The following is a 144,179-nucleotide window of genomic DNA, read 5'->3' on the forward strand; positions in this document are numbered from 1 at the left end:
ACTAGCCCTAAATTGCTCCTGTCCCAACTTTTTTTTAAATGTGTTGCAGGTCTGAATGACAGGAAAGGATGCATATTTGCAAATGACATGAAGTTGACAAGACAAAACATGAAATATTTTGTGTTCATATTGTCTGCAATGAAATACAAGTCAAAGTAAATTTAGAAATCACTTCTTTTTTTTTTTTGCGTTTTCCATACTGTCCCAACTTTTTCTGATTTGGGGTTGTAAATAACAAGCATTTTAGGGGGCCCTTGGCTTTCGGGGGCTCCAGGCGATCGCTTACCTTTGCCTAATGGTAAGTCCGCCCCTGCATCAGCGCACCTGCTTCACAAGGCTATAAATAGATGAGCCCAGCTGTAAGCCTTCAAGTCTTTTTTGTTTGAAGAGCAGTCCTTGGACATCATCAGCACGGCATTGCAGTGCAGCATCTCATTCCGCTTTATCAGGGAACAGGGTTACAGTCAAGTAACCCCAAGTGTTCCCTTTTAAAAGCTACACTTAATGCTGCGCGAAGTGGATATGGGAACGAGAATACCCACGCCACCGTGCTTGATGGTGTCTGGACCCCTTATGGTTGTGTAGGTTTGCATAAGGACGCAAGAGGCCTCAGACATTAGCTTATGATGTCGACTCAAACACACGAGAGCCCGGAGTGGCATGAGCAGCCAAGCTATAAAATCTCATGAATGTGTGCGGAGAGGACCAACCTGCCGCATCACAAACACTTTGTAAGGGAGTATTCCTTGCTAATGCAGTAGAAGAGGCGACTTCCCTGGTGGAGTGAGCCCTTAAGCCTACTGGCGAAGCATGACTGCGTGCCTCATAGGCAAGAGCAATAGCATCCATGACCCAATGTGACATAATTTGTTTGGTGGCGGCAGAACCTCTGTTACGGCCCCCATGACAAACAAACAATTTCTCTGACTTACACCACTGGCTAGTGCGGTGGACATAGACCTGAAGAGCATGAACTGGACACAGTCTATGAAGTCTCTCCTGATCCAGCATTATGAACGGCGGAGGGTATGGGATCAGTTTCCCGCCTAATGTATTGCGGTCACGCTTCAAAAAATAATAAGAGTGAATCAATATTTGTGAAAATATAACGCACAAAACGGAAAAATCAATGCAAAGTTAACCAGAATCACAAACAATGCAGTCACAGAAATAAAAATAAGCGTAAATCAAACATTTAAACAAGTTTAAAATGATATTGCTCAAAACTGATTGATGAATTAAAAATTATCTGAATCGCTCACAAAATCAGGTTTTCTGCGCTTATTTTCATTTTTTATATGTCCGTGCTCTTTTCTCCTTTGCTCTTGTTTCCACATTCTGCGCTTGCGTTCGTTTCCAAATGTTGCCGTGGGAGTTTCATGTAAATTAGGGCGGTCTTAGCATCACCATTTGTCCAATAGTTCTAGATTGCCAGCTCATCCTCTAGCCAATCAATTGAAGAGGGAAGTTTACGTCACTCCAATGCGACTTGTGCCGCAGTTCAGCCAGCCGCTGTTGAGCTACGAGTATAACGCGTTTTCTCTGTCACTATATCTGCAAGGAAATACATTATTGTATTGTTGGGGTAACAGCTTATGATCCAGGACCAGTAGTGAAAAATGAAGACCAAGAGTCAGGAGTGTAATTAATTAAAGAAAAATTTACTGAAGAATAGTTTGCAGTTTCATCAGCAGAAGCCAGCTTCAAGTCTCACAAGGAGTTAGTAGGCCGCGCTCCCTCTAACAGTCTCCCCGCCTCCGCCTGTCGTACATACAATTTCTGAACAGTTATACTGTTTTCAAGGTCTAACCACGTCATTATTGCCATGTGGAATGATTCTGATTGGCAGAGAAAATGCACAGTCACTGTAAATTTCCACACAAGGATAGATAGCAGATAGTAGAGGCAAATATTGTTGAACAAGAAGTAGAAAGGATTAGCAAGGGTGAAGTTAGGAGAGCTTTGAAGAGGATGAAGAGAGGAAAGGCAGTTGGTCCTGATGACATACCAGTGGAGGTATGGAAGGGTCTAGGAGAGATGGCAGTAGAGTTTTTAACTAGGTTGTGCAACGAGGTCTTATAGAGTGAGAGGATGCCTGAGGAATGGAGGAGAAGTGTTTTGGTGGCAATTTTTAAGAACAAGGGAGATGTGCAGAGTTACAGAGGTATTAAGCTGATGAGCCATACAATGAAGTTGTGGGAAAGAGTAGTGGAAGGAAGGCTAAGGGGAGAAGTGAACATTTGTGAGCAGCAGTATGGTTTCATGCCAAGAAAGAGCACCACAGATGCATTATTTGCTTTGAGAATGTTTATGGAGAAGTACAGAGAGGGTCGAAAAGAGCTGCATTGTGTCTTTGTAGATTTAGAGTGCCAAGAGAGAAGCTGTGGTATTGTATGAGGAGGTCTGGAATGGCAGAGAAGTATGTTAGAGTGGTGCAGGAAATGTATGAGAGCAGTAGGACAAGGGTAAGGTGTGCCTTAGGTGAGACAGAGGACTTCACGGTGAAGGTGGGATTGCATCAAGGATCGTCTCTGAGCCCCTTCTTGTTTGCGGTGGTGATGGACAGAGGCTGACAGATGAGGTCAGACAGGAATCTCCATGGACTATGATGTTTGCGGATGACATTGTGATCTGTAGTGAGAGCAGGGAGCAGGTGGAGGAAAGTCTAGAGAGGTGGAGGTTTGCTCTGGAGAGAAGAGGAATGAAGGTTAGTCGCAGCAAGACAGAATACATGTGTGTGAATGAGAGGAAACCAAGTGGAACAGTGAGGTTACAGGGAGAAGAGGTAAAGAAGGTGCAGGATTTTAAATACTTTGGGTCAACAGTCCAGAGCAATTGGGAGTGTGGAAAAGAGGTGAAGAAGCGTGTGCAGGCAGGTTGGAATGGGTGGAGAAAAGTGTCAGGTCTGATGTGTGATAAAAGAGTATCAGCAAGAATGAAAGGAAAGGTGTACAGGACTGTAGTGAGACCAGCAATGTTGTATGGTTTGGAGACAGTTGCACTGAGGAAAAGACAGGAGGAAGAAGAGCTAGAGGTAGCAGAGCTGAAGATGTTGAGGTTCTCTTTGGGAGTGACGAGGATGGATAGTGAAGGGTCAAGGGTCAAGCCAACCATCACTTGTCTCTTCATCAGACACATATCCTTCAAGAATGATTTTATGTTCAATTTTAAAATAAGAATGAATGATAATCAAGTTATAACCATTTCCTACATTTGATAAATCAGTTCTCTATATTCAAGGAGTGATTTTGTATATTGTAGTGTTTTAGCTGCTCTGTGCTTTTGAATCCAGATTATTCAGGAGCTGCTCTGATGTCTGTGTCAAGACGTGCTGACAGGCAACTGTCCTTGGTGTTGTAATACACTCCAGGGAGTAAAACGAGATCAGCATGTGTTAACTTTATGTCTTACTGAGGTGACCCCTGGGGTCATCCATGTAACAGCTATGTGACTCTTTTGGGGAGAAATGTACCTCTCTGATACTTTTCTTTCTTTATAGAATAAAGTCACTTCTGTACTAAATGTAGTATCAGCATGTTTTGGAGAAGTGCTTTGTTGATAGTTAGTTAAGATGTCCCGACCTTGATGGAAACTGGTATTCTCTGGAGTATTGTGTGTGTGCGTTGTATGATTTGTGCAGATCCAGTATTGGATATGGGCCTTCCTGCAGGCGATGCCAGACCTATAGACGCTTTTCTGTGACCTCCGAGGTCACTGGAGACTAATCTGGGCCTGGGCGACATAAAGTCTACGCATTTTTAGAGATGTATGCTCCTATCTGTCTACGTGTGGAAAGTTGCTTACGTTGCATGTTGTTAGAACCAATCAGAATCATTCCACATGGCAGTAATGACGTGTCTAGACCTTGAAAACAGTATAACTGTTCTGAAAATTGTATGTACGTTAGACGGAGGCGGGGAGACTGTTAGAGGGAGCGCGGCCTACGAACTCCTCTTGAGCTGGCTTCTGCTGATGAAACTGCAAACTATTCTCCAGTAAAATTTTCTTTAATTAATCTTACTCCTGACTCCTGGTCTTCATTTTTCACTACTGGTCCTGGGTCCTAAGCTGTTACCCCAACAATAGGATCAGGAACGAGTACATCAGAGGGACAGCACATGTGAGATGTTTTGGAGACAAAGTTAGAGAGGCCAGGTTGAGATGGTTTGGACATGTTCAGAGGAGGGAGAGTGAATATATTGGTAAAAGGATGCTGAGGTTAGAGCTGCCAGGCAGGAGGTCGAGAGGAAGACCAAAGAGGAGGTTTATGGATGTAGTGAAGGAGGACATGAAGGTAGTCGGTCTGAGAGAAGAGGATACAGGGGATAGGGCTAGATGGAGGCGGATGATTCGCTGTGGCGACCCCTGAAGGGAACAGCCGAAAGGAAAAGAAGAAGATAGATAGCAGAGCATATCACTAAACTAGGTAGACTAGTTGTCGCCCCATCACTAGAATTAGATCATTGTTGACCTCGGAGGTTGCAGAAAGCCGTCTTCAGGTCTGGTGTCGTGTGAAGAAAATGTCCATCTTCAATATTGGGCCTGCACAGATCATGCAACGCACACACACAGAATCTCCCTAGAATCACAGCTCTCCCAAGGTTGGAGAGTCTTAACTACATATCAACAAAGCACTTCACCAAAACATGCTGATAACATGTGCTTTTCTCTCAGCAAGAGGTACAGACAATAGTACAATTGTATTCATACAATTCTTTAGTGTGTTCAGTAAAAGGAAATATAAAATTAAATTAAATTAAAGACAAATTCATATTTCATCTCTGGAAGCCAGGCTAAATGAGCAATCCCTGTTGCTGCATTCCTGTCGAGTTGGAGGTGTGTGATGCCTCCAAAATCCAAACACACGATAACATGTTCTGAAATCAAGTGTTTTTGCGAAACCTCACACACCACCAGGACAGACCCTCAGTCACAACTCAGAGACCAAATACAAACTTTAGAAAATATAAAGGAAGAAACAATCATTGGTCCTATTGATTAATTAAACTCATAACTGGAAAGAATCATTAAAATCATAATAATTATATACGAGGATGAATATTGATTGAGGCTTTGATTATGAATTTAAGTAGGATATATATATTCACAGTCGGCTTGTTTTAAGCGCGGAGCACACTTCAATCTGAGCTCCCACACGAACATATTAAGTATTCAGTCTATTTTATCACGAAATTCAAACGATAAATTATGTTTTGACGCTCTTTAATGTGGCGTGACTGATCACTGAAAACGGTTAAAGTTGCCGTGCGTGAACGCGATCATCTGTGAACACGATCGATCATTTCTTCCTAAAGAATAAACATTAATGAACATCTGAAGGTATGTTGAGGATACATTACAACTTATGGTCACGTATCATATGTGGTGTAATCGCTCAATCAGTGTTTCAACAGCGGAAAGACTGCAATATAACTGCTTGTAAACTAAACAATGTCATGTAATGTCAATGTAATGTAATGTCAATGTAATGTCAATGTCATTCTATTCATTTTTCTGTCTGTCTAATTTATTTTTTAAAAAAAATAAAAAAAATCCTGTGTGTTCTGTGTTAGATTAACTGAGACTTGTTACAGCACTTGCATACTGTAGCCTCTGACTGTTGTAGTTGCTTCTATTGCTCTCATTTGTAAGTCGCTTTGGATAAAAGCGTCTGCTAAATGACTAAATGTAAATGTAAATGTAATGTTAGCATCACATTTGCCTCAGGCAGTCATTCAGTGTCCACAGAATTTTATTCACTAGAGAAATCAACTCTTTCACTAAATATATGCACTATATTAGCCTATATATTCATTATATTAGCCTATATATTCATTATATTCTACTGAACCTGCTAGTGATGTCTTGATTATTTCATGCATGTTTAAATAAACCTGTCATGAAAATGACAGACACTGTGTAGGCTATAAATTATTATATTTCAAAAACGAATTGGAGAAAAAACTTTTTTATAATTAGATTTAGAATTTATTGCAAAAAATACCTTATGTGAAGTTTACATATTTACATATTAGTGTTGATTATTATACCTAAAAATAAATAGCAACTGAATTTAGGCTAATAGTTTGGGCTCTGTTGTTAACCTTTAATATTAATGTGCAAGTAAGGGCTCCCTATATATTTTACAGCAATATCTTCAATAAACTTTTAGTTATAATTTAATTAATTTAAGGACAGACACATTTTTTTCTTCAGTAAACCACTATTTAATAAAGATAAATAAAAAGCAATTTTGTAAAACTGCTGTACCCAACCCGTACCGAACCGGGACTTCAAAACCGAGGTACGTACCGGCTGGCCGTCCAACCTGCGATTAGGCTAGCCTATAACGTTCTCTATCATCAGTGGTGGAAGTAAAAATAGGCTACAAATAACCAGAGACATATTTACTTTAGTAAAAGTAGAAGTACCACAATAACAACCCTACTTAACCCTCTGAGCACTGAGCTGTTTTCTGTGCCCTGGAGGTGTTTATGCCCTGATATTTCTGTTACCTGTAACATTTTCATGGCTAAAGTCTTTTTAAGCACAAACTCTGCTACAATAATATGTGAGCAGCTCCAACCTGAGCAGCATGTGTGTAAAAGTTTGTAGAAAAAGAAAAAGAAGTCACTGTTATAAGGCCATAAAACCCATACTGAATATTTTTTCACAAGACTGGATAACTGGATCGTGTAGGCTAGAATTTTTGCTTCAAGACTATGTAAAAATCACTCTGGCCACTCATTCACATAAAACAATATACTGATTTAAAATTTGTAAGACATGTTTTGTGTCAGGAAGGCTTATGCGGACAAAGAAAGACAAAGACCCCTCCCCTAATCAAAATGGCCCTATATCAGCTGAATGACTGTGAGGGAACTAGAACAAAGAATCTGAAGAGATTAAAAGAATGGCTTTTTGAATTGTATGCATTTATTTACAACACAAAGTAATCCAAACATACACCACAAAGGACAAAAAGTGGGACAAAAGTAAGGGACAATAGTAGTTCTTTATAAGGGACACTCAAAGTGTATGTTATTTCAGTGTCTGCAGTTAAATGTGTGTATAAAAGGCTCTCAGATATAAACACATTTGTTTTGCTCAACCTATTAATGCACAATTTAATCCTAAATTTTTTTTTTAAAAATTATTTCAGTTGTTACACACAAACCATTTAAAGCTTTTGTAGCATTATACTCTACCATTCAAAAGTTTGGGACCAGTAAGAATTTGTTTTAAATTAATATTTTTATTAATAATTAATCTTTTTAAAGAAATTAAAATGTTTTGTTCAGCTACAATGCAGCAAACGTGTGTAACATTTTAATGTTACAAAAGCTTTCTATTTCTGATGAATGCTTTTTTTTTTTCCATTCATCAAAGAATCCTGAAAAAACTAACAACTGTTTTCAACATGGATCTCCCATTACAGTATCACAGTTGAAAATCATGGCTTGTTTGCAATATAATCTACAAATGCATACACAAACAGATGTTCCTGCCATGTTTAAAGGCGTTTTATTCGAACACCAGTGTTGGGGAAGCTACTCTGAAACAGTAGTTTGACAAGCTACAAGCTACTTATACATGAACAGTCAAGCTACCCTTCTGAAAAAGTAGTTAGATACACTACAAGTTGCTACCAAAATGTAGCTAGCTACATCGAAACTACTTTGATTTTTTTTAAATTGCATTTACAAATGACTGAATAATCGTTAATGAAGAATGTTTTAAGTTAAATGTGAGGGGTTTAAAACAACACAATGCAATACAATTAGGATAAGAGTAGTTTTATTTTGTAAACCATCCAAATATACAATACTCAAATGTCTATATCTCAAACTGACTGTCAAAGTGCAAAATCATGTCACATCAATGCAAGAACAAAATATAAGCAACTTTGATAAACAGGAGTATACAAAAATGCATATATATATATATATATATATATATATATATATATATATAGCAGGATAATCAATTTAAAAAGGCTATTATGCACCTGTATGTGTTTAAAGTCTTCGACGCAGACAGCGTTTTAATCTTTTGTTTGTATAAATCAAGTGTAACCTTTACTAGCCGATTCGTGTGAAGTTATCAACCCACTCCTGTATGTCCTTTACATAATCATCAGACGATCTCTTCTCTGTGAACCGTAAAGCCGCAAGATGCGCGATGAAACAATAACGGTAACGCGCGATTTTAGTATGTGATCAAATAAGAAGAAAACACTGAGCTGCTTCAATGCATTGCAGGCTCGTCAAAACACAAAACGGAATGTAGCTTTTGGACGCGCTACACCGCTACTTGCTGGAAAAAGTAGTTAGCTACTGGAAAAGCTACATTGTTTCAAAAGTAACTGAGCTACTGACAAGCTACTGAAAAATGTAGTTAAGTTAGTAGCTTAGCTACTTGTAGTCTACTCCCCAACACTGTCGAACAAACCTTTGCAGAACAAACTAAACACTCACGCGTTTATATATTATGATATTAAATATTTTAAAAAACGAGCATGCCACACCGCATGAGCATCACGACGGCGTTACGTTATTCTAAATGTAATAACAAACTTGAGCGTGCAAAAGAGGCATCATATGTGAACAACCACTTAGTCAGTGGTTAGATGAGCGTAGCATTAATAAACGGGACAAGGGAGGACATTTAGGCCCAATATATGGGACTTTCGGGCTAATACGGGACAGCTGGCAACCCTACTTTTATATCATGCTGTGCTTAATATTATAGAGCATAAAATACCTTTTGTCGTACGTGTATCTTTATTTAGCATTGAAAGGTTGCCTGCCTGTCTATATTTCATTTTCAACATGTTTCTGTTGATTTCACACATTTTAGTCTGGCAATAGTTCAACTAGTACCCTACAATGTGAAGTTTATGCATCAATAACTCTAATCAGTGTTGCCACAGTTACTTTGAAAAAGTAACTTAGTTACTTTACAGATTACTTGACTTTAAAAGTAACTAAGTTACTTTACAGATTACTTGATTTTAAAAGTAACTAAGTTAGATTACAAGTTACTTTATTAGTTACATTCATCAGTTGCCGACTACACCTCTGCAGCCTCAACATAAAAATGACAACCGTTTTTGCCAACACTTTATTGGAAGTGCATTTTTAACAGTAACGTCAACAATGTATCTCCTGAAATTGTATCTCCAAAAAAAATATTTTTACTAATTTTATAAAATCTAAACATGTTAATGAAAAGGTACAAATTACTTTGTGTTCTTATTAAATACATTTATGAAAAACAATTTATATTTAATTTTTTATTTATATTTATGAATGTAAATAATTATATAGGCCTACACAAATAATATAAAATTACAAGATTTATATTTTATTGTAAACGTAATGTGCAGCTCTGTAAAGGGACAACAAATATATGATCGATACGTGAGAACAATATATTTTTTAATAATCTTTAAGCGCACAAAACTATGAAAATATATGAAACGCTTCAAAACAGAGCGGCAACAAAGCGCTTATGCGCATCCCGGGTGCAGAATGATGCGCTTAAAGCAACATGGAATCAGTGTGTGCAGTGCAGCGCGAGTGCACATTGAAAAGTTCACGGCATAAAGAGAAGATGAGCGTTGAGCCCACAAATCCTAGTCTATGTAGCCTATATCGGTCCAAACATTCACTGATTATTTGTTTCTTCACAGTTTTAAATTCCGGTTATTGTGCGTGTGATGCTAATTAATAGTCCTTGTGTTGTCACCTGGGTAGCGAGCACAACATCTTTCAGAAACCGCTAGATAAACTCCAGGAAGATAAATTATTTTATCAACATACCAAGTATTATAACGGTAATATATCATATTGGAGTGAGCTTTACCGTGCTGCTGACTGGAACCGAACGCGACGCGCAGTTTGAATGCTGAACGGAGAATGACAGCTACAGCGGAGGAAAGACATTCAGCTATGGAATGGCTTTAGACCACTTTGTAGGCTACTAGCAAATCATAATATACTAATAATGATTGCTGAAGGGTAATGTGACAATATATATTTCTGATGATTATTTAATTATCACGACATGCCTAATCTTAGCAAGTGACTGCCTGTCTTGAGTTTTGTCGACAGACGGAGGCGACCGCCTCGTAATTCTCTATGCCGGAAAACCCCTGCTGAGACTCAACAAGAAAGCAAAAATATTTTTACTAAGGAAAATGACAAAAATAGTAACTCACAGTGACTTGGACTTGGAAGTTACTTTAATCTGATTACTGGTTTGGAAATAGTAACGCGTTAGATTACTCGTTACTGGAAAAAGTAGTCAAATTAGAGTAACGCGTTTCTAAGTAACGCGTTACTGGCATCACTGACTCATAAGAGAATAAATGTTTTACCTTAATAATTCTCATCTTAAAATCGCATTCTTCTTCTTCTCAGGTAAATCCAAGGTAAACTCACAGCCTCTCTCCCCAACTCGATGAAAAGCATAAGAATGATGAAGAAAAGTCTTTGTTTTGAGGTGATGGGGGGCATTTACAGGTTTGCGTTCCTTCCTCGTGGACGATTTGCATGTGAATCTCTTTGAGCGCGCGTGAGTAGTAAAGATAATGAGGCTCCACTGGAGGAACCGTGCCTCTCGCTGTTTTCATACGGATTACATAAACAGAAAATATATTTTTTAAATATAAATGACTTAATTTAAAACTACACATTCCAAGCTTTATAAAGATATATCTGACGTGTCTGTGTGGCAATTTGGCAAATACAGCTCATTTTCAGATGTATTTCAGAATGGACATCACAGGGAGACAGACAGGAAAACGTGCATCCTGTTTGTTTTCTTTATTTAGTGAAAAGCACAACATTTCATTTTTATTTTGAGTGTGCACAAATAAAAGTAGACACTTAAAGCTTTGTGAAGACATATCTTTCATGTCTGTGAGGCCAAAAATGATGGAGTATTTTAAGTTGTTTTACTCTGTCATGAGGAAAAATCGAGCAAAACACGCCCGCGCGTTTCTCGGGTTCCAAGGGTTAAGTAAACAAAAATTAGGCTACCTGATTTTAAATGTACTTTATGAGTATTAAAAGTAAAAGTAGACTACTTGCATGACAATTTATTCTCTTAATATCTATTCTAATCATTTAAAAAAAAGTTATTTAATTTAAAGTTATTTAATTAAGTTTGTCACGTTACTGAAAGGAAAACTGACAGATCCAATAGCGATTAAACACTCATTTATTAGTCACCAACTGCACAGCGTTCATATGAAGTTCAAAGACCTTTGAGAATGAACAGAGAACGAGGCAGACAAATGCAGAGCATGCAGTCCAATAGGCTCAGGAGAACAGGTACACTGCATGAAAAGTGGGATTTTCGACCCCATAAACGCCTGTATACTCCCGGAAATCTCCCTAATTTTCGGCAGTTTTCGACAATTTAGAGGCAGCGAACGTCGCGTTCGTCTGTGCCACAAATTGTCGTAAACGAACCATGACGTAGGTGGAGAGCCCCCCGCTGAGACCGCGCGTAAGGTGGAGAGCCCCCGCTGAGAGACCGCGCAGAGGTGCGACGCCTCTAATTTGCATATGAATAGCAGCGAAACCAGAGAGTCAACGGCCAGACTTGAATTTACTCACTCAGTATTGGCTGAGGCCACAACTTTTAAACAAGAATAAACCCTCGTGATTGGTTGGCAGATCACTGCAAACCAATCATGATTGGCCCCCCTGGCTCATTATAAATGTAAACCCCAATAATAATAATATAAAATAAATATATAATTTATGTTGTAATAATTTATGTTTTATATTAGTGCTATGAAGTACACTATTCATACCATCAAAGAATATATGGGACAATTATACGGACCGTGCCGCTTATTCAATGAAAGAGCTTAATATATAAACACACACAGCTGTTCATTGAAAGAAAGAGCTTTATTGTCAAACACAAATAGTACAGTGCAGCAGTATTTTATGTTGTCCTCCAAAAACGTCAAAAAGAAGCGCCCAACACATTAGGGGAACACAGGCGTATATGGTGAGTCGCCCTGTACTTCGGTGTGGCCTCTAATCTGGATTGCAAAGTGTTACAAAGTTCGGTGAGCTCCGGGCTGCGAGAGGGCGGTGGCCGCACAATCCATCCAGACACACCGTCAACAACGCCGTCTTCCTCGTCAGACATGAGATCAATGGTCGCGGACTTCCAAATGTCCACCTCATCCGGAGCCAGCACACTTCGTCTTGCTTCCAGCAACTGTAATACAATCCATAAAGACAATAAGCAACCTGAAAAATACTCACATTGACAAAAAACGGTTCTAATATAATAAATCTTACCCTTTTTCTTCTTGATCGACTCCGAGCTAAACTTCGCAGTTTCCGCCTGCTATGTAATTTGAGGTTGTTTGTATCTGAAGCTCCGGCGTATCGATTCATAATACGTCTTACAGGCAGCTGGAAAACAATTACATGAGACTGGTATTAATAAAAACAGTCACGGTAAAATTAAACAAGGAATGAGAAAAACATTAGTCATACTTACACACAATGTCCTCATGTTCAGCGGTTAAATCTGGACTCGCGGAAATCGCTCCAAGCAGATAAGAGCTCACGGCTTCGTTATGAGGCGAGGATAGGCTGTGTAAACAAAATGTGCAGTTATAAGCTCGGATCTATTAACGCATCCATTTCCTTATACAGCTGAATAAAAGCATATTCTTTAAATCGTAACGTTACATACCCATGCTCTGGTTCATAGCGCCTAAAGTTTGCCTCAGAGTTGTGAAGACGCCGGACAGCCTCCTGAAAAATACAAGACAAAAGACGCTTATATATAAAAACGCAAACTGGTTCTGCAAACGTTACTTTTAGCGTGGGGTACTTTAAAAATAATATTACGCTTAACGTTATACATAAAAATATTCTTACCGCAATCTTGGGATTGTGCACTCGTCTTCTCTTCTTGGAGTTATTTTCTTCCACAGCACAGCTGTTTTTCGACTCAAAAGTAGCCCACTTATCCTCCATGGACAGCAACCTGGAGTTTATTACATCAAACTTCTCATTCAGTTGTTCGTAAGTAGAGTAAGCTGACGAGACAGGCCACTCATAGTATTCAGCAGTTTCTTCTCATCGGTCAGCGGACTGGCTGAAAGGGGTTGGTCGCGTCCATTCAGAGGAGTTGAAGGAGAGCTGAAGGCGAGGCGGCGTCCTGTCATGTTGATCACGCAAAGCAGCAAAAACACAGAAAATGTAAAAAAAAAAGAGTCCAAAACACGTCTCGTTAAAGCACGTCTTGTACGCATCATGGCCTTGAACTCGCACGTGATTGGACGAGGGCGAGAAGCTCGTCGGGCTCCTCCAATCACATGCGAGGTCATTGTTATGAGGAATATCTCGCGAGACGTGCGCGCATACAAATGAGCAAGCGGTGTGCATAAACTCTGTGATATCAACACGGTGTGACACACACACACACACACACACAACTTTATTCACTTTCACATAATAATGTTTTTGTAATTTGGTGTTTAGTTTGTTGTATAGTTTGTTTATACTGTTCTGTCTCTGTTTTGTTTCCAGGAACATCTGATGAGTGCTATAATAAAATGACTTCATTATATTTAAAATATGTTTTGATATACATTTTATTTATATTATTAATATTTTATTTACCCATAAACGTGTCTTTAGGAAGCCATAAGTTATAGAGACAAGAATAACTTTTGCCATTTAAATGCCACATTAATTTACTGAGGACCCATACAGCCAATGATCATGTGTGAAAACACTTATACATAAATTGATCACTTAGAAATCAAAACTAAGGTTTGAGAAAGAAAGAATATGCATACAACAAAATATATTGTTTCATAGCAGCTTCAGTAACAAGTTCAAAACAAATTCTGCTGTAAACCGGCTCTAACAAGCCAAAATAGTGTCAATATTCAGCTCAAGTGACTTCAGTGTTGATTCAGTTCAACTGAAAATTCCTCAGTTGTGCATATTTGTGTGTAGTTAGATATATGCAAAAACAACATTTTTGGAAGAGTTAAAATAGTTTTGCACAAAGTGTTGCTTTTGCAAGCGATGTCTGATGTTTTGCATGTTGTGTGTTTTGTGTGTAGAGTTACAAGAAATGGAGCCATATTTTCAGAAATTGTGTGTAAGCAATTAGATAAAACTGTAAATGAATCCAGTTTATTTTAGTTCAGGACTCATAGTCCAGGTGTTATGCTGCCTTCACGTGCTATCGGAAATTTCCTAATTCCCACTTTAGAAGTCGTGATTACGAGCTTGTTGCATTCAAGTGCTTCGTTGTCGGAGTGAACAGGAATCATGGTGGACACCAGGTTATTCTTGCCTTATTGGGAAAATCTTATTAAAACCATCATCATTTGTAGTCTCCCATGCACCAACAACCATAAACATTCCACATGGTCCGCTTTCTGCTGATTCTGTAATTTCAGTCAAATGCAGGCTGTTTTCGCTGTGTACCAAACATACAATACACTTCATATGATTACTCTTACATGTAAATATGTACTACGTTAATGTCAAGACAAGACGACCAAGCTGTTTTGGAAAAAAAACAATAAAACCACACCTGCCACAGCAGTCTAGTTCTCCCCGCCACCATGTTTAAAGCTTATGACACGCCCATCTCGGGAATTGGGGTATCAAAATTATTTCCGAACTTCCCAGTGGTAAACACGACATCAGAGGGTGTTCATGTGCAATTTTTACCAAGGAAACTCGTATTTACGATAATTCCGATAGCACGTGAAGGCAGCATTAGTAATCTGTGCTTAATCTTTCTTCCAGGCAACAATTTTTTAACTCGCGATTTACTAGATTAGGCCTACTCTTGGCATAATTTAAACCCTGTCCAGGAAACCACCTCTTGAAAATCTGCATTGATAATTCATAAAATGTGGTGTGAGCTCAATTTAAAAGACAATTACAGAAAAACACAATCTGACTTAACTATAAACACACAAACTTGTACTTTTCACATTTATGATTAATAGCCATTTAAAAAATTATTCACAGTGCAGGGTGGAAAAATTAATTTTGGTATGTAAACTGTATGCTTTACTTGATTTATTTGTGTGCTTTGGTTCATTGTCTTGTTGCATCAAATAACCTCTCTAAAGGTTGAAGACATGAACTGCTGTCCTGTATTTATTTATTTTTTTTTACATAATATTGGTTATTGCTAATGACATACAGAGTAATTAATCTACACTGTGAGCCCGGACAAGTTGAATCTACTTAAAAATTGGAGCAAACTGGTTGCCCTAAAAATTTAGTAATGTGAACTAAAACGAGTACATTTAACTTAAATTTAAGTTAACATTTTAACTTAAACTTTAAACTTGTTTTAGTTAAAAAAATTCAGAACCTAGATAAAACTCCCCCTGCTGCTACTCTGATTTGCATATGTGTAGCTCACAGCATCTTCATTTACATGATAAAGCCTCCCCTAGAATTAAGGGGAGGGGGGGTCATGGGGGGACAACTGCCAAGCAAGGCCCACGTCAATTTCCAACAATTTACGGCAGTTTTCGGTGTTGCCTGCAAATTGCCGTGCACAGTCGTAAACCTGAAGTTCCACGGCAATCTGCAGTGCCACATACTGACGAAAATCCCACTTTTCATGCAGTGGTAGGCACTGAGACAGGAGAAGTACAGCAGGTGGAGATCCAACGGTACTGTTACGCAGGGAAGCAACGCGCAACACCGAACAGCAGGAAACCAGGAACCGGAACAGAGGCGATCTCCCGGGAGACACGGGGAGCAGACACCAGGAACCCACAGGACAGCCTGTAACGATCTGACAACGAGGGATGTAATGCTGCGTTCAAGGCAGGTTTTTGAATGCGTAAATTACAACTTCAAACCACGACTCACGACTTTGTAGTGTTCCAGGCAAAGTCACGCCAAACTGCCTAGCGCAAGGAATTGTGAGGTAGTTTGATGTAAACAAAAGCATCGCAGACCGTACGGGGTGTATGCTCATTTACAATAATTTCGATCGCCAAAGGTGCTTACTCATTGCTTATTTGAGGGAAACGGAGGAGAAAAACAGCGCAGACGGCAGGAAAAGCTGTTATACCTTTTATTTTGCGTTATTTCATAAACACTGCACCCGTAGGGCCTACCATTGTTGCTTTGCGGGCTATGTGATGTCAAAACTCGTAACTGGGAGTACATCGATCTAGTACGAGTTCACGGGTGGGAAGTCACGGGTTTGGCTGCCGCTCCAGTCCACTTTCACGGGTAGAAGGTTGGAAAAACACGGGTTACGGTTTGCTTGGAACGCGGCATAAGACACACGTATAAATAGGCAGGATAATGAGTGCAGCAGGTGGTGGCGATCAGATCAGCAATCAGTAACCACGCCGCCAACACAAACGCACAAACACAGAGAGAACGAGACGATGGAATGATGAACCGTGACAGTACCCCTCCCCCTAGGAGCGCCTCCTGGAGCTCCCAGGAGGACCTACCTGTCGATTGTAATCATCAATTAGGGAGTGATCCAGTATGTCCCTCACAGGAACCCAACTTCTCTCCTCCGGACCATAACCCTCCCAGTCTACCTTGTACTGGAATCCGCGTCCCCTCCGCCTTGAGTCCAGAATACGATTAACCGTATAAGTTGGTTCCCCATCTACGAGACGTGGCATGGGAGGGAACCGGGACTGGCGGATTAATGCGAGAATGAAAAACGGGCTTTAATTTAGAGACATGAAACACGGGGTGAATTCTCCCGTACGCAGTTGGTAGTTTGAGGTGGACTGCCACTGGACTAAGAATCTTGGTGAGAGGGAACGGGGCAATTAATTTGGGAGCCAGTTTATTACTTATGGAGCGGAGAAGAATGTTCTTGGATGAAAGCCACACTTTTTGACCCACGATTAATCTGACAGTGCAAACCGCAATATGCACTGTAAAAGGAAGCCACCAGTGTTCGAGTCACTAAAAGCAGCTGATATTATTATGCCTTGTGATAACTTGCCTGTGCGTACGCCAGTTTTCGCAGTTAAAAAGATAAGATAGAATATCTTTAGAAAAAGATAGAGTCTGTTGAAACTGCAATATGTACAAAGAGGTGTTACATTTTTAGGTCATGTAATAACCAGAGAAGGGAAATCACAGCCGGATTCCAAAACCTGCAACAAAGAAGCAGTTAATGTCATCTCAGGGTATGTGCTCTTACTGTTGAATATTTATTCCAAATTAAGGAAGGCACCATTGAGCCCAATTGCTCATGGAAAAGGCCTCAACCCTCATGATAAAATATTCTGGACAACAGTGGCAGATTTGGCATTCATAAATCTTAAAACTGCATCACAGAAATAGCCTCAGAAAACCTCATACAGAATAAAGTGAGGGATCAAGGTTACGTGCTAGTAACAAACCTCCCTTGCCAATGAGGGAAAGCACATTGCAACGGCTTGCAAAGAGTCACCCTGGTCAAAATGGACCGTCCACAGGGCAAACAAGATAACCAACACACATGTGGGAAGATATGGACCAACTAATGGTTTAATTTTAGCAGAAGAATCAGTATGTGTGATGTATTTTTGATGATTTTATTTGATTCAAGCAAACTATAGGACTGAGTATTGCTATAGATAATTGATATAGATAATTGATATAGATAATTGATTAGTTACTGATCATTTGAAAATATTTCAGGGACATGTAAATGGAAAAGCTATAGACTTCTCACTATGTTATTGTAAAATAAAAAAAATAATCTAGGGATTCTTAATTTGAAGAAACTAATGAAGATATTACAACCATAGATGCAACAATTTTTAATAGTTGCAACAGTTCTCTAAAAAGAGGGAATGTGATAAGCCACTTTGAAGGTCTGTATATTATAATGCAATTCGATTAAAGCTTGCAATACAGGGCAAGTATGTGAAGTATGCTATTGCTAAAGCTTAATGAAAAGCTTACCTAATTTTTACATTGTGGTTACCGAGTTGATGATCTAGATCATTGGATCTATTATGCACTATTCCAGTTCTCCAAAATTACTTATTAATGGCATGTCAGCAGCTAAGGCTATTCTCATGGCAAGAGCTGGGTTCATTTTAAACAACTACATTGTTTAAAACAATAGATTAAAATTATACAAAGTGTAAAAAAAAAAAGAAAAAAAAAAGATACAAGTTCTTACACTCTTTATGGTTAGATCTTATTACATCGGTCCTTAAATAGGTAAACCAAGTAAAACCATTGCCTGCATGCATTCAAAGCTAACAAAATATGGTTAAGATTGTGCAGAACACATAGATTGTTGACCTAGATATAGTTGAAGGTATACAGCAGGTTTAGTCTGTTATGAGATGGTGCAAACTGAAAGTATTGGCAAAGATTTTATTATTCAGATTTTTAATTAGCTTGATAAACCAACAGTTATGTCTATGTCCAGTAAAAACAATAATTTATGAATCAAGAGTGTTTGAGAAGTCATTCGACTGTGTTCCTTGTGGTATCCTGTGGAGGGTGCTCTGGGAGTATGGGGTCGGCGGTCCCCTGCTTAGGGCTGTTTGGTCCCTGTACGACCGGAGCAGGAGCTTGGTTCGCATTGCCGGCAATAAGTCAGACCTGTTCCCGGTGCAGGTTGGACTCCGGCAGGGCTACCCTTTGTCACTGGTTAGTTTCATAATTTTTATGGATAGAATTTCTAGGCGCAGCCAAGGGCCGGAGAGTGTCCGGTTTGGGGACCATTCGATTTCGTCGCTGCTTTTTGCGGATGATGCTGTCGTGTTGGTCTCCTCAGACCAGGACCTTCAGCGTGCACTGGAACGGTTTGCAGCCGAGTGTGAAGCGGCTGGGATGAGAATCGGCACCTCCAAGTCCGAGGCCATGGTTCTCAGTCGGAAAAGGGTGGATTGCCCACTTCAGGTTGGTGGAGAGTTCCTGTCTCAAGTGGAGGAGTTCAGGTATCTTGGGGTCTTGTTCACGAGTGAGGGGAGGATGGAACGGGAGATTGACAGACGGATCGGTGCAGCTTCTGCAGTAATGCGGTCGATGTACCAGTCTGTCGTGGTAAAGAAGGAGCTGAGCTGTAAGGCAAAGCTCTCGATTTACCGGTCAATCTACGTTCCTACTCTCACCTATGGTCATGAGCTGTGGGTCATGACCGAAAGGACAAGATCCCGGATACAGGCGGCCGGAATGAGTTTTCTCCGTAGGGTGGCTGGGCGCTCCCTTAGAGATAGATTGAGAATCTCGGTCACTCGGGAGGAGCTCAGAGTAGAGCCGTTGCTCCTCCACATCGAGAGGAGCCAGCTGAGGTGGCTCGGGCATCTATTTCGGATGCCTCCTGGACGCTTTCCCAGGAGGTGTTCCAGGCATGTCCCATCGGGAGGAGGCCCTGGGGAAGACCTAGGACAAGCTGGAGGGATTATGTCTCCCGGCCTGGCCTGGGAACGCCTCGGGGTTCCCCCATAAGAGCTGGAGGAAGTGGCTAGGGAGAGGGAAGTCTGGGCGTCTCTGCTTAGACTGTTGCCCCCACGACCCGGCCCCGGATAAGCAGAAGATGATAGATGATGGAAGAGTGTTTGATTGTAATAAATCCTAGAGAATTCAAATAACCTGATGTATGGATTGAGAAAAGTATAAACTGTGAAAAATTGTGTGTGATTATATGTAATCAGAGAAGGGAGTGTAAAGGAGAAGGGAAATTTTGAACATATGTGTTTTTAATTATATTAAGCTTATATAAGATGTTTTTGTTAAATATAAGGGGAATTCTAGTTAAGGAATTCTTCTATTTTCTATAGTAAACACATTTTTGTGTGATAACCTTTGATACTTTTATAGAACTAGTGTGTTTGTTGTCTGTAGCCTTGAACAAGTTCTTGGAAAGTTTTGTGTTTTCACTGAAGGTGTGACAGCTGCAGATAACACCAACTAATGCCTAGTTCAGACTGCACGATTTTCAAAATCGTCGGATCACTGGTCTTTTCACACTGCATGACTATCTGGGCCAGCATTCAGTCCAACCTGGTCTCACAGAATTCCGTGAAATGAACACGGGCCCCTAACTCAAAATCCGTGGCAGTTTCACGGAATCGCCGAAAATTCCGTGATGGGTCCATGGAAGTGATTCCTATGCAAGTCAATGACAGTAAAAAGTAGACATGATTTTATGAATATTTATGGGCTACTTTTATATTTTGGAGCAACTAACTCCACTCCTACCCTAAACCTACCCACTCTCAACAATATAAAACACATAACAGGCAAATACAAGTACAGTCACAGGTATTATTACAAAAACTGACCAAAAACTGTATAAAAGTATTAACTCATGTTGCATTCCAAGTCTTCTGAACACACGATGTCTTCATGTAAAGAACAGAGTTGATCTTAATGTTTTAATCGCTAAAATGATGATCCCGCCGCTCCGTGAACACACTCATTCATATCATATCTCATTCAAATAATACACACGACTCTTTAGTGTGTCGCAATCTGTCATGAGACACACGAGAGCCAATGGCACTTTACAATCAAAGCCGACGTAAATGACACAATTGGTCACAAGACATACGACAGCCAATGCTGTCAAAGCTGACGTAACGTTTCTTCCGGCGGTAAAATTTGAAATGTGTTTATGATCTTTGGCGGATGGACTCGACGCTGCTGATCGCTTTGGAGGGTTTTCTTCACACAAATCAATCGTTTGGCCTCAGAACACTTGGAATATTTGTACTTTTTGAATAAATTGTGCCTGCAGTCGTATCTGCCTGGTATATCCTGTTTTTTATAATACACAAATGGGTAGGTTTAGGGAAGGGATTGGGTTACGTGTTCAAAACGTGTCTAAATACCGCAAATAAAAAAAAAGAATAATTGTAAATAAAATTATGCTGGCTGATTAAATTGAGAATCACACTCCATGTCATAATGGCAAAATCATTGTTTCATGACGATAACCAACATGCCCAACGCGTCTGTATACTGTCATTGACCTACATAGGCATCACTTCCGTGGACCCATCACGCCATTCGGCGATTCCGTGATCAGGTTGATTCAGTCACTGCGGTGTTCACACTGCACGATGGATCGGCTACAGGGGGTTTCACACTGCATGACTGTACATCAGGAATAATCGGTGACAGCTCTGTCCTGTCCGCAAATTACGTTTCACAACAAAACACACGCGAAAAGTGAGAAGGAAACAACGCGAGATCATACGTGCGTCAGACCGGAGTTCTCGCACGAGACTGGAATTGTTATTAAAAATATAGACTGCAGTTCAGAAACTTGCGGTCCAAATTGTCTGTGTGCTGATTTGCAGCAAAAGGGAGAAAAATTAAAAAGATTATGGCGGAGGAAATGGTTGGGGAGACACAGGGAGCAATGATTGTGTTCTGCAAAGAGAGTTAGAGTTACATAAATAGTTTTGCAATGTACTGCTGCTGCGGCTGGTCAAGCAAATGTTTGTGCTTTGTTTCTGTTTGATAGAATTGTAAATATATCTATTAAAATACTGATATTCTGGAATTTCTGGTCTATAACTCCTCCCCGAACCTCCCGCTGCCCTGTATCTCACTCTCTCATTGGCTGTCGGTCATCGCCGATGTATTTTTCAGTCAGAAAACAGTTCATACAGCAGGAGTTCGAATCGCCGACAGGTCCAGATATTTAGCATGCCAAATATCTCGCGGGCGTCGGCGACTCATCGGCGAGTCTCTCTGATCGCGTCTTTGATCATTCACACTGCGTGATTGTCACTCACGAGCACGAGCACCGATTTGCCTATGATTTCGGGCATTTGTCTGCGATTTCGCAAAACCTGCCGGCGAGTCAAAATTGGGGCTAAAATCGGGCAGTCTGAACTAGGCATAAGTAGTTAGTTATTGTGTTTTTGTGTAATTGACTAAGAAGCCCTCACCCACTGAAATGAGAGTATAAAAGAACGAGTGAGAGGATTCCACTTCCACAGACCTCTGTATTTCTGAATTGACCTTCTTGGCAAGAGTAAAAGCGTTTAAAGAAACTTTGCTTGTGTTTTTCTATTCCAGCTTCACCTTGATAGTTATTAAAGTTTATTTTTTCCACGACACTACCAACCTCTTTAAATGATTGATAAAGTCAGATAGCAGCACACTTTACACTAAAAACTCAGGGAAACAGGGAAGTTTAAATATTTGAAGTCCAAAGTCTCTCAGACTGTTCAATAAAATTGTGTTTTTGTGATCAAGCTGGTAATGAGCGTTGTTGTGTGTTGGAGTTGCACAAACACAGGATTTAATGTCACCAACATTAGACATCATTAGTGAACTCCAGAAGAATACTTTTTAAAATTGAATTTTTTCAATTGCTAACAAGCATCGGGCAATAGTGAAGCCACATTTTCAAAACTCTTTACACATTCAGCGAAACAGAAGTCTATGCAGACCAAACTATAAATCCTTTTTCATTTTCAGACAAAATGGATTCAGTGACAACATTTTCCAAAATCCATGAACACTTTTGTCATTCATACTTCATCTGCAAAACACATTTGCAGCACATTTTTCGAATGCTAGCACACTGCTTTCAAAACTAATAAATGCACATTCGAAACAGAGTGATGATATACTGTGCATTTCTGCAGGAATTGTTGAAATATAAAATCTTAGCAGAATATTTACAATAAAATTTAATAATTATTACAAACAACTAATTGCAATTTCATCTGAAAGCTGACCTAGGTGTCCTATTTTTAGTCTCTATTACAGTAGTTTTTTTTTCTTCTAGTAAATAGGTATGGCATCAGACTGGATTAGTTAAAGGGGCACTTCAGCACAGGGAAGATGAATGTGTATTTAAACTGTCATTTATGTAGTAGAAATGTGAAATTATTTTTGAATTTGGTGCCTTCTAGACTGAGAAAAGACAGAAAATGTATTATGTGGATGAAAGACAAAAACTCCCAGAATGCACTTGCTTCGCTGCCCAACGAGGCCACTCCCAAAGCCACGGCTATTGAGAATGAGGAGATACGTCATGGTCGCTTGCTGTCACGTGACAAATTGGGCGGAGTCTGAGCCCGTCCACCCTTTTGGGATCCCACGCAATCGGTTGCCAGGGGCAACATTGTAAGAGCGATACAGAGATCAGAGCAGGAAAGACGGCTCGAGGAATTATCATCGCTGCGTTTAAGCGGATAAATTACGAGAAAACTTAGAATAAATGGAGAAGAAGAGGTTTCTTACAGGGAGAAACTTACTACCAGCGCCAAGCTGAGGTATTTAGAGAAGCTGGCTGATATCAAAAACGTTGACCCATACGAGATGCCACGGCAGAACCCAGAACTCTTTACCACCTTGCACTGAAATGTTTCTATAAATATATTTCCTGTGCATTTTGAATAATAAATAAATATATCTCCCCACTATCCTGCAGCAGTCCAGTGCTCGTCCTCATTAGCAGTGTTTTTCTCTTACTGATCATATTTTATACCTGTTGAGTTTAAATTTTTAAATTAATTTGACTAAAAATTAAAATGATCGTTTGTGTGCGCTGGTGCTTTTATTCCAGCCTTCTTAAGTAGAATGAATGCTCGGTACGTGCCTTAAATGAATGTAATGTTAACAATGTTAAATATGGAATTAATCTTAAACAGTGATGCACACAGTAGAGGAAAATGACAGTCAGGCCTACCTTGAATATTAATTAAGCGTTTTGGGCATAAACATGTTTATAACATACAGTAAAATGACTGACAATGAAAAATGACAGAATAGTGATCAACATGTTTAATACAATTAAATAAAGGTTTGTATTCATCAAGTGTCTCAGACTTCAGCATCGCGATCATTAGTTTAGACCATGACTGACACCCTGTGGTGAAATAATGGCGTACGTTTACCAGCTGCTGCTTTCTCGGATCGGCTTGGATGGATTAAAACTTCATGTTCAGTTGAGTTTGGAAAACTATGTACATAATAATCATCAGAATATCTCTTCTCCAGTCTCTGTCCGAATCCATTACCTGGCGGGCATACCCCCAAAATGGCGGAAGGGGGAGGATGCCGTGATATTTGGGGGCGGGGCGCTGTGTCGTGACGACATCTCATTCTCAATTGGTTATCACTTGCCCATCGCGGCACCATCCCCAACGTCATTTTGATATTCATTGTAATAAAATAATTTCGTTCAGTTAGAGAACAGACACTACAATTAAAAACTGAACGTGTCTTTTCAATAACGTGTGAGTGAGCCGAACAAAAGTCACGTCACAGACGCAGCAGGAGTCAATCATCGGTAACCGCGGCTGTCATTCTCGGCGTGTGTCCAGTCTAGCGCGTTATCAGATCGCATATGGAAGCTAAACTTTCATAGGAATTCATTGAAAAGTTGAAACACTCACTTTGCTCCGTACCGCTCCTTATGAATGCCCGAGCGCCAGCGGGCGAGCGCATTTACATTCTGTGAGTGAGATCCCTCCCCTATGGGCAGGTTGAAAACATGCAGAACAGCTCCTTCTACTGGCTGTAGTCTCTAGCCTCTGGCTAGATTTTTGGCTCTGATTTTTTCCAGAAATAAAATGCATAATTCTCTCATCTCAGGGGGATATGAGGGGTAAAAGTACAATAATTTGAATATACTACCGGGTTTCTACTGACAGCAATGGCTCAGTGGTTTATGTAGGTCGTCTACAAACCACAAGGTTGGTGGTTCAATCCCCTGTTCCACCTGACCAAGTGTAGAGGTGTCCATGAGCAAGACACCTAACCCCAGCTGCTCCCGACGAGCTGGATGGCACCTTGCATGGCTGACACTGCTGTCGTGTATGAATGGGTGAATGTGAGGCAATATGTGAAGCGCTTTGGATGGCCATGGGTCTGTTGAAAGCGCTATTTAACATTTACTGATACAAGCTTAATGCTAATCACAGAAGTAACCCTTTAATCTACATGCAAATTCACCAAATCTTTCATGGCTACTGACCTCTTTAAATGATTGATAAAGTCAGATAGCAGCACACTTTACAGTGAAAACTCTTGGTTTACGAGAAGGGAAGTTTAAATATTTGTGGCCAAAGTCTCTCAGACTTTTCAATAAATGTTGTTGTGTTTCTGTTATCATGATCTATAATCACACAGAACAGCAGTGATGAAGCTGGTAATGAGTGTCGTTGTGTTGATGTGTGTTGGAGTCACACAGACACAGGATTTAATGTCACCAACATTAGACATTGTTAGTGAACTTAAGAAGATTACGTCCATGGAGGAAAAGTTACATGCTCTTCAAGACGAAGTCAGGGAACTAAGGAGCAAGAATGAAGGTATTGTACAACGTTATTATTATTAATATTTTCTTTTAAAAAAACAAAACTGACTGATCACACTGGAGACACTAGTTTATTTTTTTTGCGCAGAAAGTTTAATGGAAGGATTATGACACTACCGGTCAAAAGTTTGAGAATGGTACAGTTTATAATTTTTTTAAATAAGTCTCTTCTGCTCACCAAGGCTGCATTTATTTGATCAAAAATACAGCAAAAACAGTATTATTGTGAAACATTTTTACAATTTAAAATAACTTTTTCTATTTGAATATATTTGAAAATGCAATTTATTTCTGTGATTCAAAGCTGAATTTATCATTACTCCAGTCTTTAGAGTCACATGATCCTTCAGAAACCATTCTATGATGATTTGCTGCACAAGAAAAACATTTTTATTATGATCAATGTTGAAAACCATTGTGTACAATTTTATTTTCAGGATTATTTAATGAATAGAAAGTTCAAAAGAACAGCATTTATCTGTGTAACGTTACTGCTTCGAGAGACAAAGGTTGACGCAGCCTTATTGAAAGGGTAATCCACAATCGTAGTCAAAAACAGGCAACAGGTCATACACAGGCAAGCAGTCCAAACAAGACAGGAGAGACAGGCAAAAGGGTAATCCACGAAACGGCAAGTAATCCAAAACCAAGAGACAAGGAACCAGGGAAAACACTCTGAAATGCAGCGATACAACTAACAAGACTTCGTAATGAATGACTGAGGCCAAGTCCACACGTACACGGGTATTTTTATAACCAGAGTTTTTCCTCCTCCGTTTAAAAAAAAACTAAATCGCAATAAAAAAAAAAGTCTGTTCACATGAAAACGCAAAACCGCGCTATGATTGGCTGCCTGATTTCCACATGGGTCCCATCCACGGCACCGGGGCACTGAGGGATGCCATGGGCTCAGTGAAACCCTTCTGCAAGTTTACTCTGGACTCAGCGACAGGTAACTGTACACATGGACAGGCCCAAGAGGACTGTAGCTTCACACACTTGCCTTACTATGTTGTATTATTGCATTCTGGTGCCTCTGTTCTGGAATACAATGAGCTAACTGTGCATGTATCTGTATACATGTGATAAGCGCTGTTAGCAGAGTTATTAAAAGCTACGTCCGCCATTGCATAGACTCCACTCATGTAAACAAAAGCGACAACGTGCACAATCTGACGTCAACCAAAGGAGAGAACGACGCACACTTCGATTTAACAAGCCAAAATCTCTAGTTTCACCATCTACACGACGACGCTGCAACTGGAGTTTCTAAAAATCTTCACCCTGGCCGGGGTTTTCAAAAAAGTCTGGTTTCAGTGACCGGATACTGCGCTTGCATGTGGACAAACAGCCAAACTGTAGAGAAAAAGCTGCGATTTTGAAAATACCTAGGGATGGCTGACGCGAAACGGACGTTTCGGCGCTTTGCCGAGATCCCGAAGCGCAGATGTTTCGAAACACTGCTCCGAACTGTGATTCAAAACACCCATGTCACGTGACCATGGCTAAATGAAGCTTCGAAGTGTTTCATCAGGTGGCGCCTGCCGAAACTGCATTGATTAAAAAGGGCGGGAACAAACCACACAGTCACACATCTGTATAAACCTAATTCACCACAGTTTAAAAGTGAAGTAAATCCATCTTCACATTTTTGTATTACAAAATAAAAATCAGGTGCTTGAAAGTACAGTAGAAAAATATATCAGGCAAATCATAATAAAAGAAATAAAAAACATTAAAGGGGCTAGGGTTTTGTTTGAAGATCGCATTCTTCTATAATGGAAACAAGACTGATTGCATTTTCATAACTTTGAGGGCTTTTGTATAAGAGTTAAACTCATTATGAAATTAATAAAATCTTGGTTTCACCTTTAAGAACTTGCATTTGTGTATATAAAATTTTCCCAGCATGAGGATGTTGTTAATCAGGAAGTTATCTTTGTTATTGTCCATTACAAGAGATGCCGTACATCTGTGGTGTGGGAGCATTTCCATTTGGAAACACCAAATAAAGTGAGATGTGTGTATTTTGATAGGCAGCTTGCCTTGATGCACCATTTGAAGAGCACTCATCCTGGCATTTTGGAGGGTGCAGAGGACAACAAGTGTCCCATGTGAGAGGATTTTTTTAAAGGCTGGAGAAATTATATGTAAAAAAAAAAAAAAAAAGGAGTCAGCTAACTCTTTCAACAGCAGAGCAAATAATATTTTTGAATAAAAATGTTATGTAACAAATGTGACACATTGTGGCTTTATTCATTTTATTAATGTTCATTTTTCATGACCTCAAAAAAAACTATAGTTATTCATAATGAGGAGGCAACAGGTTTCAAAACCAAGATCATGTAGTTGTCAGACAGATGTTAAAAGCTGTTTTATTTTATCTATTTTTCATTTTTTACATGGATCATTGTCAAAGTATTTCAGATCAACACATGCAAGTAACCACTAGATGTCGCCGTAGAGACGAGTGTCGGATTGATTCGAAGCTTCGAAACAATATGGCACATTTGCTTCAACTGCTTCAGTGCTTCACGAAGCCTCGGTCTGCCCATCACTAAAAATACCCGTGTTCATGTGGACAGGGCCTGAGATAACCAAGTTTATATAGGGTGAGGTAAACAGGGTAATGAGACACAGGTGCATATAATCAGAGATGATGAGTCCGGGCAGAGAGTATTATGGATAATGTAGTCTTTGATGGAATGTAGGGTGACCACCCGTCCCGCTTTGCGTTGTACCGCACAGCATTTTCACCCCTTGTCCCGCACGTCGCATATTGAGAAAATGTCCCGCATTTTCATCAGTCTGTTGGTTTTTAATTATCATATTAAGAAAACATGCATGCGTTCTTTTGCCTTTTTAAGAAAGCATTTCATTTATTCTTTTTGCGGCATCGTTTTTCACCTAGACATATTTAACAGCGCTTCGTCAGACATAACATCCCGCCTTTCACAAATACAACAACAGTCGTTTTTAAAATCCTATCCAATGGTTGAAAAGAAAGGAGTAAACACGGTCACTAGTAGGTTGTGACGGCTGTCAATCAAAATGTGGAGCGGATTCATTCCATGTAGAAAACGAATGGATAATTCGGTAAAATGGTTATATTCTTAATATATAATATAATATATAAGACTGTCAATTAACTAATATCATGTTGCTTTATATTTTATTTGTTCATTATTGGACTTGGTCAGATCTGATGCCTGCTGCCTTTGGGCTCAGTGATGTTGAATTTAAATGACATGTACAATGTTACATTGTGATGTAATGGTGTTTTCTGGAAGGGACTAAAGAACAAAGTATTTTTATCATCTGAAAGGCAGAATACATGTTTTTATTAAGTTAGATAGACATTGTGTAACAGTTTCAGGTTATGTTTTAGTGTCTGTAACATGTCCAACATTGTCCCACACAAACTTAGTAATTGTCCCACATTTGGTTTGTTTGATGGTGGTCACCCTAATGGAATGACAGTCCAGGGTGGCGTGCCCTCTGGTGGTAATCATAGGGCACTCTCACTGGTGATTGTGACAATCTGAGTATAAAGCTTTAGCAACATTATAAATGTCTATATTGTCACTTGATCAATTTAATGCATCCTTGTTGAATAAACGTATTAATTTCTTTAAGTTAATCAAGTTAATCAATGTCATTCTGTTGTTATTGATGCATTATCTGTTCTAAATGGGGGATTTACACTGCCCTCCCAGTTAAAAAAATGAAGCTGCTGCTGTTCCCTGTCTTGGCTTTTCATGGAGCTCATGAAAATATGCCAATAAAAAGTTGACAAAGTTTGTCTATGGTGTTTTGACTTAAGTGGACTGAAATAACATAAATGCAGCCTTGGTGAGCAGAAGAGACTTTTATTAAAAACATCTTACCGTTCTCCAACTTTTGACCGGTATTGTGGTTTAGACTCATGTGACGCACCGCAGCCACAATAGTGCTGTATGACATATGTATCACTTTTATTTCCTTTTTCCTTTTTTATAAAAATTTTTCACAAACTTGTTAGTTATATCATGAACTATCTGATATTTTTATTCTCAAGTATGTGTGCGTGAATGCGTTTTGTTGTTTAAAAAACTTTATAATAAACATGTTAATTGATTTATATCGCCCAATGGGTGCCGCCATGTTAGTTTGCGCAGCAGTTTAGAGAATAGGATCTTTTTTCACATAAATTCATCAATTTCTCCCGAAATACATAAAAGTAAGTGACCATTGAACTGGAAGAATAGAGAAAACAATATACAATGTGTATCTGATATCAATAAAACCCGTCAATTTACAATACAAAGGATTATTTTATCCGCTTCCATCCACATCAGTGTGTATTTAACAAACTTTAAATGTATTGTTTTGCTAGTATTTTCGTGTATTTAAATGTCTGAAACCCAAAATAAACATTAAGTGGTTGAAAACAGTAAGTAGTTGTGATATATGACAAATGCTGAGCACGTTCGTCTCTGGCTCAGCACCCGCGAAAGCACATATGAATTTAGCAGTTGATCACGTGATGGACTGAATGTTCTGTGATCGTATACTTCAGGGACCAGCCAAGACTGATCACACTGGTGTGATATCATAATGGTTAAGTTACAAGAAGAAATAGCATTACTTTAAGTTGTTATTCTTTTCACTTACTTCATAATTTTCTTGTCATTTCTTTTTTGCAGAAAGGGTGAAAGTGGCGTTTTCAACTACACTGTCAGCTTCAGTGGGCTCCAAATATATTGGCCCTTATGCTGAATCAACCATTCTTGCATATGAACATGTATTTACTAACATTGGAAATGCTTATGACTCCAATACAGGTAAGTAGTCAATATGCTATGGCAAATGACAACATTAATTATAAAATCAATTTTGATGGATGACCTTTTGACATGTGTCTTTGAAGTGTGTTTACCTTGGACCCTGGGGCCCGTGGTGGGTGCCTCCGGCGTGGTTGACTGATGTATGAACCCTCAACCTCTGACATGGGTGTATGATTGGAATAGCGATATGAGCTCTTGGGTGATCAGATTGGAAATGGATAATTTTGTACTTTGACAGGGTTATTTGAGGTCTGATTTCGGCGGGAGAAATCTGCAGAGCACGTGCCCCTGCTTCGGTATTCCGTCTCGGGGGTGTATATAAATAAAAGCTCCAAGGCGCTGTTGAAACAGAAAAGAGCTGTGAAATTCATAGACATGACTTGTTTAAACGCGGCTAAAACCCTGGAGAAAGAGTGGCGCATCGAGATGTTGGAGAGTCCGCCTATGGCTCCGAGAAAGCTGTATGGTCATGTCAGTTTGACAAAGTTTCTCCATGAGAATACGGACTTGGTGACAGCCGAATTTATGATGTGCCGTAGCCACGTATTTGGTTACATATTTTATAAACCATCTCGAGTGGTTATGCTCTACACCACTGACAATGCAGGCGAATTTATACAGGGAGAGGACCCCTGCCTGGTGTTTCACGATAAAGACTGGAGTTTGTTTTACAGATATGTCTGGTGGGATCTGAACGGCCATGTAAGCGAGCCTTTGTACATCGGCGAGTGGGATGGGGTGGTTCCGAATACCCGGTACCGCGTGGTCGGTAATCATTCTAAAAAGAATCAGGATGAATGCATTTATATATTCTGCTGCAAAGACAAGACATTGCTTTCCGAGCGTACCGGAGCTATCCTACGGGAGGAGCATCATGATCTGTATGAGATGCAATTTTTGTTCAAGTGGGGCGATACATGTTTGCTGAATACTCTTTTTTCATCCATAAACAAAATGTTCAAGTGGTGTGACATGCATGCGGGGTACAACAAAATGAAAGTGCAGCTGTTCCACCCTGAGAGATGCGCCCGCGCAGCATGTACGATCTACCGTTCCCGCCATTTACTACGCCCATAAAAGCCAGTAGTCAAACCCACCCGGCAGCTCATTTACATAAAATGTCTCAAGACAACTATTCAGAACATGTTCACAACTGCAATTGCGGACTCTCTTTCGATAGCGGACTTGAACCCCCTGATGACAATGCTACCTATCATATGCTGACAGACAATCCCGGAACATTTGATACAGACAAAGGATGGCTGAAACAATTTTGTACTGAGTTTGGATATCACAACCTGAGTTTTCTAACATGGCTGTGTGGCGACACTACAACCTCTAACGGTTTCGATGCTACAGACGGCAGCTTCAGTGACTTCGGATTAAAAATCGTAAAAGCTAAGATTGCTTTGTTGCTGTAAAATCGCATCGACGGTAAGCTGAAGGAAAACTGAGGGCTGCACTAAGAATCATCCTAGCCAGCTACAACATTCCTGCCTGTTTGAGCCACCCATATATTTCTTCGATACCCACTTTGACGAGCTGACCCACAAATTGTTTAAACCTAATCTTCATTCCATTATAGCTGACGCTCTACACCACTGAGGTTTAAAGTCCAGATTGAAGGGACCGTCTATGCTATTCTGCATGAATTGAGAGACGAACCATTCATCTCAGCAAAACAATGGCAGCGCTAGAGTAAGACGTGGTGCACGCTCCTGAATAATTTAATCTAAATCCTCAGTAAAGACTCTTAAAGGTCCCATGGCATGAAAATTTCATTTTATGAGTTTTTTTAACATGAATATGAGCTCCCCTAGCCTGTACATGGTCCCCAAGTGGCTAGAAATGTTGATGGGTGTAAACCGAGTTCTGGCTGTCTTTCTCTGCCTTTGAGAAAATGAGAGCTCAGACATGCTGATCTGGAATTTTCCTGTTATGAAGTCACAACAGGAAAGGTTACCTCCCCCTTCCTCTGCTTTGCCCGCCCAGAGCACTCTGAGAAAATGGATTCAGTTTATGTCAGCACAGGCTTTACAAACAGACTTTATGATATGGTCAGTGAGTAACAGTGTTCATTAATGCCTGATCTGTGATCAGATTTCTGATGTGTAGCTAATCATTCAAGTTCACACAGACTTTCTTTCTAGATCGTTTAATGATCGCCGTCTTGATGCCCTAAGCGTAATGCATCAGTGAATCAAGCCAGTGACTAAAACGATCATTTCTGTTAGTAGCATGAAACAAATCCGTTTTTTAAGTGATTAAACTACAGAAAGCATTCAAAGAACACTCTTTATAATGTCCGGAGCTGTCAATCACATATCGCGAGTGTATCTGCACACTTGCCCAAACTGCCATTATAACGAATGACGCTGTTATGCTGCACAACGAAGCTCTTACTGTATTCATGTCCATGTCGTGTTTGCTGTTGCACTGTTGCTGAAGTGCGCAAAAACACCTCTTACACAAACTCTCTCTCCATAGCATTATCAATAACAATACAGCGAAATACACAAACATACTCATTACAAATGACAGTAAACAAGCACATACACACCTATTGTCTTTTCGGGGGGTGCTAAACAAACTGTAAACTTTAAATCTGCTTAAACCCACTGAACGATGAACCGCGAGCTCTCACGAGCGCTCCCTCTTTTTTCATATCGCTCCATAGACTGCAACACCCGTCAAAATAAAAGTCCCTACTTATTTGCACAGATAATACAGACCTAAAACCTATTTAAATGCACAGAAATGTCAAAAATGTACACAAAAACAAATTATAAGATACATTACAATGAAGTCTGTTACAATAAAACTTCCTCCAACTCTCCATGCTTCACGAGTGCCTAGTCAGTCTCTCTCTCATGCAGTCAGTGCCTGCAGTGCCTTGCTAAACCACGCCCCCTCCGCAACATTTCAAATGCAAAGATGTCAGCCAATCACAACAGTGGCCGTTTTCACTGACGTCTCACAGCAGACACGCCCCTTGAAACAGGGCATTCAGCCAAAGGGCAAACATAAGTATAGAAAAAATGCCTTTTATTTCTAAATTATGACATTTTTTGATGTAAAAAACATACTAACAATATAAGTACACCTCAGGAAACATTATAAAATAATAGAAAAATGTCATGCCATTGGACATTAATTAGTACTGTCTTTAAAAATAATAACCGTTACATCTCGAACATTCCGATAAATATGCAGAGTCTAAAAAAAACTGACAAAAAAGAGGATGCCCAAGACGCGAGGCTGCCAATATCGGACCCTCCGCCATGGTTCCACGCAGAGATGGAAAAAGTATTTCTCAGAATTCAAGAGTTAATCGATGGACACCTGAATAAATTTGCAGAATCATTAGAGAAAATGAGTAATGAACTACAATCAGTAATTCTGAGAGTGGTCGAGGCAGAAACAAAACAGATGGAGACCAGCAAATGGCAAATCAAAACATTTGGGGGATACACAAAACTCTGCTAGAGTTATCACCCAAAATCACACAAGAATAACTGTACTAAAGTAACATGGGTGAGTGTTTTTTTATGTCAAGGGTGAATTATACATTTAAAAAAGTTTGAGAAAAACTTTATTTATCATATTTTGGACTTTGGTCAGCGTCTTATCGTGATTTTTGAATTGTTAACTAAAATGTGTGAATCTCTGGAGTGTAACTAGGCTTTTTCTAAATAAATTATATGTTTGCTTGAAAAGTACATAAACTAAGCCAAACATTTGACGGGTTTGACAATACTTAGGAGCTAGTTAGGTTGGATAAGGAAGAGGAAGTCGAATTTGACAGCATGTTGCGGTGCACAATCAGTCATGGGGATTCAAAGTTCCACACTTCGTTTGGGTAAGTGGTGGGAGTGGTTGGGGGTAGTTGTAACACTTCTGCCCAGGAACAGTTCATCCCTCCACCAGAGGGAGCCATCACCTGAGTTCTAGTGACACTTCCTGTTTGTAGTCTCACTTCCTGTTTGTAGGTTTATAAGCCATGTGATTCTCTGAACAAATTGCGAAGGGAGTTAAGGCAAGCATTTAACTTAGAAACAGTTACTATAACTATCTTAAAATGTATACAGATGGATCCAAAAGTAAACAGGAATGTGTGGGAGTTGGAATACATATCCCAGAATTTAAAATAAATATCTCCAAAAGATTATCTAACCAATTATCTGTATATACAGCCGAAATTGTGGCAGTCATTATTGCGTTACAGTGGGTTGAAGAGGTCAGACCAGATAGGGTGGTGTTATGGACAGATTTCTTAGCTGTCATAAAAAGCATACAGTCTATGGCATCTGTCAGAGAAGACCTACTTATAGAACTGCATCACAGTTTGTTAAGATTGCATCAGGGTGGCATAGATGTTCAGTTTTGTTGGGTGCCAGCACATGAGGGAGTGAAAGGGAATGAGAGTGCAGACAAACTAGCAAAAGAGGCATTACAGGAGGAAATAACCGTTCCAATTCCACTTGGAAAAGGAGAAGGAAAAGCAATAGTTAAGAAGAAAGGCAATCTGCCATTAACCAAGAGAAGAAAAAGAGAACACATTGCGAAGTATTGCCAGTTTATTCTGCCATACCAAACGTTTTCTCTTGCCATTGTCTTTGCTTATGTTTGCTTACCTTGCCTGTTTACTGGATATTTTCTTTGTCCATCGTTTGGTTGAAGGGCAGGGCCGGATTGGGACTCATTTTCAGCCCTGGAGTTTCATGCCTTAGACCGGCCCACTTTAGTTCCCGACTGACTATATTAAAATAATGTAATTAAAACCTCAGAATATAAGTCTGCAATAGGCGCACTGTTCTCTACAGCCTTGTAATTCTTTGTATTTTTGAAAATTATTTTGCAAAAACAGTAGCCCAAGTTTTGCTTCACAGTGAAGATTTATTACAACAGTAAATAACAGGACAGTATCAGAATCAATTTTCTTTGAGAAAAAATATATACAAAATAAAGATTAAAATAAAATGTATTGCACTTTCTAATGACAGTAGCATCTCTTTTTCAAGGAAACAGCTGCTTTACAACTTCAAATATTTTTCACAAATATGAGAACATTAGTTAAAGAATTAAACAAGTATTGCACTGTTATCTGACTTTTTGCACCTGTATTTAAATCACAATAAAAGCATATTGTAATCTTTAACATATTTGACATGGAAAGCATATTAAAATTAAATTGAATTAAATCAAAGCAAATTCAAAATTCAAAATGGAAAAATATGCAGGCTTAATTCATATTACTTTTATCATATTCCCTTTTAATCGTGGGCTTTGTATATTCACTATCATTTGATTAAAACATAATGGGTCACTAGTAACACTTGGGCATAGAAAGTTGTTATATTGTAACTAATGTGATCACTGCAAAAAAAAAAAAAAGGCTTCTCTTAGTATTTTTGTCTCGTTTCCAGTCCAAATATATATACAAAAAATTATTACATCAAGATGCATTTACTAAACAAGTATGAAAAACACCTCAAAATTAAGTGATTTTTTGCTTAAAACAATCAATATTATCTACCAATGGTGTAAGACAAATAATAGTTTTAGATTTAGCTTGTTTTAAGCAACAACAACAAAAAATCACTTGATTTTTAGAGTGTTTTTCCCCCCGAAAACAAGACAATTTCTTATGCCATTTCACTTGTCTAGTAAATGTATCTTGAATTAAGAATATTTAGATATTTGAACTGGAAACAAGTAAGATACGATTTTTTTTAGTGATAATGTTTGCTTATTCACACACTATGCTACAATAGCAGCTTACCTGTGTCTTTCACAGTGAGAGCATAAGTCTCTTCACAACAACTGGGTCCTGGCTCTCTTTCTGACACTAAATGAAATTTGTTACATTTATTTCTCACCACAAATATCCCCTTTTTACAAAGCTTTCAAATCAAGTCAGTTTCATTAATGTATTGCTGAATCATCAGGTATCATTAATTATCTCAGGGCATTTTTCATTGAGCAGGGCTCTTCATTACTATTAGTTCTTCTGAATGACAATCCTACCTGCCCATTCTGGTGTGTTGGGCTCATGACTGGTGCTTGGTAACGTTACTGGGCCTTGCTCTTCACTGTTAGCAGCAAACCGGACTAGAGGCGGCTGCTGCTGAAGAGCTACAAGAAAAAGTTTGATACATGAATGTGGTTTGCAGACAACGTTGTTTTGCACGGTCGCTAGCAAATTGCACTGCTCCTAACTACCTTAACGTTAGCTTACTTACCGGCCTCGTCGTCTTCATTTGTTTTTTTTTTAGGAAAAATGTGCTGCTCAGCTTAGAACATTTGGCCGCGTCAGTTTCCAAAGCTTTCTTCTTTTTTATTCTGGCCTTTTCAGCGCCGCATTTGCGCTTCATTATCCATTTTTATCTGACTTTCTTTTATTTTGAGCAACTTGCAAGTTGCTGTGTCGGGGGCGGGGCCAGGGAGTCAAAAGATAATCACGCCATCATAAACCTGCGGGCTGCACTCTGTGAGAAAATATTAAATGAAAAAGAGTGGGGCTGCGGTAAAATAATAAATAAAAAGAGTGGGGCTGCGGTAAAATAATAAATAAAAAGAGTGGGGCTGCGGTAAAGTAATAAATAAAAAAGTTGGGCTGCTGTGAGTGCAGGCAGCTTAGGGACAGCATCCATATTTCAACCCAGTGCCATGACAACAACAGCCCTCGCGGCCAAAAAAACAGACCGGCCCACCGGGAATTTTCCCGGTGCTCCCGATTAGCCAATCCGGGCCTGTTGAAGGGCTATCCAATTGCGTACAGAGTCATTTGAATTATGCTCGTTTATTACGCCTCTTGTGCAGTAGAAAATACATAGCAGAGTCCCCAGACCAATGTTCAATCTTAAATTGAGCTTGGTCTGGTGATAGCGAGACAACATTTGACTGACTCTGAACATCATAATCTTAATCTTATTCACTTAGTGTTATTTATTTAACTTAAAATTTTATGGTTTTCATTGTCTTTTGCTATGTGTGTTTGTGTTCTCACTGATCAGATGGACATTATAATTTCGTTGTACTGCAATGACAATAAAGCTTCTAAAAAGCAGTGGACTGGACAGGTTTTCTTTTCCTCCTTTACATCACAATCCAGAGAGGTGGTTATACTTATTGACAAAAATATACCCTTTCAAATGGAATCTGTGGATAAAGACAAATTTGGTAGATATATTATTTTAAGAGGAACAATTGCTATGCAGAGAATAACTATGGTAAATATATACTGTCCTGAAATGGAGGGTGCAGATTTTATTCATAGCTTATTTTTTTAAATTTGCATGTCCTATTGCAGAACTCCAAGGGTTAAACTTAAGACATTATATATGACATTGATTTAATAAAGGTGGATTATAACTCCCAGTTTTTTTGCTTTATTTTTGGGCAGCACAAATGAGAGCGGTATGGTTTGGGCAGATGAATAGTACATTTGTCAATAGTCAAGTACCTTGACTCGTGTTACAAAGAAGTTTGATAATCCATTCATTAGACATACATGCAAATTGGGATTCAAGATAAAAAAAAAAATGTAAATGGCTATTACCAGTATATAACAATACCCCATTTCATTGCAACCCGGCTCTTCCTGAGGTACTAAGAGATGGGATAACACAATACTGGTATAATAAGGGTATTCAAGTGTTTGGAGATTTATATGAGGACAACACACTAATGACATTTGAACTATTGAGAACAAAGTTCTCTATTCCTGTTAAACATTTTTTAAATTATATTCAGGTGAGGCATTATATTACTACATCACAAGGAGGTAATGTAAGGCCCTTCTCCTCACTCTCAGTAGACAATATTATTAATTAATTAATTAATTAATTAGTTACATTTATATAGCGCTTTTTTAGGCACTCAAAGCGCTTTACATAGAAGGGGGGAATCTCCTCAACCACCACCAATGTGCAGCATCCACCTGGATGATGCGACGGCAGCCATATTGCGCCAGGACGCCCACCACACACCAGCTGATTGGTGGAGAGGAGATTGAGGGATGATACCAATCGTATATATATGGGGATGATTAGGAGACCATGATGGACAGGGGCCAATGGGCAAATTTGGCCAGGATGCCGGGGATTGGGATTTTTAATGACCACAGAGAGTCAGGACCTCGGTTTAACGTCTCATCCGAAGGACGGTGCTTTTTACAGTATAGTGTCCCAATCACTATACTGGGGTGTTAGGACCCACACAGACCACAGGGTGAGCACCCCCTGCTGGCCTCACTAACACCTCTACCAGCAGCTACCTAGTTTTCCCAGTTGGTCTCCCATCCAGGTACTAACCAGGCTCAACCCTGCTTAGCTTCAGTGCGAAACCAGTCTTGGGCTACAGGGTGATATGGCTGCTAATATTATAAAAGAGAAAAAAGAGTCTAAATGTTATGTGTCCTATATGTATACCAACTTCATTTGAACTTAATCCTGATTAATTTTAGAATGATTACCGACCACGCGGTACCGGGTATTCGGAACCACCCCATCCCACTCGCCGATGTACAAAGGCTCGCTTACACAGCCGTTCAGATCCCACCAGACACATCTGTAAAACAAACTCTAGTCTTTATCGTGAAACACCAGGTAGGGGTCCTCTCCCGGTATAAATTTGCCTGCATTGTCAGTGGTGTAGAGCGTAACCACTCGAGATGGTTTATGAAATATGTAACCAAATACACGGCTACGGCACATCATAAATTCAAAATCTCGATGAGCCACTCTTTCTCCGGGGTTGAAAGTCATGTCTATGAATTTCACAGCTCTTTTCTATTTCAACAGCGCCTTGGAGCGTCTATTTATAAACACCCCCGAGACGGAATGCCGAAGCAGGGGCACAGGCTCTACAGATTTCTCCCGCCAAAATCAGACCTCAAATAACCATGTCAAGGTACAAAATTATCCATTTCCAATCTGATCACCCAAGAGCTCATATCAGTATTCCAATCATACACCCATGTCAGAGGTTGAGGGTTCATACATCAGTCAACCACACCCATTGGCACCCATCACGGGTCATCCATCAAAATAAATTTTATAAGTAATGTCATTTGCCATAGCATATTGTCTGCTCATGTATCATAACATTGCAAATTCTAAACACAATTTTACCAGGTCATTTTTCAACTTTTTTAAGAGCCCAGGTTTCTTCATTTATCGACAGGAATCTTCACTGCACCAGTAAAAGGAGTTTATTTCTTCAACTTTGTGCTCTTCAATCCTTTTGAAAAACCGACCGGTCTGACACTGCTAAAGAACAACAAGTTGGTGGTGTCAGCATCCGATAATGCTCCCGGGCTGGACACTGAAGACACAACCTGCAACTCCGTCAGTCTTCTTTTGGAGCAAGGGGACCGAATATGTCTTGAGCTCATGGAGAAGCGTCGGATCTACGCGGATGACTGGAAGCGGAACACCTTCAGCGGACACCTTCTGTTTACTGTCTGAATCTCTGTGGCCAGTTACTTAGACTAAACTGGTCTTAAGTAGTCATGCAATTTTTTTCTTTACAACTTTAAATCAGTTAATGGTCTAAATAGTATCTGAATTAGCCCTAACACTGCAAGAAATGCTTTTCTTACTTCGCATTTTTGTCTTGTTTCTAGTCCAAACATCTAAATATTCTTAACCCCTTTAGTACACCAGGTTGAAATCACAAATATTTGCCTAAATAAAAATCCTCAGGCATTTTTGAGGAAAAGTTGGCAAATAGACTATTCTAGGGGTATTTTTTTGTTATCTGAATCCATTTTTGCTGTTTGCCAAGCTGTATCTCTTACATAAAATTCAGTAGAGTGTAAAATCCAAGATGACTGCCTACTATGTCAAAATGAGCAAATTTCTCAGAACTGGCTCAAAGATAAACTGTTTTTATTGTGATATAGCATTTATTGAGTAAAGGTAACAAACTGAATAGTCAGAACAAGTTAGTCATTCTGTCTTACAATATTTCTGGTGAACATGTAAAAACATCCACATCATGCTGGTGGCAGCAAAAGGCCTAAATCCTAAAACATTTTTCTATTATATTATGTTAAGAGTATTAATTACTTTTCAACATTTACATGTCCATGTAAACAAGTTTAAAGGTCCTGTTCTTCGTGATACCATTTTTCAAACTTTAGTTAGTGTGTAATGTTGCTGTTAGAGCATAAATAATACCTGTAAAATGATAAAGCTCAAAGCCAAGCGAGATATTTTATTTAACAGAAGTTCCCTTTCAAAGCCTACAGCGAACGGCCAGTTTGGACTACATCCCTGTATATCCTGCTTTAATGACGTCAGTAGAACAGTTTGTTGACTAACCTCCGCCCACAAGAATACGCAAAAAAGGGGGCGTGGTCTTGTTGCTCTCTCACGTGGAGAAGAGGAAGTGTTGCGTTCGTAGAGTGTTTGTCGGCATGTCGTCGAGACGCTGTTATTTTCATCCAGGAGTCAAATCCCCTTCGTTTTGCCAGGGACGCTGTACTTTGAGCACATGCATCTCCCCGTTATGGTAAGAGGCGTGACCTTTCCAGGCAACTTGCGCTAAGCTGCTGTCGAATCACAACACGGGAGCCGCTGGCACAATCAGAACTCGTTACGTATTTCTGAAGGAGGGACTTCATAGAACAGGGAAATCCTCAAGCCGTTTTTAGGACAGTGAAAAAAGCGGTATACAGATAAGTAAATTGTGTTTTTTCACACGTGAAACATGAACACATGTTATATTGCACACTGTAAACACAATCAAAGCTTAAAAAAAAACAAGAAAAACAGGACCTTTTAAGGACTGAAATTTCACCAAACTAAATTGTCTTTTGGTTTATGTATCCAAAAGATATTCCCAGAAAGATTGGTTGTAAATATTAAGAATTGAGACAAATTAATAAAGGAAATAAACACAGTAAACTTGGCCTAAAACTACCTTATGAAGTTGGACATAACATTAGCTGAATAATAACTAAAACATGAACTGCATGGCATATAAAAGTTAATGTTATTAATAATGGTACGACAAGATTCTCCAATAGGATCACAACAACACAGAGCATTGCTCTTATTCGGTTCAGCAATTGCTACATTCTGCATCACTTTTCTTGCACTTGCATGCAGCAGAGCAATGCAGACGACACTTTTTACAATTACATCGTGTACTCATACATCTTTCCAATTCCAAACAGTAGTCTGTACATGTACAATACATGTATTACATGTACATCTATGTCCCTATATCCGAGTAGTGATGTCATATATGTTTCATATAAGGCAATACATTATTACCACATATATTCATCCTCACGATATAATAAGTCTAATAAAAAGCCCATTTCCTTGAGTCATTCTTCATCCCTTTCCTCACCTGACAATAAGTAACATAAATATTTTAAATTTCATTAGTTTTATACATAAAATCTATACTAAGACTCTACAACATTTATCAGTGACAGTAATTTGTCACATAATTTGAACATATACAGTAGGGAGAACAAGTATTTGATACACTGCCGATTTTGCAGGTTTGCCCACTTACAAAGCATGAAGAAGTCTGTAATTTGTATTATAGGTACTCTTCAACTGTGAGTGAAGGAATCAAAAACAAAAATCCAGAAAATCACATTGTATGCTTTTTACGTAATTAATTAGCATTTTATTGCATGACATAAGTATTTGATACATCAGAAAAGCAGAACTTAATATTTGGTACAGAAACCTTTGTTTGCAATTACAGAGATCATACGTTTCCTGTAGTTCTTGACCAGGTTTGCACACACTGCAGCAGGGATTTTGGCCCACTCTTCCATACAGACCTTCTCCAGATCCTTCAGGTTTCCGGGCTGTCGCTGGGCAATACAGACTTTCAGCTCCCTCCAAAGATTTTCTATTGGGTTCAGGTCTGGAGACTGGCTAGGCCACTCCAGGACCATTAGATGCTTCTTACGGAGCCACTCCTTAGTTACCCTGGCTGTGTGTTTCGGGTCGTTGTCGTGCTGGAAGACCCAGCCACGACCCATCTTCAATGCTCTTACTGAGGGAAGGAGATTGTTGGCCAAGATCTCGCGATACATGGCCCAATCCATCCTCCCCTCAATACGGTGCAGTCGTCTTGTCCCCTTTGCAGAAAAGCATCCCCAAAGAATGTTTCCACCTCCATGCTTCACGGTGGGGATGGTGTTTTTTCGGGTTGTACTTCTTCTTCTTCCTCCAAACACGGCGAGTGGAGTTTAGACCAAAAAGCTCTATTTTTGTCTCATCAGACCAAATGACCTTCTCCCATTCCTCCTCTGGATCATCCAGATGCTCATTGGCAAACTTCAGATGGGCCTGGACATACGCTGGCTTGAGCAGGGGGACCTTGCATTTGCTGCAGGATTTTAATCCATGATGGCGTAGTGTGTGTTACTATTGGTTTTCTTTGAGACTGTGGTCCCAGCTCTCTTCAGGTCATTGACCAGGTCCTGGAAGTTCATTTTGGGATTTGTAGTATTAGTGGTTTGTGCAATATACAGTCGGGCCAGATCTAACAGTACTTAGGAATTATCCTGCGGCCCAAAGATGCCCTATTTTCGCTGTCACCTTTCCTCTTTAGACTCTTTGATAGTGCCATTTCTCTCACGCCTACCTTAAATGTTAATGTCACTCTGCACACAGCGTAATTGCGTGCCACCAGCAGGTAAACAATAATAAAAATGCAGTTTACTACGTGAGTGTAAAAGTAGGCTACGTCAAATAATTATTACAATAAGTTAGGCTCCATTGTGTAACAAGCTAATTAAAATAAAGATTGTACCCTTCTTCTTCGTTGTTCATCGAAATCCGATAACAACGTCCCCGCCTTTAACGGTGAGATCTTTGATGGCTTAACAGTCCTATCCTGGACCCACAAGCTCTATTGCAGGTGGGGCATATACATACAGTATGTGGTGGTGGTGGTAGTGGTGGCAGCCATGGCTGTATTTCACCTGGCTCGTTTCTGCTGTCTTCTGGTTGTCCTCTCCATCTCCAGCATAAGAGCCCATCTCTACACAGCTGTCTCCAGATGGTACGGTCAGCAGCAACATTCTCCAGGTCTTCCGGTCTGATATTACACTTCCTCAAGGTGTTCTTCATCTGATCCTTATAGCGCTTCTTCGACCCTCCAGCTGAGCGTACTAGCCATAGACGTGAACTGAGCGTAAACTAGCCATAGAGCACTCTGCGGGGTAGCCGGCATGGGGGCATCCTTATCACGTGCCCCAACCACTGCAGCTGGCGCTGGGTGATCATGGTCTCAATACTTCTGCAGCTGGTCTTTTTAAGTATTTCAGTGTGAGGCACACAATTACGCCAGGTAATTCCCAGGATGCGCTGGAGGCAGCTTATGTGGAAGCGCTCTAAGGACTTGATCTGTCGGCTGTAGGTTACCCAAGTTTCACAGTTATAAAGGAGGGTGGTAACACAGACCGCTTGGTATACGGCAACCTTTGTGGAGGGATGAAGGTTCTTGTTGTGAAAGACTCCCAAGTCTCCCATAGGCAGCTGATGCCTGTTTAATGCGGCTCTGGATTTCGTTGTCAATGCTGCCATCCTCAGATAGAATACTCCCCAGATATTTAAAAGATGGCACTACAGACAGCTGTTCATCCCCAACAGTGAAGACAGGAAGTGTGGGTGGGACACTGGTACTCCACTTACAGTCCACTTCTGTCTTGGTGGTATTTACAGTTAAACCCATCCTGCTGTACGCCCTCACCGCCACAGCTAGGACAGTTTGAAGATCCTCTGGAGTATGGGCCACAAAAGCACAGTTGTTTGCATACTGCAGCTCCAGGACCTGCTCTCTACAGAGTTTTGTTGTTGCGTGTAGCCTCCTAATGTTAAAGAGGTTGCCATCTAGTCTGAAATTCACTGCCACACCACTGCTGTTTTCAATCTCGTTATGGAGAAGCTTGGTGACACACAGGAGGAATATATTAAAGAGCACTGGCGCTAGTACGCACCCCTGTCTCACCCCTGTGCGTACAAGGAAGGGCTCAGACTCATGTCTGCCTATGGTCACCCGAGCATTCATCCCATCATGGAACTGGCGGAGAATGTTAAGAAATTTTTTGGGACAGCCAAACCTGAGGAGAACATCCCATAAGAGCTCTCTCTGCACAGTGTCGAACGCTTTCGAGAGATCGACAAAGGCCATAAACATGTGCTGATGTTGCTCCCGGCATTTGGTGTGGTTTTTACTTTATTGTTAGTTATTATTATCTGTGCTAGTGTTCAATGTTGTTCTCTTGAGTGTAAAACAAATTCCTCTTGGGGCAATAAAGGTTTCATTCATTCATTCATTCATTCATTCAAATGGTCAGCCCACCTCAACAGGATACTATTCTGATCCTTCAGAAGTGTTAGACCTTCTGCTGTTTTCAGGGAAGTAATGCAGCAACCGTAGATGGTTTTGACAGCATTATAAAAGTTATGCATGTCATTTTTATCGGCAAAGGACTGGATTTAATATGCCTTTTCAGTCCACCACTCATTTTGTATGGCCCGTATTTCCTTTTGCACTTTCCTCCGAGTTGCCTGCCAGTGCTGTCTTGGTGGATGAAGGGTTGTCTAAAGTTGCCCCGTGTGCTTTGTGCATATCTTTGAGCAAGTTGTGGATGGTGTCTGAGTTATCGTCAAACCAGTCTTGGTGGTTCCTGCTCTTATAGCCGATGGATTGAGCTGCTGCATCATAGAGCACAGAGCTAATATAGGTCCACTGTTGTTCCATGGGGTTTTCTGAGCTCAGACAAGGTTCCAACTCCCCAAGTTTCTCAGCTAGGAGATGTCGAAACTCATTTCTTGCTTCTATGTCTCCCAAATGGTTATAATTTAGGCTCTTTTTGTTGGACTTTGTCAGCCGCAAGGGGGAACCTACTTTCATATGGAGCTTGGCCACAATCATACGATGGTCGGTCCAGCACTCTGCACCTCTCATGGCATGAGTGATGAGAACATCCTTGATGTCACAATACCTCACAATGATGAAGTCAATCATGTGCCAAGCCCTAACAGACTGTACAATGTGGCACAGACAGACATCATACATCCGACTACCTTTTTTAAACCTTTGCCCATGTTTATACAGGTATGTCACATCTGATCTGTGAAACCAAGCCTACATTTATTATTTCAAGGTATTTCATTACTAGTCATGTAATGTACTAATTACTTACATCTATTAAAATGAAGAGAGAGTTTTCCTTCTCTTTGAAGTGTTTTCATTGTCAGTAGGATGGCTGATATGGCAGTTTTATTAGTGCTTGCTGGTGTGGCTTCAATTTCTCTGAGGAGAGCCTGTACCTCGGCATTCCATTTTAATGTCTGTCAGGGGGGTATGAATTAATCGTTTTGCGCTGAGCAATGTAAGTCTCTTTCATTAGCTTGTCCACATCAGACAATTCAGACTGAAACATTTCTAATAAAGTCTGTCTCTTCATTTCAAGAGATTCAGATGTCTCTCTATCTGGCATGGAGGTAGTGCATCCATTAATGCATCCATAACTGTCAACTTTACATCAAACTTTTTTTTGAGTGTAAGAAGTGGATGGCTGTTCTAAGTCTGGTGATGGTAACGAAGTGAATGTGATTTCTAATGATGTCTCATCCACTTGGTCTCTCAATGCTTTGAAAAATACATACAGAAAAAGAAAGTGAGACATAGGGCCCTATTTTAACGATCTGAAACGCAAGTGTCAACGCGCGAAGCGCAAGTAACTTTGTGGGCGGGTCTCGGCGCTGTTGCTATTTTCCTTGCGGGATAAATGGCTCTTGCGCCCGGCGCAAATCTAAAATGGGTTGGTCTGAAGTAGCTTCATTATTCATAGGTGTGGTTTGGGCGTAACGTGAATAAACCAATCCGAGCGTCATCCAACATTCCCTTTAAAAGCAGGTGCGTAAGTTCCATTATGGATTGCTATTATTATGGCGTATTTACCAGGCGCACGCCAGGAGCGGTTCACAGCCGAGGAGACTGATGTGCTTGTAAGAGCAGTGAAAGACAGAGAAGTGAAGTTGTAATGTTGTACATTATGGTAAAGGTGATTTCACAGTCTTTTTTTTTTCAGTCTTTCAGTTTTTTCAGTTTTTCAGTCGATTTTTTTTCCTGGTTCTTGACGGACAAACCAATTTGTCAGATGTCCTTATATACATATATGTCTTGACACTATTGGGCAAACAGGTCTTATCCTTAATTATTACAATTAGCCTGAATCATTTGTAAGCTAGATTTATGCCTATTTTTTCACATCTTCGTGGCACACCACAATGATTTCCGTCATCTCATGTGTTAATATTTTTTTAGTGTAACAATTTATGATTTGCAAAAATAACTGTTGCATCTGTGTAGGTTACATGAGCAAAGTGTATGCGCGTTGTGCACGCTATACATTATGGTCAAGCATGCGCCCTTAAAATAGCATAATGAACAACGCGCAACGCGCCACTGACTTTAGACTAGGTTTTTTCTGGTCAGTGGCGCAATTGTTTAATGGAACAGCAAAATAGCACCAGGGATTGTTTGCGCCGGAACACGCCTCCTTTTTTGCGCTGAACCGCCCAGGTAGCGCAAGTTCATTCACTAGTTTAGCGGCGTGCTTCTGTGGAGGGAAAAGCGCGCTTTGCGCGGGTGCAAAATAGGAATGACACATGCGTCGGTGTACAAAGTCAATTGCGCTGGGTGCAAGATAGGGCCCATAATGTACATAATATGCGTATTATACGAGTATATATGTCAAGCTCAGACAATAGCACAGAGTCATACAGTTTGACAACAAAGTAGACATCGGTTGGATTAATAAGTATCAGTGATATTTTTCCAAAGACATACCTACAGCTGCTGTGGTCTACAACAACTACAAGGCCATTGGTATATTTGGATCCTTTATAAACAACCCCTGACACCTCTGAAGTACTCTGACCGACACAGTTAGCTGTCCTTATTGCATGTTGTTTTTGTGTATTGTATAACTGGTCATTGGGCCTCATTCATGAAACACGAGCAGAACAAATTTGTGTGTTAATTGTTCGTAAAGCCGCTCTGACATAAATTTTCGGATTCACGAAAATGTTCGTATTTTCAAATTGTTAGTTGGTACAAAAGAATTTTACACCTGCTCCCTACCATGAGTAAATGGGGCATAAAACATTTAAATGTGCATTTTGATGCACTATGTACCATAGTCATTTTCAAGAGTTGATTTGCCCCGTTTATTTTTATTTTTACTGTTCAACGTTGGGTAATATACAGTGCTCGTCACGGTCACTCTTTACCCAGCCATCCAATCACAGTGGAGGAGGGGTGGGACAAAACCCACACCGATCAATCATCCTACTTGTACAACGACTGACAACAATTGAAAAGTTTATACTGCTTTTTACTGCATTTTTATATTCAGTAATATTCTTTAAAATGAGATACTAGTAACACATTACTGCCATGGATAATCTGTATCATAGCAACCAAAGTATCTTGCAAAGCAAGTCTTGCAAAACTCTGTTTGCAAAGTGCTTTCAAGTTCCACCAGCTGGCAGTTTTCAGAAGAGCACCAGGGCCCGTATTCATAAAGATTCTAAGATTCCTCTCAGAAAACTCCTAATTTAGCTTAAAAACTTTTATGTAGGAGTCTTAGCTTAAGAGCTATTCGGAACCGATCTGAGAGCAACTCTGAACAAGGAAAATACAAAAACTTTTATCTTAGTGAAGAGGCGGGGCTGACCCCGTTGCTACGTATGACACAGTCTTTTGAAGACTGTGATTGGTTGGTTGTCCAAAAAGGGGAAAAAAGGAGCACTTTTAAGTATAGGGTCTATTTTAAGTCTTCACTTTGAAATTACAAGCGCAAATTGTCCTATTTTACCATTCTCTCTCACTCACACACACACACACACACACACACACACACACACACACACACACACACACACACACACACACACACACACACACACACACACACACACACACACACACATTATATATATGTATATAAATCCTTTTATTATTTACCATGCTGTTAATTTCCTTTAAGGTATTTGATTGGCTTAGAATTATAAACATTGTTCCACTCTTTCCAATTACACTGATTGCTGGCATGTCTATTTAATTGGTGGTTTAAAAGTTGGATCCCTGCACAATCTATATTGTCTTATTAAGTCACTGTCATCCATTGTCTGCAACACATTTCTTCTCCCTCTTCGTCTTTCTGACATTTTCTCGACTGCTAAAGAAACTCTTAAGCCTCTTAAAAGTCCTTGTCCGTGCTCCTAACAAATTTGACCTTAAGACCTCTTTTAAGGGTTAAGGTGCTTTCTGAATTACTTTTTTCTTTACTAGGATTTTTTAGTTAATCTTAAGAGTAAACGCCCACATTTCAAAGAATTTTCTTAGAATTTTGTCACTAGGAGCTACTCTTTGCATTAAGATTCTTTATGAATGCAGGCCCAGGTGTTTTTTAGCCGGCTTAAAATGCTTTGGTGGACACACGATAATTGAATATTTATTGCTAGGCTTATGGCCAATTAGTCTCTTTAGTATTTATGCAAAATACTGGAGCCAGACCTGAGAAAGAAGTCCATGGGTGCATTCCATTCGACAGGGTCCCTACGCACTGTTCACTAGGGGTGTGCATTGGGACTGCCCTCACAATTCGATTCGATTACGATTCACCAGGTAACGATTCGATTCAATTAGATTCTACGATGCATTGCGATGCATCAAAATTCTACTGCACACAACAAGGCAAATTTTTAATCAGTCATGAGGCAATACAAGCAGTCAGATATTGAAAAACAGATTTTATTAGCTGCTATTTGTGTATTATCACTCTCCTGTATCTTTGACATAAATGTCAATAAATAAAATAAAATTGAATGGTAGAGGGTATTGGATATGGCATTTTCAAACCTGAAAAAGAAAACATAAATCACTGCTTCCAGTGCTTTGAATGAGAAATGTTTCTCTTCTCTGCTTTAGAACCATTTGAAATTAAATAGAGCAATAACAACAGCCAACTTTTTCCAGCAGTGAACATAAGTGTTTTAATTCATCAGTAATCTCCCTCCGCCTCAGCCATCTTGATTGTTGTTGTTGTTATGACCCCGGAAGTAATTGAAACTTCACAACTTTATTGTCCAACTCAAGGCCAGAAAATAAACGATGACATAATCGATTATGGCACTTAGCCGCATCAATGCTGAATCGTGCATGCCCCGCATTGCGATGCATTGCCGAATCGATTATTGTTGACACCACTACTGTTCACTGCTCCCTACTCCCTGAGCACGGTATATCAGCTGAAGTGGACTTCGCTGATAATAATCGCTCATTTGGAACTCCCTGCAACGTCATCAAAGAAAGGCAACGATGGGTGCAGATTACGATATAACATAAATTAATATTGTAATTTACTTTACTTTCAAATTGAAAACCATATAATAAGCATATACAGTTACAAAACACACAGTATAGGCTATCTAAAACATATAATCAAAACATTGTCCATTAGTTTTATTAGTTTACTTATAACCTGTATTGACTATGAACAGATTTGAAGCTGCACCTGTCATTCAATATGAAAATACTTTGATTTGGTTAACTATGTATGTAGGCTATTCTTAATGGGCTTTGTAGCGGTCTCATCTTGTGCGCTTTCTTTCCCAAGTGCAGCTGCCCAGTAAACATTCCTGAGGTAAATAAAGTCAAATAAAAAACATGACAGCCCTCAGGTGCTTCTCAACACTTTTAATTTGTTTACATATTCATCAAATATAATATACAAATGTAACAGTTATTGCCATAACCATTCATAAATACTCTAGTTTGTATAATAACTATGAATATTCAAATGCATATGTAAACTCCTTAATCGTAGAGCTGTTTAAAAACTCTTCCAACCAACGGCTCTGCACCATCATTAGTTCAGACAGGTGATGCACGCGACGCGCAAAGACATTTGGGTGATTTTCATTCTCTACTTCCTGTGAAGTGATGTATCGATGTTCCCTTCTTCCCTACGACGTTCGCAGTACCCTTCGGACTGAACATGTTCGCTCCCTTTGGATTGGAATCTCACTTAAGATGGCAGAATACCCTCTGAAGTCCACTTCGCAGTCCACTTACGGTCGAATGGAACACACCCCAGAAAATTTGTGCATGTGCATCCTATTTACGAATGTTTGGAATTCATTAATATACACACGTTTAACTACCGAATCCGTGGTATACGAAGCGTTTGTGAATCTGGAGGAGAGTTTTCTTAAAGGTCCATTTTACATGCAAATTACTCCAATTTTGCTCATATATTTACGAACATTTCATGAATTAGGCCCATTGTGTTTGCGTGCTTCACTGACAGACTGCATTTTATTAGGGAATAAATTGCCACAAGCTAGATAAGACTGAAGCAACTGGTGCCTTTCCACCAAAGTTTTACAAAGATGAACAAAAGTGTTTTGCCTTGAAGACTTTGAAGATAACTTTTCTCCGTGGCAAGTAGAAGTTTAGAAATTGTGGCCAGCTGGGTTGTAGCCTCTGGAAGCCTGTAATTTTCTCTATGGACACGTATATATCATGGCCCAAGAAGTCTGCCACTTGATCCAACTCGTGCTTTTTTTAAGTTCAGGACCTGTGACAAAGTTGTAACATGCTTTCACAACTGTGTTGACCGGAGGATCTCAGGGTTCTGAGCACCACACTCATCTGCGTAAATCCGTAGACAGTCTTGACCTCGACACGAAGTCAAACAGCTGGGTCTTGCAAAAAGAAATGTATTTTCTTGTGGAACTCCACACTCTTGTCTTTTGCTTATGAGAAGTGTTAAAGCATCGACCATGTCTGGCGATAGCAAAACTGTTACTTTTCCCCCTAATTTCTACTCGACTAAAATGTGCGCAAAGTTTCTACTCAAACGCTGTAAGGCCAACAGCAACATCTTTGTTAAGAGGAGCTGTGTCCCTCTCTAGAAAACTTTTTAAGTGTATCCTTGCGACTTCTCCCCCACGCCTTCGATTGAACCGAATCATTTTGGCAAGAGTCGATCTGCACAGTTTTCCATAGACTTTTGTTGATGCAGTCTTCTTCAAGTTGTCAAAAGCTACATCAGCGACTGTTTCGAGATGTTGATGAAGACGCTGAACATCTTCAGTAAACGGGAGTGTGGATGGTTTGTTAAAATGTCCTTCATGTAAAGTGGTTAAAGCTCCATGAGACACAAGTTCCGACCACTTAGAATCATACAACTTTTTGAAAGTTTGAGTTGACTTAATCCTTGCATCATCTTCAGCCAGTGTATGATGTCACATAACTTGTTCAAAGAGTAACCCAGTTTAAGAGCAAGGCTTGGAGTGTGATAAGTGTGTTTTGCTCCATCATACCCAGATACTCTTTTGACAGCCTGTATAACCATCCGAAAATGTGCAGGCTTAACAGCATCCTCAATCGTATGCAATGAAAATTGCTTTCTCAGGATAAACAAAAGTCTTCCAACCTCTCTTAGCTTCTGTCGGATGTAATCATGTTTAGACGGATATTGGCCATGTTTATTAAAAAATGATTGTGCCAGCTGTAGGATAGTGAAATCGCTCCGCACAACAGCAGAGATTGCATCATCTTTCATTGGTGTTAGGAGTTTCCAAACACTCTGTGACATTGTCGCTAAAGCCAGTACCTTATTTCTTCCTGGTTGTTCCTGATCAACTTACTTAGAAGCAGTGGCGTAGGCAGAAAGTTGATGATGGGTGGGCCGGAATAATTCGCATTACCCCTTAATTTGGAAGAAAAATCCAAAAATCCGACTGAAACATAGCAAATAGATAAAAAATATTCTGCATATGTTGGACCTTTAATTGTCTATTGTCTTTTAATATAGTCAACTTCTACATGGTGATGCCTTCTCAAGCCCCCGTATGAGCTGTGTTTGTGATGCTTGTGTTTGCGACGCGTGGAAGGACTGTTTGCAAGTTTGCTTTAAAATTCCGCTAGTGCTACTAGTGTCTCAGAAATCAAGTGTGTGCGGCTGCAACGTGAAAAAAAAAGAAAAAAAAAGCAGGAGAGAGATCCAATCCGAGTCCTGATAACTATATCACGAAGAGAAATCACAATGTCCTGTATCGACAACCTGCCATTTATAAACTTGCTCGCAAATATTGCATAGCCATGCCACGACGGGCCAGACTAAAAACCTGCCCATAGCTTACCTTGTATGGCTGATGTCTGTTCTAAACAAGTCGGAGTTGGCTGGGTATCAGTTAGTTCACTTTTCAAACGACAAAAGTGTTATGGTGTCCTGTCATCTTTGTTAAGACGTTTTTCTTTCTTAAATGTGTCATAAATGGCAGTTTAGCCATTTTTTAATGACAAAAAAGGCGCTGCTAGTTGGATTTGAATCCGGATATTGGTGCGAAGAAGAACATAACATTACTACTGGCGTGACGTAACTGAAGAGACAAATTAGCATGTTTGTATTAATATTAGAATAAAGTTCTAATGCATGACAAAATAAATCACATTTAAAATAATTATTGAAGAATCGTTAAACGTTAGAAAATAGTATTATAAAAATATATATATATATTCCCTGGATCTGACAGGATGGGCAAACTGTCAGGCCCACCTGTAGCTACGCTAGTGCTTAGAAGGACAGTTCCGTACATGTCTCCACAGATCTCTGCGTAGGAACATTGCATGGCAATACATGCAAATCACATAATCACTTGGATTGTAATTTTTCTTCAGTTTACGTTTGAGTTATAATTGCCCAGATCCACTGGCTAAAACCCTTGCATTATGTTCATAATCCTTTATCCTTTATTTCGTAGTTTGTCCATCAGGTTCTTATGTTCCTTGGAATGCTTCGGGAAGGCCAGAGCCCTAGCAACATCCACATTTGTGTTTTCATTAATTTTTAAGTGTCTTGTGAATTTCGATTGGGGCTTTCCACAAATATAACAGTAATTCTTATGTACTAAGTGGATATTTCAGAGCACGGTACTGATGAACCTTCCCCACATTCTGTGGTATCCTCAGCTCCTATATTTTCAACCCCTACTTTGTTGTAAACTTTGAATACTTGCTCGCCTTTCCTGCATGACTTTTTGCATCTTCAGGTAGTGAATCTTCTAGGCAGTCTACGTTGGAGAGTGGTTTAGGTAGGAGACTCCGGTTCTGAAGACACCATGTCCGATTCCGAATCCCCTGAAAAACCACTGGGAACATAGTCCTTATCTGACCTTAATTCTTCAGAATTCTGCAATAGAAAATAAATGTTTATTAATTAAAATAGATATTTACAAACTTTATAAATATATTATTAGTGAACTATTCTTTTAAAGATTATTTGATCAAATTCACTTACTGATTTAAATGAGTCAGGGTAAGGCGTCACATTCTTGTTGTAGCAAGATTTATACCAGAAACATGAGCAAACAGAATAATAAATATAAGTTTGGTTCCTGAGATTTGCTCTAAATTAGATGTTATCCACCAAAAGGGTTGGGAAATTAATAAATGAATAGAGACTGGTAACACATTACACTTACACATTACAGTATCTTTTACTAGTCAAAACATAGTATTTACTCTTACACTTTACACCAATCCACTTAAATGCAGAATAGGGCCCAGCTGGCACATTTATCCAGGCTTGGCACAGCTGAATAAATGATGTCATGTTTGCAAATCTGTTGAAAAAATAAATAAATAATATTAAAATATTAAATTAAAATTAATCTTATTAACCCATCTAAAGTGAAGTAAACTTCAAATAGATGTTAGAAGTTTAACTAAAAGGTTTGGGGTTTAAATCAATTAAATATAATAACCAATGTAGGTTTTATCAGTATTTTTTTTTTTTTTTTAGTAAATATTAATGGCCCAGTCTGACTAAACCTGGATCTTCACCCAACCCTCACAACATGACATCAACAGTAAATATGAAGACATAAAACACAACACATATCCCAATCTGACTGTATGGATGACTCTGGGAGAGTGGATGAACCGGAGAGACAGTGGAGTGGATCAATCTCAGGGAAAGGCTATAGTGACTGAACCGTCTGGATGGGACAATGAACACAAATACTGTGAAAAATAATAAGATGTACTTCATTAAGACACAAAAATGTTAATGCAATGTGTTATTGCTTTATTTATTTGCTACTGCATTAACTGTTCATGTGAACTGTGTTATTAACTTCCCATTGTGTTATTAAATGAATGTCAACAATACAATCAAATCATTCAAAACGTGTGTGGTTTTAGAAGCAGCAGTGAGGTTTTAATTGCATTTGGTAGTTTGTCTGCACTCACAAGTATAAAATCAGGAAAATCATGCAGGCTTGATATGCTAATCGAAATATATCAAACAATATACAGATTACATAATAAAGGTTGAGTATATGGTTTGTTTGGGTTCCTGCACATGTTGGTGTGAAAGGAAATGAAGAAGTAGATATGCTAGCTAAACAATCTCTTAAGTCACCAACAGTAGATTTGCAGATAGCATTAAGTAAAGCTGAGGCTAAAACAATCATAAAGGATCAAATTAAAAAAATATGGCAGGAATATTGGGATATTAATGACACAGGAAGACATTTTTATAATATTCAAAGCTCTGTTGGCATGAAAAGAGAGATGAGTTAAAATAGAAGTGAAGAAAGGATTATCACACGTCTCAGAATAGGACACACAGGGCTTAACAAGACACTTCATCTGTTAGGTAGACATACAAATGGAATGTGTTTACATCGCAATCAACCAGAATCTGTCCAACATGTGATGATGGATTGTAATGCATATGAAAAGGAAAGAAAGGAACTAAAAGAAGTACTTAACAAATTAAAAAATACATTTCACTTTAAAAAACATCCTTGGAACAGCATTGAGGAAAATACATACACAATATTTTTTTTAAAAGAAACAGGTCTGATGGAGCGAGTATAAAGTAAGGGCTAATTTAATTTCTTTCTCTTTTTTTCTCTCTCTCTCTCACATCCTGCCAAATCTTCTTTTCCACACTCCTGTCCAGTAGGTGGCGGTAAAGCACAAACAAGCTGGTTTGCCAACCGCCAATAAAAACATAATAAGAAGCAGCAGAGTGTGAACGGGACTTTTACTTTGTTGTGGTGGTATGACGTCATAAGGCCGCGCCGCGCCCCTCCATCTGTTGAGGTTCGCCTGAAGGAAGGTTTGTGTTTAAAGTGTTTAAAGCGAAACAGAATGAATTATATATTATTAAATGTAACACTGCATTGCTTTATCTAACATTTATCAGCGTTGTGTGAGTAAAGTAACATAAACTCATGAGTGGAGCGTCTCATTTTAATCTTTATCGCGAATCAGTTCAAACCACTGTTCTCTATATAGATCAGTGGTTCAAACATGAATTCAGTCTCTGGCGAGGGACGAGAGAACCGGGCTTTAGACTCTCCGAGTCAATTGAACCAATTGATTCACAACAATTGATTCATTGACTCGAAGTGCTATATTTCGATTTCTACAAATCATTAAATAAATAAGCTGACTAATATATTAAGGGTCTGTATAATTTGAATCACTATATTAATCTGTAGCGTTAGTTTTGAGCGTTTTTGTCTAATCAGATCATTTAGGTCCATTAATCGCTCTGACTGATTAATATATCATTTGGCAGAAATAGAATTCATGAAATTACAGAAATATGACACTTTAAGACATAGTTCAGTAATACTCAAAAGCTGACCATCAGAATTCAACAACCAACCAACTAATATATTGACTCAAACCAATGTCTAAAGTTTTTCTTTGGTGTGATATACTTATTATTTCAAATTAAAAAAGGAGTGAGGAGAGAAGTTATGCTTAAAAACCAAACACTGTGTCAAAAGGCCTGTGAAAATTAGATAATCGAAAAGGTGTTTTGTTAATATCAAAACTGCATCTAAGAAAAAATTGACACCATCAAGTTGTTTAAATCGTTAGTGAAAATATTCAACAGAGCAATTATATTTAATACAAAAATTAAGTCTCCAAACATTTTTTTTTTTAGATCAACTTGATTGAATTAATGATAAATGCAGTAATCAATCGATTAGATCTCTTTTTGATTAAATCTCTTCTCTAAATTAGTTTGGGTTCACATGTTTCCTCATTTGACTGGGAAATTTTTGGGGGATTTCTCAGTCGGTATAGTGTATCAAATAAAACCAAAGAAGTGTCATTTAACATTGTTGACAGAATATATCTTGAGAAAGACACATTAGATATGAGATGTCTCAATTTATAAGTGATGCTCTTTCATTTTAAGTAAATCTTTGTTTCTTGTTTCTTTCTGTTAATTATTCTTATCTTTAACAGGACAAACACAGAAACTCCTGGTGAAGCGACTGAGATCCACGTGACACAATATTATAAAGATGACGTTTATTAAAGAGGAGAGTGAAGACGTGAAGATTGAAGAAACATTGAGAGTCAAACATGAAGAAACTGAGGAACAAATAGGTTGGTTTCATTCTCAAAGCTGAACTCAGTAATTTGTCATTATTTAAATCTCTGAAATGAATGATATTTTTGAAGAATGTCTTATCTCAGTGGCCAGTGAACACCAAACCCCACACAAAAAAGGATTTTTGGACTGTGACTTTTACAGTTGGATTTCAAAAAGGTTTGAAGTTAGGACACCAATGGGGTTGTCCTATAGTTAAGACACTTTTTAGGATTTTTTGTTGAGTTAGGATGCTTCTGTAATACCCGTTTCCTATCCATAGTTAAGATAAGATTAAGCACTTAAGAAAGGTCATTCTGTAATAGGCTTGGTCCTAAATGCGGTCCTAACTGAAATTGCCATGGTTACCAAACAGATAAGATAGGATTCCAAAGTTCAGATGTTTCTGTAATACGCCCATTTACACGCATTTAAATACCCACAGCCCATCCAGCTGTGGGTATTTGTTCACTATCTCACAATCACAGTGTTCACTAGTGTTCACTATCTCACAATCACAGATGTGAAACCTTCGCACGTTCAATTAAATTCAGTGCCTCAAGAAAGCCAGGCTGGCCGAGCAACTTGCATGCCATGGCTGAACCGCCTCAAAAAAAGGTTCAGAAACGAAAATCATCAGTGTTGTGCATTCTACGCTGAAACTGTAGCTTTACAAGCAACTTGTTGTTACATTCAAGCTACAATTTTGAAAAAGTAGTTAACTACACTATAAGTTACTATCAAAAGTAGCTAGCTACATTGAAACTACTTTTCTTTTTTCTTTTACAATGGCATTGTTACAAATAACTGAATAATTGTTAATGAAGAATGTTATAATATTTGGAGTTTCAAGCTACATAATGCAATGTAATTATAATTTCAAAAAGTATGGGGTGAATTCAGGTTGATTGGGACAGTTTTCCCCCAGTCATTTCAATGGCAAAAACTGTCAGAATCATTTGATTTTGAAAACTATCTGATACACACAATACTCAAATATAGCCTATATCTCAAACTGGTTGTCAAAGTGCAAAATGGCTACACGTTTAACATCAGTGCAAGAACAAAATGTATGCGACTTAAATGAAACACTCAGGAATCAGGTTAAACTCACAGCACATGCAGTGAGGAAGCACAGCATTTTGAACAGAAACGCTCTGAGACGTCAGTCCGTTCAAATCCCACTCAGACATGAAATGTATCTGTACTAGTGATGCGCGGGTCGTCTCATAACCCGCGGGCCCCGCGGGTAACCTGCGGGTCGGGTTGGGGCGGGTTAAGAAATCTTCACTTCTTTTGAGGGGCGGGTTGGGGCGGGTCATTAAAAACAAAATAAAAAAATCTATGTATGTTGCCTGCAATTCCCTATAGCCTATATAAAATATTTGGGAGTATCTATTTTCATATTTTATTAGGTTTTTTTGATAAGGTTACAATATGAAAGCCGTAGCAACGTAACTTGCATGATGTCCCCAAGCCTTTGGCATCACGCGGCACGTCATGACAGCTGCGCGCCGAGCAGCTCCCACCACCGGCAGCCACGACAACAAAAACGGAGAGATAAAAGTGAAGATGGAAGACGAGGTGCTGGAGTCTAGCCGAAATAGATTAAACCCTGGTACAGTGGACGCCATTCTTTGTTTGCACAGCGAATGTAAACACGCTATGAACATTTCTGTGTGCTAAATAAAACAAAAGTTTAGTGGTTATGTAGCGTAGGCTATAAACTGCCTATACAAATCTGAAATAAAAAATGGTTAAGCCTTCAAGATCCAAACGCTACTTTGGTGAAAATTAAAGGTTGAAAATCTTTATCATTATCTTGTTATTAATATGACCTGATTTATGATTAATGGTCGCGGATGCGGGGCGGGGCGGGTTTTAAAATTGATACACTGGTGCGGTGCGGGCTGGGGCGGGCCAAATAATTTCATAAAAGCAGGACCCGCGGGTTGGAAAAAAAGCCGACCCGCGCATCACTAATCTGTACTGTAGCCTACTATACTTGTAGCCATTAAACAATGTTTTTGTTTCATATATATTATAATGTTATTTTTAAATGTCATCTGATTATGAAAAGTGCAAAGATGCGAGTGGGTCAGAAATTATTTTGACCACTTCATTAAGTTTTGTTTGGTAGAAGGCCTTTCTTTAAAGTGAATTTCGTTTTGTATAAATTGTATCTTAATTTTAACCCCTAGGAGTCTGAGCTGTTTTGGGGCCCTTTAGAAGTTGACATGCTCTGACATTTGTGCTTTTTTCAGTTGCTTATTAACACATTAATTGCAAAAGTGTATTTACACTGTATTCAGCACAAACTGGACTACCATAATATGTGAGCAACATGTATGTACATGCTTGTATTTTTGAGAGAATAATGTTTATGCATGATTTTTATTTTTTTTTAAATTAAGGCCTCAAAACACATAATAGATATGTGTCCACAAGACTTTTGACTTAAGGCCCCGTTCACATCGCAAGTCTTAATGCTCAATTCAGATTTTTTGCTCAGATCCGATTTTTTGTTCGGCTGTTCACATTACCTTTTAAAGGGGTTGTAAACCACGATTTCACTATTCTAACTTTAGCTAACGTGTAATGTTGCTGCTTGAGCATAAACAACATCTGCAAAGTTACAACGTTCAAAGTTTAAAGCAAAGGGAGATATTTGCTTTTAAAGAAATCAGTTTCTAAGGACTACAGCAAACGGCCGCTAGGGACTACTACACATTCACCCAGGTTTTGCTGACATCACCAGGCCCAATATTTACATAAACCCCTCCTCCGGGGAATATGAAATAAGGGGGGCGAGGCAATTTTGTATCGCCGCGGGGAAGCGTTAGTAGGCTGTGTTTTTGCCGCAATGCCGAAGAAACGCTGTTATTTTCATCCGGATTGCAGGTCTGGGGTACTTGCTCTGTTCAGCCTTCTTGGGAAGGGGGTGCGTTGCAGAGCGTTTAACATACAGCATGTTATATGCACGTGTGTTTGAGTCAGCGGGGAATCAGGCGCACGCAGGGCTCCCTGCATCCACCGTCTTCGCGATTTCAATGCCAGATTTGCACAATGTCAGCTGCGTGAAAAAAACACTGCCGGTGCGTGGATGCACGACGCGCGCGCTGCACATTTCACGGAGGACAACACAAACTTCCACAAACTTCGCGAGTTCAATACAGGATATGCACAACGGCTTGTCCTGAAAGCTGGATTTACAAACAGAAGCTGTTCACGGGCCACAACCTGTAAGTCTGATTTATTTTTCATCGATGTGTTTTCCTGTAATAGGTTGTAGCAAGGAAGTAAACAGATGACAACGCTGTTCTGCAAACCAGTCTGTTAAATGCTCATTCATACTTAACGTTATCCGACGTACACCTATCGTTACAAACACTAACGTTAAAATCTCAACAGCGAACCTGGCATTAGTGTAAATGATTCTTTGATTAGAGCTTTTATGTATTGTTTATCTACAGGCATGCTAAACATGCTTCTGTGTGTGATTTAACTTACTAGTTAAAGCCAGTGCTTAGTGTTTGTTTTGGGTTAGTTCTTGCGACAGATATTTGGCTATAATCGTTCTAAAAATACAAAAGTTAAAGTGCCATTCAGTAGCGATCATTATAGATCCGCAGTCTTTACTCTCGAGGACTGAACAGGTTCTGCTCGATCATCTTCACTCAAATGTTCTGGGTCTGATTCGGGCGGTAAGGGGCGTGACGTTTCCGACGTGCACTGCGGTTAGCGAATCACAACACACTGGGCCAGCTAACCAATCTGAGCCCACTGCGTATTTTTGAGGGACTGGCTTCATACAACCCGGAAAGCATCAGACCGTTTTACAAGGAGGGACAGAGCAGTGTAGAATAAAGGTCAAATATATGAAAAATAAGGCAATTTTTTTTAAAACGAAGCATGAACATATGTTACAGTGCACCCCACAAACACAATCAAGCCTTCAAAAGAATGTGTTTTACCACCCCTTTAAAATGTGGCCTATATCTGATTCCAGTGTGAACTGTTTGAGGTTTCAAACTAACCCGCATGCGCAAAAGAACAATAACAATGACGTCAGACTCAGCACGCTATTGCACTGAAGTTCGGGAGGTTATGGAGAATTTAAATTTACCTTTAAGACTCTTCACTTTCCTTCTTCTGTGTCCCCGTTCTTCCATTTCGTGTGCTATTTTTTTTTTTTTTAAACGGAGCGGTTACGGTAGGATCTTTCTAGTTAGCTTGAATTGAAGTATCTCCCCATATACTAATTAGGTCTAACACCTCACTCTCCCTCCATTGACACGCTTCATCGCTGTTCTCCATATCTAGTCAAGTTTTTAATGTTACTGTCTGTGTCTGTTGTGTCTAGGGCTAACTCGCTGGCGCATAATTGTGACAAATGTCGACGTAGATTGACGTAAAAGTCGCATCAAATTCGCCTTGGTTGTTCACACTGCGGCCACATTGAAAAAAAATCAGATCTGTGTTTGATTCTGGACCACATATGTATGTGGTCTAAATCTGATTTGAAAAAATCAGATCTGGGCAAGATTTGAGTGTTCACACTACCTCTGAAGAAGTCTGACCTGGTCACTTGACCCCAAAAAATCGGATTTGGGCAAGTGTGAACGGGGCCTAATGGGTGTTGTTGCCTAGAGTTTTTGCTTCAAACTGAGAATCATTGAGCCTACTCATTTACATAAAACAATACACTGATTTAAAATTTGTAAGACACATTTTCTTTACAAAGTCAGCATGCAAGGAGGCGTGAACGAGCTTCAGGTATGTGACTGAGAGGGAGCTAAGCAACAGAACAAAGGAAATTTATATTTTTTGTAGTTTATTTAGAATGTAGTCAACAAAGGCCTATCATATTTTAAATGATCAAAAGATTTGACTACCCTGCAAAAATGCTCTTATTTAGTTTTTTTAATTGTTTCCAGTCAAAATATTTAAAATACTTAAATCAAGATTCATTTACTAGATAAGTAACATTTCTGGGGGGAAAAAAAATCAAAATGAAGTGAGTTTTTGCTCTAAAACACAAATGTATGAGATTAAAACCATGTTTTTACTCCAAACTTACTTTTATATCAAGTCAAATGTTTTAAATAACCTTCTGTGATCTCATTTGGCTCAGAAAATATATCATTATACAATTTACAATTATAAAAGCTATGTCGAATAACATTGCATTATAAATATAATCTATTATGAAAACACCCAACATGGTATAGAACACAGATAAACCATATATTGTCGTGATTGTGTGTTTATTGTCTTTATACGTGTCTATCTGCATGTTAGAGCGATCTCAGGAAGCTTTGTTTATGTCAGGGAGAATGTCACATGGTATATATCTTCTTCGTCTATGCCATATATGGACTACATGTGCACGGAGTGCCCTCTGGCTGCCAGTATGAACTGAAAACACAACACATCAGAGTATCCAGCGCTCATAATGATTACATCTGCTCATTTTGGGTAAAGATTGAATAAATAACACTTCTCTGTATAGAAATTTGACACAGTCATATGAGAATCTATCAATATTTCTCCTCATCTGCACACTTTTGAGCTAAAAGCCCTGAGGGATGTTCTTTTGTCGCGAGTCTTCATGACGAGCATAGAGGAGTTTTTTTATGAACGAGAGCAGCTGACGCTCATATTGCAATCAAAAGGTACCAACGGCGGTTTTCATATTCATAACTCCGGCATATATTATCAAATTACGGTCACTATAAGACTTTGAGAATAAAACGGAGGTAAAAAATGGAAGCTTGAGTCTTAGATCTTTTTAATGGTGTATAGTTTGTCAAGGTAATTACTTACATCTGACAGTAATTTTGAGCTAATTTAAACAAAGAAAGCTTCAGTGTGTCCTCGTGCAGTTTTTGCGTTTAATATTCACAGATGCTAACAGAATAAACTTAGCCTACCTCAAACTCAGCGGCGGAATCCGTTGCTCTCAGAAATGAACAGCTTTTCATGAGGTTATTCCAGGATTATTCCTCAACGTGTCTCAAAACAATGTAGCTGGAGTGTAGCGCTGCACTTTATTTGAGTTGAGTTGAGTTATTTGGGTTGATGTGTGGGCGTCGACTCTGGATCGCCTCAGTATTTGAATCTCAATAGAATGTGCGCTCTGTGGGTGTGGTCGCATTAGCGTATAATGAGACACTCAGGAACGATTTACATCTCTCTGTTTTCAAACAGATTACATAAACACAGAATATTTGTTTTCGATTTGGTTTATATTATTTAAACCCTGACATTTCAACGTTTCTTTAGACATATATCTCATGTTTGTGTGATAAGTCTTCACTAAGCTAGAGGTCATTTTCTGAAGACTATCTGAATGAATGTCTTTGACAGAGAGGCTGCAGATTGCGCATCCTGTTTTGCTTTCTTTATTTAGCAAAAAGCACAACATTTTGTTTTTATTGTGACTGTACACAAAAAAAAGAAACTTAACAGATTATAATGATGTATAACACTTAAAAAAACGACAGAGTTATTTGAGTCTCTTTGACATTGATAAGAAAAAAAGCGAGTCGATCGCGCCGGCGCAACCGCCGACTCGAGGGGGTTAATCAATGTTTCATCAGCCAATTGCCTGGATTCAATAAATAAGAAGCAAATAAGCTATATCAGACATGGTGGCGCCGGAACGATCTTGCATTGCACATGAACTGGAGTTTTTTTTGTATTAATACTATTCAATTGAAATATTAAATAAAGCAAACCCCCCACAAAAACATAATCCGACTCGTCCCGCTCCACCGCATCTTCCCTCGCCCAGCGATTGAAGTGCCTTAGAAATAGAACGCTCAGTTTACTTTTGGAAATTTGTTGTGTTGTGTCGCGTCTCGCCACAATGTAGAAATCATTGGGTTGATGGTTGTACTCATAACATTTCTTCAAGGTTGGCAGATCTGGGTTAGTTTCCTTAAGAGGTATTCAGATGCATGCTATATAATTAATATAGTTATATTAATACTAGGGATGCACCGAATCCAGGATTTGGGTTTGGATTCGGACGAATATTGGGCTTTTTGACGGGGTTCGGTTTGTGCCGAACCTTAGAATTTTTTTTCCTCTGAACCGAACCCTATGCTTGTACTATGAACGTAATGACGCCGCCGTTGATTACAGGAAGGTGTTTACTAGGTGGACCATTCGAATGCAGTTGGGAGTAGGCTATGAGAAAGTGAAAATGGAACTCGTGAACAGAAAACGTGTAGTTTGGCAGTACTTTCAGTCAAAAGAAGGCGATTCAAGTCGAGCTACATGTTCAATTTGCAATGCCGATTTGTCTCGTGGTGGCAAGGACCCCAAACAATAGCCGCTGTTAAAACATTTGCGTATGAAATATCCGAAAGAATATGAGTTGTGCTTGAAGAAATCTACAGACGGAAGGACAGTCATCCTGGCATAATGTTGCCTATTCTTAATCAAAATTAAATTAAATTAAAAATACACTGCTTCATGCTCATTTCGGTTAATTTCCCCGATTATTAACAGTTAACTGATAAGATTTTAGTATTGAATTGGAATTAAATAAAAATATGATTGACAAGTTAAAAAGACAGGTTTCTTTTCACAGGTTTCTTTTACCATGCAAACGGCAGCATACAGATCAGATCAAATAAAAATTAAAAAAATAAAATAAATAGGCCTACACTAAATATTTTTCACTTAAATAATTACCAAATTAAGATGACAAAACGAAAATACACTGAATTACTTTGAAGAACCGGAATTTTTTTTTTTTTTGTCAAAAAAAACAGCAGGCCTACCTCAATCCACACCTTGTATGTGTGTTTTTTTATTTTTATGTATAATGTCTTAAGTGATGTGGGTTAGTCTGGAGCGCAGCCTGTTGACAGTTAAACCCACGGCAGAAAACACCCTCTCAACTTTGTTTATACTTTCGTCTGTATCCACAGGGCAAGCCTCCACTGACTGAGCGCGCGCCTTTGTGTTGTTCTGTGAAACGAAAGGGGGCGACTCGGGGTAATTGTTCTATAAACCATCAGGAAACAGCGGCGAGAAGAATATACGTGACAATGTTTACTTTAGCAAACTTGAGCAAAACCACACTACGAAAAGCTTTAAACAAGGCTTCAGATGGCACAGATGTCCCGGGAATACAGAGATAACACCTCGCTAGAGTAGACAGCGCCTTTGATTTGCTTTCCACCAGTCAGGAGCCTGTACTTCTGCTGTATCTTAGAGTTTTTCTCCATTGGTTTGGCTCATTTCTTGAAACAGAAATTACATTCTCAAAATTGTAAGATAATTTGGCAAAACAGTCTTACAGTTCAGCACAACACTATAGCTCACTTGCAAAAGCTAATATCTCTCCCAAAACTGTTCACTCATGCTTCAGAACTAAATTCCTTTCCCATATAAATAGTCAGTGCCACCAAAATAGCAAAGATCCTTCTCAATTGCTTTGGCTCATTTCTTGACACAGACCGGACGTTCTCAACACTCTTGGTGCTTTTGCCAAAATAACGTGGATGGCTCGGCACAACACCATGGTTCACCTGCAAAAGCTCATGCCTCTCCCAAAACAGTTCACTCATGTGTCAAAACTAAACTTCCTTCTCATTTAAACAGTCAGTGCCCCCAAAATGCTTCGTCCCTTTGGCATTGTGTAAGCACTGCAAGTCAAAATGTTTAGATGTTTTGTCACTATGGCAGAGGACCATTGAAATATCCCTCATGTCCACCTTTCAGTCTTAGCCCAGTCCTTAATTTTTGTCTAGCTAACAGAATACAATTATAAAACTGAAAAAAAGAAAGAATTTTAGGGTAAGAGTAGCCTCCAAGGTTTGACATCACACATTGCACTCATACTGCCAAGGAAATTGTAACCATTATCATTCACACACATAAAGTAACTTCCATACATCAGAGTAAAAAGAAAATGTATACAACATAATATACTGTAATATAACACAAACAAAAAAACAATGAAAATGACCGTCCTCACCCTCCTGGCCATCCACACGCTGCTGTTCTCAATCTTTCTGTAAACACTTGTAATATTGTAAAATTTCTACTTTTCTAATGATATAATCTGGGTTTGATTTTTTTCAGAGATAATGTTAGAGTAAAGTATATGAATATATTGACCAAACAGTACACACAAGACCAGTACTGCATATTGATGAAAATATTTATTTCTCTCCACATTTGTAAAATCATTCGATTCATTCATGCATTTTCAAAGGTTTGTTTTTTATATCTGCTGAGGTTGGGCTGAAGTCTCTGTCCAGCCTCTCTCAATGTCAACCCATGGGTACTCAGTAGAATCGCATCTGATAAATTTGGTCCCGGTCTTCTTTGACCACATCCTACTCCAGGTCTATCTCTTCCTACCCCCCTCTTCCCCTTCCCCTCTCTACCTCTCTCATCCCCCCTTCCCCTCTCTTCCCCTCTCTTCCCCTCTCTACCCCTCTCTTCACCTCTCTACCCCTCTCTACCCCTTCCCCTCTCTACCCCTCTCTACCCCCTTCCCCTCTCTACCCCTCTCTACCCCCTTCCCCTCTCTACCCCTCTCTACCCCTTCCCCTCTCTACCCCTCTCTACCCCCTTCCCCTCTCTACCCCTCTCTACCCCCTTCCCCTCTCTTCCCCTCTCTACCCCCTACCCCTCTCTACCCCTTCCCCTCTCTACCCCTCTCTACCCCTTCCCCTCTCTACCCCTCTCTACCCCCCTCTACCCCTCTCTACCCCCTTCCCCTCTCATCCCCCCTTCCCCTCTCTTCCCCTCTCTTCACCTCTCTACCCCTCTCTACCCCTTCCCCTCTCTACCCCTCTCTACCCCCTTCCCCTCTCTACCCCTTCCCCTCTCTACCCCTTCCCCTCTCTACCCCTTCCCCTCTCTACCCCTTCCCCTCTCTTCCCCCTTCCCCTCTCTTCCCCCTTCCCCTCTCTTCCCCTCTCTACCCCTTCCCCTCTCTACCCCTCTCTACCCCTTCCCCTCTCTACCCTCTTCCCCTCTCTACCCCTCTCTACCCCCTTCCCCCTTCTTCCCCTCTCTACCCCTTCCCCTCTCTACCCCTCTCTACCCCCTTCCCCTCTCTTCCCCTCTCTACCCCTCTCTACCCCCTTCCCCTCTCTTCCCCTCTCTTCCCCTCTCTACCCCCTTCCCCTCTCTTCCCCTCTCTACCCCTCTTCCTCCACGGGCTCCCCCTCTCATCCCCACTCTTCCTCTTCCTCAAGCAGGCAGTTGCCCTTGTTCATTTACTTGGCCAGGTGTCTCCATGTTCAGAAATTGTACTGGTCCTGCATGGTCAAGCTCTTTACATACATGTTTGGCAGCATTCACAGTCATGGACAGCACCTGTCAGGTAACTAAACATACTGTTTGATTGGTCATCTGAGATGTGTGAAAGTCCTCCTTCATTAGTCAAGTTCTAGTTTCACCTGACTGTCAATTGCTGTAATACATTTATCAAATGTTCCAAGTGATTCATATATGGTATTCATGGTATTATGTTCTTGACTAATTTTGACAATTGAACAGACTATTGTGCATGTGATGACTTATACAATGAAATGACGCTGATACGTTTTGGAGCGAACGACCATTAGACTGAGAATCAAACAATCAGTTTAGATCAACAAGATCTATGCACTTGCAAACTGTGCTAAATGTAGGCTACCTGTACTTAATCATTTGCAAAGATGTACTGAGACATTGAGTCATGAACTTAGACATTTGCAATTTGATGAAATTAATGAGAAATGCTATTCTGTTGTGAACAATTGCCAAGTGGTTTGGAGATTTGTCCATGTTGTTTTGAGAATGTAATTTCTGTTTCAAGAAATGAGCCAAACCAATGGAGAAAAACTGTAATACCGCGTAGCATATTTTGCAAGTAACTTCATCGCCCTTTCTGTCGAAATGGTCCCACACAGTAGGCTTCTTCTTTCCCATTGCTTCAGTTTGTAAAATATGTCTGGTCAGACATCTCTGTGAGAGAACAAATAACGTTACAGCATATTTTTCTTTAACCATGCAACAAACAAACAAACAAAAAGCGTTAAAAAAATCTTTAAACCGTTTAACTGATAGTATTAATCAGTCAAAGTTCTTACTTTCAGTTAATGGTTAAACGGTCAATATGAGCATCCCTGCACTGCTGTGGACATTGTTTACTTCATTAATGTGTTTACAGTGATAATGGACTGAGGATGGGAGTAGGATTTGGTATTCGGTTTCGGATTCGGCAGAATCTTAACCAGTGGATTCGGTATTCGGTCGAACCCCAAAAATCTGGATTCGGTCCATCCTTAATTAATACAAAATAAATTATACAGTATTATGTATTCATTCAAAATTTATTTTATTTAATTGTATTTTATTGTCATCTCACACATGGATCTGCATTCAATTAATTAGCATCAAACAAACAATATAATCCTTATTCAGTGAATAAAGATTACTTATCAAATAAAAAGGTTGAAAAAAGTATTGCACAACCACCAAATAGGATATGCACTAAGTAGGTTATGTAAATCACCATTAAATGGACTGCATTTATATAGCGCTATTAACAGACCAATGGCCATCCAAAGCGCTTTACATTTGCCTCAGGCCTAGTCCACACGTACACGGGTATTTTTATAACCAGAGTTTTTCCTCCTCCGTTTTAAAAAACAATCGCGTCCACACAAGCACGGTTTAAAAAAAATCTCCGTCCACATGAAAACGCAAAACCGCGCAATGATTGGCTGCTTGATTTCCACATGGGTCCCATCCACGGCACCGATGCACTGAGGGATGCCATGGGCTCAGTGAAACCCTTCTACAAGTTTACTTTGGAATCAGTGACAGGTAACTGTATATACAAAGGGGCAGGGCTCAAGTGGACTGCTTCACACACTTGCCTTACTATGTTGTATTATTGTATTCTGGCGCCTCTGTACTGCAATACAATGAGATAACTGCGCATGTATCTGTATATGTAATAAGCGCTGTTAACAGAGTTATTAAAAGTTACGTCCGACATTGCATAGACTCCACTCATGTATAAACAAAAGCGATAACGGTGCACATTTCGACTTAACAAGCCGAAATCTCCGGTTTCACCGTCTACACGACAGCGCTGTAACCGGAGTTTCTAAAAAACTTCACCCTGGCCGGAGTTTTCAAAAAAGTCCGGTTTCAGTAACCGGATACTGCGTTTGCGTGTGGACGAACAGCCAAACCGCGTAGAAAAAGCTGCGGTTTTGAAAATACCCGTGTTCGTGTGGAGAGGGCCTCACATTCACCCATTCACACACCGACAGCGGTGTCAGCCATGCAAGGCGTCAGCTCATCGGGAGCAGCTGGGATTAGGTGTCTTGCTCATGGACACCTCGACACTTGGTCAGGTGAAACCCGGGATCGAACCCCCAACCTTCCAGTTTGTAGACAACCTACATGAACCACTGAGCCACTGCCGCCCCTTCATTAAACAAAAGAAGAAGGAAGTTGAATGGCATGCTTTTTCTTAGCGTCTGTTTCCATGGTGAATCATTGTTCTTTATCAAGATGATGTGTGGCGCTGCAGGCATCGGAGTGAATTTCTTTTTCAGTCTTCTCTTAAGCTGGGCATACACTGTGCGATTTTCATCCGATTTCGAGTCGAATTCTGAATAATTAAAAAATTATTTTCAGCTTTATCGTGCGTCGTTTGTCGTGAGGTGTTCATGCAGTGTACAGGGGGAAACGAGACGCGATAAACCTCTCCCGATCGGCAATCGATGGTCGGATGAATTTCTGGCTCCTCGTGAGGTTATTAAACAGCTAAAGCAGAGCTACGAACTGATTGCTCTATTTCTCATCACTGCGCCTGCGCGGAAGCAGAAGTTGAACCATTTCATTTTTAATGCAGCAAGAAAGAAAACGAAAGGAGGGAGATCTTTAAGTTCTGTAAGCAGTTATCAAATAGCAGTAATTAGCAAATTGTTGCTTGCCTCCAGTTCGTGTTGTAAAATGGATAATCGAAGACGTTCAAACCGCCGTGTTTAGCCTATGATCAGTGCCTCTTTTATTCATTTTACTTTGAATATTAATTTACTTGTTTTACTTTCACAAATTATTTTATTTACTATTATTTAATATTTACTTAATTTTATCATCATGGAAAAATGTGAACCGTTGTCCATCATTTGACAAAAGAAAAGAATGACAAAATGTCACGGCGCAATATAGATTTTTTTTAACTTTTCGTTTTAAATCATGAATGCGAGTCAGTGGATATCACAAAAACGCAATGTGCGCGAAAGTCGGTGAAGGTGAAACTAAAATCTGACGAGCTTTCGGCGCATATTATCACAGAGACAAGATTCATCTTCTTTAAAATATGCTGATATGCCTATAACTGTCTTATTTTTTTTATATTTTTATAAAAATTTATATTCTTAATATTTCTCTTGTGGCCCATATTGTGAAACAAATTAGAAGAGAAGTATAGGCCCATTTCGTGTTAAACAAGTTGTTTTTGAAATAAAGCTGCTCTTACTTTCTGATATTATTGCAGTGTTATGAAATATTTTAGACTGATAATCATTTTAATTATAGGCCTATAATTCCTTGTTTAATTGGGCAAAATGTATTTAAATAATGAGGAGTAAGCTAATCTATCTATTCTTTTATTATGCAGAGTATCGGTTATGCATTGATGTTATAAAATTAGCGCGGGGCAATAAATGTAATATCAATTTAATAATAAAAGTAGGCCTACCCTAATAATAATGTTCATTTATATACATAAATTGTAAATGCTAAATGCTCTTGATATGGATAGCTGATGCATTTGATAGTCTATCTCTCTATTATAGGCTTTTTCGCGCATATTACACTCGTACAGTGTGAGCAGACAAGTCGCGCTCGACGATCGGACCGCACAGTGTGAGCACATAAACCGTGAGCTTTGGCTTTACATCGCATGTGATCTACTCGTACAGTGTGAGTAGGTAACCTTGCTGAAATCAGCCAGAAATCGCACAGTGTATGCCCAGCTTTAGGGGTAAAAAGAAGGTGCTCCTCAGCTATTTCGAAGGACATTGTTATGGATAGGATATCAATGTCCCCCAAATAAACTCCTGGGCCTTCTGCACTCTGTCCCCGTTTTCCCCCAGTGCGACACCCTTGTATGTTGGTTTTGATCATTTACATGTCTAAATGTTTTGTTGTCTGTTGCTTTTTGCCATTTAAATGGTTTTGATTTCCATTTCTCTTTTCACCTTAGACCTGATGGTGCTGAAAGAGGAGAGTGAAGTACTGAATGAAATGGAAGAGAAAGATCAATATAGGAATCAGGATTTCATAACTGGAGAAAAAACTTTTAGTTGCTCACAGGCTGGAAAGACATTGTCACGAAAAAGGGCTAAAAGTAAGGGAACTAGAAGTAATTTCACCTGCCAACAGTGTGGAAACAGATTCACTCTAAAAAAAGACCTTAACAGGCACATGAGAATTCACAATGGAGAGAAGGGTTATACCTTCCAACAGTGTGGAAAGAGATTCGTTCCAGGAGTAAGCCTTAAAAGACACATGAGAGTTCACACTGGAGAGAAGGCTTACATGTGCACTCAATGTGGAAAGAGTTTCACTAAAAAACAACACTTTGTAGAACACACAAGGATTCACACTAGAGAGAAGCCATTCACCTGCCAACAGTGTGAAAAAAGTTTCAACCGAAAAGGAAACCTTAACAGGCACATGAGAGTTCATAATGGAGAGAAGCCTTACACTTGCCAACAGTGTGGAAAGAGTTTCGAACAACATGAAAACCTTAAAGTCCACATGAGAATTCACTCTGGAGAGAAACCTTTTACATGCCTACAGCATGGAAAGACTATTGCTGAAAAAGGAAGCCTTAACCAGCACATGAGAATTCACACTGGAGAGAGACCCTACACATGCCCTCACTGTGGAAAGAGTTTCACTACGAAACATCACTTTGTAGACCACATAAGGATTCACACTGGGGAGAAGCCGTTCACCTGCCAACAGTGTGGAAAGAGTTTCAACCGAAAAGGAAACCTCAACAGGCACATGAGAGTTCACACTGGAGAGAAGCCTTATACTTGCCAAAAGTGTGGAAAGAGTTTCAACCGAAAAGGAAGCTTTAACATGCACATGAGAGGTCACACTGGAGAGAAGCCTTACGTGTGCCCTCAGTGTGGAAAGAGTTTCAATAAACATGGACATCTTAAAGTCCACAAAAGAATTCACTCTGGAGAGAAGCCATACACCTGCCAACAGTGTGGAAAGTGTTTCGATCAACGTGAAACCTTTAAAGTCCACATGAGACTTCACTCTGGGAAGCAACTCTACACATGCCCTCAGTGTGGAAAGAGTTTCACTAAAAAACATCACTTTTTAGACCACATAAGGGTTCACACTGGAGAGAAGCCGTTCACCTGCCCACAATGTGGACAAAGTTTCAACCGAAAAGGAAACCTTAACAGGCACATGAGAGTTCACACTGGAGAGAAGCCTTACACTTGCCAACAGTGTGGGAAGAGTTTCGAACAACATGAAAACCTTAAAGTCCACATGAGAATTCACTCTGGAGAGAAACCTTTTACATGCCCACAGTATGGAAAGGCTATTGCTGAAAAAGCAAGCCTTAACCGGCACATGGGAATTCACACTGGAGAGAAACCCTACACATGCCCTCACTGTGGAAAGAGTTTCACTACGAAACATCACTTTGTAGACCACATAAGGGTTCACACTGGAGAGAAGCCGTTCACCTGCCAACAGTGTGGACAAAGTTTCAACCGAAAAGGAAACCTTAACAGGCACATGAAAGTTCACATTGGAGAGAAGCCGTTTACATGTGGTAGGAAAAGTATTAAGTATAAAATAGCCCTGAAGTACCACATGAGTATTCATGTATGAGAGAACTGGTTTTATATGTCATCAGTATGGTATGAATTTCACAGACAGAAAACGTCTCATGTTTGAGAGACCGTATAATGTGCTGATTATTTTTATGGTACTAAGGCCCAATCCCAATTCTATTTTATACCCCTTCGCCTTCCCCTACCCCTACACCTACCCGTTCCCCTTGCCCCTTGAAACAGAGTGCCAAGGCGTAGGGGTGAAAATATTCCCCTAAGAAATGGGACACCACTACTATACCATTACACCTCATCATACCCCGTTTCTTTTATTATAAAATCCTGTGACATTTAACCAGTATGAAGTGAGTAGGCTATATCTAACAGAAATCAGGCGCGAGCACGTTTAACAAATTACTCACTCCCAACAGAGTTTTGCGCCGTATTTGGACTTAATAAAATGCCGCTCGTTTTCAGTTCAAAAACATATGAGCCAGAGTTTCCTAAGATGATACAGAATGATACAGAACATACAAAACTAGTGAAGCCGCTTTTCCATTGGACCAAACTGTTCTCTTTGTTTATTAACCGTTCCATTCCGTGCTGATCCGAGCCGACCGGTACGGTTATGGTTTCGTTATCTACTGTGGTGCTGCGATAATGTTCATACGTTATACGTCAAGTCAGTCGTTGCCTTGGTAACGCGAGAGTTTACAGATGATATGTATTGTAAATATCGACTGCGTTATGAAGGATGACCAGATATATATTTTTAAACTATTATTAATATGAGTTCAAATCCCGCAAATAGTGCGTTTAGCAAGCTACGGAGAAACGGCAGCCAGGCGACACGCAAGTGATCGATCCCGAGTGGCAACACACACACATTCCAGCAGCACGGTAGTCGGTGGAGGGAAACTCCTCATACCCCTTCGTTCGAAGTGTGGTCCTGAAAAATCTTCGTTTGAAGGGCTATCTGGCCCTTACCCCTACCACTCCAGCCAAAAAAGAATCGAGACACCCCTACCCCTTCACGTGAACGCGCAAAACGAAGGGGTAGGGGAAAGAGAAGGGCTAAGGGGTAGAAATGGGATTGGGCCTAAATGTCCAGTGTCCTGTCTAGTGACTGTGAGAGGAGTAAAGAAGCCAGAGTCAAAAATGTCTATATTATATTATTAAGTGTATATATTATTAATAGCAGTCCAACATCACTAACCAGTCACTGCTTTTGGTAGAAATTATTTATTTACATGGCAAATATTTTATTAGTAGGTTTAGTAGAGTAATAGAAAACCAACAGACCCAGCAGTCATGACATGCATGCAGCTGATTTGATGTAATTGAATCATTAATTGAAAAGGGCGTGTTCAAAAAAATAGCAGTGTGGAGTTCAATGAGTGATCAATTAGAGGTTATTCTGTGAAGAAATTGGTGTCAAGCAAGTGGCCCTTATTTAAGGACAAAGGCAGCAAATGTTGTCCTGTGCATTTCTCTCTGGAAATCCTGAGTAAAATGGGCCGTTCCAGACATTCTACAGAAGAAAAGCATTTGATTAAAAAGTTGATTAGAGAGGGGAAAACGTATAAAGAAATGCAGAAAATGATAGGCTGCTCAGCTAAAATTATATCAAATGCTTTAAAATGGCATCCAAAACCAGAAAGACGTGGAAGAAAACGGAAAACAACCAATCGAATGGATCGAAGAATAGCCAAAATGGCAAAGATCAACTCCAGGGAAATCAAAGAAAATCTAAAGTTACCTGCGAGTACTGTAACAATTAGAAGACACCTACGTGAAACCAAGCTCTCGGCAAGAAGCCCCATCAAAGTCCCATTATTGAAAAAAAAAAAAAACGTGCTGAAGAGATTTGCCAAAGAACACATTGACTGGCCTAAAGAGAAATGGCACAATTTTTGTGGACTGATGAAAGCAAGATTGTTCTTTTTAGGTCTAGGGGCCGCAGACAGTTTGTCAGACGACTCCCAAATACTGAATTCAAGTCACAGTACACTGTGAAGACAGTGAAGCATGGTGGTGCAAGCATCATGATATGGGGATGTTTCTCATACTTTGGTGTTGGTATTTATCGCATTCCAGAGATCATGGATCAGTTTGAGCACATCACAATACTTGAAGAGGTCATGTTGCCTTATGTCAAAGAGGAAATGCCCTTGAAATGGGTGTTTCAACAAGACAACGACCCTCAAACACACCAATACGCGAGCAGCATCTTGGTTCCAGACCAACAAGATTAACGTTATGGAGTGGCCAGCCCATTAGAAAACTTGGTGACATCAAAAATGCTGTTTCTGCAGCAAAACCAAGAAATGCAGAGGAATTGTGGTATGTAGTGAAATCGTCCTGGGCTGGAATACCTGTTCACAGATGCCAGAAGTTGGTTGACTCCATGCAACACAGATGTGAAGCAGTTCCTAGAAACCGTGGTAAATATTAGTTCAGTGATTGACAAGAAAGTTAAATCCTTAAGCATTCTTCAGTTTATACAGTAAATGTTTGAATTTGTAAAGAAAACTGCAGACACTGCTATTTTTTGAACAGCCTAATATTCCTTTTTCTTCACTTTCTGTAAACTAATAACAAATGTGATATATTTTTCTTCATGTTTTGATTTAGAATAGAATGTGCAGTGTTCCCAATGCATTTGCGTGTATTGAAATAAAAGTTATTATAAGGATTTTGAGCTTTACTCACTTTTTTAAAATTTGTTTTCCCCTCTCTAATCAACTTTTTAAAGACCTATTTTACAAGAAAATTATTTATTTACAATATGCAAGGGTCTGAAAATAGCATGAGAAGGGGAAAATTGGTTTACAATGAAGAAATAAACAAAAAAATATACTATTTACACATATACAAAAAAAGTTATTATACATTACAAACTTGTAACAAATTGGGAAGTGGAGGAGAATTGGAGAAGGGACATGAGAGAAGATGAATGATCACAGATACACAAGAGTACAGTTACACAAACCAGGAACATACTAAGCTAATCTCACACGGACTACACTGTAGTCCCTAGAAAACAAAGAGAAAGGCTATAACTCGACAACAGAAGGCCTTGCGAGTGGCGTCTTGACTTCACGGTGCAGTAAACACATTGGAGACCAGGTCAGTGACATCACAGGAAACACCGGGTCAGGTGAATGCTGTGACACTATGAAAGGGAAAATAAAAAGTAGGAAAAGCACTCGGAGAGAGAAAAGAACAAATATTAAAGGGTTAGTTCACCCAAAAATACAATTTCTGTCATTAATTACAGAGACAGATGTAGAGACATGAGTTGCAGAGTGCAGCGCTTGCAGGTTCTACGTCGGAATGGCGAATCTCAATTTGGCCGATGCTCTTCACGTGAGCAACACGCCGCATGTGTGGGATACTGAGGCAGGCCAATAATGAGCCGGCGTTCTGATGTAGAACCCGGAAGCACTGCGCTGTCTCTACAACATAAACAGAGTAGGAGACTGATAGGTAAGAGAAGAAATTAAATAAAGTCATTTGTTTTGTTTTTGCACACAAAAACTATTCTTGTCGCTTCATAACATTAAGGTTGAACCACTGTAGTCACGTTGACTTTTCAGTTATCTGTGTTTTTACTACTTCTCTGGATCTTGAATGTGGTAATTGTTTTTTTCTTTTGGGGATCAGAAACCTCACAGATTTCATCAAATATATCTTAGGTTGTACTCACACTAGGCACTCTGAACCGTGCCAGAGCACGTTTGACCCCCAAAGCCCGGTTCGTTTGACAAGTATGATCACTCCGTTATGTACCTGGACGAGAGAGGTGGGCCAGAGTGCGGTTCGGTTGGGCTTGAGGGCACTGCCAGAGCATGGAACAGCTGCTAATTTTGTGTGCGCTACTGTTATCATTATGACAGCAAACACCTTTATTACTACTTTAATAGTACACTTATAAATTATTGTAATTCAATTATTGTCAATTCAATTCGTGGCATTATAAATAGCCTATATTTGGCAGCATCTCGAAAGTGCATTTCTTCTCATTTTCTTCCATTCAAAAAGTTGCATCGAATATGACGCAAACGTGCTCTGACCTGAAACGTGTCAGTGAGGGCCAGCAGGGGAGGGGGGACAATTGCGTTCAGGCTCAGTTAAAGGTAATTGTGCCTAGTGTGAGTACACCCTTAATTTGTGTTCTGAAGATGAACGAGTGTGGAATGACTTGAGGGTGAGTAATTAATGACATAATTTTCATTTTTGGGTGAAATAGCCTTTTAATGCATTTTGTTTGAGTTTGTGGTGCACAAACTTCCTAATTTCCACTGCATGGCGTTGTGTCAGCTGGCTTGGACTGATGCCTCTCATCAGGGCAAGAGCATTCTGGACAGATAAATTAAAAATATTTAATCTCAGGTTAAGTGGTTCACCACGGTCATTCGATTTGAATCCGAAGTGCTCCCACACTGCAGCCGTCGCGTTTGGCTTTGAAACCAATTCCATCTTTTTCTTTTTTTTATAGCTCCAACTCACAACTAGCGTCTTCTCTCTCTTCCCGGCAGTCCCCTCAAGCACTCCCTTCCCTGCCTTCCCACACAAAGACCATGTGACTGACAAGCGCCGCCTCCCCAAACAACTGTCATGAGTCGTCATCCAGTCTCTTTGGTAGAGAGAGATAGCGAGGAAAACAAACAAGCATGCAAATGGAAATTATCGCGGCCGAAAAAAATAAAGCTTTTTTTTTTATCGTGCGATTCATTGATTTATTGATTATCGCGACAGGCCTAGACAATGAAGAATCAGGAGAGCATTCAAACCAGTTGCTGTTTAAGATAACAAACAAAATTATTTTATTTAGAACTAAGGTTTAGCAATCAGTATTAACAGAAGAACAAGAAATTAGTAATACAAAACTTAGCAATAAAACAAGATTAATAGAGGTGAACAGACTTTGAGTGCACACTTTACCAGAACAAAAATCATGTGTTATTGATGTCTTGCCCGTGTCTTTTTCCCATGCAAGGCAACATTTCCTCAGGTCAACACAGTTTTTTATTTATTTAATTTGTTCGGTACACATAACTGATGATGATTGGTGGGTGGGAGATAAGGTTGAGGTTGATAGGTTTATGGTCTGTGGTTCACACACACACCTATGATAAACACGCATATGCACAGTCAGCGATGGCAAGTCCAACGACTTCAAAGGTAGCTTTCGCAAACTGGAAGTATAAGCGCTACTTTTCCCTCGCTAAGGTGAAAGATAAGAATGTTTATGTAATGTGCAACTTATGCCCAGAAAGAAAGAGTTTCTCCACGTCGGTGGCAAGTAATTCTAATGTAATGAAGCGCCTCTATCATCACATGCCGCCACAACATGAGTGGCTAAAAACCCAGATGATAACGTGAGCTCCACTACCAAAGGAGTAGTATAGTACTGATAATATTTACACAATATCTACACTACAGTAGGTCTACTGATAATATTTACAATAATGTATTGAATTTGATTGGTTGTCCCACAGCAACATTACAATAGTGTACATTAATGTACAATGTTTTATAATAATAATGTATTCTATTTATTGTCCAATTCATTCATTTACATATTTAATATTGGGGGCATCCAAGTTATTTGACATATTTGAACATTTGAAAAGAAAAAAAAAAAGTAACACAGTAGTTACTTTCCCTGGTAATTAGTTACTTTTATAATGATGTAACTTGGTTACTAACTCAGTTACTATTTGTAAGAAGTAACTAGTAACTATAACTAATTACTTTTTTAAAGTAATGTGCCCAACACTGGTCTTTGCATAAAAATACAACAGTATGACTTTTTCTTGTTAGGGGGAGTAGGATCTACTGAGGACAGTGGAGAAAGCATGCAAGAACAGGGATGCAAGGTTTTATGGACGTAAGAGGAAAGCAAAGAGTGACCGTCTTGACCTCCAGACCTTCTTACACCATCAGAGTGAGCAGCTGAAGGAGTTTCAAGACTCTGAACATAATCTGCAGCAACTCGAAATGGAAGCTTTTGAGAAATGCATGAAAGCAAACCAAGAAGCCAAAGAACGTAGGTTTCAAGCAGGGCTCTGAACCGGTTCAAGGAACAAAAACGAAAACCGGAAACGAACGAAATTTTAATAGGAACAAAAACGAAAACGAAATCAAAATCAATTTGAATCGTTCTGAACAGAAACGTTAATTTGAAATGACCATTAACCGGTTAATAACGTTATTTTATCGTTCTCTTTAATATTTTAATTTGGCAGTGACCAATCATGAATTGAGTAGTACAGCGTGTGACGTTGACGGATCAAGCGTGAGTGAAATGCCCGCGCACCAGTCATATGAATCTTGAATCTACCGTCAGTGCAGAGCGCGCATTTTCATGCCTCAAGTACATTTCTTTCCCCGCTGAGGTCTATAATGAAAGCGCAGGTATTGGAGGACATTATTTTCGTATGTTTAAATAAGCAGTACGGACTTTAAGCTCAAATAGTCTGATTTAGGCTAGTTTGTGGATTTCGTTTAAGCCTATCCAAGTAGGTTACTAGCATCTATCAAACGTTTTTCCTATAGTCTTTCAGATTGCCAATACAGGACAGGTCAATGTTTTCTATATAGACGGTTGATGCTTCGTATTAAATGGTATGTTATATTGCTTTAAATGATCAAGCTTTATTAGCTGACTGAATTTGATTATGTGATGCAAGGACGTGTTTCGCAGTGTTTGCTTTGAAATTAGCAGTTGACGGTGCATTAAAAGAGCAATGGTTATCCAGTTTATTTATTCTTTATTCATTTGCAATTTTTAAAACAAGTCGTGTTGAAAAAAAAGTTATGTACAAAGAATGTTATCACTCTTCTGAAAAGAATAGGCATATAGAGGGCCACTTTCCACTCCATTAAAACAGGTCAATATTTGTCCCGCTGTTTATGCTTTGTAATTAATGCATGTATTTCTGTTGTGGTTTTAAAAATGTTATGAAATAAAAATTCAAGTTTAATTATCATGCGTTATATTATTATTGAGTGAAAATAAGTCTTTATTTATACATATTTGTTTGTTTGGCTAAATTAAATTAAAATAACGTTATTAACCGTTATTTTTTCAAATCAAACCGTTTTCGGAACAGTAATGTTTAATGAGGAACGCAAAAACGGAAACGTTAAAATATCGATTCTGCTCGGAGTGAACCGATTGATATTTTTTTCTGTTTTTAAGCCCTGGTTTCAAGCTTTACAAGCACAACAGCAGGCTACAAACAATATGTTTTTCCAGTAAATGGGAACTTTGATAAGTGCAGTGTGCCAGGCCAAATCAAAAGGGCCACCACAGTCCTATCTCAGCCCACCTGCAGTAGGCCCAGTAATGCCTACCCCTTCAGTGTCAGTTCCTCAAAGCAATTTGACACAGGTTAATCTGCAGCCGCAGCAGTCCATTCCAGTACACCAGCAGCCCCTATGTGAAATGATGCGACCACTACTGTACCATCCGCAGTTCCAAAATGATGCTGAACAGCCCTCTTTGTCTTCTTTGCTACATGAGGCAAAATCTACCTTTCTATTGAGATGAGGCTTAAGTTTATAAACTCTACTCTATTCTGGTTTTAGTTAAGCTTGGATGGTCACCTGTTAGGGTTTTTCTGTGACTTTCAGGGAATGTTTCAGTTAATTTATAGAATGTACAACTCCTAATTTGTACAACAGCAACAACAAAAATCTTTATTCTTTATATTTGTCTTTATTTAAGACACTTGTTCAAAATGTGTGAATATACAGTATGTTTGACAGTATGGAAGAAACAACAATGTCAGTTTGCACTTATTTTGCACAGATAACAAACTTTGCAAACTCATCGGAATATTTCCTGATATTGTTGTTTAATCTAATGAGTGACCTTAATGAAACCTAGTAAACATTTCATTCAGTGGTTCTGTTGTTTCAAAGTTTAAAAGAAAGAATTAAATCATTATAAAAAGCAATACTTCTGAACAAAGTCAGATTAAACTGTTTCATTTAGTCTTTTCTTCTTCCTTCTTTTTTAAACCTTAGCAGTAAACCTACAGTCTAGAAATGTATGTACAGAGTGCATTTCTAATATCATGGCCACCCTGACTGTCTCTGTAAAATTGATGGTCTTCATTGTCTTCTTGCCAAGCACTGTCGTTTTCTTCGAGTTGCATTACCTCCTCATTGATTTCACAAAAGTTATGCAAAACGCAACATGCAGATATTATGTGGCTGATGAGGTCAATATGAGCATCACATCTTTTCAAGAGGCACCTCCATCTTGCCTTCAAACGACCAAAGGCCCTCTCAACTGTCATGCGAGCTTGGCCAAGCCTGTGGTTGAAGTTGGAATGTTGAGGTGTCATTCCTGTGTTTTCCGTATATGCTTTCAGAAGCCAGGGGAGCAGAGGGTAAGCAGCATCACCTAGGAAAAACAGTGTTACATCCACATTCTCAAACCTTTCAGTCCATTCAGGGAAGAGAGTTCCATCCTGGCCTCTCTGGTATAAAGATGAGTTAACAAAAACTCTGGCATCATGAACTCTGCCAGGCCAGCCAATGTTTATGTCCCATAATTTCAGTTAATTGCCTACACTGCCTGCAGTATCACTGAATAGAATCCCTTTCTGTTGTAATAATCGGCAGCATAATCAGGGGGGCTGTGATGCATATGTGTGTTACGTCTATTGCACCTGCAACCTGTGGAAATATCCATCTGTCTCTGAAACCTTATACAATTTTCTTTAATTCTGCAACAAAACCTGCAACATGAAGGGAGTGAACTTTATCAACAATTTTAATCTCTTCTGGAGTCAGAGACAACTGTTTACATCAAATGGCCTCCACCCAAACAAACTTGGTGCAAGACTGCTAAAGGACAATATTTATTTTTCCCTTCATCATCCTACAGCTGTGTGTGCGAACCCACTCAACCTGGATGGCACACACACACCGGTACAGAGTATGGACGATCACAGGACTTCATTTCAGCCCCTGAATGGACATGCGGTTGACACACCCTAAAAGGACAATGATAACACCTCGCAGCCACAACAACCACTTCTCATGGACACACTCCCAGCTGAGCCCCGCCCTCAGAGCTCACCACAGGCACACTGTGACGGATTAGAACTGCTAAACAGTAACATCTCAGCCCAGACTGTGGAGGCACTGGAAAAAATGAGCACCATCGGGGGTCAGACTGGTGAACTGTTCCGCCTTATGTCTGGTCTGAACATGAAGCTGGATGAAATGTCTAAGTCACTCCATGAACCGGACGATAACATATTTCAGCCTCCGATAACACCAGAGAAACAGCCCCCCTCACCAGACATGTTATTCCTCTCTACAGCATCCCCGCTTCTGAGCTTCTCAGAGAAAATGGATTTTGTTTATGCTGGAACCAGACAATCATACTCGATTGCTGCGAGCCCCCAGATATCAACCAAAGAGCGTTATCAACCAAAGCCTTTGGGCCAAGCTCGCTCTCCACCTCCTCCTGTGAGATTTCTTCAGGTCACAACGCCAGGGCACACACCCTCCTCCATCTGTTATAGGTGAACCAAAAACAACTGATACCAGCTCTCAGTGATGTGTCCTGGGTCCTCGCAACGATAACAGCAACTTTATCAAATGTTTACAAAACAAGCGGGAACCCAGTATGCCTGTCTCTTTCTCTATTTCTGTTCTGTTACGTGATAGAAAGTCTAAGGCCTTCTCAGGCCGTATGGCAAATCCATCTAATCTGCTGCCTGTTACTTGTCAAACTAAGATTACTGTGGGGGGAAAAAATTAAAGGAATACTCTTAAGTTAGCACTTTTATGCATCCGTTCACTTAAAAACAAATAATTTGTAGTCAACGACTTAATAACCACAAACAACCTAGATTTTTTTATTCTAAATGAAACGTGGCTAGAAGACAGTCCTCAGTGAAACTGCCCCTCCTAACTTTGCTTTTATGAGTGTCTGCAGAGCAGTCAGGAAGGGTGGCTGCTCTTTTTAAAGAAGTCTATCAATGTAAGCAAGTATCATTTGGTGACTATTTGTTCAAGTTCAAGTTTATTTATTTCTAAAGCACATTTACTACCGGCTTTTGGCCGACCAAAGTGCTGTACAATAGTCAAACACACAATACACATTGAACTAACGACATCACAATCCTCAATCTAAATATGGTGCCTTAAAAACTCGATCAGGTTACACATTAAAAGCTACTCTAAACCAATGAGTTTTTAGCGCTGTTTTAAACTCAGATAGAGTGGAAGCCTATTTCAGTTCAATAGGAAGATTATTCCACAGAGTGGGGCCCACCACTTCAAAAGCAAGATTTCCCCTCTTTTTCAACCGGGTTCTAGGAATATGAAGGAGGGATTTGTTTCCTGATCTCAGTTCTCGATTTGAAGTATATGGGTGAAGTAAATCTGATAGATAAGCTGGTGCAAGATTATTTAAGGATTTGTAGACTAATAGTAAAATTTTATAGTCGATTCTATATTGAACCGGTAGCCAGTGAAGGGATCTCAAAAGCGGTGTGACATGATCAAATTTTTTGCCTCCCTTCAGAAATCGCGCTGCTGCATTCTGACCAACTTGTAATCTAGAGATTTGGCTCTTCGAAACTCCAGAGTACAGTGAGTTGCAGTAATCTAGCCTGGATGTTATAAAGGCGTGAATAGCAACTTCTAGAGAGGCATTAGATAGGAAAGATTTGATTTTGGAAAAAGAACGCAGATGGAAAAAACTAGAGCCCACTACTGAGGCAATTTGCCTATCAAATTGTAAATTGTTATCAATTACCACACCTAAATTACGAACTTTTGCTGAAATAGTGAGGTTTAAAAGATCGAGATTAGGTAAATGTTGTCTGCTATGTTCGGAGGGGCCAAAAACAATAGCTTCCAGACATCCCAACCTGAAAAAAGTCATTTCAGGGAGGTACGCCCCCCCCCCCCCCCATATATATATATGTAAAATTATGTAGATCACTTTTTACTATTTACATAAGCTGCTTATACTATTTATGTAAACTGCTTTTATTTATATTTCATTGCAACTTTAAACAGGGCTAAGGAGTTTGTTGTTTTCATGTAGCCTTGGCAACTAGCCGACCTGAAAAATATGCACATGAAATGAAACTTGTTTAACTCAACCATAACATGTCAGTAACAAACTGTACAGCGTGCAAGATTGTCATTATGTTTATACTTTCGTTTTTTGGGGCACTCTCCCTCTGCCATGGCGCTCCAGTTTCTAAATACACTGAACTGATTAATTCGGTTCGGGAGAAGAGATAAAAGCCCGCCCACACTGACAATTGATTGGTTGACTTACCGAAACAAGCCAATCAGGACGCTCTCCGTCTTACATGCGCTTCATTAGGTGCACACTAGCACACACACGCAAGGTCTCTCTCTCTCTCTCTCTCTCTCTCTCTCTCTCTCTCGCTCTCGCTCTCTCTCTCGCTCTCGCTCTCTCTCCCTCTCTGCCGTGCGCGCGTGCACAGTCTGTGTCTCGCATGCGCTCTCTTGCTCGCTCGCTCTAGATTGCGGGAGAATTTAACTAATTTGCGGGCATCAGGGAGCCGCTATAAATATGCGGGAGACTCCCGGAACTTCCGGGAGACTTGGGATGTCTGAGCTTCACATTTATCTGAGTTTAAAAAAAGAAAGTTTTTGAGAGCCATACATTTACATCATTCAAACAAGCTGATATTTGTCTATCGAATATCTGGGCATTGTGCTAAAAGGTGCTCCACGCATCCTGCTTATCATTATTTACAGGCCTCCAAAATACTCTCCAGCCTTTATTGAGGACTTTACAGAGCTGTTATCAGCAATCTCCTCTAAGTTTGACTGCTTTGCTATTGCTGGGGATTTTAACATTCACATTGACAATACTGAATCCTGTACAACAAAAGATCTCATGACTTTTCTTAACACTTTTGATTTGACACAGCATGTACATGGACCCACACACAATCGTGGACACACTCTAGATTTACTTATCAGTAAAGGTCTAAACATTTCATCGATAGTTATTAAGGATGTAGCACTTGTAACGCGTGTGTCCGGGTGAAAAATACGGATAGCTCACTAAACATAACTGGAGTTGAAGCAAACACGGAGGCGATTGACATCAAACAGCTCGCACTTTATTCCCTGCGGAACTCTCACAAGAGTCCGTCACAAACTCCATTTCCGTCCACAGCATTACTTAATAAAACAAAAACAACTGAATGTTAGCAACAGAAGACAGAAATAATACGCACACATGGGAGTTCGACGCAGTGCGCACACACACACAGAACGCAGGCGATCCAACAGGGAGCGAGCGCTCTTAAAGGGGCCACACTATTTTCCTACTCGTTACACACTGTCTGATCATTTCTTTATTTTCTTTGATATATCAATCTCTCCTGCCATTGAAACTAGATCTGTCTCTGTCAAAAAGAGATGCTTAAATGAGAACACTAGTGTGCTGTTTATGAAGGCTATATCTCTAACACCAAGCATATCTGCAGACTCAGTTGATTTTATCCTTGACTCTTTTAACTCAAAAGTTAAGAGTGTAATTGATGATATTGCTCCTGCGAAAGTCAGAAAAAAGAGTGGCAAACAAAAAGCACCTTGGAGAAACTCAACAGCAGTGCAATTAATAAAAAAAACAGTGCAGGAAATCTTGAACGCATGTGGCGAAAGACAAAACTTGTAGTCCATTATAACATCTATAAAGACAGTCTTCGTGCTTTCAATGTGGAACTAGGTAGGGATGTTAACCGATGACCGTTTGACCGATGGTTGACCGTATCAACGTTAACCGATCAAAGTTGTCGGTTGTCGGTTAAAAAAAAAAAAAAGATCTCTAAATTAGGCTATTATAGACAGTGGACTAAACGCTACTACAGTTAGCCATCTGATTCCAAAATCTTTTTGTGTGAAGTGAACAAATCCCTCACACTCAATTTTTCATAACACGCCTGTTGTACTTAATAAACCAATAAAAACATTTGGCGCGAGGTCACAGCGTTTGCGCGCTCACAAGGTTTGCAAAAAGTAAACAGGCTAAAACACTCAGTGTTGCCAACTATTTTCCAAGGAAAGTAGCTAAAGCCTGCCCAAAAAGTCGCTAAATGTCGCTAGATGACGTCATGCGTCAATTAACATATCCGTGACGTCACCGCGTCGTCCTTGCGTTCTGCCTGCCTAATGTGCTTTCTCTCCTAATCTGCTCACATACTGTATTTTAAAATAATACAATATAGCCAACTGTCCAATAAATATGTTCTCATTTCCTATATCTTTTTTTTCATACAGTAGAACGAGTATGATATAGTTAATGACAAATTTTTTTTTTAACAATCTGAATTGAGAGATGTCAGGAAACTGGATGAACTAAAGCTCTGTGATAGTGAGTAATATAAGTGATAAGTACAAGAGAAGAATGGAAATCATAACGGGTAAAACTAAATTCTTTAAATATAAAACAAAGGAAGCAGATAAGTGATTGGTCCGTGGCAACACTGTGTGCTCATGTGTAGCTCGCTCATTCACGTCTGCCATCTGCTGTGTGTTTTCAACGGCACACGCTGATCCTCTCAGCCACAGCCACTCACTGAACAGGGTAAACGCAGAGAGAGGTGTGACGGCAGGGAGAAAGCAAGACCTCGCGCTCGCAGAACAGCAGTAGCTGACGTTTGTCCAAAAAGTCGCTAGATTTGTCGCTAGTCGCTTTTTTAAAAAAAGCCGCTAAAGGGGTCTGAAAAGCCGCTAAATATAGCGACAAAGTCGCTAAGTTGGCAACACTGAAAACACTCGAGGTTAGAGCCAGGGCAGACGACAGTATGAAGCGTGCAAAGAAAAGTAGTGTGTGGGACCATTTCACCAAAAAGAATGACACAGATGTAAGTTGCAACTTGTGTGATACAGTGCTTAAATACAGTAGTAGCACATCATCTATGATGTATCACCTGAAAACGCGACACCCGCAAGCCTCTTCGGGTGAGAAAGGTAGCCTAAGCCAACCTACCGTGTTATCTATGCTAGCTGGTAGGAAATGTGACAAACAGCGCTCAGAGACTATTACCCAAAAGATATGCGGAATGATTGAAAAAGACATGCTGCCCCTTGACTTTGTAAGCGGTGAGGGCTTTCTAGAGCTTACGCAATTCCTTGAACCCAACTACACAGTCCCGTCTCGACAGACCGTAACCACACACATTGAAGAGCGCTTTGTCAAGAAAAAAGATGAGCTCAAAGCGCGCCTGTATCGTGCCAGTTGTGTAGCCATCACGACGGACTGCTGGACAGCACTAACCACAGAGAGTTATGTGACATTCACCTGCCACTGGACTGACAAGGTCTGGCAGGTTAAATCAGCAGTACTCCTCACGAAAAGTATGCCAGGCAGACACACCGCCGACAACCTGGCTGCAACACTAAACGAAGCGGTAGATGCCTGGGGAATGACAGGGAAAGTGGTCGCATGTGTCCACGACAACGCGAGCAACATAGTGGCTGCCAACATTCCTGAAAGGGTGGACTGGGTATCAGTTGCGTGTTTTGCCCATACACTACAACTGGCAATCAATGACGCATTTAAGCTGTTTGTGTATAAAGTTCCCTTTCAGTCGGTCACGTTCGACGTACGTCGGAACTGACCGACGAATTGGGATCTGATCTCAGAGACCAATCTACTTCGAGTGTATTAAAAACGAGCCAATGGAGATTGGCATGCGATCCACGCATTCCACGCACCGCCCCGCAGCGCGGGTATAAATAAGGAAGTGGAATGCTTGATCATTGCTTTCTACTTCGGAGCCGAACAGTGAATGTTTCCTGTTTCTACGAAGAGTGTTTTTGACGAGTCTCGTGAGAGGATCTGCTTCCAGTGCGGGTGTGACAGCGCGTCAGCGAGTGCCGCTTCAGACGGAGATCAGCTGTTGGTTCGCTGGGCGTTTCCTATTTCTGAGTGCACACACAGGCTTGCACCTTTGTACTGTGTGGTGCCGCGGTCATCTCCCTGAGTGCTTCAGCACGTTAAAAGAGCAGTTTCCTTTCTAAAAGAGCAACACGGTTTGACCCTGCGTCTTTTTCAAGATGTCATTCAAACCGTGTGTTTCTGGATGCGGTCGATATCTGTCCCCAGCTGACGGTCACGTTCGTTGTCTCACGTGTTTGGGCGTTCAGCACGCTGAGGCTGCGTTCGTGAATGACTCATGTTCCCATTGCGGGAACATGACCATCGCAGTTTTACGGTCCAGACTCCATTACCTCGAAAGAGGCGGAGCACCATTGCGCATCCCCCGATCTAGTGGTCCTCCCGCTGCAAAGCAGAGGGCTGCTACTTTGGCTGATGGCCTTGGTGGGGACCTGAGGGTTACTGTGAGGGCTTCCCCGACGGGTCAAACGGCTCCTCGGGCCCCTCCCCCCTCCGCTGCGCCGGTGGAGCTTCCAGAAGAGCGCGCTGGCCTCCCCCGGGAGGTCCCAGGCGTTTCTTTTGGGGCTCCGGCTGAGGACATGCTGTCGATTGCAGCATCAGGGGACGAGCTAATGGGCTCTGAGGATGAAGATTCGGCTGCGCTGCCCCCTTCGGGTGTGACAGCGTTGCCCGAGTCCGACCCAGAGCTTACGGCTATGCTTTCCGGGGCCGCCGCGAGTGTCGGGCTCGAGTGGAACCCTCCACCGTGTCCCGAACCCTCGCGGTTGGACGATTGGTTTCTCGGGACGGCCCGTGCTGGTTCTCAGCGCCCGCCCCGGTTCCTTTCTTCCCGGAAGTGCATCAGGAGATCACGAAATCGTGGGTAGCGCCTTACAACGCTCGCTCACGGTCGACTGACTCCTCCGTCCTCACTACTCTCGATGGTGGTGCGGCTAAGGGCTACGTGGGAATCCCCTCAGTCGAGCGGTCTGTGGCGATGCAACTGTGTCCCAAGACCGCTGCGGACTGGCGGGGTGCCCCGCGTCTCCCCTCCCGGGCGTGTAAGTTCTCGTCCGGTCTCACGGGCAGGGCTTACACCGCCTGCGGGGAAGCCGCATCATCTCTGCATGCTATGGCGCTCCTGCAGGTCCACCAGGCCAAGGCGCTAAAGCAATTGCACGAGGGTAGTTCCGACCAGGGTGTTATGCAGGAACTGCGTGCGGCGACTGACCTCGCTCTCCGGGCGACGAAAGTCACTGCACGCTCCCTGGGTCGGGCGATGTCCACACTAGTGGTCCAGGAACGCCACCTGTGGCTGAACCTGGCAGACATGCGTGATTCCGACAAGGTCCAGTTTCTCAACGCCCCTGTCTGTCAGGCCGGCCTCTTCGGCGACGCCATCGAGAGCTTCGCCCAGCAGTTCTCGGTGGCCCAGAAGCAGACGGAGGCCATCAAAAACATCCTGCCCCGACGACCCGCTGAACGCCCTTAGAACAAGTGTCCAGGCATGCTGTGCTCTTCACGGATGCCTCCTCCACGGGCTGGGGGGCCACGTACAACGGGCATGCAGTTTCAGGTCTGTGGACGGGACCTCAATTGCATTGGCATATCAATTGCCTCGAGTTGTTAGCGGTACACTTGGCACTGCGCCGCCTCAAGGGGCCGCTACGTGGCAAGCATGTACTGGTCCGTACGGACAGCACTGCGGCCGTTGCGTACATCAACCGTCAGGGTGGTCTACGCTCCCGTTGCATGTTCCAACTCGCCCGCCACCTCCTCCTTTGGAGTCAGAAGCATCTGAGGTCGCTTCGTGCCATTCACATCCCAGGTGCGCTGAACCAGACAGCCGACGAGCTCTCTCGCCAGTCGACACCTCCGGGGGAGTGGCGACTCCATCCCCAGGCGGTCCAGCTGATATGGGACCTCTTCGGAGCCGCACAGGTAGACCTGTTTGCCTCTCCGGACTCGACCCATTGCCAGTGGTACTATTCCCTGACCGGGGGCACCCTCGGCACGGATGCCCTGCGCAAATATGCGTTTCCCCCAGTGAGCCTTCTTGCACAGACCCTGTGCAAGGTCAGGGAGGACGAGGAGCAGGTCTTGTTAGTTGCGCCCTACTGGCCCAACCGGACCTGGTTCCCAGAACTAACTCTCCTCGCGACAGCCCCTCCTTGGCCGATCCCCCTGAGGAGGGACCTTCTTTCTCAGGGACGGGGCACTCTATGGCACCCGCGTCCAGACCTCTGGAAACTCCATGTCTGGTCCCTGGACGGGACGCGGAGGTTCTAGGTGGTCTACCACAGGCAGTGGTAGACACCATCTCTTCTGCTAGAGCCCCCTCTACGAGGCGCCTCTACGCTTTGAAGTGGAACCTGTTCGTTGAATGGTGCTCTTCCCACCGGGAAGACCCCCGAAGGTGTTCGATTAGTGTCGTGCTTTCTTTCCTGCAAGATGGGCTGGAGCGAAGGCTGTCTCCCTCCACCCTCAAAGTGTACGTCGCAGCAATAGCGGCGTATCACGACGCAGTCGAAGGTAAGTCCGTAGGAAAGCACGACTTAATCGTCAGGTTCCTCAGAGGTGCGAGGAGGCTAAATCCTCCTCGTCCAAACTCGTTACCCTCTTGGGACTTAGCTCTAGTGCTCAGAGCACTTCAGAGCCCTCCCTTTGAGCCTTTGCAGTCTGTGGAGCTTAAAATCCTGTCAATGAAGACAGTGCTTCTGACGGCATTGGCCTCCATCAAGAGGGTAGGGGACCTGCATGCACTTTCGGTCAACGAATCGTGCCTAGAATTCGGGCCGGCCAACTCTCACGTTGTCCTGAGACCCCGGCCTGGATACGTGCCCAAGGTTCCTACCACTCCCTTCCGGGACCAGGTAGTGAACCTGCAAGCGCTGCCTTCGGAGGAGGCAGACCCAGCCCAGGCTTTGTTATGTCCCGTCCGCGCTCTCCGCGCTTACGTCGACCGGACTCAAAGCTTTCGGACCTCAGAGCAACTCTTCGTCTGTTACGGAGGCCAGCAGAAGGGAAAGGCTGTCTCCAAGCAGAGGTTGGCCCACTGGATAGTGGATGCTATCGTCTTGGCTTACCAGTCCCAAGACGTGCCTTGCCCGTTCGGGTTGCGAGCACACTCAACAAGGAGTGTTGCTTCTTCCTGGGCGCTGGCTCAAGGCGCCTCGCTGACAGATATATGTAGAGCTGCGGGCTGGGCGACACCTAACACGTTCGCTAGATTCTATAGCCTCCGTGTAGAGCCGGTATCTTCCCGCATCCTCGCCCCCAGTGGCCAGTAGCGCTAAGTGCCCGTTCTAAGTGTCGGCTTGCAACGCCACTCCCGCCCTCTGGGCCGGATACGTGCGTCTATTTTCTCCAGTTGTGTTCCCCGGAAACGGCTAACCCTGTCAAGCTCCTCCGTCACCCCTGCGGTGCCAGACGTTGCGGCCGTCTGACGCCAGGCCTGCACCCGTATGCTTGTGAAACGTGTGTGTAGGCTGGGTTCCATATGTAGCGGTCCCCTCACGGCTACCCCATATGTGTATTCTTCCACGGTACCAGCTACCCTACTCGGCTAGCCCCGTGTCTTTCCCTTGACAGAGCCCGCTCTGTCGTCTCTGGGCGTGTTCTTTCCCCCCTGGGACCAGGCTGGAACCACCCCAGAGACTGCCATATGTTGCACTACCCTGCCAGGTTAGTCCTTATGTGTATTCTGCCACCTAGCCTTCTACGAAGGACGTGGCTCCGCAGCGTACCATCTCCCGAGACGGGCACGCTTTCCCAGCGTTATCCAATAGTCACACTGAGTGGGTCTTGCAGAAACAGCAGTGACTGACCTCCCTGCTTGGAGCCCTGACTTCCGTACCATCTAAGACGGTCCAGTGCGCTCAAGCAGGACGCTGGAAGGGCCAGCGCCCTGGCGTTTTGGTAGGGATCCCAATTCGTCGGTCAGTTCCGACGTACGTCGAACGTGACCGACTGAAAGGGAACGTCTCGGTTACGTATGTAACCCTCGTTCCCTGAAGGAGGGAACGGAGACGTACGTCCCGTCGCCAGGTGCTGTGCTTCCGCTAGGGGGCCGAGTCACTAGTTCGGCTCCTCAGCAGAAAAAAGCAATGATCAAGCATTCCACTTCCTTATTTATACCCGCGCTGCGGGGCGGTGCGTGGAATGCGTGGATCGCATGCCAATCTCCATTGGCTCGTTTTTAATACACTCGAAGTAGATTGGTCTCTGAGATCAGATCCCAATTCGTCGGTCAGTTCCGACGTACGTCTCCGTTCCCTCCTTCAGGGAACGAGGGTTACATACGTAACCGAGACGTTATATATGCAGCCGCCAAACTATTTCGCCATTTCAATCACAGCACTGTAGCCTGCAAAGCACTCGAGGCCAAACAAGACCAAATGCAGCTCCCCAAACACAAGCTCATCCAGTCCTGCAAAACTAGATGGAATTCGGTGTTCGACATGTTTGAGAGGCTTCTCGAACAGCGATGGTTCGCAGTACTGCAGATGGCAGTGACAGCCGTCTTGTCCAACCGCACCGCCAAAAAGCTGCAGGATGCCAGAATTCTCGAGATAAAGGACGAATACTGGGCAATAATGGCTGATCTTAAACCTGTCCTGGAAACCCTCAAATGCACAACCACTATAATGTCTTCTGAGAAGACCGTGTCGATCTCCCACATCTACCCCATCACCTTCAGCATCATTAATAAGCACATGGCCATCGCTACCGATGACAGGCCTCGGGTAGCGGAGTTCAAGGCCAAGGTTCGACAGTCATTGAGTGAACGCATGGAGGTAGGTTATAATTTTGTCTTAAGGAGTAATTGTTTTTTTATAATTAATTCATCGTACACTACACATAATCAGGCTCAGTGTTGGTCAAGTTACTTGGGAAAAGTAATTAGTTACTTTACTAGTTACTTTACTTCAAAGACATGATGCACGACCTGAATACGCTATAAAGCAGACCTTTCAGCCTAATTCCTTATTTCTTCATTCCATCATCTAAAATTGAATCAAATGAAACATTTCTTTTTTAAAATTTGTTTTATAAGTTTCAATCAGAGGTGGGTAGAGTAGCCAAAATCTGTACTCAAGTAAAAGTACAAGTACTTACGGAAATATTTAGTAGTTAGTTACTAGTTACTTTCGATCTGATTGATAAGAAGCAAAAACCCTGAATTTCAGGCTACTTGGAGAGCTTTCACACTCCTCTCTCTAACACTTTACAATAAGGTTGTATTAGTTAACATTAGTTAATGTATTAGTTAACATGAACTAAACATGAACAACACCTCATATATATATAATATATATGTGTGTGTGTGTGTGTGTGTGTGTGTGTGTGTGTGTGTGTGTGTGTGTGTGTGTGTGTGTGTGTGTGTGTGTGTGTGTGTGTGTGTGATTAATGGTTAAACAGTGTAAATTAATGGTGTGCTGGGCTAACTAGAGCTCTTCTTAAAACATACTTTGTTCTTATATTATTTTATTTTTTTCAATTTTTTGTTTCTTATAAGTATATAGGCTATTCTTTAGGTAGGAATAAAATACAATACCGTTTTTATTTGTATGTATTTTCTACACTTCAGACAGGCGTCTGTCCGGATTTGTGTATAAATGCAAGACGTCACATTAGGCTATTCAATTTGTTTCGTTTTGTGAAGAAAAGGATATGTAAATGTGAAGATGTGAACGTTTGTTCGTGGACGTGTGTTGTTTGGAGGATTCAAACGATTTGTCATTGCTTGCACAAGAGCGCATATGAGGAAAACACTCGGACAGTGTGTGAAATAGTATTATAATAAGGGAAAATGTCCCATAGTTACCAAAGGACCATTAATAGTGTTCAAATATAGGCATCATTGTGACACTTACCGCTACATGTTCTTTTCAGGGTGGAATTCTTGTATGCTGAGAGATGTCAGTTCGTTTTGGTGCACACAACATGCATCGCATTGTGAAACTATTCTTTTTGACATCTTGGAGTGAAAACATAGACTGAACTTGAGGCCACGGGCAATCTGCCTCCCGTAGCTCACACACATCTTCCTCTGCTTCGGCCATCCTCTTCCGACTAAACGCGCGCTAATTATAAGCGGGTGATGCGTAGCCACCTCTCGCGAAGCAGCCTCTCCAACGTTTCGCGAGACTTGCGAAAGTCATATTAACTTATTTTAAAATATATAATAGAATTATTACGCCACCGAATGTAACTTAGTAAAAGTACAGTTTTTTCACAAGAAATTTACTTGAGTAAGATTAAAGTACCCATCTTTAAATCTACTCTAAAAGTACTAGTTACCCAAAAAATTTACTCAAGAAAATGTAACAAAGTAAATGTAATTCGTTACTACCCACCTCTGGTTTCAATATTTTTACTTTTTCCCCTTTGCATCAAGCTAACATTTAATTAAATGCAACAGTCTCAGATTTGAAGAAAATTGTTGAACATTTAAAGAATTTCTGCACATTCCTAGCCTGGGAAAACCCAGACAACTTCCGGCAAATTTAGATTTGCTCTGCAAGTAGTCTGGCAAAGAGCCCATTCAAACCCATTTCTAAGCCCCAGAAATCGAGGCACCAATCAGAAACGTTGAGGCGGGCTTTACACGATGACGACAGCGCAGCGACAGTGAAGCAGATTTTGTACACTGACTACAAAGATGGATGCAGCAGTGGAACATCACTATCAGCTATCGCGGCTGTTTTAAGCGATTTAAACTTTTCCATTCCGTTAAAACCAGAGCAAAGAACAACACAAGAAGCCTTCATATCTAAAAAAGATGTTATCGCTGTCTTACCGACTGGATTCGGCAAAAGTCTGATATACCAGCTTGCTTGTCTTAGCGAGAGCCCTCTGGTAGTGTTAATGTTTCACAAAATATAGTTTTAAGTCCTTTTCAGGCGAGAATGTAGTTGTTTTTAAAGCCAAAATCTGTGGTTTATTTATAAAGAGAGTGCCTTTTTGAAAATTTGATCTGCCGTTTTTGGAGTTGTGAGCTCCAGTGGACCAGCGGCGCTCAATTGCTCAACCCCACCGAGAGGCGCCTTTCCTCGGCCAGTCCTTCTGCCGTCTGCCGCTGGCTCTGATGTGAAGATATGATTCGTCTTGTGTAGATCTAACGGCTGATCTTTGCTCTCATTAATCTATAATTTGTTCCCTGGCAGATCGTTTTGTCTGAGGGCAAAGTGAAGTTTCATAACTTTATATTTGTAAGCTATTAAACTTTACCGTTGTAGTCTCCTAGCGCTGACTTTCTTTGACTGAATTGCTTTATGTATTGTATAGCTTCTTATACCTTTTACTTATACTTTTAAAATGGATATTGATCACGCATTAAACTAACATTTAACAAAAAGAGACTGGATTTTGTTTTATGTCATATCTCATTGTATTACAGTGATAATCATAGGCTATATTATGCACACATGTTTTTATTTTTTAATGTAAACGAAAAGAGGCCGGGTTTTTTAAATATTTCGTTTTGTTATATACATGCATTGAAGATAATATGCATTGCCTTCACTACATTTGTGTGGCTATAATATGTTTAATATTAACTATTACCGTCATCGAGAGTTCATTCTCCGGAGTCAAACTTGGTAAGTCACGGACGCAAGTTAGAAGTTCGCATACAAAAAATGTCATAAAACACCACTGCCTCATTTCATAAAAAAAAAAAAAAAACTTAAACATATTAGCCACACACATGTGGTTCAGGCAACGCGTAGTTAGGCCTACATTCATTATCTTATATATTTATAATAAAACGAAGTATAAAACACCCTGCCTCTTTTCGTTTACATTTTAAAAATAATTAAACATTAATATGTGGTTTAGGTAAGGTGACCAGATTTCTGAAATGTAAGGTGACCAGATTTCTGAAATGGAAACCGGGGACATTTCCTATTTGAGAACACAAGTACAGACAAGTACGCATATTGAGAAACGGCCAGAGTCTCAGATGTTTCTCCGTCGCTCTGCATACGTCATCTCCCTCATCGCTCTGATTGGTTTTAGGTCTATCCAATTGCGCCGAGAGGCATTTGAGCGACGCCCGTTGGTGACGCCCCTTTGGAAATGATTTGTCTATGAAGCTTTGCCAGACCATAACTCAGTTACTACTGAGAATGGTCTGGTTTTAACCAGGCTAGCACATTCCACCATATTTTAATGAAATAAACAAAGTCCTTCTTCTGTTAACTTCTATTTCTGCATATTCCAGCATATAAAATATTTTTTGTAAAATCATTTTTTCAATTAGATGTAAAAAAAAAAAAAAAGCAATAAAATAATTAAAATGAAAGTATCTCCTAACTGTATTCCAAATTATTGACATTTACGTCTTTGTAAAGTGCAGATTAAGTTTTTTTTGTGAATCGTCAGACATGTTTTTACCATTTCATTAAGTGTTGCTTTGTAGAAAACCTTTCTTTAAAGTGAATTTCGTTTTGTATAAATTGTATCATAATTTTAATAAATATTTCATCAACCAACTGCATGTATTTAATAAATAAAAAGCAAATATAGCAGACAATATAATAACCGACATTGAGGCGCCGGCGCGCCGCGTTCCCTTGCATTGTTAAAAGCCTTTCTTTAAAGTGAATTTAGTTTTGTATACATTCAATTGTATCTTATTTTAATAAATGTTTCATCAACCCTTTAACAAATAGAAACTTATAGCAGACAATATAATAACCATGACATGGAACCGTTTCTTCTAACGCGTTACTGCCCATCAGTGGTCAGGCTATAGGCCTATTGGGCGTTATATATAGGCTACAATTCGAAATATCAAGTGTTATGAATGAATGAATTAATTAAAGACATTAATTCAGCTGTATTGTTTGTCACAGGTTGACTACAACGAACGCTTGGTTGCAATGTCAGCGGTGATCGCCTCTGCCCTGGACCCTCGACATAAACACCTCCCGTTTTTATCAAGAGAAAAAACAAAGCCACTGCTTGATAAACTCAAGGAACTCTGTGCTGATGTGGAGCATGCAGCTATTGAGGAGGACATGGGTGAGGAAGAAGAGCCTGGTGCTGCAGGAGGAGATGATGATGCTGCTGTGACAGCTGGTCCATCCAGTGGAGCCAGCCACAAGGAGAGTGCAATGAGTCTGCTACTGGGAGATGCTTACAGCGCAGCCGATGCCACGGATCCACAGTTGGAAGTGGATACGTATGTGAAAGTCGCCCCTCACTAGAAAGCAATCCGCTTGATTGGTGGAGGGCAAACCAGACGTGCTTTCCCAGACTGGCAAGATTGGCACAGCGCTACCTTTGCATCCCCGGGACTTCTGTTCCATCAGAGAGGGTTTTCTCTGCTGCGGGCCTTGTGGTTAATCGACTGCGTACCCGCTTGACCCCAGAGCACGTAGACATGCTTGTGTTCTTGAATAAAAATAAGTGACTCTGACTCGGAGTGGGGTTGGCCAATATTTTCTGTTATGTAAGAGTGGTTGGGGCCTAACCCTTGACACCTGAGAAAAATAAGTTAAGGCGTCTTTTACGCATTCGTTAAAGACTTTCACAGTCTATTTTGTAGGCCACAGTATTCTCTATTTAACTTTCGTTAATTTATTTTCCAAGAATAACTAATGGCCAAACCGTTGTGTTATGTTTTAATAATTAGGCAGCGGCCTAAACCTTAACACCTGTCTGTGAGCTGTTTGTTGGCTACAGTATTCTCGTTCATAGATTAAAATCATTTTTTCGTTTATTTAATGTTATTCTTAAGAATAGCTTTAGGCCATGTTGGCCATTGTCTGTTATGGTTTAGGAGATGTTGGCATTAACAGAAGTTGACACTCATCTCTTTGAAAAATTAAAAAATAATTTTAATTATACAAAAGAGTTGTTCTGTCCATTATTAGAAGGCACACAGTGAGTTAGACCTGCCTTGGCCGGTGCGTCTTTTACGCATTCTGAAGGTGCCTGTTTTATCCATTGGTTTTATCGTGTTGCAGTCTATTAGACAACATTCCGCATAAGATGGGCTTACATTTGGAAATATATTACATCTACATTTCAGTGGTAACACATAAGGTGTTGATCATCATCTTTCTATATTATTGTTAGCACTACCTCGAGCTAAAGCGGCGTCTCTTCGGAGCTGTCATTTTCTTAAATGAGCCGCGGCAATGTTTCAAATGAGCTTCTAACGCTAGACAAATGCCTTTATTTTCAACGCGATCTACCCAAACCATTTCGAAACTAAGGAGCCATTTGTCCTTCGATTACAAACAAGCTCCTCGGCGCCGCGTTTGCGGGACTCATGTTTCGCGCTGTAGGGGATTTTAAAAAAGTGACGTGAGTGGAAGGGAGGCGGCAGCGCCGGGACAGTGTGTGTGTGAGAGCGGGAGGCAGAGCGGCAGAGAGATGCGCCAGAGTTGCAAAATTGCAGGCGCTGGTCGCGGCTGTTATTTCAAATAGCACAGCATATTTTAAACTAATCGGTTAACCGGTTTCAACCGGCTAATGAGGCTCGGTGGTCGGTCAAGAAAATGTTTAGTTTTCGCCATCCCTAGAACTAGGCAAAGCTAGACAGACCTTCTTTTCAAATATTATAAACAGAAACATAAACATCACGTGCACTCTTTTTGCTACTGTCGAGAGACTAACAACCAGTGTTGGGCACGTTACTTTTAAAAAGTAATTAGTTATAGTTACTAGTTACTTCTTACAAATAGTAACTGAGTTAGTAACTGAGTTACATCATTATAAAAGTAACTAATTACCAGGGAAAGTAATTACTGCGTTACTTTTTTTTTCTTTCAAATGTTCAAATGTCAAATAATTTGGATGCCCCCAATATTAGATATGTTAAATGAATGAATTGGACACTAAATAGAATAAATTATTATTATAAAACATTGTACATTAATGTGCACTATTGTAATGTTGCTGTGGGACAATGTGAGAGACACCTATCAAATTCAATGCATTATTGTAAATATTATCAGTAGGCCTACTATAGTGTAAATATTGTGTAAATATTATCAGTACTATACTTTCCTGTGGTAGTGGAGCTCACGTTATCACCTGGGTTTTTAGCCACTAATTTTGTGGCATATGATGATGTGAGGCGCTTCAGAATCACTTGCCACTGGCGTGGAGAGACTCTTTCTTCCTGGGCATAAGTTGCACGTTACTTAAATATTCTTACCTTTCACCTCAACGAGGGAAAAGTAGCGCTTATACTTCCAATTTGCGAAAGCTACCTTTGAAGTCGTTGGACTATCGCTGAATGTGCATATGCGTGTGCGTCATAGGTGTGTGTGTGTGTGTGTGTGTGTGTGTGTGTGTGTGTGTGTGTGTGTGTGTGTGTGAACCATAGACCGTGAAAAAAAATAGGTGTGAACTCAACCTATCAACTTCAACCTTGTCTCCCACCCACCAATCATCATCAGTTATGTGTAGCACCGCACCCACCCCCAACACGCATGGCTGGTGCGCGCGCGCACACACACACACACGTTGCAGGTCCGACTGACAGAGAGCCTGTTCGGATGAAAAGCGCTTCAGTGAGCTCAATTATAGTAACGCGACTAACGCCGCATTTTTTTCCCTCAGTAACGCTAACGGCGTTGTAACGGGAGAAACAGTAATTCGTTTGATTACTCGTTACTGAAAAAAATAATTCCGTTAGTAACGCCGTTTATCTGTAACGCCGTTATTCCCATCACTGCTAACAACCCCCCCGAGTCACATTCTCAATGAAATGCTCTCAGACAGCAAATTTAGTGAGTTTGCTTCCTTCTTCTCCGAGAAAATCAATAATATCAGAAATGCGATCAGCACATCCTTGAGTTGCTCTGGGGTCAGTCAGATCAGACCACAACCTCAGAAAGTTACTATGACTGATTTCGAAGCAATTGATGGTAAAAATTTAGAAGAAACGGTACAGCACCTTAAAACATCAACCTGCGCCCTTGATACACTCACCCCTTTTTTTATTTTCAAAAGTGTGTTTAACTGTTTAGAAGCAGATCTCCTAGAAGTGGTAAACGCCTCACTTCTTTCTGGGACTTTTCCAAACTCCCTTAAAACCGCAGTAGTTAAGCCTCTCCTGAAAAAGAGAAATCTGGATAACTCCATACTGAGCAACTACAGACCAATCTCAAATCTCCCCTTCATAGGCAAGATCATTGAAAAAGTTGTTTTCAGTCAGCTTAACAAATTCTTGAGCTAAAAAACGGATACTTTGACAATTTTCAATCTGGTTTCCGACCGCATCACAGCACAGAGACAGCGCTCATAAAGATAATAAATTATATTTGCCTCAATACAGATACAGGCAAAACATCAATTTGGGTAATACTCGACCTCAGTGCTGCATTCGACACTGTTGACCACAACATACTTCTTGACAGGCTGGAAAAGTGGGTTGGGCTTTCTGGGATGGTCCTCAAATGGTTCAGGTCATACTTAAAGAGAGAGGTTATTATGTGAGTATAGGTGACCATAAGTCTGAGTGGACATCCATGGCATGCGGAGTCCCACAAGGGTCAATTCTTGCACCACTCCTATTCAACCTGTATATGCTGCCACTAAATGGCTTACCACAGCTATGCTGACAACACCCAGATCTACTTAGCCCTATCACCTAATGAGTACAGCCCCATTGACTCTATGTAAATGCATTGATGAAGTTAACAGTTGGATGTGCCAAAACTTTCTTCACTTAAACAAAGACAAAACTGAAATCACTACATTTGGAAACAACGATGAAATTCTCAAGATGAACGCATATCTTGAGACTAAGGGTCTAAAATCAAAAAATCAAGTCAGGAATCTTGGTGTGATATTGGAGTCAGACCTGAGTTTCAGTAGTCATGTCAAAGCAATAACTAAATCAGCTTACTATCATCTGAAAAATATTGCAAGAATTAGATGCTTTGTTTCCAGGCAAGACTTAGAGAAACTCGTTCATGCTTTTATCACCAGCAGGGTGGACTATTGTAATGATCTCCTCACCAGCCTTCCCAAAAAGACCATTAGACAGCTGCAGCTCATACAGAACGCTGCAGCCAGGATCCTGAGCAGAACCAGAAAATTTGACCATATCACACCAGTCCTCAGATCTTTACACTGGCTTCCAGTTACATTTAGGATCGATTTTAAAGTGCTATTACTTGTATCTAAATCACTCAATGACCTAGGACCTCAATACATTGCAGATATGCTGATTAAACACAAACCCAACAGATCACTCGGATCATCAGGATCAATCATCTTCCGCTTATTCTGCTTATCCATCAGGATCAAGTCAGTTAGAAATACCAAGGGTTCACTCAAAGCAAGGAGAGTCTGCTTTTAGCTATTATGCCAGCCATAGCTGGAACCAGCTTCCTGAACAGATCAGATGTGCTGCAACAGTAGCCACTTTCAAATCCAGACTCAAAACACATCTGTTTAGCTGTGCATTTACTGAATGAGCACTGTACCACTGTACGTGCTTTGTCCGAACTGCTTGCATTTTAATTTATATGTTTCAATTTAACCCTGTTGTTATTTGTATTTTTAATTATACTCTTTATTTTTATCTTTCAATATTTTTATTTTGTTAAGGCTGTCTGGGTGGAAGAGGTTGAGAGACGGGGAGCGATAAATAAGTGGGGTGGATAAAGCATAGGTGGATGACTGATTCTGTGGTAAATGCAACATGATTAAAATTTAGAGAATTTTGAGATATCACGTGGACGAGGAGGCCGTGCTGTGAGCCGGTTTTGGGCTATTGAGAGCCAATAAGAGAGGACACTATTGGGATTGTCCGCCCGTCTGTTCTTGGGTGAAGAGATCAGGGCCCGTATCCCTAAAGAATTTTTGTGCAAAAAGTGGCTCCTAGCGGCCAAATTCTAAGAAAATTCTCAGAGTCATGACGTTTTCTTAGAATTTCCCCTAAAAGTGACACGAAAATCCCAGTTAATATAAAAGCTATTCCTCAAGATTCCTAGTGCTTAAAAGGGCTCCTAAAGCGAGATCTGCTAAGAGCAGGGAAGAGGACTTTTAGTGGCTTAGGAGTTCCCCTAAGCAGCTGCACAAAATGGCCAACAGAGGAGGCAGGAGAGATGTCCTGCAAACACTGGATGACAGGGAATTATTGAGACGCTACAGATTGGATCGTGCAGGAATCATGTTTGTGGTGGATCTCCTTAGAGATGCAATTACTTCACCAACTCGACGCCACAACACTATTACACCGGAGAAGAAAGTAATCACAACCCTGAGGTATTTGGCAACAGGGAAAATGCAACAATGCAGCAGTGATGACTTGGGTCTGTCCCAATCCTCCGTCAGCAGAGTCATCACCCAAACACTGACAGCTTTGTCACAACCTAATATTGTGACACAATTTGTTTCATTCCCGCTGGATGCTCGCACTTTACACACACATAAAAGGGCATTTATGGACATTGCAGGATTCCCTGGCGTTGTGGGTGTAATTGATGGAACACATGTGAGAATAATTGCGCCATCAGAGGACGAGGCTGTCTTTGTTAACAGGAAGAATTTCCACAGCATCAATGTGCAAATAGTTTTCAATGCGGCCTGTAAGATTTTGGACATTGTGGCTAAATGGCCAGGCTCCACACATGATGCGAGAATGCTCTCCGAGAGTGGCATCAGACAGCTTTTTGAGAGACGCTATGTGCCAGCTAATTGCCACTTGTTAGGGGACAGTGGCTACCCATGCAAACCATGGCTCCTTACACCTTACCTCCAGCCACGCCAAGGGCCCCAACTAAACTATAACAGGTAAGCCAAACAATACAAAAATCATGGAAATGAAATGCAAGCAATATGTTAGAGCATCCAAGTAGTGCAATATTTCCATCAAATAATGAAAGGTCCTGTATTCTATTGTAGGGCCCACAAGACAACAAGAGCAGTGGTGGAGCGTGGCATAGGCCAGCTTAAGAGGCGCTTTCATGTTCTCCACGGAGAGGTGCGGCTGAGGCCTGAAAAAGTCAGCAAAGTCATCATAGCCTGTGCAATATTACACAATATTTGCAAGGTTAGACAGATTGCAGAACCTCTGGAGGATGGCAATGAGGATGAGGATGAAGACAACGATGAGGATGGTGGTGAAGAAGATATTCACATTCCACAGGGGAACCTAGCCCAGAGTGGACTGCCTTACAGGGCAAACTTCACAAATTACATTTCAGTCAAGCTGTAGCCCCATGTCATTTGAGAACTTGTGATGGTATTAAGAACTACCACAGTTTTACTGCACATCACCTGCAATTGTTAAATGCAAGACACAGAACACAATCTGTAAATGGTTTATTTTTTAGGTGTTCAATTTTAAGGCGGTAGTACTCCTCCTGAAGGGAAAGGACTTTTTTTTGTTGTTCAAACACATCAATTGTGAGTTGCAATCTTCTCTCCTGCAGGGATGCTGACAGAGCAGGTGCTTTGGATGGGAATGGTGTTTTATCCGCCAGGCTATCCTGAGTAGCAGCTGCAGATGGTTCAGGCGGCAATCTTGTCGGCAAACTTGATGGGCCCGGTTCTTGTGATGGCTCCATGCTACAGAAATACATAGGCCTAGTTTAATTATTGTTTTGATTAAATTAATTTAATACAATGAGCATGGATAACACATGAAATGGCTTCTGCAATGAATAAACACTGTTGCTATGAATAACCCTGTGTCCTACATTTGCTGCATTTCAAGGGCCTGCATCATTGACGTGTCAATGCCTGTTGGCAGCCCGGTGACACTGTCTTTCAAGCCCTGGGACACTCTGAGGTCAGTGTCAGCCACCTGGGGACAGCCGCTTTGCAGGTGGTCCACCCCCTAGAAAGAAACAGTCAATGAACACAGTACTTAGGCATGTAAATTAACTTTGCCAGCAGGAGCAAGTTGCCAGATTATGTGGTAGGCTATAGTATTTTGCTCACCTGTGAGTGAGGATTCCCGCTTGTGTGCTGCAATCTCATCTTTTGCCTTGGACTGCAGCACATACCACCTTTTCTCACAATCGTCGCCTGTCCGCACCACCAGTGGAAAAGAGGCATTGATTGTTTGGGATATTGTGTCCCAGGCGCGCCTCTTGCCTTGGCTAGTGACAGTTGGGCCAAATTTTCCTTGTAACATACCTTTATGTTCATTCACCAACTGGGCCAGCAACAAACCTTGCTCCTCAGTCCAGTTCGGCTTGCGATTCCTTTTTTTCTCCATTTTCTGTGTTTGTAGGATATTTGTTTAGCCTGACGTCGTCATACTCAATTCTAGTCAGAATATGAGTCTGATACTGCTCCGTTGGGCTGTGATTATGGGGCGTGTTTCAACCGAACCAGGGAAGACCTCAATTGGATAGACCTACAACCAATCAGAGCAACGGAGCGACGCATAACGTTAGTTATCAAATGTCAACAGAACTCAACTGCACTGTGTTGCCATGTCCGCGGGTTGAAGCGACCCCAATTATGTGATATACAGACCCAGGAATGCGATTTTTAGCTGCCAGTCCTGCCAAAATAACACATATTTTACCCCCCCAAATGCCTTTTTTCCCGGAGAACCCCCCCTGGAAAGCTATTGGGCTAGTTTTGAGGAACGTTAGCAATTGGGCGGGTTTTGTTGTAAAAACTTGGCAACCCTGTACCTGCACGCACGCTGGAATAAGTAGCCTAACGTTAGAAGAAAAATATGAGTGTAAACGATCTTTGTCGGTGTTGTAAAAAAAAAGGATACACAAGAGTTTACTTACCAACACGATCATCATTTCTGAGAGAAATAGTAAAGGTGAATGCATATACGAACAAGTTCTCCGTTTAGGATTAGAACAGACTCAACCGAAGCGCCTTTGATGACGTACATGATTACGTTCTGTTGATCATCTGTCAATCATCGTCTAAAGCCCGCCCTGACAATTTTATTGGTCCGAACAGTTTCTGTTCGGGCATAATTACTTCTCTACCGATCAAGTCCAGACCGAACTGCCCGAGTAAAAATGTTGTGGGCGGGGCTAAGTTCGGCTGGCATCCAGGCTAATATTTGTTAACAAGCCTTCATAAATAGACCAGCCAGCAATCACAGACATTGATAAAAGCTGAGCCGTGTTACCCTCGTTAAGACCACACTGAGTTGTAACGTTGTAATTTCTACTTCATTAAGGACAGCCCCTTGAGATAGGCCATCTTGTTTTCAATGGGGTCCATATGGGAGTGAAAGTACAAAATATGCCAGCTAGGATATTAATATAAATAAGACACAAATCATTATTTGAACAGGGTGTAATGAGCTTAAGTTTTCACATATTTTAGATTCTAATGTTAGGCTGTAACCCCTACAGCTTACTATGCATTTTCCAGATATTTTCTTGAATGTGAAATATTATTCACAATTACAGTCTGCATAAGATTAGAGTGTATAATTATGTTTATTGATTTGAGGGTACATCCTTTGCTCATTATCACCAAAAGTTCATTTTCATCAAACTTGTAGGATCAACCAATCACGGCTTTTGAAATGATGAGTCATACCTAGCAACGGGGTCAACCACACCTCCTCACTAAGATAGGATTTTCCATCCATTCCTTGCTCAGAGTTCACTGAAAATGTTCTGGAATCACTTCTAAGCTAAAACTCCTGGCAAGGAATTTTTAGGTTAAGTTAGGAGCTCTCTGAGAGGATTCTCAGAATTTTTAGGGATACGGGCCCAGATCTGTACAGAGACGTCCGACAGATTCATTAGCAAATTAATTAGACCTGGGAGTCTAAGGACCGGGAGTCCAAAAATAGGGCACTTGAGGTGTCCGCCTTTGGTTGGATATCAAGGGTAATTACAGGGCGCTATTGCGAGCGTCCGGCCGGCTGACCTTGGGTAAGTTGTTAAGATCTGAACGGAGACGTCCGACAGATTATTAGCGCGCGCACGAAGAGTCACAGAGATAGCCAATATGGGGAAGTCCCAAAGCAAATCAGCTGAATTTGTTTTTTAATTAAAATGTAATATTGAGGGATAAACCATAAGGGAAGTCTGACTCTGTGACGAAATCAGTGTGAATTTATGACGCTAGAGGGGAAAAAACCATAGTCCCATAGTTGAGTACTCCCTCCGGTGCGAGGAAGACCCGTTTAGATCTGCTCTGACGGGTAAAACATCTAGAGAAGGCCCTCAAGTTAGGCCAAGATTTGTCTGTAAGTGTACTGTCTAAACGCACAGTTACCTGACAAATATTTTTAAAGTAAACCTGACTCTCCATTTTCTTCCACCCCAGATAGGGGATTTCATCTTTATTTTTTATTTATTTTCATTCCTATTATAACTGTTTTAATTCACTTACAAATATTTTTATTTAATTTCTGTGTAAATCACTTTGAATTGCCACTGTGTATGAAATGTGCTATACAAATGAACTTGCCTTGCCTTGCCTTGCCTTGCCTTGCCTTGCCTTGCAGGTGCGGAGCAGGGCGGGCCAAATAATTTCATAAAAGCAGGACCCGTGGGTTTGAAAAAAAGCTGACCCACGCATCACTATTATATACAAAGTTTAACAGCATATTCGGAGAGCAGAGATAGTGACGTTTCAGGAGACACCTGGAATGTAGGGAAATCCTCAGAAGTAGTGTTGTTTTTGGCGGCCTGTTGTAATTTTAGTTTTAGTCTAGTCTTTGTGTCAAGCTGTCATTTTAGTTTTTATTAGTTTTAGTCATGGTCATACTCTTTTTAGTCTAGTCAAGTTTTAGTCGACTAAAAGTCTGAGCATTTTAGTCTTATTTTAGTCAGAATTATCTATGACTATTTTCGTCTAGTTTTAGTCGACGATAACTGATGACATTTTAGTCAAGTTTTAGTCAATGAAAATTGTATTTTAGTCTCTTTTTAGTAATGCAATTCTATTTAACCCAGTCAATATAGTATAAGTACATATTATATACAAAACCAAAATCTTCTTTGGTTACACTTTATTTTGATAGTCCAAACATTCTACTAACTATAAGTAACTTTGCAACTACATGTCAACTAACTGTCATTAAAGTATTAGTTGACTGTCAGTAGACTGGTAGGTTATGGTTAGGTGTTAGGGTTCGGGTTAGTAGAATAAGTTGAATTGTAGTTGCCAAGTTACTTATAGTCAGTAGAATGTCTGTTGGGGGACCAACAAAATAAAGTTTTAGTAAATATTAATCAGACAGTCTACAAATACTCTAATGACAGTTAGTTGACATGTAGTTGCAAAGTTACTTATAGTTAGTAGATTGTCTAAAGTGGACTATCAAAATAAAGTGTTACCTCTTCTTTTAGCCAAACCCATTTCAAACAATGTTATCTTATTATATTATTGTTACCTTAGACTCAAGAATACATCCATTCCAGACACGGAAGACGCTCTGATTTAAAGTTACAACATATTTATTTTACCAACTAAACATGTTAGAAGTACACACACATACATTCAAATAAAATAAATAAAAACATTGAGATGTCTCTTAAGGTTCGTGGTGTTTTTTCCTGTGATTTTTGTGGCCACATTTCTCCCCATCTTTTTCCACAACACCCATTTTATTTTCCACTTCAATGTAATAAAAGTTTCTTCCAAATGTCTTAAAAAGAATAAATGCATATTTAATTTAATAATAGGAAAATAATATCCAAATTATTATTTAATTCTTTAAATCTGTTTAAAATTAGACCCAAATTATAGTTAAAATGTTTTTCTGTCTTGTATTTTATCTCAAAATAAAGGATGTCATTTTATTCCACATGGAAATGTGCGGAAATAAGTGAATACAGCCTCTTATTCGCTTATGAGGTAATCATAATGCTGCGGTTATTTTAACATATCTAATTGCTGCCGTTATAACGGCACATTTCAAATGTTTACGTGCTTTTCTTTCTTTTTTTGAGCGGTGATGAAATATCTTGCTCTTGAAAATACTTGCCAGCATTTCAGTAATACAAGTCTAGATCTTTCAAATGCATCCAAATAACAGCTAAGCACAACCACACAATGCTCTGCAGTGGCCAAAAAGGATATAAACCGTGAATTCTGAAGTTATATATTATTGAAAACTTAGAGATGTGGATTCAGACGGCACCACACGACCTTGGTGTTTGTCAAACAGTAAGTTAGGTCATTCGGCCGGAGAATTTTACACGGGTGGTGGGAGAAAAACACTGATATTCTGGATTAAGATGACAATAAAATCACTGACTAGCACATGTGAATGATAAAGACACTTTACGACCGCTGGACAAACAATTACCGTCCGAATAGTGCTTACGGAGCCCGACTGCCCGCCCATCGGTCTCGTTCACTCACCGGAGCTAAATCTTCTAAAACGCCGCGCGAGTGGGGCTTGAAGAGAGTGATGTCACCTGCGTCTAGGCAGTGAGACCTGATGCAGCCCCTGAATGAGACGCACAGAAATACTGCAAAATGATAATAAAAACGCAACTTTTCGTCTCGTCTCATTTTCGTCAACGAAAATGAAGAGACATTTTAGCATAGTTTTTATTTTGTGAACCACATTTAGTCTCGTTTTTATTCGCCATCGTCACATGACCAGCATTTACGTTGCGTCTCGTTTTCGCCACGTTATAAAGGTTCGTTGACGACGATATTTAGTCTTACTTTTCGTTGACGAAAACAACACTACTCAGAAGTGATTCTTAGAGAGGAGTTGAGAAAAGCAATGTTAATTTCCAGCTAGTTTACGTTTGATTAGCAATTGGAGGGGTTTTGTTGTGCAGACCTGGCAACCCTGTCCCTCGGTTCGGCCTTCAAAGCGCATAGCCTTCACATTGGGACACAGCTATGAAGTCACTGTGCTGCGGGGGTTCCTGGAATGTGCCTGGGAACCAATCCCTTGCCAATCCTTTAACCCCTGCTCCCTTTGTACCGGCTCCTCGAACGTCTACTTCAACCACACTCTCAAGGCTTTTCCAAAGTTCATATCCTCGAAGCAGAGTAAGACAAAGCTGTCTTTTTAACATGCCAGTGTGTGGGCCATGGGAGCATGTTTTCTTTGGTTGTGAGCTAAGATCTACAGATGCAGTTCCATGTGAACAGGCCATGTGTTTTTTTTAATTGAACGTAACCGACACTTAGGCTATGCGAGCGTTACTGATGAAACATGCAAATAAGGCTCTATTACAAATTATTGGACAGGAAAACAAGTCTATCAATATTTTCGGGGTCCAGAGCAGAGCGTTTTTTATTCACTATATGCCCAGCAGTTGAGAAGACGCGCTCCGACCGCACTGATGTTCCAGGGACACTCAGGTACTTCATTGCCAGCTGCGCAAGGTGGGGGTATTTCGAACTGCCTATCTTCCACCACAAAAGCGGGTCGCTGTCAGCTGGCAAAGGTGGTTCCTTTTCATAAATCATGTTTTATCGACTAATATTGCATTGATTTAATAAATAATAAGAAAATATAGCATACAATGACATGGAGGCGCTGGCTCCGCGTGAACAACGGCTTAAATGAACAACTACCCTACTAGGAAAAAAGCTTTAGTTGGGGCAGCCCTATAGCCATTTATTTCAGATAGACCTATATTTGTTCCAGCATGTCACAAAGGGCATTTCGGGTTGAGCGAGCGGCGCTGAGAGGAATGAGAAAGCTGCTCTCCATTCTGGAGGAAATAGCGCTCATTCTTTTCTACGCACACAGCATTGTCACAATATGACCTCATGCAAGTTTTAAAAACATATTTCAACATATTAATAATACCTGTTAATAATTTTTTTTTTTAATTCGTTAAAAAATAATAGTGTACATATTTGGTTAAAATCGATTCCCTATTTTCGTTTTCGAAACTTGTGTTGGTTGGTCCGATCGATTGTGCAATCGATTTCCGAACGTAAAGTGACATCCCTAATATATATATATATATATATATATATATATATATATATATATATATATATATATATATATATATATATATATATATATATATATATATATATATAATTTTTTTTTTTTTACATATAGCATATACATATAGCCTCCTCCATCATAACTCCTGTTTTTGATTTGAGAACTCCGTTTCTCTGGCTGGAATGGTAACACTATACTGGGACTGGAGAGAGCGCTCTAAGCTCCTCAGATGGTTGAAAAATTACAGAAATTATCATTCTTTGTAAGGAAATGTGAAGTAAACATATGATAATGTTTTAATGTGGATGCTTTTGAACTAAAGCCCCAGAGTTCTCTTTCATAGGTTCACTCGACGCTGCGTCACTTTAATGACGTAATGGGACGCCCTCTGGGTGTGCCGATTGTCTGAAGCCCTTATAGAATCACGCCAATTGATTTCTCAGATTTCTCTGCCTTCACGAAGCGGCCATTTCATGCCCTTCGGTTCTCGATTTTTCTGGCCCAAAATTCTAGGATTCAGTCTATATATACCTCAGCACTTCAGCGACCGCGGATTGTGGAACTTTGTTCTCCTTGAGGTGAAGTGCTATGGAATTCAGACGTTGCCCACCGCCGTGCACTCGCTTCATCACGATCGACGATCCCCACAGTAAGTGTGTTAAATGTCTGGGATTTCCTCACGCACGCGGTTCAGGGGTTCTCTAACTGTAAATACTGAGATAACCTCCTTCTCAAAACCCTCCGCTCGAGGCTCGCGGTTTTTGAGAGGGAGTCATCCGTTTTTCCCCGTCGCGCTCCCGAGGCCGCGCAGGCCTCTCTTGGATCCGCGACCTGGGGTTCGGATGTAGAGCTCGAGGATGTGGAGTGCGAGCAGACGGGCCTTGCCCTTTCTCTCCCTCTCTCCCCCGAGCACGTCCGCGGGACTCCGCCTGTGGAATACTCGCATGATTATCTCTGTCCCAGCCCGGAGGCACGCGATGCGGTTTCCTTCGGGCTGGAGGATGTCATTTTCACTGCAGCATCCGACTCCGAGGATTTCGGTGCTGCAAATACTGACGACGCTCTCCCGCCAAGCGGCCAGGAAGCGCGGCCATCAGCGGCATATGACGAGCTCGTGGATGTACTCGCGGAAGCTACCATTCTTCAGTGATCTACACAGTGAGATTTCCAGATCCTGGAAGCAGCCGTTCTCAGCCCGCCTAACTAATGCGGCAGCCGCTGATTTCACCAACCTCGTGGGTTTTGAGGAACAGGGCTATTCCGCGATTCCCACGGTTGAGGACACGCTGGCCACTCACCTCGCGCCATCTTCAGCTCCCTCGTGGAAGTCCCGCCCCCTTCTTCCCACTAAGCCGTGTAGGACCACTTCTGCCCTCATTGGCAAATCCTACATGGCGGCTGGTCAAGCTGGCATGGCCCTTCATACTATGGCCATTCTCCAGGCCTATCAGGCGGATGTATTGAAGGAAATGGACGAGGGCACCGGTTTGACACCGGAAGCAGTGAAGGAGCTTCGCAAAGCCACAGATTTGGCGTTACGGGCTACTAAACACACAGCTCGCGCTGTAGGACGCTCTATGGCGGGCGCGGTGGCGGCGGAGCGCTACCTATGGCTCAATCTCACTGAGATTCGCGATAAGGAAAACGTTTTCCTTATGGACGCTCCGATTTCTCAGTCCGGATTGTTTGGGGAGGCGGTTAATACTGTGGTTGAGAAGTTCAGATCTGCAAAATCCCAGTCTGCCACTCTTAAGCAGTTCATGCCGAGGAGAGCGAGGGACGCTCCTTCCCCCTCCCCCTCTCAGTCCAGAGATCGCCCCTCTTTCAGAAGGGAGTTTACCGCCAGGAGGAGCGACCAGAGTTATCCTCCACCCACCACGGTCTGGGGAGCTCGCGGTCGTCCATTTCCCCGTCAACGTCCTCACAGACGCGTCGACCCAAAGCGGCCCAGCAAACCTTCTGCTTCGGCCACTTCGAGTCGCTCCTGACCCTCTGGTCAGAAAAAGGGGAGCTGCAGTTCACGACCGGGGCTGGGTCAGACCGCGCAAGCGTTTCTGCCCGCCCCCCACCAGCTCTCCCTATCCAGCTCTGTCATTTCCGCCGCCCAGCGCGCTTCGGAATACAGAACCGACTCTATCCTTGCCTTTTCCGGCGCTGAAGGAAGGAGACGCTGTTTGCTTTCTCCCCTCACGTCTGATTGGCTCACCATCCGCCGCTCGTCCAGACGGAGACACATCCGGTCTTCTCCGGGAACCAGAGCGGTCCAGCCTTCCACTGCCTACTCCGCGCCAGGACGCCACGTGCTCTCCTCTGCGGATGGCCACACCCCCCTCAGAGGTCCAGCTCGACACCCTATCTCAGGTATGTCCACCGCACTTCATCATACCTCCCACTTTGTCAAATTTCTTCCACGAGTGGAAGCTTTTGCCAGGGATATCATCCTGGGTCCTCCGCACGATTCAGTCGGGCTACACGCTTCAGTTCTGTCGCAACCCTCCTCGCTTCGACGGGGTCGCTCAAACGGTAGTAAACAGCGCCTCTCAGGCTTCTGTGCTACAACAAGAGCTCTCTTCTCTCCTCCTAAAGGGGGCAATAGAGGAAGTTCCGGCAACAGAGGAGAAATGTGGCTTCTTCAGCCGTTATTTCCTTGTTCCGAAGAAAGACGGCGGTCTGCGTCCCATCCTGGACCTCCGCCGCCTGAACTTCACCCTCTACAAAGGGAAGTTCAAGATGCTAACGCTAAAGATTATCTTGTCTCAGATACGTGCGGAGGACTGGTTCGTCACTATAGACCTGAGAGATGCTTACTTCCATATTCAGGTTGTCAGACGACACAGGAAGTTTCTCAGGTTCGCCTTCAAAGGGAAGGCTTATCAATACAAAGTCCTTCCCTTCGGCCTTGCCCTGGCACCAAGGACGTTCACGAAGTGTATGGATGCTGCTCTGGCCCCGCTGAGGCTCCAGGGCATCCGTATTCTCAATTACCTGGACGACTGGCTCATTCTGGCCCACTCCAGGGAGTTAGCCTGTCATCACAGAGATGTCGTTCTTCGACACGTTCAATCTCTTGGCTTGAGAGTGAACACCGACAAGAGCGTTCTTACTCCGGCTCAGCAGACCACCTTCTTAGGTGTTCGTCTGGATTCCGTTCCGATGCAGGCCCGTTTAGCCCCTGCTCGGATTTCCAGTATCACAACATGCTTGGTCCGCTTCAGGCTAGGCCATCATGTTTCTGTGGGTACGTGTCGCAGACTCCTGGGTCTCATGGCCGCAGCTTCCCCTGGGACTGCTCCATATGAGGCCCTTCCTCTGGTGGATGAAACGCTCAGGGGCTCGGTCAACAGGATCGGCCCTTCGCCTATTGAAGGTGTCATGCGGCTGCTTTCGTGCCCTATCAATGTGGCGAGACCCTCTTTTTCTTCAGAAAGGGGTCAAGATGGGAGCTGTTTTCCGTCGTCAAATGGTTACGACGGACGCCTCTCTTACCGGCTGGGGTGCGGTATTCGAGGGCAGACCAGCTATGGGGGTCTGGGAGGGGGAAGTTCTCTCCTGGCACATAAATTGCCTGGAGTTGAGAGCGGTATCCCTGGCCCTTCAGCATTTTCTCCCCTCACTCAGGGGGCATCATGTCATTGTCAGGACCGACAACATGGCAGTGGTGTCTCACGTAAATCGCCAGGGAGGATCACGGTCGCGCACCCTGGACAGGCATGCGCGCCGACTCCTCCTGTGGTCTCAGGACAAGTTTTTGTCCCTGAAAGCAGTCCATGTACCCGGAGTCTTAAACCTCGCTGCAGATTATCTGTCGAGACAGAAGCTCCGGTCGGGGGAATGGATGTTGAACCCTCAAACTGTGTCACAGATTTGGGAGATGTTCGGGAAAGCGGAAGTGGACCTCTTTGCCTCGAAGGAGTCGTCCCAGTGTTGGCTCTGGTTTTCTCTGAGCTCTCCGGCCCCATTGGGGATAGATGCGTTCGCGCATCCATGGCCCAATCTGAAACTCTATGCGTTCCCGCCCATCAAGCTGATTCCGGCGGTTCTGTACAGAGTAAGGGAGAGTGGGGCCAGCCTCCTGCTGGTGGCTCCACACTGGCCATCCCAGACGTGGTTCTCGGAGATGGTTCTCCTCCTGGACTCTTCTCCATGGGAGATACCGGTCAGGAAGGACCTTTTGACACAACTTCAGGGCAGGATTTGGCACCCTCACCCGGAGATTTGGAAGTTGTGGGTATGGCCCATCAAGGGCCAACGACACTAAACGCTGGTCTTTCTGAGGACGTTCAGGAGATCATTGCTAATGCGAGAGCCCCCTCCACAAGGAAGCTCTATTCCTCCAAGTGGAGGGTCTTTGAGTTGTGGTGCTCGACTCATGCAGCAGATCCAGTTAACTGCCCGGTTGGTTCAGTTCTGGAGTTCCTGCAGGAGAAGTTTGCTGCTGGAGCAGCGGCCACCACCCTTCGGGTCTATGTGGTTTACCTTCACCTCTTGATATTAGAGCGCATTCTACCAGAGGTGTGGCTTCCTCTCAAGCACTTTTTAGAGGGGCTCTTTTGGAGGATATTTGTGTGGCGGCAGGTTGGTCCTCTCCACACACTTTTGTGAGATTCTATAGTTTGGATCTCGACATGGCTCCGGGTTCGCATGTCCTGTCTGCTTAACCTAGTCATGCAGGTTATCTGGTGTTCTTTGAGCCAGATACGGCAGCGCTTTAGCTTGGCGTGTTTGGTATATCGTTCCCATTACGTCATTAAAGTGACGCAGCGTCGAGTGAACCTATGAAAGAGAACGTCTCAGGTTACTTGCGTAACCTATGTTCACTGAGTAGGGAACGAGACGCTGCGTACGCTGCCAAGCTCCTTGCGCTGCCGACAGGCCTTACTTTTCGGCAGAGAAATCTGAGGAGCAGATGGTGCGCGCGCTAATATAGGTGACTACGTCAGGTGGGGCGACGTGCGCGCCATCAGCCAATCAATTGGCGTGATTCTTTAAGGGCTTCAGACAATCGGCACACCCAGAGGGCGTCCCATTACGTCATTAAAGTGACGCAGCGTCTCGTTCCCTACTCAGAGAACATAGGTTACGCAAGTAACCTGAGACGTTTTGTGCTGTCCTGTGATTACAAATAAACAGAAACAGACGTCACTGAACAAGTACGTTTCCTCCCTATTTTGTTAAATAATGGTAAAATCACTATTTCTGTATTATTACTGTGCAATCCTGACACATAAATTATTATCAATCTATCATTTTAATTGTAAAATTGTTGTAAAACTGATGCTTGGGTTTTAAATCTTTAAGTAAAAAACAAAAAGGTCAACATTTATCATTTTCATTTTGCAATGGTTCTAGTTTCCGTCTGATAACTCTTCCCTTTGTTGGTGAAATGATGTGAAGGGAGGGTTTAGTAAAGCGCTGTAAACACAGTGGCCCTCATTTATCAATCTTGCGTAGAAACGGGCGTATATATTGGCGTAAGATTATGCTTACACTCCTCTCACCGCCTGATTTATGAAGCTGTGCGCACCTCTGAAATCCAGGCATACGCAAAACCTGCCGCGGCTGAAAACGATCGTCATTAGCACGCCCCTATATATTCAAGTCTCTGCCTCCCCCACGCCCTCATTTTACGCCATGGACACTCGGAAGACGGCAAAGAAGCGAAACTTCTCTGACGTGGAGATCGAGACCAATCACCAGGGAAGTGGAAAAAAAACAAAATTGTTTTATTTGGGAGTTTAAAGAGTGGGATTAAAGGCGCCCACAAAAAGGTGTACGGTGGAAATCCAGTTTAAATAGCTGTTTGGATGAGAAGAGCTGGTTGGATCACAATTCATTATTTTACAGCACGTGTTTTGAAAAAATTAGCATTTAATTTCGTATCACGTCACATGTATTGGGGTGTACAATAGTGATGATGATGTGATGTGGAGTACCATTCATTCACATTAATAATCTAAACTGAAATTGTTCTAAAAATGTATTTATTGTAGATCGAAATTTATCTTATTTCAATCAGCTGCGCTGTTTTCCTTTTTCCATTTTCTGTTGTTGTATGTTGATAGTGGTAGTACTGTACTCTTGTTGGTGTCATTGACGTATTTCTGTTCGGAGAAGTCGAAGACAAATTTCCACTTAGGTGGACAATAAAGTCGAATGAACGAATAATTGCATGACAATTTGTAAGATTCTTATTATTATTATGATTTGTATTATTAATGACGCTTTTTGTTATTTAGAAGAATGTCGTTATTATTATTATTTATTTTATTATTATTTAAAAGAAGAAGAATGTCATTTTTATTATTTTGTCAGTCTGAATTATTTTCAGTCCCAGTCCGTGCGCAGCTGCCGGGCCTAACCTTGAACTGTCAGGTAAAGCGCACTGGCTCGCAACTGGAGGAATACATATGCCTACAAATCAAATGCTTTGGTAAAGTCACACAAATTAAACATTGAAGTCCATGTTGCACAAAAATAAACACTGAAGTTTATAATTACTATATCCCTATTCGCACGGGATTAGTAGCCTATTATGTGGGGACCTCTGGTGATTTGTAATAATTGCAGAGAATGTCTGTGATCTTAATCCCGTGCGAATCGGCCATGTCTGTAATATGTAATGTATTCCCCCGCAAATTACATACCATATTTCGCCAAACACAGAGGTCCTGTGATAATATAGTCCCGTGCAAATCGGCATCTCTGTGATTTGGCCGGGATTAGGCGGATCCTATATCATTTTTGCAAGGTTTTTGTGTCCTGTGCGCATTTCTATCTTTATCTTTCATGAAGAATGGAGCTAGGCTGCATATAATGCGCACCGTTATGACTTCCCGTGCGGCCGCGCAGATTATACTTTCACTTTAGAATGATCACCAATTTGGGAGTAAATGGTGTGTTTAATATTATTCTTAATGAAAAACACAAAAACAGAACAGTACAATGACAACTCGCTTAAATGGGCACTTTTACATTTAGCTTTGAAACTGAATCTTCCGTCGTATATTGTTATTATTGCTCAGTTACGTTTTTAATTGCGTCTGTTCTCTAACTGAACAAAATTATTTTTATTACTATAAAACAATCAAAATGATATTGATACGACTGTTTATAATTTCATACAGCTATATCTATAACGAAAAAAACATTTTCAAGTCTTTACATCATATCCGGGAGATAAGTCAGTAAATTCGAGTAAAATCACAGCTTATCCCGTGCGAATGCGCCACGCAAAACTCAGATGTGGGGGAGTAATTTCTAAATCACACAAGGTCCCCAGATAATAGCGTACTTATCCCGTGTGAATAGGGCTTAAGTTGTTGTTGTTGTTTTTTTTACAGTGGGTCATAATATAGCATATCTTTGTCAGTGCGTTTTGTGGTGTTAGGAATAGTTTTTCTGCATTTTCGCACTAGCTCAAAACGTGCGTACACCACCTCCTGAGCTGGCGTAGGATTTGAGCGTGCCGTACGCCAACGTCCATATTGATAAATCTCAAAGTCACCGTGGTTTTGGGTGTACGCTGGAAATTTGGTGTACGCACTTTTGATAAATGAGGGCCAGTGTGATTTTGAGCTCAGCGCTACAGGACAGAGGCTATTAGCCCCGCCTGGCCTGTTGAAAGCCCTGGCTTGCACTGTAGCGACTGTGGATAATCTCCACGTATCTTTTGAATCAAAAAGCCTTGTTATATAATTTTTTTTGTTTATCATTTTGTGCAGGTCCTTTTATGCATTTTAGTTGATGCAGATTTATACTTCTGTTGACATGTAAAATTGTAACTAGTTCATTCTTCATTTGACTGGCTTCTTTATTCCTCTCAGTCACTGGACATTATTTGGGAATTCAGGCCTATAAGGTGATTTAATACTGTAACAATAATCTGCACATTATACAGTCTCTCAATTCATACCATACTGATGTCATATAAAAATCATACAAACGCGCAAAAATCATTCTCATTCATGAATACACATGTGGTCCTCCAGCAATTTTTTATACCTAAAACTTTTCCCACAGTGTCCACATGTAAATGGCTTCTGTCTAGTGTGAACTCTCATGTGCCTGTTAAGGGTTCCTTTTCGGTTGAAACTTTTTCCACATTGTTGGCAGGTGAACGGTTTCTCTCCAGTGTGAATCCTTATGTGGTCTACAAAGTGTTGTTTTTGATTGAAACGCTTTCCACACTGAGGACATGTGTAGAGTTGCTCCCCAGAGTGAATTTTCATGTGTCTGTTGAGGTTTAGTTTTTTAGTGAAACTCTTGCCACACTGAGAGCATGTGTAGGGTGTCTCTCCAGTGTGAACATTCATGTGGACTTGAAAGTTTTCATGTTGATCAAAACTCTTTCCACACTGTTGGCTGGTACAAGGCTTCTCTCCAGTGTGAACTCTCATGTGCCTGTTAAGGCTTTCTTTTTGGTTGAAACTTTTTCCACACTGTTGGCAGGTGAACGGCTTCTCTCCAGTGTGAATTCTAATGTGGACTTTAAGGTTTTCATGCCGATCAAAACTCTTTCCACACTGTTGGCAGGTGTATGGCTTCTCTCCAGTGTGAATTCCAATGTGTCTGTTAAAGCTTCCTTTTTGAGTGAAACTTATTTCACAATGTTGGCAGGTGTAAGGCTTCTCTCCAGTGTGAATTTGCATGTGCCTTTTAAGGCTTCCTTTTTCAGCAAATCTCTTTCCACACTGTTGGCAGGTATAAGGTTTCTCTCCAGTGTGAACTACCATGTGAACTTTAAGGCTTCCTTTTAGAGCGAATCTCTTTCCACAGTGTTGGCAGATGAAAGGTCTCTCTCCTGTGTGAATTCTCATATGGACGTTAAGGTGTCCTTTACTAATGAAACTCCTTCCACACTGAGGGCAGGTGTAAGGCTTCTCTCCAGTGTGAACTCTCATGTGTATTTTAAGGCTTACTCCTGGAGCGAAACTCTTTCCACAGTGTTGGCAGGTACAAGGCTTCTCTCCATTGTGAATCCTCATGTGCCTGTTAAGGCTTTTTTTTAGAGTAAATCCGTTTCCACACTGTTGGCAGGTGAAATTACTTCTAGTTCCCTTACTTTTAGACTTTTTTCGTGACAAAGTCTTTTCAGCCTGTGAGCAACTAAAAGGTTTTTCCCTTGTTATGAAATAATTATTCTTAAATTGATCTTTCGCTTCCATTTCATTCAGTACTTCACTCTCCTCTTTCAGCACCGTCAGTTCTAAGGCAAAAAGAGACAAATGCTAATTAACACCAGTTTAATGGCACAAAGCAACAGACAACAAACATACAACTAGATCCTATTTCCATGGGTATTACTCCAGGGGGTGGGTAGTGGTGTGGGGTTGGGGGGATAGCAGACGTTTTATGAAGCCAATTATGGAATTCAATGACGTAATCTAACACATTTGTTTTCGTAGAGTCCTCAATGCCGAACATTCTCTTTCAGTGGTCCTCTCACAGTATGGCCAAAGACCAAAAACCTGCACTATTTCACGGATTGAGAATAAAAGCAAAGGAACTCCTTCGTCCCACTCAGACCATGTCTTTGTTAAATTTTTAACAACTGCTTGGGATGTGATTTTACGGAGTGGAATTTCTTCCGGTATCTGGGAGCTGTGCACATAGTCGTCAATAAAAACTGGTTCCTTTCGAAAAGGGAACTCGCACTGCGTCGGAACGACGTTAGTGATATAACGTCACAGCGTGACAGGTGTCTGAAATCACTATCGAATCCCGGTAATCCTATTGACCAGCGACAGCCCATGATGTCATCAACATGCGACCCGGAAGTATATATGGGCGCCTTGCAAACACACATTCGTCTTCAGGGACTGTTCTGTCTGAAGTGCTTCGAGTTAAGGTAATACAAATTCATTATGTGATGCACATGAGCTGTGTGTTTACGGCCTGGGATCAAGAGCATGCACAGTCAGTTCATATGGAGTTGTTTGTGTGTAAATGTAAGTGTTTTTCAATCTGAGATCGCTCTGCTCTTGTCTGGCTCTCTTCTTGTGGGAAGAGGGTTTGGCATCTGGGACTGGTGCTGCGGTCCCGCATCATGGGTTTTCTCAGATGGAGCTCAACGATCGTCGCGAGAGGGTGTACTCCTCGCAGACGATCTGGCGGCTGACGAGACTTATCAGCAAGTGCTCTAAGGGATGGCTGGTGAAGAGTGGTAAATAAATCCTGAATCTTCTCAGCCACCCTGACCGTGTATGCTGAGCTGATGAATGTTATGGAACGTGCTGCAGGCAGGCTGCAGCTGCCATGTTGGCGCGTAAGAGGAGCAATCGTTTGTGATAGATTGGATGATCGATTTCTCCCTGGCCATAAACCGTCGGCTCAGGTGAGCCTTCCATTCCTTCTTGATCTTCTTACAGAGATATAGAGGGCATGGAAGAACCCATATTCGGCCCGATATTCATCGACATCAGCGATTCAACTTCGAGGGGATAGGGGAATTTGGGTATGTGTAGATTCTACTGATTGACGGGACGTTTGTGAACTATCTCGCATATGGGTAGGCATCAACACTGAGAGCTCTAACTCTGCCATCTAACTTCTCAAAACTACGTTGTGCTTTAATGGCAGGGTATACAAGGCAGCAGGTCAGGCTGGTGCTGCTTTGCACACCATGGCGGTGTTTCAGGTATACCAGGCAGATCTGCTGAAGGATCTCAATCAGGGGTAGGTTTGTAACTCTTGATGTGGTGGTCGAACTGCGCCGCACCACAGATCTAGCTCTCCTGTGCACCAATCAAAGCAGCTGCCGCGATTGGTTAATTGGCGGGTGCAGGTGAGAGTGGTCTATTTTGTGTGATAACACTAAAAGATGTATTTGTTACAGACCTTCGTTCCCTGTATAGAGTATGGGTTTTATGTCAACCGTTAGGAAGAAGGAAGTTATATTTAAGTTTTCCCCTGTAGGTGGCTGAATATAACACCAGGTTTTTGAGCTGGGTGTGTGAGTATGTGTTGGCTTTCCCCTTTGAGGATTCAATTGTCATGTTACTCTGACAATTTGCATAAATTGCTATCAGTTAGTAGGCCTCACTAGGCCTCTCTGAAAGGGTGCTCTGAGTTTCAGTCACTTTGACAGTTAGCATATGTTGTTAGCAGGTAGCAGGCCTCACCAGGCCTCCCTGAAGGCAAGTACCTATGTATGGCATCTGGACAACTAGCCTGGCTGGCTATCAGGTTGTAGGGCATCCCTGAGGGCTTGCTTTTAGGTGGTAGGCCTCCATAAAGGCGAGTCTGGATGCTCTGGCAGCCGGCATGAATTGCTAACAGGTGGTAGGCCTCCCTTAGGCCTCCGTGAAAAACTTGCTATCAGGTAGTAGGCCTCTTTGAAGGTGAAGTTCCCAAGGTCAGGCACTTTCTATTACCAGTTCTTTGCAGAATAGAACCTATGGTAGTTTAGCCTACAGCTGGGGGTTACCCACCAGGCCTGCTCAGGTGCTCCCCTTACTGAGGGTCGTTTATGAGCACACAGCCGCCTGAGTCTATTCAGACGGTCGCAGATCAATCTATAGCCCTGTCCTGCCTCCTTAGTGCTTTAAACATAAGTGCTTTGTAGATCCTTGGATTGAGCAACTAGACTCCACTCGCTAGCAAGGGTGGTAAAGGGGATACCCGTCTCTGAGATTTGGGCTGAGAAGGACTGCCAGTTTTTCCGTCCCTTAGTCTGGATGCCTCACTGAGGCACTATCCGGAGGCTATGTTTCTGAACAGACAGGGCTGGCCAAACCGAAGTTTCCAAAATAAATGGCACTAGGTCAGGCCTCCCTGGTGGCATTCGGGTGAATATGTTCCCTGGGTAGTGATTTGGCTGGGGTTCTTTCGGGTCCCCTAGCCACATTCCCTTAAAGGGACCCCTTCTGTTGAAGTGGTTGGTCCCAGGCCTTTTAGGAGACAGGAAAAGGAACCTAATATGTATTAAGGTTCGTCTTAAGGCTTATAGCTTGGGCTATGACACTGACAGCCCAGTGTGACCTGAGGGGGAGTGGTTCAGGCATTTCATGTGAATTTGCTTGTTCTGACAGTTGTAACTGCCAGTGGGCAGGCACTCCCCTCAGCATGGCGGTGTGGGTATATCGTTCCCATAGCATCGTTACGACGCAGTGCAAGTTCCCTTTTCGAAAGGGTACGGTCTCTGGTTACATATGCAACAAAGAATGTAACTTTATTATCACCTCTGCTCTCCTGAAAGACCTTAGCAGACACGATGCCTGGAACCCTCAATGGCAGCACAGGAGACCAGACCAGCACTAGCCATTTGGTCAAAGACTAGAGACAAACTTCCAGTGCCGCTGCTCCCATTACGCGCCATGCGTAGAGCACCAAGTGCTCAGGGGGGCACCACAAGAAAATGCTCTCTCTACCAAAGATGATGTATCATTGATTTAATGTCTTCAAATCCCCATCTTGCTTGGTATCAAAAGAAACCACTTTTAATTTCAGAATTTATGGTGTATAGCAGGGTTTTTCCTGGCTCAAAATGAGGCGGAGGCGGTAAAATCCTACTAGGCTTGCTACGATAGTCGGTGTTGCCGGTGTTACCGGTGTCCAGACTCAACACCGGTTACATCACTTGCCCACCGTGGCACCGCCCACCGTCTTTTTGATTTTTTTATAGTAATAAAATAATTTAGTTCAGTTAGAGAACAGACCATACAAATAAAAACTGAACGTATCTGCTTAATAAAGCAGGATCCGACCGTGAGTCTCGGCAGCGGCAGGAGTCATTCATCAGATTTAAGAGTGAGGAGCTGACTGAGATGATCGCGGAAGATTTGGTTTCAAAGCGAAACGTAAAAGCGCCTATTTAAGGGAGTTTGTCATTTGTTTTGTTGTTGTGTTTTTCATTAAAAATAATAGACTAATGAACCCATAATTCAAGCAACCCGCAGCCGAATTGGCGCTAATTCAAAACCGAAAGTTAAATGTGCACGGCCACACAGAGCGCGCATTGTTTACTTTCGCCTGGCTCCGCAGTGCGAGCCTCCGCTACGCTGACTGCGCGCATTTATTTTTGCCGCGCGCACCCTCACGCTCGTGCGGACGCGTCGAGTATAAACGAGGCTTTACGGACGAACTGTTATTCATTCATGGCGTGCATCTCAATCATAGACTGATCAATGCTTGATCAGTGCCCTGACTACTGAACTAGGGAACTGATTGAGACGCACCCATGGCCTCACAGAGCGCGCATTTACAGACGAGCTGTCATTCACGGTGTGTGAATACGCAACACTGGCACGTTTTCAGTTCAGAGCGGTCGTGTGCATGTTACTTTCGGTTAGATAGAATTAGTGATTTAAAAGCCTCCGCCGGTGATACCGGTATTACCGGTGTTGTCACACATCAATTAACCGGTGGGAAAATTTCCTCACCGGCACATCCCTAAATCGCGATTTTGCCAATTAATTGTCAGTTTTAGGCGTTGTCATACATTTTTTGTGTGCTTCGATCATTAAATAATTATGAATTTAATCCCTTTTAAGTTATCACTTTGCAGTGTAAGATTGGAGCTAACACCTTTAAATATTTATTCAATTCAGTAAATAATTGAAACAATCACAACAATCTGGCAAAATAAAAGGGTATCATTCATATATTTCTAGAGAGAATATCTGTACGTCCCTCTTTTATTTGTTAAACACAATCCAGAATCCACTAAGTAGGCTACACACTCATTATAGAGAAAACAATAAATGAGTAAAAATATATAATCATAAGCTATGACAAAAATATATATTAAATTAGGTGAGTGGATAGTTAAAAAAATTGCAATTACAAAAAGTAATTCTTGAAAAAAAATCTTTGGACTAATTTTATAAAATGTTAATGAAAATGTACAAATTACTCTGTTCTTATTAAATACATTTATGAAAAACAATTTATATTTAATTTATATTTATATTTATATTATAAATTTATATTTATTTATATTTATATTTATATTTAATTTTAATTTAATTTATATTTATATATGAATGTAAATAATTATATGTGCCTACACAAATAATATAAAATTACAAGATTTATAGTTTATTGTAAACGTAATGTGAAGCTCTGTAAAGGGGCAACAAAGATATGATAGATACGTGAGATAATTTTTTTTTATAATATTTCAGTGCACAAAACTATGTAAATATATTAAACGCTTCAAAACAGAGCTGCAACAAAGCGCTTATGCGCATCCCGGGTGCAGAATGATGCGCTTAAAGCAACATGGAGTCAGCACGCAGTGCAGCGTGAGTGCGCATTGAAAAGTCCACGGCATTAAAAGAGGAGATGTTGAGCGCACAAATCCTAGTCTACTATGTATATCTGTCCAACAGTTCACTGTTTATTTGTTTCTTCACAGTTTTAAATTCCGGTTATTGTGCATGTGATGCTAATTAATAGTCCTTGTGTTGTCACCCGGTAGCGAGTAAGTTACAACATCGTTCAGAAACCGCTAGATCAGTGGTTCTCAAAGTGTGGTACGAGTACCACTTGTGGTACCCAGGCTGCCTCTAGTGGTACGCAGAGGAATCACTAAATAAAGTAATGTTAAAAACTACAGTCTATGGTTAAAACGCAATACTTTTTTTTTTTTACATTTAAGTATAGTACAGTTTTAATTTAATAATTATTTAATTAACCTGTACAGTGCAGTGTTAATATACAAACGTTGTATTTACAATGTTAAAGTGGTTGACAATAATAAATTCTTATTAGGAATAAAACTGCCTCGTTTAACTGTGCAGAGATGTAGCTGAATAGTTAAGGCCAATTTATACTTCTGCGTCGAGTGCACGCAGAGGGTACAGCGTACCCTACGCATAGACGCGCTGGATACGCCGTACCCTGACGCACACCTCTCCAAAAATGTAACAACACGTCAATTCTACGCGGACCGCAAGCGCTGTGATTGGTCTGCCAGAACCCTTCCCTCAGGTCAATAAATAAATTGAGTGTGTGTATGTGTGTGTGTGTCAAGAAATTGGATGATAGTTCCTTACGACTGCTATAACACAATATTTTGCAGTCCAGCGATTCTTTATGGTAGTAAATAAATACATAGATCCGCTGAGTATAGTTTATTTATTTTTTCATTAAAACCAAAGATGTTTATCAGTAATTGTATATCAAGAACAGGGAAACATTAGGGTATATTTCGTGAATGAAGTCTCCGCAACAGCAATCGATTGCTCGAGCCACCGCTGCTGAAAACAGCGGCCACGAGCACCGCATGATTTCACAAACACATTCCAGCGCCAGATCGCCTTATTTAACTTTACTAATCAACTAGAGATGCTTAATTTGTATTAGATACAACAACTCGAGCTGCAAGAAAAGCCGCTCTCTCACTGCTGCTGATATTCCGACATGAATGTACAGATTCTACACAACAAGCTGCTTCTTCTTCGGCTGTTCTCTTGATTACACCAACATGCCCGAGGACACTGCCTACTTGCGTCTGCATGTGTAATTGCACATTGACGCAGACAACAGCGCAGAAGTATAAATGCTCACGACGACGCCGTACACTCGACGCAGAAGTATAAATTGGCCTTTAAGCCAACCATGCTACTGTATTTTATTGTTGGTCATTATGGTGGTACTTGGAGAGCAAAATATTTTCTGAGGTGGTACTTGGCATAAAAAGTTTGAGAACCACTGCGCTAGATAAACTCCAGGAAGATAAATTAATTATAATACTTGATCTACATATCAAGTATTATAACGGGAATATATCATCTTGGAGTGAGCTTTACCGTGCTGCTGCTGACTGTAACCGAACGCGACGCGCAGTTTGAATGCTGAATGGAGAATGATTGACAGCAACAGCGGAGGAAAGAAATTTAGCTATGGAATGGCTTTAGATGACTTGTACTAGCAAATCATAATATGTGATGTGATCTACGAAAACCTTTTACAGCTTTTGATACCATATGAAAGCTGGGGCCAAGCCCTTGTCAAATATCTTTCAAGGCTTGTCTGAACCAAAAGTTCTGGTTATCTAAAGTCGGCTGATCACTATGATTTTTAGGAACGGCATATTGAGAAAAACAGGTTTAAATCACCTTCATCCTCTTTTTTCACATAGACATGAAAATGCACTATCCAAACTTAAATGGCTGTAATTAAAGAAGGCTTTGGAATATATACCTACGGTTGGTCTTGTTTTAAAGAAGACACTTGGCAGATTATTGTAGATGTCAAATAATTTATGAAAGTAAAAAAGTTATAAAGTTTAAGTTTATGAAAATGTAAATATATATATTTTATAATAATATTTTATAATAATATGTATTTTACGAAATATGTTTTACTCTAAAACTACAAGACAATCAAAGCCAGAAATATGAACAAGTTGTTTAAAATTTTAGGTTGATATATAAAAAAAATTAGCAGTGCCTAACTATTCCTCTAGATGACTTCCAAGCTCCATTACTGACCATTTATGCACCTCCACTTCAGTTTGAGTGATCTGAACCACATATTTCCATAATTTTCATACATTTTATGAAGTATGTGTCACACTCAATCACTATCACTCACCCGGCTAAAATCCATGTTGTAGTTATCTATCGCCCTCCAGGTCAACTGGGTAACTTCTTGGATGATTTGGATATTTTACTCTCTCACTTCCCTGAGGATGGCACTCCTCTGGTACTGCTTGGTGACTTCAACATCCACCTTGATAAACCCCAGGCTGCTGACTTCACCACTCTTCTGACCTCATTTGACCTTAAGCGAGTATCCACTACAGCTACTCACAAATCAGGTAACCATCTGGACCTGATCTACACACGCTACTGCTCCACAGACAACACTTTAGTTACTCCACTGCACACCTCAGATCACTTTCTCATCACTCTTAACCTCATACTGACTCCGGACACAACACGCACTCCTCCGCAGATCACCTTTCGGCGTAATCTACGCTTGCTCTCTCCCTCCCGTCTATCCACTATGGTTTCATCCTCACTCCCTCCACCTGCTCAGTTCTCAGCACTAGACACTAACAGTACTACTAACACTCTTTGCTCCACTCTAACATCTTGCTTAGACAACCTCTGTCCCCTTACATCCAGGCCAGCCCGCACCACCCCCTCTGCCCCCTGGCTGTCCGATGTTCTCCGTGAACATCGCTCTGGACTCCGGGCGGCAGAGAGGAAGTGGCGCAAAACTAAAAACGCTACTGACCTAACCCTGTATCAGTCTCTTCTCGCTTCTTTCTCTACTAATGTCTCCACTGCTAAAACTACATACTACCACAACAAAATCAACAACTGCTCCAACTCTCGTGCACTTTTCAAAACATTCTCTTCGCTCCTTTGTCCTCCCCCCCCCCCTCCTTCGTCAACTCTTACAGCTGATGACTTTGCATCATTTTTCACAAACAAAACCTCTTCCATCAGCAGCCAATTCTCCACACCACAAACCGACACACACATCTCAACGACCATCACACACACGCTCCCCTCCTTCTCTCTGCTCTCCGAAGCAGATGTCTCCAAACTCATCCTTTCCAATCATCCCACTACATGTCCGCTTGATCCTATGCCCACTCACCTCCTTCAGGCCATTTCTTCTTCTGTTACTCCTGCACTCACTCACATTGTCAACACCTCTCTTCACACCAGGACTTTCCCCACAGCATTTAAGCTGGCTCGGGTAACCCCACTGCTTAAAAAACCCTCTCTAAACCCAGCACTTTTAGAAAACTACAGACCGGTATCCCTTCTACCTTTCATTGCAAAGACACTTGAGAGGGCTGTGTTTGATCAGCTCTCTACGTTTCTTGAACAGAACAACCTCCTGGACATCAACCAATCGGTTTCAAAAGCGGCCACTCAACTGAGACTGCCCTGCTCTCAGTTACGGAGGCACTGAGACAGGCAAGGGCAGCCTCCAAATCCACAGTACTTATCTTACTGGATTTGTCTGCTGCTTTTGACACAGTTAATCACCAGATCCTCCTGTCAACTCTCATGAAGATGGGCATCTCAGGAACCGCTCTCCAGTGGTTCAAGTCTTACCTCTCAGGTAGGTCCTTCAGGGTGTCATTGAGTGGTGAAGTGTCTAAGTCACATCATCTAGCCACTGGCGTTCCCCAGGGCTCAGTGCTTGGACCACTTCTCTTCTCCATCTACATGTCATCATTGGGATCGGTCATTCAGAAACATGGCTTTTCCTATCACTGCTATGCCGACGACACTCAACTCTACTTCTCATTTCAACCTGATGATCCATCGGTTGGTGTTCGTATCGCTGCCTGACTAACAGACATTTCAGCATGGATGAAGGAACATCACCAGCATCTCAACCTTGCAAAGACAGAACTGCTTGTGGTCTCAGCCAAACCAGCACTGCATCACAATCTCTCCATTCAGCTAAGATCATCAACCATAACTCCGTCCAGGACAGCCAGGAACCTTGGGGTTGTGATTGATGATCAGCTAAAATTATACAAATTTGTTAACAGTCCAGAAGCATTGAAATGCTGGAGGGGGTGGGAAGGTAGGAGACCACACGCATATATTCTGGAATTGTCCAAAAATATCCATATTTTGCAAAGGGGTAAAAGGCTGAGATAATGAAAATTCTGCATATAAACGTGCCTTCTACTTCTCTGTTTTTCTTGCTGTTTTGGCAAAAGGGGGACCAACACAATATTAGGTCATACTTTAGATTTGAGAATGAAACCAACCTGTTTGCTCCTCAGTTTCTTCACGTTTTACTCTGAATGTTTCTTCAATCTTCATGTCTTCGTTCTCCTCTTTCTTTCTTTGTTCCTCAGTTTCTTCATGCTTCACTCTGAATGTTTTTTCAATCCTCACGTCTTCACTCTCCTCTTTAATAAACGGCATCTTTATAATAGTGTCGCGTGGATCTCAGTCACTTCACCAGGAGTTGTGTGTGTTCGTCCTGTTTAAGATGAGAAAAATTACCAGAAAGAAAATTAAATCCTCACAAAATCTCTCCTAGGTCAGTAGTTCAGCGCACTGGCCAGTGATAGTTTGTTTTATTTTTATTGAACTTTTAAAATTACAGAATTCAACAGCAAGTTTCTTGACACATTTTCACATTTTGTAAGTATAAATTAAAACAAAACAATTGAAATAAAAAGAAACAAAAAAAGTTGAACTTAAACTTAAAGGGCATCACAAACATGTTAAATTCATTTCAGACTTTTTTTTAAATGTTTATTAGCAAAATTGGCTTTGAGTTACTCCGTTTAATTTGATGAATATAACATTTCCATAATATAAAACAAATCGATAATATATATTTGTGGCGAGAGACATGGGAGGAGCGAGTGAGACCGGTCTCGAGTCCTCTCATGAGGGAGCCGGAGGCATATAAGGACAAGCAACACTAGTGAAGAACAGGAGAGGACCAGGCATGGACTTTACGTTGTTTTGTTTATGTTTTGTCATGTGTGTGCACTAGGGATGAAACGATTACCGGTTTCACGATAAACCACGATAAAATTTAGTGACGGTTAGTAATATCGTATAAAATTTTATTATCATTAAAACCGCGTGTGATTATCACGGTTGTGAAAACTCGCGGTAAATCTTGTCCAGTCAGCGTCAGTCTGGCGCACCGCTGTTTTCTGAATGAGGAGAAATGGCAGAAAGCAGTGACAGCACTCGGGGGATTGTTCTGCCTTCTAAAAGGACCAAATCTGAGGCGTGGTCATATTTTGGCTTTTACAAAAGTCCTGAGGGAAACTTAATCTAAGATGGTCACCCTGTCTGCAAACATGCCAGAAGAAAGTCGCTGTAATAGGGAAAACACTTCAAAACTACGAACGCAAGGCAAGTGGACTTTGACCTCAATACCAAACCTACGTCTGGGAAATAATAACGTGAAGCGAACGAACAAATTCAGACAAGACTAGGGTGACATTTAAGGGATAATAATCAGGGCTTGACATAAACAACCGCCATTTGCGAGTGTAACGTTATTTCGGCTGCACACTAGCCACATGGCTGTTGAACTTATAATAGTCTTCTCAAAAGCCATCTGTTATAATCGCGTTGCGCATTATAAGCACTTACACGTGCTTCTATTGAGTTTATGAATGCAATATCTCATAATCAGAGGCGTTCAGATTAGCGGAGTTTTGTTCAGAGCGCGCGCCGCTCTCTCTTGCTGAAATCTGCACTCAAAGCAGAGATAAACGTGTGCTGTACGCAGGAGATTCACTCATCATACAGTGGATGACTGTTTTTGTTCTATTTCAGCAGCGAAAATGGTTTAAAAAAAACACAGCAGAGCTACAGCGCATCTGATATGACTGGCATAACGCAGGCGAATTTAGGGACCGTCTCTAAAGTTACATACAACATTGGTAACGTTATACACGTTTCAAACTTCAATAGCATTTGAAGAGAATGACATAAGTCATTAAAAAAAGAGTCATAAAAAGACTGTAAAGTGTTCATCTAGGTGTCAGGTATGATGCACACATTTTGATATTTAATAAAATAAACTGTCAAATCATGGAAATATGGATATGCATTATTTCACTAGGATACTGTTTGGGCTCTAACACAAAATATGCTGATTTAAATGTGTCTGATAGAACACTGATGAGAATATTGCTTGGGAATATATTTACAGTGATAATATTAGAGATTATATTTACGACAAATTATTATTATTTATGTGTTATGCGTTGCTATTGATGACGGCCATTAAGGAAGGAAATCCCACAGAATCTAGCTTAAAAAAGTGCTTAGAGCTGCTTTAGTTATTTGTTGTTTGTTGAATTTCAAATATAAAACTTGTTGAAATGTTTTAAGTGTGTGCATCTGTTCTTTTTGAACACTTTCATTTCGTTTGAACAAAACCGTGATAATATTGATAACCGTGATAATTTGGGTCACTATAATCGTGATGTTAAATTTCCATACCGTTTCATCCCTAGTGTGCACGGCAGTCGTCTGTGAGGAGCTGCTGCTTTTACTTTCAGTTTATGTTTATTTATTTATTAAAGTCTTTAAATGTTCGCCTGTTCCTGCCTCCTTCCTTATCAACAAACTGTGTTACAATATTTTTCTTTTGAAAAAGTCATATCAGAGTCCTGCACGGGTCCGATTTTGTAAATCCGCACCCGCCCAAACCCGCAGTGCTTAAAACCGCATCCAACCGTTTTCCGACAACAGCACTAATTAAAATCCGCACCCGAAATAAAATCAGTTTAGCATATCACATTATAGACACACTTCCAAAAATGTTTATTGCCAGCATACAGAAGTTATTATAAGACCATTAGCCTAACACAAGGACAACTTCAGCTGAGGCACATTCAGTTCTGTCCCCTTTTGAAAAATACTGTTCGATAGAACTGCTTGTGCTTGGTTTGTTACCACGGTTATCTGCGTGCTTCATTAGCGATCTTTTCTTCAACTCCTCAGGATCCATCTCAACGACTGCAGTGCAGGTAGATTGCGCGAGGTTGTGATTCTCCTGGGAGGGCGCACGCCATCGCACGGCCACAAAAAAAACTGATATGGATTTTAAATTGTTTTATCAACTTGAAATACAGGCAATGCATATTTTTGTAGATGTATTTAGGAACACATATACAATATACATGCATATATTTTTATATATTCGTTTGCACGTGACTGTTTTTAACCCGTGTTTAGACTTGTGTTCTCTCTTGTCAGACCCGACCCGACCCGCACCCGTATCCGACACAGTTAGGATGTTTTTCACCCGTTTCAGCAATATTCGTGGGTCACCCGTCGGGTACCCGCACCCGTGCAGGACTCTGATTAGAGCCCGACCGATAAAGGATTTTTAAGGCCGATACGATACAAATATTTGGTCATTTAAAAATCCAATATATTAGCCGATATAAATTAAAAATAAATAAATAAATAAAATAACAGAAACGCGTAAAAAAAACACTTAAACAGATTTCCCTTATACATTAGTTATTTGTAGTTATTCATGATCCCTCAGCCTCTCTAAAATAATGATAAAGGAGTTTAAAAATAAACTTTTGTTTTATTGTCACAACAGAACAGAGGAACATAAAAATACATTAAAGTTCTGATAAATAAAATGTATAAAAATACAAACTTAAGATATGAAACTTAAAAGTCGTTTGGACGAAAACACAATAACAAAAACAAAACAAAAAATCAAAGTTACCAGTATTAATAGATGTGGTAAGCTTTATAAATATAACTGAGCAAGACTGGGGAAAAAAATATTCAGTTAAGTTCTAGAAGTTCTGATAAGTAACAACAACAGCCTAAAAAATAAACTATATACAGTATAAATATGAGCTACCTTACAATTACAATGTCAACTTGCTTATTCCTTTACATGCACTCTTTTAATTCTATCCATCAAGCTACAACAAACCATTTTCAATCATCATTTGCTGCCTGCCATCTAAAATCTACTACTGATGATGATGCAGTAAATCCATCATGTGACTCGTTAATGCTGCGTCTGAACGAAGTCAGCAACGCACTTTCGTTCACTCTTCACGTGCTTAACTTACGATTTACAATGCAGGGACTGGAACTACATATATACTAGTTATAAATACAGTAATCATTACTTTATTTAGGCAGAATAAGTTTGTTGTGATTTCCAAGGCGCATTAATGTTAGCGGTCTCCCACTGATAGCCATGGCATTAGCTAGCTTTGTGGTTAGCTAAAGTCTATGATGTTATAATTTAGAAATATGTATACTTTTTCAAAATAACGGGCAGGGAAGAGATGATACGTCTCATGCTGTCAAACTGTCAGACTATTAAAGAAATACATCTTATTCAGTCACATTGTCCGAGTTAAACTTAGTCAGTCAAGTGTAACAACCTAACGTAATTACCAGCTCTCTTGGCTTACATGTAACAGCAAAACTTGGCACTTAAAAATTTTGGCAGTTACAAATTGTGTCATGTTATTTGAGTTAAGAGAACTGATGGGGATGTTCTTTTAATTGTTATTCAAGCAATGTATGTCTCGTTGCCAACTTACATGCACTTCACAGATGATCTGTGTTGTGAATGCAGCGCTCAGCATGACTCAGCTGGTGGTGTTGCCAGCCGGCACGTTGTAGAGTGCCCTCTGGTGGACAAACTATGAAACGCCAACACTCAATGTGTTTGAGCGGTGTTTCGTCCGTTGTTTTTATTTTTAATTTTTTTATATTCATTTATCGGCCATCATAAATGCCGATACCGATAGTTTGGAAAAAGCCTAATATCGGCCGATAATATCGGTCGGGCTCTAACTCTAATGCACAAGTCTGATGACGCTTGCTTCATTCGCGCGTGAAATTCGCTTCACAACAGACGCAAATTCGCGTCATGGGAGGGGCTTCTGCCAGCCGGCTCGTCGAGAAATGGCTGACATGGGCTGTGTTTAAGTCTTAAGTCTTTTTTGTTAAAATCTACTGTTAATGTGTGACAAAACGTAGTTTTAAGACTTTTTCAGCCGATAATGTAGTTGTTTAAAGCTCAAATCTGTGGTTTATTTATAAAAAGAGTGCCTATTTGAACATTTTATCTGGCGTTTTCGGAGTTGTGAGCTCCAGTTGATCAGCAGCGCTCATCAATGCCGGTGAGAGCAGCCTTTCCTCGGCTAGTCCTTCTGACGTCTGCCGCTGGCTCTGATGTCTCTGTGGTGTCTCGAGCTATAACTCGTCTTGTGTAGATCTAACGGCCGATCTTTGGTCTCATGGATCTAGGGATGCGCGGTACTGGAAAAATACCGGTATATATTTTATTTCAAACGGTACGATATCATGATTTTGCTCATTTCGGTATATGCTGCAGTTCCGAAGTTCATCGCTAGGTGGCAGCGCGCTACCCAAACTGATGTGAGACCGGCAAATGTGGCAACAGAACAAGATGAATACAGCAGTTGAATCTCACTCAACACGCACAAAACTCATTAATAAAGCGAGGAGTAGACGTGAAATTTGGAATTACTTTGCTTATAAAACTGCTGAAGAACCATCAAACCTTGCCAAGCATCGGTCACTTAATTCCTGACTTGTAAGACATTAAGAGATCGACAGGTGAATGCATAATTCTAACGATCTAATTTAGACATTTTTCTTTTAACACTGATTAACGCACATACATAAGATCGTATAGTTTAAATATAAAGAAATCTCCAGCGTTCGTTTCAACCAGTGACGTTTAGACCTCATAATATTTGCAGGCATACTATTGCACTTTTTACATCCGCGAAAGACATAACCAACTGTGTTTATGTAACTACTCACTAAAGATTGACATTTTTGACATAATTTTGTGTGTAAGGAAAAACAACTTAATTTGGAATGCGCGAGCTCTTTAGGCTTATGTGTGTGTTTGTTGTTGGCATGAGCGCAAAGAAAACTCTCTCTCAAAGAGCTCTCATCCCATATGTATTACGAAATGCTATAAAATTGCTTGCAAGTTCAAATTGGCGAGGTTTAAGAAGACGTGGGCAGTGATTTCCGTCAGTTGTCCTGCAACGGAAGAGAAAGTGTTGAATCTGAGCGTGCAGATTGCTTTTATAGTGCAGGTGCGATGTCTTTTGAAGCCAGAAGCAATTTGCTCATTTTGAGAGAATGGAGACGCGCAGTAATGCTGAAATTACATACAAAAAAGTTTCCAAATGACTGATTGATGTGATAATCTTTGTTGATTAATTTAATAATAAACATTTGCGGTAATTTCCCGCTTCATAAACCCAAAACTTGCGAGAGTGAGTAAAATTATGCGCAATACCCGCATCAAAATTCAGACCCTGTATGGTATCGATTTAATATCGGCTGAGATGTATAGTAACGAAGTAGAACTACTTCACTACTGTACTTAAGTACTAAAAGGCAGTATCTGTACTTTTCTAGAGTATTATTTTTTTCTCCTACTTCCACTTTTACTTCAGTACATATTTTCGATGAGTTTAATACTTTTACTCCGATATTTTTTTTATGTGCTGAATCGTTACTCGTTACAATTATATATAATTATAATCATTCCATTTCAAACCCACATTACCACTGCCAGAACGGTAGATGGCAGGTTTGATGAAGCTGGCACATCATTGAGCGAATCAAGCGATCAAGAAGACTGCGTGCGCTCCCGTTCTGCCTTTAGATCATCTTAAAAGATGGACGAACCAAACACACCACCTTCCACCGCTTCAACTTCTAGTGATCATGGCTGTGAGAGTGAGGAAGGAGACCACCCCTGGCCCTACTTAGAGTCCATGTTCCTATATGTCGGATTGAAAGATAATTCATATAGAATGAAGTGCTTACTCTGCCGCCCGAAAGGTTGTGAAATACTGGCCTTCAAAAATTCACCGTCGAATTTGAAGAAACATATCAAGGTAAGTTACAAACATCATCACAAATCAGTCACACAAATCTTAAGCCCTTTTGCTAACTAGCCACATGCTGCGGTGTTCACTTAACGTTAACTAGCTGGCTATCATAAAGGCTGTCACGCAGCGCAGAGAGAGAGAGAGAGAAAGAAAGAGAGAGAGAGAGAGAGATAGAGAGAGAGAGAGAGCGAGCTGTATTTGTATTAACTAAGATTTGTATTAACTAAGATTAACAAAGATTAATAAATACAGTAACAAATGTATTGATCATGGTAAGTTCATGTTAGTTATTAGTCTAATACATTAACTAATATAATGTTAACAAATCAAACCATATTGTAAAGTGTTACAAACAAATTTACTCAGAATGCCTCTTGAAATGAGAATATAAGTGTGCTTAAACCATTTTTTTTTACTAAAAGTTGGTTAGTAAGATTTAATCTGAATGAACTACAGTATTTTCAGGTTATTTATATGACTGTAGAAAAATTACCTAAAAATAATTTAGCCTAGTTTAGACTGGAGTGAGGTGAAAACAGAAAAAAAGTGCAAAGCAAGTTGTTGTTAGCTAGCTGTTAATTTTATTCAATTGTATATGGTAAAAAAATAGACAATTAGTCAAAATACATTTTTTGGTAATTAAATCAAAGTGCTGACAACAAACAAAGCATCTCAACTTGTCTGCATCTCAAGTGGTCTTCGCGCACTCCAGTTTCTCATGATGCATGGTTGGTTGTATCAAGTTAGGCCTACATGGTTTTGCAAGTAATTGCAGAGAAGTACTAAAGCAGAATCCATGAAGGATCTTTGGTTATTCGGTTTCTTGCTTAATTTTTTTTATATAGAATTATGGTGGATAACTGACTTTAATTAATTTAGCTTTTATCAATAGTGTCACAGCAGTTATTACACAATACACTCACCTATAATGTTGCTCACGTTATAATTCTGGGAAGGTAAAACTATATCTTTTTTTGTGTGTCTCTTTTCAGAGCAAGCATGACTGCCACTTGAGTAGATATGAGTAACTCACATCTGCAAAGCGAAAGAAGAAGACTGCGATTCCCTCCCCTTCCATCAAGCAGGGCACATTAATGGGTAGCTGGACCACGATGCCGCAGAGATCCATCGACAAGGCAATCATGAAGTATGTTGTCCGAGGACTTCAGCCTTTCAACATTGTAGAGCAAGTAGCTTTACGCGATTTTGTGTTTGACCTGGTACCAAATAGCAAAATAATGACAAGAATCACACTCACATCTATGATTGATGATGCTGCCAAACAGATGAAGATCAAGATTATTGAGGCCATGAAAACTGTTGACCACATCGCGACAACCACTGACTGCTGGTCTGCCAGGCGGCGTAGTTTCATTGGGGTCACGGCTCACTGGCTGGACCCGGAAAGTTTAAAAAGGTGCTCAGTGGCCCTGGCCTGTAAAAGATTAAGAGGCTCTCACACTTTCGACCTTCTGGCAAATGCACTTAATGATATCCATGCTGAGTATGACATTCGGGGGAAGATAGTCAGAACAACCACGGACAATGGCTCCAACTTCATTAAAGCCTTCAAAGTCTTTGGTGAAGATGAAAATAACAATACTGGTGCTCTAGTTCAGGAGGAAGAGGAGGAGGAAGAAGAAGCAGACAAAGATGAGGAGGAGGTAGAGTTTGTCGATGTATCTTCACTTTTGGAAGAGGATGATGGTTTTGAGTTCCAGCTCCCAAAGCACCAGCGTTGTGCATGCCACATTCTTAACCTAATAGCCACTGCCGATGCCAGCAAGGCAGTGTCCAATGACGTGTACAAGAAATTGTACTACTCAACATTTGGCAAGTGCAATGCACTTTGGAATAAATGTTCAAGATCCTCAACGTGGAAGATGCTTGCTCCCTCCAGCTTGTGCGACCAAATGCAACAAGATGGAACTCTGTGTTCATGGCTGTGGAGAGACTGCTCAGGATAGTGAAAGAAAAGGGAGAGGCAACAATGAGAGTTTTCTGCACCGATTTGAAGGTTCCAATGTAAGTTTAAAAATGTTTCATATGTTACTCTTTCTGTTCAAACTCAATTCTGGTCCATATTGTCTACTTGTACAACATTGAATTGAATGATTAACATTGAACGATGTACCAATTAATTGCATGATAATCATCCAATCATGAAGCAATGCTGTTTTTTGTCTCTTATTGTTTATATGTTCTTGTCTTCTTCACAGGTTTAATCCAGCTGAACTTGCATTCCTGTCAGAGTATTCTGCTGTCATGACTCCAGTCGCCCAAGCAACTAACATTTTGCAAGCTGAAACCAATGTCCAGATAGGGTGGCTGCTCCCAACCGTCAAGCTCCTGAAAATCAAGCTGAACAGGATCAAGCTGCCGCTGAAGTACTGCAAGCCGCTTGTGGATGCCTTGCAGGTGGGCATTGAGAATCGCTTTGGCCCCATGATGGAAGACCCAGAGCTGGTGGCCGCTGCTATTCTCCTTCCAAAATTCAGGACAAATTGGACACAGGAAGATGAGACAATCAAAATAGGTAAGAAATATAGTGTATGGGTGCATTATTTGTGTATTTTACCAATTTGCAATCACGAGTCACACATACAGTACCGCTCAAAAATTGGGGATTACTTTGAAATTTTTTTTTAATATGGAAACACACGAGCTTGTCCTGCATAGAAGATATTGCAAACATACCTATAAACAGGGCATTATGATGTTAGAGTGAGAAATTATGTGGTATGGGAGCCTTCCTCTTTAGCCTAGTAGTATGGCAGCCAAGCCTTCCTGTTTAAGGTCTGCCAGGCTGTAAATGCTGGGGAATTATTTGAAGTATAAAGTCGTCATTTCCATTAAAATCATTTACTGACAACGTCATGTCAAATCTGTGGTTTCTGTCATGATCGGTTGAAACTATTATTATTGTTTATAACACACTCTTATATTTCAGGAATGGACTATATCAAACGAAGCATTGAAGACCCCTCATTGCAGTCCAGTGAGGTCAACAGGTCCAGCTCATCTGATGAAGACGACTTCTTTTCTGGCATGCAGGGTTCGAAGGCACAAGACAGCGCCAAACAGCTAGATGCGTATTTGTCATGTTCAGCAGACAACATGGACTTGCTCAAGTCTTTTCCAGCTGTGTGCAAGTTGTCTGTTAAGTTAAACACACCCCTTCCAGCATCAGCAGCCTGCGAGAGGCTTTTTAGTATCGCAGGATTAGTCTTTAGCCCTAGAAGAGCGAGACTGAATGCATTCAATTTTGAAAACCAACTTCTTTTGAGGATAAACCAAAGATTTCTAACTTCCTAAATATGACTGCTTTATGCATACCAGTTTAAGAAGGGAATAAGCTGTGGAGAAAAAAAAAGCACAAGCAGGGAAGAGAGGGTAGGAATGCTTTAAAGGGGAAGGGGCATATTTGATCTGTTTTTATTTACAAATATTTAAGCTCCGTGTTTTTAGGTGCTCTAATCACTTTTGTTTTTACATAAGAAATACTTGAATGTTGCGTACTGGCCTTTGAGATCTTCTTTTAGTTGCCCTAACAAGTTGAGGGTGAAAAGAAAATGTGTAACTTCCGAAAATGACTGCTTTATGCACACTAGTTTAAGAAGGTAATAAGCTGTGGAGGGAAAAAAAACAAGCAGGGAAGAGAAGGGAGGGATGCTTTAAAGGGGGAATTGACATACTTAATCTGTTTTTGTTTACAAAAAGTTACAGACAAAGGAATTTTGATTGTCCTTTAGGTTAATCATTTGAAATAATAAAAACAATATGTTCAAACTTTTGACTACTTTCTTTAATAACTACATAACACAATACTTGTACTTTTACTTTCAGTACTTGAGTAGTAAATTTTAAAATAAACTACTTGTAATACTTAAGTACAAATTTTTTTGAATACCTTAGTACTTCTACTTAAGTGTGGTGCTTAAAGAGCACTTCCACTTCTACTCAAGTCACTTTTTTGATAGAGCACTTGTACTTTTACTCAAGTCTTGGTCTCTAGTACTTTATACATCTCTGAATATCGGTACTTCGGTATTAGATTGTTGTACCATACCGAAGACAAAATTGTGGTATCGAGCCATCCCTACATGGATCTATAATTTGTTCCCTGGCAAATCGTTTAGGCTGAGGGCAAAGTCAAGATTCATTACTTTTTTATTTTTAGGCTATAGCTTTACGTTACAGTTGTAGCCGACTAGCACTGACTTTGAATGTTTGACTGAATTGTTATTATACCTTTTACTTATACTTTTGTAATATTGATCAAACATAAACTTGCATTCAACAAAAAGAGACTGGGTTGTGTTTCATGTCATTTAATGTTATCACTGTGATAATCATATTGTCTGAACCAGATATTAATATACAGACTTTCTCCTCATTGTTGTTGTCACTACTAGAGCAAGCTCCTGATTGGTTAACACGGCACGAATATCCGCAAATGTTCAGATTTTTCAACTCGGGCGATTCGAATCACGCGTCAAATGCTCAATTCCCTCAATTTGTGCCGTGTCATTCGCGTGAATCGCACCGCAGAATGTCTGTTCGCGTCTTTGCATTGACTTAACATGTAAATAATTTGCATCTCGTGTGAACGCACCATTAGAAATTGTGACCTCTCATATCTAATGTGTGTTTCTCAGGATATATTCTGTGAATATTTTTAAATGACACTTCTTTAGTTTTATTTGTTACACAATACCAACTAAGAAATCCCCAAAAATCTTCCCACTCAAATGATGGAAACATATGAACCCAAACTAATCTAGATGGAGGAGAGATTTACGAAAAAGTGATCTAATCGATTGGTCACTGCATTTATCATTAATTAAATCAAGTTTATCTAAAAACAAATGTTTGTAGGCTTTTAATCATTAAATATAATTGCTCTGTCGAATATTTTCCCTAACCATTTATTTTAGAAACTCGGTGGTATCAATCTTTTTCTTAGATGCAGTTTTGATATGAACTAAACATCTCTTTGGTTGTCTAATAAGCAGGTCCTTTTGATGCAGTCAAACTTTTGTCAAAGTTTGGCGATGGCTGCATTAGCTTATAGTTTATTTTTTATTCCAAAAGTACTAAATGTGTTGAAAAATGTAGCTTGTAACATTTTAATTAGATTCTGCTGAAATTAACTAAATTACTTGAAAAAAGATTCGTTCTTTTTGCTGAACGAGATTCAAAGATCCGAGCTGGGTTTGGGGTGGTAATACCAGGAAAAGGAATTGGTATAAATAGAAGAACATCGGATAAATTAATTAGGAGTATGTACTGTAGAAATGTTGGCAATATTAATTGGATTAAGGTGGGCGGAAAATACAGGAAAGGACAAAACATTGATATGCTCTGACTCTTCATCAGCTTTAGCTAGCTTAAGATAATTTCTTTCAAAAAGCCGGCAAGATATTTTGTGTGAAGTACTTCAGATAATAACTAATATAGTTAATAAAGAAAGTCAGGTAATATTTATGTGGGTTCCAGCGCATGTAGGGATTAGGGGAAATGAGGAGGCAGATAAACTAGCAAAGAGGGCATTATTGAAAGATAACATAGATATGCAAATCAAAATTAGCAAAGCAGAGGTTAAAAGCATAATATGGGAGAAAATAAATTAAAGGTGGCAAGAAGTGGGGAATCGGAGAGAAGATATAGTGTTGACAAGGTTAAGGTTGGGACATTGCACATTAAATATAACCCTTAAGATGATAGGAAAACATCAGTCAGGATTGTGTGAGGGGTGTCAAGAAGAGGAATCAGCAGAGCATGTAGTCATGATTTGTAGAAGACATGAAACGCAGAGAGAAGTGATGAGGGAAAAGTTGAGGGGATGCGCATCTCAAACAAGCCTAACGTTTCACAAGTCCACGAGAATACAAGTACAGACAAGAACGCATATTGAGAAACGGCCGGAGAGTCTAAAGCTCCGTTTCTCTCGTCACTCGCCAGAGACTGAGCTCATGTTTGAACTGATTCACGATAAAGAGAGAAATGAGACGCTCCTTCTGTTACTCATGAGTTTATTGTGTTACTTTACTCACACAACGCTGATAAATGTTAGATAATGCAATGCAGTGTTACATTTGATAATATGTAATTCATTATGTGTCACTTCAAACGCTTAAAACACAAACCTTTCTTCAGCCGAATCCCAACAGATGCAGGAGCGCCGCGGCCTTATGACGTCATACACCAAGACCAAAATAAAAGCCCCGTTCACACACTCCGTGTGTCTAAAATAAAAAAGTGTATAAAAAGCACTGTAATATCAACTTATCATTGTGTTATTAAATGTATTTCACCAATACATTTCACATATGTCATCTTTTCTTATTATTGTTATAGATAGATAGATAGATAGATAGATAGATAGATAGATAGATAGATAGATAGATAGATAGATAGATAGATAGATAGATAGATAGATAGATAGATAGATAGATAGATAGATAGATAGATAGGGTGAATTAAGGGTCATTGGGACAGTTTTTGAATCTCCGCCTTTTGTAAGGTTTCTTGCCATAAATTAAAAACATCAGCCCAACACATAATACATATCTGTAATACTGAAGATGTTACCAATCCATTTGAGGAAGGAAAAAAGCTAATGAAAGGTGTGACATACACTTTTATGTAAACTGAGCCCCACATTTTTTATAAATATAAATATATAGTTGGGTGATTGGGACAGTACATCTTGTCATTGATTTTGGCTAGTGAATGCATTGTTGCACAAGTTAGTTCATACTTTATAATTACGATACGATATAATTTCATATGCAAAATCACACTGTCTGTTCCTCATGAATCCCATGTTTATTTCTGTTAAACTTTATTACTCAATGTTTATACATTACAGAATTCTCTTCCCCCAAATTTCACTGAACACATTTAATTGTCTACCCCCAAATTTCACTGAACACATTTAACTGTCTTCCCCCAAAATGTAATTGAACAAATTTAATTGTCTTCCCCCAAATTTCATTGAACATGTTTAATTCTCTCCCCCAGCTTTCACTGAACACATGTAGGAGGTAAAAGAAGAGTCTAAAGATAAAAAAAAAAAAGTCCAAAGGTAATTTAAATCTTTTGTTTGAGAAAAAAAAAAAAAAAAAGCTTCAGGCCCCAAATTCATTGAAACTTTTATGTAAACTGACACTGACAGGAGGGAAGCACACTACATGCACATTGCTGTCTCTCATAAGTGTAAGAAACTCAATGTTAAACACATGGCTGCTGTGTCCGTCAAGAAGAAGCACATCTGGAAGGCGATCTTCTTTGGGCAGGTGAGCTATTAAGTGCTTTCCCCAATCCAAAAACACTTCAGAGTTGATCCATCCATTGTCTGATATTCTGACAAGGGTATTGATTGGTGCCCCAAAACACCATTCAGCCCTAAGCCTTTTTGCTTTGAATATCGCAAGTAGTGGCCCATACTCTTCTGCTGCATTGAGACATGCTAGCAGGGTTGTTGTTTCTCCCCTTTCATTTGCAGTAATTTCAAAGCATGGCGATCCTACTTCAGCCACAACACAAAGTGGTCCTGTAGGCCTGTTTCATCACAGTTCCAGATGTGTCCAGGGTCCAGGAGGTCCTCGATCCCAAGCTAGGTAATTATTTCGCTGTAAGAAGCAAACCATTTTTGCACGGAAACATGGTTGAAGCAGGGGTCACGGTTCATGAATTCACTGTCTCATATCTTGTGTGTGTGTTGTGTGTCTGTGGATTGGGCGGAGCGACTGCTTTGTCGCTGATCGTAACACCTGTCGCAGCTGATCAGCGCATCAGCTGCAGTTCATCAGCACACCCTATTTAGTCTCCCTGTATTCTCATTGTCTTTGTCAGAGCGTTGTTGGATGTTTCCCGTGTTCTCCTGCCTGCAGTGTCCCTGTGCTACCGAGTGTTCATTGCTCTGGACTTACATCTCGCTTTCTGTCATCGTCTGTGCTGTTGTCTGAATAAAGACATTTTACTTGCATTTGAATCCTGCCTTCATCGTATCAGTACAGAACGCTCTGACCAAGATGGATTCAGCGAGTACAGCGGACCTTACTGAGTTCCCGACTAGATCAACAGGAGGAGAACCTCGCCATCACGGGACGAGCAGTTCAGACCTTGCTGGCACAGGTGTCCGAGCTGACCCAACAACTCGCTAGTCCCACTGTGCCCAGCCCACCGCCGATTTCCCCCACTCCCGAACCACACCTACTGTCGCCTGAGGGTTATGCGGGTGAGACCAACTACTGTAGAGCTTTCTTGACAAAATGTTCCATGTTCTTTGCTCTACAGCCTTGGACGTTCAGTACGGAGGCATCTAAGGTGGCGTTCGTTCTCACACTGCTGACTGGGAGAGCGGCTCTGTGGGGGACGGCGGTGTGGGAAAACCAACATCTCTGCTGTTCCTCGTTCCAGGCGCTGGAGGAGGAGATGAAACGTGTGTTCGACCGAGCGGTGGCAGGGAAGGGAAGCAGCTCACCAACTTGCCGAACTTCGCCAAGGTAACCGCTCGGTCACTGATTATTCCATTGACTTTCGCACCCTGGCCGCCGAGTGCAAATGGAACGAGGAAGCACAGTGGGACATGTTCCTGAGTCGAACGAGTCGATTGTTTGTTCCGGAGGGGTTAAGGTCCAACGTCATTCAATGGGGTCACGGTTCCAACATTGCTTGCCATCCAGGAGTCAACCGCACTAGCAGTTTGATAAAGCAACGATTTTGGTGGCCATGTATGGCTCGCGACATTCGCAGTTTCGTCTTGGCTTGCTCGACTTGCGCCATTGGAAAGACGTAACCGCTGGCTATCCCTTCGAGACCCTGGTCCTACATTGCGCTAGATTTTATCACCGCCCTCTAATGGGAGTTCTGGGTACCATGGTGGCATAGGGAGTTCAGGGGCCCATGGCGGCTCAGAGAGTTCAAGTGGCCATGGCAGTTCGGCCTCCATGGAGAGGTAGCACACACACACACCCCCTCAAAATTTTATTGGGAGGAACCACAGGAGGAACAAGAGGCGGAGTCCACTCTGGACTTGGGGACAGGAGGCATCTCTGGACTCACAGGACCCCGAAGTGTCTGCAGAGACCATGATTAGACTCCCCCTGCAACTGCCTCATCGACACGGCATCTCAATAAACCCGTCTCTGGCGTGTTGACTCCGATTGTTCGAATATTACAATGAAATAATACTTAAATCGATATGTCATCCTCAATAAACCCGTGTCCAGCGTGTTGCCTCCGATCACTTGAATATTGCACTTTAATAATTATTTAATCAACATCATCCTCAATAAACCCGTCTCCAGCATGTTGCCCCCGGTCCCTCGCATATTCCGATCTATTATGACCTCTGACCTGTAAAGCTGCCAGAATAAAAATAATACGCTGTTTGTTAATTGGCCAGAGGAGAACTGGCACCCGACTGAGCCTGGTTTCTCCCAAGGTTTATTTTTCTCCATTAGGTCACCTAATGGGGTTTTGGTTTCCTTGCCACTGTTGCCTCTGGCTTGGCGTGCTCAGTTGGGGACACTACATTTTTCAACTAAACATCGAAATAAATCTAATTAATAAACTAAATTAACCATTTAAACT

At 41.0% G+C, this 144,179-nt stretch overlaps 4 protein-coding genes across 5 annotated transcripts; 3 read left to right on the top strand and 1 right to left on the bottom strand.

Annotated features, from left to right (window-relative positions):
- Window positions 1-24,758: 24,758 nt before the first annotated feature.
- On the top strand, window positions 24,759-41,473 carry LOC307136582 (cerebellin-1-like). 2 transcript variants are annotated; one of them, XM_079833765.1, is made up of 3 exons: window positions 24,759-25,303; window positions 29,994-30,131; window positions 39,321-41,473. In XM_079833765.1, exons 1-3 carry the CDS (start codon window positions 25,132-25,134, stop codon window positions 39,602-39,604), a joined length of 594 nt encoding a protein of 197 aa, XP_079689891.1. In that variant the 5' UTR covers window positions 24,759-25,131; the 3' UTR covers window positions 39,605-41,473. The 2 variants fall into 2 exon arrangements, with proteins under 2 accessions (XP_079689891.1, XP_079689890.1); XM_079833764.1 differs by having other exon boundaries at window positions 25,105-25,303; window positions 39,294-41,467.
- Window positions 41,474-55,267: 13,794 nt separating this feature from the next.
- Window positions 55,268-75,146, top strand: LOC307136630 (uncharacterized protein). The gene is made up of 3 exons (XM_079833824.1): window positions 55,268-55,332; window positions 56,481-56,624; window positions 70,856-75,146. Exons 2-3 carry the CDS (start codon window positions 56,540-56,542, stop codon window positions 72,514-72,516), a joined length of 1,746 nt encoding a protein of 581 aa, XP_079689950.1. The 5' UTR covers window positions 55,268-55,332; window positions 56,481-56,539; the 3' UTR covers window positions 72,517-75,146.
- Window positions 75,147-101,428: 26,282 nt separating this feature from the next.
- On the top strand, window positions 101,429-102,565 carry LOC307136037 (putative nuclease HARBI1; the record flags this gene model as incomplete). Its single annotated transcript, XM_079832783.1, has 2 exons — window positions 101,429-102,141; window positions 102,253-102,565. The coding sequence occupies 2 exons, from the start codon at window positions 101,429-101,431 to the stop codon at window positions 102,563-102,565; spliced, it is 1,026 nt and encodes a 341-aa protein (XP_079688909.1).
- Window positions 102,566-116,938: 14,373 nt separating this feature from the next.
- On the bottom strand, window positions 116,939-140,791 carry LOC307136632 (uncharacterized protein). The gene is made up of 3 exons (XM_079833826.1): window positions 140,726-140,791; window positions 127,926-128,143; window positions 116,939-118,436 (listed from the first exon to the last, which is right to left on the bottom strand). Exons 2-3 carry the CDS (start codon window positions 128,083-128,085, stop codon window positions 117,190-117,192), a joined length of 1,407 nt encoding a protein of 468 aa, XP_079689952.1. The 5' UTR covers window positions 128,086-128,143; window positions 140,726-140,791; the 3' UTR covers window positions 116,939-117,189.
- Between the last annotated feature and the right edge of the window lie 3,388 nt (window positions 140,792-144,179).

The sequence above is a fragment of the Gobio gobio genome (assembly GCF_949357685.1).
Source record: "Gobio gobio genome assembly, chromosome: 13".
NCBI classification, from domain to species: domain Eukaryota; kingdom Metazoa; phylum Chordata; class Actinopteri; order Cypriniformes; family Gobionidae; genus Gobio; species Gobio gobio.

Excerpts from the sequence above, each read along its gene's own strand:
- LOC307136582 (XM_079833764.1), top strand. The coding sequence starts at position 25,132 with ATGAAGCTGGTAATGAGTGTCGTTGTGTTGATGTGTGTTGGAGTCACA. Across the intron at positions 25,304-29,993 it reads ACTAAGGAGCAAGAATGAAG|AAAGGGTGAAAGTGGCGTTT; the intron begins GTATTGTACAAC and ends TCTTTTTTGCAG. Across the intron at positions 30,132-39,293 it reads TGCTTATGACTCCAATACAG|AGCCCAGGTTTCTTCATTTA; the intron begins GTAAGTAGTCAA and ends AACTTTTTTAAG.
- LOC307136630 (XM_079833824.1), top strand. The coding sequence starts at position 56,540 with ATGACGTTTATTAAAGAGGAGAGTGAAGACGTGAAGATTGAAGAAACA. Across the intron at positions 56,625-70,855 it reads AGAAACTGAGGAACAAATAG|ACCTGATGGTGCTGAAAGAG; the intron begins GTTGGTTTCATT and ends TTTTCACCTTAG.
- LOC307136632 (XM_079833826.1), bottom strand. The coding sequence starts at position 128,085 with ATGCCGTTTATTAAAGAGGAGAGTGAAGACGTGAGGATTGAAAAAACA. Across the intron at positions 118,437-127,925 it reads AGAAACTGAGGAGCAAACAG|AACTGACGGTGCTGAAAGAG; the intron begins GTTGGTTTCATT and ends TTTTTGCCTTAG.